Source organism: Thalassophryne amazonica, chromosome 9 (genome assembly GCF_902500255.1).
Source record: "Thalassophryne amazonica chromosome 9, fThaAma1.1, whole genome shotgun sequence".
NCBI lineage: Eukaryota > Metazoa > Chordata > Actinopteri > Batrachoidiformes > Batrachoididae > Thalassophryne > Thalassophryne amazonica.
The window spans coordinates 29,589,706-29,733,884 of record NC_047111.1 but is presented as its reverse complement, the minus strand read 5'-3'; the positions used below and the strand labels follow the sequence as shown (position 1 = coordinate 29,733,884).

General features: G+C 40.2%; 1 protein-coding gene across 3 annotated transcripts; it reads right to left on the bottom strand.

The window, feature by feature from the left end:
* Positions 1 to 28,700: 28,700 nt before the first annotated feature.
* On the bottom strand, positions 28,701 to 135,482 carry zgc:77151 (uncharacterized protein LOC337153 homolog). 3 transcript variants are annotated; one of them, XR_004562598.1, is made up of 13 exons: positions 135,217 to 135,482; positions 107,500 to 107,652; positions 102,867 to 102,974; positions 99,312 to 99,510; positions 81,823 to 82,056; positions 74,606 to 74,712; positions 65,789 to 65,936; positions 58,541 to 58,593; positions 54,741 to 54,838; positions 53,784 to 53,949; positions 51,166 to 51,366; positions 47,081 to 48,556; positions 28,701 to 28,712 (listed from the first exon to the last, which is right to left on the bottom strand). XR_004562598.1 is itself a non-coding variant. In XM_034177843.1 (12 exons), the coding sequence occupies exons 1-12, from the start codon at positions 135,235 to 135,237 to the stop codon at positions 47,132 to 47,134; spliced, it is 2,913 nt and encodes a 970-aa protein (XP_034033734.1). In that variant the 5' UTR covers positions 135,238 to 135,482; the 3' UTR covers positions 46,083 to 47,131. The 3 variants fall into 3 exon arrangements, 2 of the variants coding, with proteins under 2 accessions (XP_034033734.1, XP_034033735.1); XM_034177843.1 differs by lacking the exon at positions 28,701 to 28,712 and having other exon boundaries at positions 46,083 to 48,556; XM_034177844.1 differs by lacking the exon at positions 28,701 to 28,712 and having other exon boundaries at positions 46,083 to 48,439.
* Between the last annotated feature and the right edge of the window lie 8,697 nt (positions 135,483 to 144,179).

Sequence of the window (144,179 nt, the reverse complement as noted above, 5' to 3'; positions counted from 1 at the left end):
AAAATACTACCAACATAATAATAAACCAACATTGCTATTAGTGCAGCACCCAAAATACTACCCAAAGTCACAGTTCATGCACAACCCTAACTCTAACCTTAAACTGATGTTTTGAGCTTGAAGTTTCTCATTTGCCTCCTGTGCAGCTTTGATGCCATGATGTCCCTCCTTATCTTTTCATAATCACTTCGGTCCCATCCAGGCTCCAACCTCCAGTGCTGAAAAATAAACCCAATGTGGAAGTGCCAAGTTTTTTGAAGTTCTTTGAATGGCCACTTAAAGCTGGCTTCAAAAGTCAGCTACTTTCCATAGATGCCCATGTTAAAATGTCCAACTTTACAGCAGAAGTAAACATGTTTACACGTTTATAGTACAAAAACAAGTTTTGGTCTCTATAGCTAGCCTTCCCTTTTATGACAGCTTTACGGAGGGTGAATTTTTATGCATCTCATCAGGTTAAGACATAAGCACTAAATTTATGAACAATTAGAGTTGTTGTTGCTTTGAGTGACAGTTAGCATGCCAGCGGTTCCAGGGCCCTGCTAGTCGAGGCTGCTAGGTGCCGTGGATTCAACCTTTTCTGTGGACTCTTCCGATTATCTGGGTTGCTGGTTAATTATACTGACAGATCATCTAAGACAGGGGTAGGCAACCTGTTCCAGAAAGAGCCATGAGGGTGCAGGTTTTCTTTGCAGCCACTGACTCCACCAGGTGATTTTACTGATTAATATCACTTTGAGCAGATGGAATCAGTTAATCATTGAAATCACCTGGTGGAGTCAGTGGCTGCAAAGAAAACCTGCACCCTCATGGCTCTTTCTGGAACAGGTTGCCTACCCCTGATCTAAGATGTCTGTGTTCCAGTATTTACACCGAGTGAACATTTAGTATTTTTAAATTTCTATGTTCGCACCATTGTCTCTAATTAGTAAGTATTGATAGTTTGTTGATGTTAACTTCACTGATGGTGCCACAGATACAGGGACAATATATTGGTCATAGTTTTTAATTTGCACACCGAAGCCACCTGTTATAAAAACCACGGCCCAGTCCACAAAAATATGTGTTAATCAAAAATATGAACCAAAGTTAGCCTGTTGCTTGTTTGGTAAATACAAGATGAAGAGGTGTTCAGGATTCGTACCTTCTGCTCGTGTTACGCTGCCCTTTCCCCAGCACCACCTCTTTACTGGGGTTGGGACGACTAATGAAAATCGTTAGTCGACTAGTCAGGTACCATTAGTCATCGACTAGTTGACTAAATTTAGCATTAAATAAATTAAGCCAATTTTGAATCTTCATGGTGAAACTCATATGTGACACTTATTTTAACAAATATAAGCACAAAATCCCAAATACAAAAAAACAGCATTAGCATGAAGACAATACCTGCATTCATTTACTAGGGATAGACGACCTGTCCCGCGAGCTGATCCCGTGTAAGCGACTGAAGATGAGTGAGTGTGAGTGAAACTCCCCGTTTGACTTGACTAAAGCCGTGGTCACAACCCGCCGTACTTGCACGTGCGTGCAGTCTACTTGCAAAAATGTGGGCTAAATTTGGAGATCCGTACGTCGTAAGTACGGCCTCAGTACGAATTTAGGAGCACGCAGACACGCCGTAGAGGTTTTAGTGCATGCAGAACTTTCGCTGCAGTCAGGCTACGGATTCACCAGCAGTACAGATGACGCGCGTTGTGAGTACTGCTTCAGTACGGATTCAAAGCAGCACATTTTCATTCAATTACTATTGAATTAACCAAATCCGTAAGTAGGCAGTACGGATTACGGCACTCACCACATACTATGGAGGCCGACAGACTTGCATGCACGACGCAGCTTCTCACTTGAACTTGGACTTTGTTTCCAAATGTCAGCAACACACACTCCACAGCTTCAGTCTGTTAACTAGCTGTAACTTTTCGAGGCAAGTAGTACAACTGACCGCTGCAGGCTGGACATGCTCATGCATCGCTGACGGCGAAAAACACCTGCCGCTTCGGTCCCGCTCATAAAAAAGAAAAGCGACCCCATACACACACTGCTTTATTGTCAGCTCTCTTTATCGTTACACTCCTAGAGATGTGCGTTGGACGTACTGCCTCCGTACGTTTTCACAAAAACGTAGTGGCCGTGGCATCTGCAGAAAACATACGGCAAAAAAAAAACGCACAGTGGGTTGTGACTGGGGCTTAATTCACCTGCTGAGGTTCACACACTTTCCTTCCTGAGTGAAGGTGTGGTGGCAGCTCCAGGAGGTCTATTCTTTTAAGGGTTAAATGAACTTAATAAATGGCTTTCGACGAGTTGACTAATAAAAAATAGTCTACTAGTTGGATGTTAGCTAGTCATAGTAGACTATTACTACTAGTCACCCCATCCCTACTCTTGACCTATTTATGGGTTGGCTGGGAGTTCGGCGAAGGTGGGCATCCAGAACCGCCCCACAGAGCGGGCCCAAGGCATACGCCAACTACGGGGTCGCTTAGGGCCTCTACGCCACCAGGGGGTCCCGAGAGCACCGAGACGTTGTGATAAAAAAGTAAATATATACATGAAATTAAAATAATATTGAATAATTTAAACGAAATTGTATTACACCCGAAAAAAAATTAATTCATTTTGACAAAATACCAATACTAGGTTAATTGATGCCTCCTGTTGGCTGCTGCCACCGTTGGGCAAATTTAGATGCACCGCTTGGGTCAGGAGGTCGATGACTAATTGTGAGGAATGAAGTGAGTGCAAGTCATGTCTCAGAAAAGAAATTATCCCTCTGGAGCGGAGAAAAGAAAAAAGAAGTTGGAAGATGAGAAAAAACAACAAGACAAAGGTAGGTTTGCATGTCCAATATTACAATTTTTGTTGTCATTATTTGCGAAATGCTCCGTTCGTTTAGTGTAAAGTGCTTTAGGTGTCTTAAAGTCAGAGGCGATTGCTCTAAGACTGCAGGGGAAGCGCAGCTTCCCCTAAAATGTCAAAAATAAGTGATCAAATATATACCGTTGTGTGTACATGTCATTGACTAAATATGCGCTACAACGCGCTCAACTTTTGTTCAGAATCAGCTTCTTATCACTGGTAATGACGCGACTTTCCTCTCACTCAAACCCGCAGCTTCATAGTGCTTTAAACAGTGTGGACGCTGAGCGTCCACAGACTTCAATAGCGACACAAAGCATGCAGTGAAACGAGACGAGTCATTGGATAAATGCTGGGCTTTGTCCCGCCCATCGGACGCTCAGCGTCTCTGGGGGTCTGTGGGGCAGTGGGCTGGTCTCGGCTGGCCCGGATGCTCAGCTTCTGCATGATGATTGGATGATCTGTCTGAGGCTGAATCCCTTTTTGATTGACAGTGAAATGAGCGAATCAGTGATCTTTTGGTGTAAACATCCGTGGGAGCATTTTCATTCTGTTCTGAGTTGAACAGGAGACTTTCCTAATCCTCTTAGTGGCATTTTCTTTCTTAAAAACGACTAGCGACAAATGGAGCTTCTATTTCTGGTGTTTTTTTTTTTGTTGTAGCTGCTTTTGTTTGGAGACTGACTTCTATCACTCTTTCTGACTTCTGTCCCTACCGAGGAGCGGGTGCTGCTGAGCTCCTCCACCGTCACAAAGCACTCACAGGCGGACACACTTCACACTAGCCTCGCGCCAGTAGCTGGGTAGCAAGCTGCACATAATGGCAGACAATTTGAATGTTGTGGACCGGATTTTGGCGAAGCCATTTGATAGTCTTCCTTACGAAGAAAAACTTAAACAGCAGGGCAGATCAACTCCTCAGATTAATTTGGTGCAAAAGGTGGGGAAAAGTAGCTCAGCTGTCAATGGTTTGCAGGCCAAAGTTAAAGCAATAGCCCCCAGTGCAATGTTTGTGCATTGCTATGCACACACATTGCTGTTATGTTGTAGATTTCTATGTTCATTTTGGAGATTATTTAAGTATTGTATTTATTATTTAAGTATTTAATTTTTATTACAACTTTATTTTTCTGTAAGATAATGTGAATGTCATTTGATTCTATTTTATGATATTGAACATTTTACACACCATTGCACATCTGAAAGAAATTAAACTATTTAACGTGTTTACTATAAATGCAGTCTCCTGCCTGCTGATGTTACTTTCAAATAGTTAAATTAATGAGCCATACTTATACATCACTCTATATGTAGAAATTAATTAAAACATATTTATGAGTTTGCTACCCCTTTAAGGTTAAAAACAAGTGACACCTGTATGATGTAAGATAATTACAAATAATGCTAATGATTATCAATCAATTTCAATCAATTTTATTTATATAGCACCAAATCACAACAAACAGTTGCCCCAAGGCGCTTTATATTGTAAGGCAAGGCCATACAATAATTACGTAAAAACCCCAATGGTCAAAACGCCCCCTGTGAGCAAGCACATGGCGACAGTGGGAAGGAAAAACTCCCTTTTAACAGGAAGAAACCTCCAGCAGAACCAGGCTCAGGGAGGGGCAGTCTTCTGCTGGGACTGGTTGGGGCTGAGGGAGAGAACCAGGAAAAAGACATGCTGTGGAGGGGAGCAGAGATCAATCACTAATGATTAAATGTAGAGTGGTGCATACAGAGCAAAAAGAGAAAGAAACACTCAGTGCATCAAGGGAACCCCCCAGCAGTCTAAGTCTATAGCAGCATAACTAAGGGATGGTTCAGGGTCACCTGATCCAGCCCTAACTATAAGCTTTAGCAAAAAGGAAAGTTTTAAGCCTAATCTTAAAAGTAGAGAGGGTGTCTGTCTCCCTGATCTGAATTGGGAGCTGGTTCCACAGGAGAGGAGCCTGAAAGCTGAAGGCTCTGCCTCCCATTCTACTCTTACAAACCCTAGGAACTACAAGTAAGCCTGCAGTCTGAGAGCGAAGCGCTCTATTGGGGTGATATGGTACTATGAGGTCCCTAAGATAAGATGGGACCTGATTATTCAAAACCTTATAAGTAAGAAGAAGAATTTTAAATTCTATTCTAGAATTAACAGGAAACCAATGAAGAGAGGCCAATATGGGTGAGATATGCTCGCTCCTTCTAGTCCCCGTCAGTACTCTAGCTGCAGCATTTTGAATTAACTGAAGGCTTTTCAGGGAACTTTTAGGACAACCTGATAATAATGAATTACAATACTCCAGCCTAGAGGAAATAAATGCATGAATTAGTTTTTCAGCATCATTCTGAGACAAGACCTTTCTAATTTTAGAGATATTGCGTAAATGCAAAAAAGCAGTCTTACATATTTGTTTAATATGCGCTTTGAATGACATATCCTGATCAAAAATGACTCCAAGATTTCTCACAGTATTACTAGAGGTCAGGGTAATGCCATCCAGAGTAAGGATCTGGTTAGACACCGTGTTTCTAAGATTTGTGGGGCCAAGTACAATAACTTCAGTTTTATCTGAGTTTAAAAGCAGGAAATTAGAGGTCATCCATGTCTTTATGTCTGTAAGACAATCCTGCAGTTTAGCTAATTGGTGTGTGTCCTCTGGCTTCATGGATAGATAAAGCTGGGTATCATCTGCGTAACAATGAAAATTTAAGCAATGCCGTCTAATAATACTGCCTAAGGAAAGCATGTATAAAGTGAATAAAATTGGTCCTAGCACAGAACCTTGTGGAACTCCATAATTAACCTTAGTCTGTGAAGAAGATTCCCCATTTACATGAACAAATTGTAATCTATTAGATAAATATGATTCAAACCACCGCAGCACAGTGCCTTTAATACCTATGGCATGCTCTAATCTCTGTAATAAAATTTTATGGTCAACAGTATCAAAAGCAGCACTGAGGTCTAACAGAACAAGCACAGAGATGAGTCCACTGTCTGAGGCCATAAGAAGATCATTTGTAACCTTCACTAATGCTGTTTCTGTACTATGATTAATTCTAAAACCTGACTGAAACTCTTCAAATAGACCATTCCTCTGCAGATGATCAGTTAGCTGTTTTACAACTACCCTTTCAAGAATTTTTGAGAGAAAAGGAAGGTTGGCGATTGGCCTATAATTAGCTAAGATAGCTGGGTCAAGTGATGGCTTTTTAAGTAATGGTTTAATTACTGCCACCTTAAAAGCCTGTGGTACATAGCCAACTAATAAAGATAGATTGATCATATTTAAGATCGAAGCATTAAATAATGGTAGGGCTTCCTTGAGCAGCCTGGTAGGAATGGGGTCTAATAGACATGTTGATGGTTTGGATGAAGTAACTAATGAAAATAACTCAGACAGAACAATCTGAGAGAAAGAGTCTAAACAAATACCGGCATCACGATACGTCTTTGGGATGGTTATGAGTAATTTTTTCTCTAATAGTTAAAATTTTATTAGCAAAGAAAGTCATGAAGTCATTACTAGTTAAAGTTAAAGGAATACGCGGCTCAATAGAGCTCTGACTCTTTGTCAGCCTGGCTACAGTGCTGAAAAGAAACCTGGGGTTGTTCTTATTTTCTTCAATTAGTGATGAGTAGTAAGATGCCCTAGCTTTACGGAGGGCTTTTTTTTTATAGAGCAACAGACTCTTTTTCCAGGCTAAGTGAAGATCTTATAAATTAGTGAGACGCCATTTCCTCTCCAACTTACGGGTTATCTGCTTTAAGCTGCGAGTTTGTGAGTTATACCACGGAGTCAGGCACTTCTGATTTAAAGCTCTCTTTTTCAGAGGAGCTACAGCATCCAAAGTTGTCTTCAATGAGGATGTAAAACTATTGACGAGATACTCTATCTCACTTACAGAGTTTAGGTAGCTACTCTGCACTGTGTTGGTATATGGCATTAGAGAACATAAAGAAGGAATCATATCCTTAAACCTAGTTACAGCGCTTTCTGTAACGTACCCTTTATGGGTACGTTACACACATAACAGTGTAGCCTATGGAATAATGAGGCATCTGGTGCTGAGGTGATGTTGGGGGGCTCCCCAAATGAAATTCTGCTTAAGGCCCCATAAAGGCTTGGGCCGGCCCTGCCGCCCCATTTGAGCTTCAAGCCCACTCTTCTTAAAACCTACGGGTGACATCACTGAGGGTTTTTCCAGTCAATGTTTTTGTTTTTAGTCCCATTTCACCTTCAAAGTTTGTCATCAAGTGATGTGTACTTTTTCCTCATCCAACCCAGAAGACCTGCTGACTTTGATATAACAAAGAAACCTATAACACTGTAAAACTCAGTTAGTTGAACTCAAACCATTTGAGGAAACTGATTGCCTTAAACCATTTGATTTTGCCAACTTAAATAATTTAATAAAAAATGTAATTGTTAAAGTTTTAGTAACTTAATTTATAGTTAATTAAACTTATACAAATCTAGTTTATGTTTTTCAATAAAAAAAAAAGTGACATAGATTTCTGCCTAAAAATTTTCATTGCATTTTGGAATAGATTTTTTTTTTAATGCATTCTTTGGTTTACTTGTTGACTCCACATAATGTTGTTATGACTCTGTCCATTCACTCCCCTCAGGGCGCAAACTCACGATCTCCAGCATGGAAGTCGTACTCTCTAACCAGAAGGCTAAAAACCAGGGTTCTGGCCTTGTGACCAGAGAATTCTTTTGAGCTGTTGGGAGTGAGGGTTACGAACTACATATGCACAGCGACACCTGCTGGCCTCCGTTACATAAACTCAATTAAAATGAGTGAATGGAATGCACTGGAAATACATCACCAACACTTAAATACCCCAAAACCTTAAATGCACTTAAAGTAACTGAGTTGTTATGACAACAATTCATTTCTGAGTTAGTTTAATTAATGGAAATGAGTGACTAGAACTTTTTTCAAAGTTTGAGTTACATTAACTTAATTATTGTATTAAAATGGAGAGTTCGGTTAAACAGTGAAGATTAGTGTGATTGGGGCAGCGCCACCTACAGGCTACAGTAACTGAAAAGCAGGATGTGGACACATTGTTTCTGAGACAAAGAAGAATCTGTTCACATATCAACAGGAAGGCTCCACTTCCTCATCCTCAACTCCTGCAAATAATCTTACAAGGAGAAAAAGGTAACTGTTGACATATCTATCACTCATTCGTCCAATAAATTGGAAACAGCCCTCAAACTGATTAAATCACCTACTTGCCTTGGATTTTTTATTTGTTTTTAAATCCCAAAATGTTTGTTGGCACACGCTGCCTCCAACTGTTGTGGCGTGTGTGCAGCTCGTTGCCACATCCGTGTGGAGCAGATCCAGGTTCTCCACAAGTGTCCAATATTTGGTCTGTTAAAAAGAATGCACATGTTGGAGATGTTCAAGATGGAGATAAATTTATATCCTCCCTGATACAAGGACCATTGCTCTGCAAACTTTATATCTGTCCACCAGTTTTAGACAGTTTATGTAATACTAGCAGACGTACCTCTCTTTGATGTGATGAGTAATTGCCAATTTTTTTTACTTTTTTTGTGAATAAATAAATAACTTAGGCACACTGTTGGGAACCAGCGTATCAATGCGGCGGTTTTAAGCTATAAATAAACTGCAGCGCTCTCTGAGTGCTGCTAAAACTATCAAACTTGTACTGTTTCCTAATAGTGTTAAGATATTTATTGTACATTTTGATTATTTTTCATTTCATTGTTTCACGTTGTGTATTGTAATGACTTAGAAAATTAATGTGATGATTCTGCACACTCTGGTAGCGGGTTTGCAATCCACTGAAAAACACAAGTTTCTTCTTATTTATTTATGTGTAAAATTTACTTTCAGACTGTCTGATGACGTGACCTTAAGGAAACGATTCATGATGGATTTAATTGTTCTCATATGTTGAAAATGATGCCATAGTTTAGAAGTCGATAGCATCATATAGCTTGATGCTAATGGCTAATGTTAGCATGACCAAATGGGTCGTTTGTGAGCATTTTATCACATGTATCTGTAATAATATGGGTTGTTGAGCGAGGTGACTAGTTGCCAGTACATGGAGAGTGCCGCCATCGCTGTGCGGACGCACAAATACAGACACACGCATCAGAACACTTATGGGTTAGATTTGTTGCCTCAGTGTGTTGCCTAGGCTCTTACCCTGTCACTCCAAAGGATATGGTCAGAGCCTGCAGGTGGATGCTGGAGTGCAGGTGGGTTTCTCAGGAGGTCAGGCCCACAGTGTGTCTTCACATTGAACCGTCCTGGATAGCAACCACAGAGGCAGAATCCAGCCTCAGTATACCATGTCCTACACAAAGTATATGGTGGCCATGCCAGGGTGACAGCTATAGCCAAGTAGGGGTCAATGAAGGATTACACAGAGGTCAAAATTTAAGAATGCTACAGTTATACTGGAAAGTATACGACATTATTTGTCTGATCATAAAGATTCCAAAAAGGTATAGTTTGGATGCTCTGTCATTGAATGTTATGGGGTAAAAATGATGACAAAGGTCAATTTCAGGAATCAAAAGCTGAATTTGCTCCAGTTCTGGTTTAAAAAAAAAAAAACACACACACACATACAGAGGGAGTGTTACTTCATTTTGTGTGTGTGTGTGTGTGTGTGTCAGACACCACTACATCTTTCCAGGGATTATAGTTGTTGGTTGCACTCTTAATGTTTAAATTTTAATTTATAACACAATTTAAATCATAATATATCAGAATTGCTAAATAACACAAGTATGTCACTGAGCTGTGAGATAGCGCTGTAGAGGAAAAGCGTCACTCACACTCAATATGACGCCATGTATCTTAGCAGCAGCCACACTCAGAATGGTGTGAAGGATGTGCTAAATACACACTTGGAAGAAAATCATTAATTTTAAAAATGTACTTCAAAATATTCTCCATTCATTTCAGTGCCCCACCACCACCACTCTAACGGAATATATAACATTTCTATTTTGTCACACTCTCAACCTGCAAGTAAATACTGCACTTGTGCTGTATTTGCAGGTTCATATTCTGGGGGGGGGGGGGGGGGGTCCCATTTACAAGGAACTCAAAGTAAGTAATTGGACAGTTGTCTGTTTCGTTATTCCTTCATTATTTTATTAAGTCAGCAGGTTTCTAATCATTATATTCACTGTAAACCCAAATAGGTTGGCACATCTCAAAACATTTAACTACTTTTGTAAGTTTATGTACTCAAAATAAGTTAATTAGAATTTAAACATTTTCAGATAGTGTTACAGTACTGTGCCAAAGGTTTTAGACACATTTAATGCATTATAAAAGCATTAAAAATGGGGGGAAAAAAACAGATAAATATTCATAAATAAATGAAATGTGTGATGAATTTCAACTTTAATAATCATCAATATGAAAACTGGGTTCTATTTACGTGTGATTTTTCGGTCCTCAAATATTTTAAGAAAAAATGTGACTTAAAGTACGAGTAATTGTGTTTTACAGTCCTATTAATAGTGCATGATCATTTGCAACTGTGTTTGTGTGGTATTCTAATGGCCAGTACAATTACAAATGTACATTATTATTATTATTATTATTATTATTACAGAATATAAATATAGTTCACATATTCACTGTTGTTGGAACTGATTTTATGTTGACATGCCAGTAAAGGAGGTGTGTGTGGGGGGGGGGGGGGGGGGGGGGGGCAATCAAATGTTACTTTTATTATAATCCTGGGATGCCTAAAACGTTTGCACAGTATTGTACGTGTTTTGACTGCAGCTAAATTAAAAATACTTAACATAATTAAAATAAAATTAATTAAAATAAAATTAATTAAAAAAATTAGGTTTAAATTACAGTATTTATGTTAATTATTTTAAATATGTTAGGTTGTATCAACTTAGATTGGTCAAGCAGACAAAACGTAATTTTAACAATAAAGCACAATATTAACCAAGACTGGAGGCAGATTATACACAGTGGGCACTGATCCTGAACACATGGGGTTAAATGACGTCTTCCCAGACTTTTTGGGATACAGGAAGTATCTGGGGATTGACCCACCAACATTCCAGTTTCAGAACAACATGCTTTACCATCGGCACCATTGTCTGTTTTCCTTCCAGTCTAAGTACCACCTGAGTGCCTCAGTCAACCAAAAAACATCTAATGACCTCTTAAATTAAGAGTCACTTTTTCTCAGATGTTTTCACCTTAAAGCTGATGACCTCCTATTGCTGATATTTGAAACTTGGTTGTGTATAATTTTGCTAAAAATAAATAATCATATTCTTCATTGTGGCCTGAAAATGGGTGTAATCTGTGGTAAAAGTAGTATTGTAAAACATTGCGCGCAATCAGGACAGTCGTGCAGAAAGGGGGAAATATTTAGCAACAATTAAGGAATTGTGTGCACAGCAAACGCGGAGTGGAGAGGACAGAATTAGGCTGGTGCATGTTAGAAGAAATTATAGCATCAAGCCTGGGACCCATATGTCGCCACTTTCACATAGCAGGCAGGTTTTATACACTTTAATTTAAGTTGGCTTTGATTTGTTTTTTTGTTTTTTATTTATTTATTTATTTTTTGTGCGTGGTTGTTTTTTAATTTCATTAGTGAATCTTGACATAAATCATTTCTGCTTAAATGTGGATTTGGTTGCTCAGTTATTTTGATGCCAGGTTACACTTTAATTTAAAATTAAAATACATTGCAGATTCTCTGTTATGGAGTGAGCAGTGAGTGATTTCATTGGAGTGGGGGTTTCTTAAATTGACCAGCAAGTCAGCAGAAGGTCAGTAAACACTAATCAAACATAAGTCCAATAGACGGCAGGCTAAACTCAGGAAAAAAAAACGCTGACACGGCTCAATAACTGGATGTCAGAACACTGGAAACAGCTAGCACACAAATGAGATAATCTGCCACTGAAGGAATTATGACAGTTAAAACATGTACAGTCCAATTAATTTGGAAATAGGCATGCACGTAAACCCAGAAACCTAAGTGGCCAGGAAGTAAAGCCAATGAGATGCACCAGGAGCAGAACCTTCAAAATAGAGGCAAAGGGGGACGAACAACCAGAAGATTACACTTGGAGCACAAACTACAGATAAACACGAGAAATATAACACATACGGGATGATACTAGAAGAGTTTGCAACCCAGAAACCATATTACCAAAATAAGAAGGTGGTATCTTTGACATCTTGTTTTTGTGTGGAAGCAAATAATAACACAGGAAGCACATTATTACAGTGCCAAAAGACATCTGAATTTTGTGGAAACCTTTTGTGTTGCTCCAGAGAATATCAATGATATTGATCTTTTTCCTGCCTAACTAAATTGGGATTGAGTCCAACAACCTTCTGAACAGAATCCATGAACATAAAACCAGCTACAGTCAAACACTCAATGTGCTGGACATAAAACTGTCCTGAAGCCAGAGTGTGGGAAGGTTTTAGTGAGAAATAACCAAGCCTGGATGGCGCACCTCTGACCCGTCACTGATTCAGTATCTCCAGCTCCACTGGCGGTGTTTTGTGAAACTCATCAGACACGGCGTAGTACGCTCTGTTCCAGCTTCTCCTTGTTTATTAGTTCTGTTCCGGCTCCTCTGTGTTTATCATGGTTTAGAATCAGCACAAGTCTGTAGCTAGACAGAAGAAACAATGCAGCTTGAAACAGCTCATAGTTTTTGAGGACAGTGTCGAAGACGGGATTAGAATCAATAGAATGTACACAAAGTAAATGTATTTATGGGGGAAAAAAAAGCATGGTTAATTAATCAATCAATGACGTAATTACTTTTCAATAAAATAGGGTCAAGAGACACTGGAGTACTTTGGACAAAGAGAGTAATTTTGACAAGATATGGGGAAAGTGGAATTAATAATTAAGAGCAGCTATTTTTGTTTTATTTAGTCTGTGTCCGTTTGCAATCTGAAACCAAGATCTTACTCCAAATCACTCTTTGAAATCTCAAAGTGCACTTCGAAACTTTGACTTGAAACATTTTGCTCACTGAATTCAAAACAAGAAGCAGACTGTGGATGAAGTAAGATATCTAGTTATCAATTGATAACATCAGATATCAAGGTGGGATATCACATAATTCAAAGCAAGTACTGTAACCGAAGCACTCTGGAGTAATCGAAACTAGTCTCACAGGCTGAATTCTAAACAAGAAGCCGCAGCTGAATAACATCAAACTTCAACATGCTTCATTAAATGGTGAGTTTTAAAGCATTTCCGTGGTTCCACTCCATTAGACGTTCTCCTATAGAGGCTAACAGTAATAATAACACACTGTGAAGGGCCGCTTGAATGGCTTGTAGAGGTTCTATACAGTGATCAATAATTATCATCATTCTGGTGATCTTCTGTGTGAGAGAGAGAGAGTGAGTTGGCAAGGTTACTGTATTTGGCTATAAATATACACTCAGTTGCCAGTTTATTAGGTACACCTTGTGAAGAATAATGTCCTCCTGAAGCCTCTTTCATGATCCCTTGGGCAAGATCATTAATCCCCAAGATGCTCTCAGTGAGCAGGTGAGTGTCCTGCATGACAGCACGCTGACATCAGTGCGCGTAAATGTGAGGCATCACTGCAAAGCACCTTTGAGAATCGACAGCAGATGGAAAAACGCATTTATGTCGATCTGTTTAATCATCGTGTGCTGCTCATTACTCCGATGTAGAATTATGAACAAGTAGCATTTTTTTCCCCCCCTTGTGGCTTTAAAAGGTTTTGTCAAAACTGCATAAAATCTTTTACGAGTGTAGCTGCAGTTTTGGTTGTGACCTTATTAAATACTAATCTGCCCAAACACTTGATTAAACTGCTCACTGTTGTTCTTCACCTGGCTCAGTAATGTCTCCTGCATTAGTTGCCAGATATTGTGAAAGCATTTCAGTTTAATCCCGAACAGTTCTTGGAGTCATTGCGTAACATTTATGCAAAGTGTGGAAGCCCCTCCCTCCCAAAAAACAAACAAACAAACAAAAAAAACGGTATTTTATAGACAAATTAACTCATTTTAGCACAGTTTTACCTCCACATCAAGACGTCATTTAACCTGCATATCAAATACAATTTTGTTTTGCACTGAAAAGTCAAAGACAAAGGAATTTATAGTTCCAGAACATTTTCACTCTGACAGTTTTCTCCAGACCGTGCAGTTGTGTGACACAAAATGTCACAATGTGAATGTTTGTTCTGAATGGATGCATACTGTGAATACTGAGCAAAAAGTAAATGTGTCCAACAATCACATAAGAAATGTTCAGCTCCTATTTCCCACAAACAGCGGTGAGCTTGATGGCCACCAGACCTAGGCTTTGGAGATGAAATAAACTGACGTATAAGCTTGTTTAATGCTACATGTAATGTCAAGCATAGCTGCTCCTAATTTGCATCATGACTCTGATGATATGGCTACTTCCTGCAACATTCCCAAGCTTCCTGTCTGTGTCCTTGGACAAGACACTTCACCTGCATTGTTTCTCAGTCCATCCAGCTGTAAATGGGTACCAGCCTTGGCTGGGAAGATATGCTGGCGTCCTGTCTAGGGGAAGTTGTGGACTCTCGTCTGCTTCATGCCACAGAAACTGGAGATAAGCACCGGGCCAGCAGGCCTGAAGCCCCATAAGGACGTGCTATGATTGTAATATAAGTGATTATAATTATAAAAATAATGCAATGCTAAAATACCCTCAGCTGTACTAGCATTGTATTCTTTATAATTTGCAGTTGTTCAAAAAAGTCCCTCTATCTATCTATCTATCTATCTATCTATCTATCTATCTATCTATCTATCTATCTATCTATCTATCTATCTATCTATCTATCTATCTATCTATCTATCTATCATAAACAATATTTACATTTATGAGCTTTTGACAAGAGCAGAAGTTAGCACGCAGGCTAATGTCACGAAACGTCTTCTAAATCACTTCAGAGGTGTTATCAGGTTACAAAAACAGTGTTTCCAGTTTTTGAAGTGTTTATTTCTCGCTAGCTTTTAGATAATATATGACAAAAAGGTTATATTTAAACACAAACAAAGCTGTTAGCAGCTAGCTAGACCAGGAAGTGATGTCCTCATGCTAACATGCACTAGATGTCTTGTAAATCCTTCCAGAGGTGTTATAAGGTTACAAAAACAGCATTTCCAGTTTTAGATCTGTTTATTTCTCACTACCTTTTACATAATATAAGGTAAAGGTGTTATATTTAGCCAAAAACAAAGCAAAGTTAGCAGCTAGTGGCACCAGGAAGTGCCGTCTCCACGCTAATGGCCACGAGATCATACCATAAAAATAGGAACAGAATGCGACTTTTTAACCTCTTAAAATATATCCAGATTAGCCATCTTTGAACTTGTCCAAGGTCTGTATCCCAAGAATGTTCCCTGTGAATTTGAAGACTCTGGCAGTAATAAGACCAGATGGACAGACAGACGCAAAGTCTTCACAATACCTGATGACCTTATTTGATGGCCTCGGATAAAAATGGCTCCTGCTCAATAGGCACTGAGTCCAAATCAAATCACTTCTAAAAAGCGTTCAAAGTAACATTTCCGTTTGAAGGAAATCTGTCAAGTGGTTTGAGTTATGTTGTCCACACACACAAGTGAAAACAAAACCCTGCTATCACGGCTCTGCCAACATGCTGGTTAACCAAACAGTCGAGATGCTGTAGTGCAGAGTTTCAGCTTTAGTTCAAGGCTGCATTCATTGACTCATTTTGTGCCACTTATCCAGGTATGGATCACAGTGGCAGCAAACCAAGCAGGTCATCCCACACTTCCCTGTCGTCAGCTGACTCCATTCAAAGGGAAGAAGCATTGAAAGAAAAAAATCTTCCCTGAATCGGTACCTTATTGCGATGGAGGGGTTTGTGTCCTCCAGTGAACCTAGGAACAGAGTTGACTGGTCAAGCCCCTCTTGGTAAACTGGTCCCAGGTGAGGAGACGAACAAAGGGCGACTCAAAAAATAACACATTATGATGGACACAAATATAGAAAGTCACTTTGCTCGAATTAGGAAAACTGGAGCCTCCTCCTGGATCCAGGCCTGGGGGGGGGGGGGGGGGTTGGCGTTCCCAGGTGAGCTTGTGGTGACGGGTCTTCAGTTATGGGAAGCACTAGCATTTTTATTTATAATACAAATCATCACTTTTTACAGGAGGTTTTCTTTACACAGGCCAAAAGATGGTTACATGAACATTTCCAGGTCACTGGACTTCATTTACATCAATCCTTAGGAAACAGAAACAGTATGGTCCTGTGTGGTAAATCTGTCTGGAGTTGGGAGTCCTCAAAAACAGAGTGACTGTGGGAAGGGAGACAAGTGAGGGAAGCCACCAAGACACCCAGGACACCTCTGGAAGTGTTATAGGCTTCTGTGGCTGTGACTGGAGAAACAGCACAAAAAAAAAAAGATCAGATCAACGCTTGAGTCTCCCATGTGCCTTCTGGCAACTTTAGGTGAAATTTCATGTCTTCTTTTTAAGACATTCCTACTCTGTGGCACTCCAGCAGTAAGTTGTATAACTGCTGATGGTGTCCAGTCTCTGATGTGTTTTGTGGCTTCCTTAACAATTCAGTTGAAGTCCTGCACGCTGCTGTCTGCAAGATTAAATCTGGCGAGACTTCAAGATCAGACAGTTTTGCAGGAGTTTGCACACAACCTCAGTGGAGGTCCCAAATGGAATGTGGGAGGTTTTCTTTGACAGATCACTAAAAGTTGCCAGAAATTCCACTGGAGTCACCGTAGTCTGCAAGACGAGCTGTTTCATATCTCCTGTCACTCTGAATGGAATCATTAGGTTCCTTGTGTGACTTTATTAAAACCTTTTGGAGATTTGGTAAATAGACTTATTCTTTTTTTTTTTTTTTTTTTTTTTTTAGAAAGCTTATGAAATGAGGAACCCAAATAAACAATGTTTCCTTTTTTTTCTCAGCTTGTTATGGCAGCTATCTTGAATTTCCAAAACTGCAACCGTATCCAAATAACCAGACTTCTGGTTATTTGTGGCTCAATTTTGTTGTACACAACTAACAAATAACAGCACCATTCATGGTTTGAGGATTCCTAAATTTTACTGCCAATTCTAAGAAGGATGGAATACGTTTTTCTTAAATAATAGACCAGTGGTGTCCAAAGTATTCCAGAAATGGCCAAGAGGGTGCAGGTTTTCTTTTCAGCCACTCACTCCACCATCTGATTAGAAAGGCAATCACATGAATCACGTTCCTCTGTCCCATAGGTCATTGACATCAGTCACTCACTCACTCACTCACTCACTCACTCACTCACTCACTCACTCACTCACTCACTCACTCACTCACTCACTCACTCACTCACTCACTCACTCACTCACTCACTCATCTTCAACCGCTTATCCGGTATCGGGTCACGGGTGGCAACAGCTCCAGCAGGGAACCCCAAACTTCCTGTTCCTGGGCCACATTAACCACCTCTGACTGGGGGATCCAGAGGCATTCCCAGGCTAGTGTGGAGATATAATGTCTCCCCCTAGTCCTGGGTCTTCCCCGGGGTCTCCTCCCAGATGGACATGCCTAGAACACCTCCCTAGGGAGACCCGTAATTGGAGTAAGCAGGTATAGAAAACGAATGAATGTCACACCGGAATATAAGTCACAGGACCTCCCACACTACCAACAAAACTGTGTTCTACGTACTCCAGAAAATACGAGGGCTGTCAATAAAGTATAGGACTTCCCACGGTGCGAGACGTTGCGCAGCGCTCTCAGGCGCCGTCGTCAGCCTGTTTCAAGCTGAAAACCTCCACATTTCAGGCTCTATTGATCCAGGACGTCGTGAGAGAACAGAAAAGTTTCAGAAGAAGTCGGTTTCAGCATTTTGTCCGGATATTCCACTGTTAAAGGAGATTTTTATAATGAAAGACGTGCGGACGGGTCCGTGCGTCGGGACGCAGCCGGTGCGGTGCGGCAGCACAGGAAAAATACCTCCGTGTTGATAACCATTTGTAAAATCCAGGCGGCTTTTGATGGCTTTCAGTGGAGTGAGTATATGAGAAATTGTTTAACAGCTGGACATGTTCCAACTTGTCCTTAAGGCTTCCAACAGAGGTGTTTTTCCTGTGGCGGAGCGTCGCGGCGGCTGCGAGCCGACGCTGCAATCCGTCTGCACGTCTTTCATTAAAAAAATCTTCTTTAACAGTGGAATATTCGGATAAAATGCTGAAACCGACTTCTTCTGAAACTTCTCTGTTCTCTCATGACGTCCTGGATCAATAGAGCCTGAAATGTGAAGGTTTTCAGCTTGAAACAGGCTGACGATGGCGCCTGAGAGCGCTGCGCAATGTCTCGCACCGTGGGAAGTCCTTAAAGCGACAGTATCACCTCAAAATCTCTCATCAGCCGTTAAAATTTTCAAGGAAAACCAGCTTAATTTTTCGAACCGTGTCCACTTCGATGTGTCTCACAGGTTTAGAAAAAATTTTGATCAAACAAAGCGCCAGTCTCTCAGCAACTTCTCAGACAAAGGAATTCCGACGAGGGGCTGAACGACTCCTCCCACAAGGAGTGCTCACAGGCGAATGACGTCACCGACAGGCGTGGAAAAACTCACGCATGTGCACGAGGGTTCAAGCATGTCTGACGTAAAAACATATGAATGAAATCCATATAGTTTTTGAAAAAAATAAAAAGGACCTATACTTTATTGACAGACCTCGTATAGTCCAGAAATCAAAATTCATGCATTCATATTTTGATTGAATGTAAAAAGCCCCAAAGTTGTAAAGAAAAGTCTTGCCAGCCTTCAGTTCTCATTCTCATCATCATCATTAGTCACCTTCTGATTTTCCTAGCAACACGATCCAAAACCTTTGGAAATGATCTGTACTTGGCTGGATGTAAATTAAAGGCTTACGTCAACGCTAAACTCATTCACAGTTCAGCCAAGAATGAACCTCAAAGCCTTTTGTAGGCCATTTAAAAACGCTTGAATGATACACTGAAAACGAAGTGGTTTTCTTTTCGTTTCCTGGAAAATTTGACATTTTGAAGGTTTCCACGGCGGTTCATTGCCATGGTAACCTGCCTGCTACAGAGTTGAACCCCATATTGGTAGCCTCAGTGTCTTTCTCCCAGGCTCGGCTGGCGCTGAGCCCACATACCTTCCCTCTTCCCTCATCGCTCAACACTGAGACCAGTGGACAATAGAGAGAGCGGTGGGAGGCATTAATGGGCACAAACAGGCACGAAGTACGAGGTGAACCTGCCAAAACTGAGCTTTTTATGCTGACTCTTACTTTAATACATGTGCAGAAATCCATAGATGCCATTTGACCTGGATGTCATGATCTGGCCCTTTAGGGCCTGCTGGTATAGCTCTGGCCCCTTTTCCTCTTCCATGCTCTGAGCCTTCTGTGTGTTTTTTTTTTTTATGTCCAAGTTTTCATTGTCATGCTTTGGTTCTAATTGGTTTTGTTTCATTTACTCTCTGTGTATCATTTGTTTGCCACATTTATAATTTTGCTTTACTGTTTATAGTTTTTCTTTCACTCTTGGTCCCTTTAGTTGCTATAGTCTTAGTTTTGTTCTGTTTTCACATTTATTGTTTTATGCTTTAGTCACAGGTTTTGGTTGTTATTTATCTTCTAGTGTTTCTTATCAGATTAAGTTCTGTTTGTTATTTATTGCACTTATCATCATTTATTTTCTAGTCATTTGCCTGTTTGCCACTTTATCATTTATTGTATCATTAGTGTATCACTTAGTCTCTGTTTTACTGATAATTTATTTCTTAGTCAGTCCCAGTTCAGTTTTGTCTTAGTGTTTATTTTCCGATTATTCTCTGATCAGTTCTTATGTAGTTTTTCTTCTGTACTTATTTTTTGTTCTCATGTTCATGCTCTGGTCTGGTTTATAGTTATATTTTATTCTGTCTTAGGTTTTTGTTTGATCTGTGTTTTCAGTTTTCCTTCATCCCATTTGTTTGTGTTCACGCTGCGGCACCTGCCATTGTGTCTTTGTCTCTCACTTTGATTCTGTCTGCTTAGTGTTTTCATTCACTCACACTCTTGGCACCTGTTCACGTCTGTCTTTTCATCGTGCCACCTTGTGTTGGCCTCCCTCACTATCGTGCACCATGCATAATCTTTGTTCACTGACCATGAACCCCTTCTTGAACATTCTTCCACATATGCACCTTGTTCCCCTAATTAGTCTGCCAGCATTTAAGTCCTCACAGTCCTTCACTTCCCTGCCAGTTTGTTGAACTTGTTTCACATCCTCGTGTCCTTGATTTCTGTTCACTTTGCCTTGTTTTTTTTTTTTACCTTGCCTGTTTTCTCGATCTCCGCCATGCCGTGTACCTGCCCCATGCTTGTTTGTTCAACTACGAGCCTGTCTCTCGACTATCTGTACCACCGCCCTGCTGACTGCTTTTTGTGTGCCGTACCATTGCTCCTGATTTTTTATAAAGCTTTTGTACCTCCTTACCTCTGCCTGTGAGTCTGCATAGTGTGTCCTACTACGACCTGCGTCATGCCACACCCAGCCCTGTCACTGGACATCGTCAGCGTTCCCGTAATGGCTGTGATTGGTTTTAATCATCACAAGGTGGGAATCTTGTCACGTACATGCGGACATCCGTACTTTGTAGTCTTGTTGACTGTTTCAATTAATAGGAATTTAGGAATTTCAATTAATTTAAACACTTCACCAGACCCGGCGCCAGAAAAAAAAAATTAAGGGGGCGATGAGTTTATCACAGGGGGTGGGGTCGTCGCCCCCCCCCCCCAAAAAAAGTGCACACCGGAGTGGACGTGCCTCTGAGCGTGCGCTCTTGGAAAGCTCGTGTATTTAGGCTACACCGTTGTAAGAGACTGACTGAGTACGAGTAAAGAGTGATGACAGTATTTTTTTAATTGTTATTTGAACGTATAGACCAGGGGTGGGCAACGAGGGCCGAGACACTGCATGTTTTCCTTGCAACCAATCAGCTCAGCAGGTGGGTTGCTGATGAGCTTCTCCCTTGAACATAAACACCTGGCTGTCAATGAAATCACCTGCTGAAACACCTGAACATTAATGAAATCACCTGCTGAGATGATTGGTAGCAAGGAAAACCTGCAGTGCTTCAGCCCTTCATGGCACATGATTGCCCACCCCTGGTATAGACCCTCAGTCAAGTGATCTCCTGCATACCAACAGAGCCGGTGATCAAAACATTAACGTGTCACAGGACTGCTCATTTAGAGAGCAGTTTTCTGAAGAAAAATCATTGGAAATGTTTTTTTGTTGTTGTTTGTTACCTCAAAACTTCTGATTACTGTTAAAAAAAAGTTTAGAACACTTGTAATTAAAATAGCTAAATAAATCAATAAATGGTTCTTTAGAAACCTTTCATCTGTAAATTAAAACCACCTGTTATTTCAGATTAGATAATTTCTTGTTTAACATAAGGAACCTTGGACATTTATTTTTAGACTAAATAACATGGAAACGTGTATATTTTTTAAGTCTGGTAGATTATATCTCATTTCAACCAGAAAAACAAACACTAAATAAATACAAATGTTTATAAATGCAACAGGAAATAATTTAACAGTGACTGCAGTGTGATTGTAAAGTAGGATTTCTGTGACATAAACCTCATGATGATTTTTTTTATAGTAATTTCAACTTGTAATTTCACCAAAATATGTAATTGCCTTTAATGTTGTTATCAGGACAGAGTTAAAATATGAATTTGAGTGCAATAAGTGGAGAGCTTCTACCTGTGCAAATATCTTTTGACTTTGATTAGTGGACATTTTTAATGATCCGTTCATTTATTGTTAAAATATATCATGAAACAGGTTTTTAAAAATAATAAAATAGTTGCTGTTGAAAGAGCCTTTTATTTAGAAGCAGGTGATGTTATGCTGGATTCTCGGGACCAGATGAAGGTCTCTTCTGCAGCTTTGAACTCTGCTGGTGTTGCTGAAGACACTTTTGTCCTATTTTGAAGAGCAGAGATGTTTTCTTTCGACTGGACTTCGTGGTGTTCAGCTCATCAATGGAAGTTTGATTGTCTGCACAGCAAATGTTCCTGATTGGGACAAATAAAAATATTTCTTTAAATATAAAGAAACACTAAACAGGCAAAAAAAAAAAAAAAAAAAAAAAAAACGCCGAAAAAATAAGTTATTTAAAGTTGAGCTTTTGTGGTGTCTGAAAAAAGCAGTAGCTTTATTTGGTAAAAATAAGAGACTGAACCATCTACAAATTAAAGCGTTCACTCAGATCAACTGTGCTAAAAAGCTAAGCTAAGGTCAGCCGATCAATAAACCTTCACAGCAGTGCAGAAATGTCACGTTTTACTTTTATTTTATTCTCACCTCGATAAAGCTGCAAAACTAAACTCCGTTGGGCAAACTGGGACTTTGCATATATCCAAAAAGTGGGGATTTCGGACTGAGTGGGTTTGCTCCATCCCCCCCAGCTGCCTGCCTCGGTCTGCCCAGTGATGATGCCTGAAGGCCGGCTTCTCCGTGCGGGTCGGCCCGTTGTCGCGGTTCGATCGATATCCCACCAAGTCATCAGTCCTCCCTCGGACGGCGTCACTCCGCAAAATAGCTGAAAAAAGCTTCTCCCAGCAGGGTGATGGGAGAATCGTTCTACTGCTGTTTTTGTAAAGATTTTTTGTGGTTCAGGCGACACAAATTCAAGATGGCGATCGCTGAACTTTTTTCAGGTTGTGGAAACAGCCAGTGAGACGTGGCCGCAATCTCTGCCCCTTGCCGCTTCCGAAGCGATGCGTCTGACGTCACGACGCATTGGAAACGCACCGGCCTGGCGTTATGAAACATTAAAGCATCACACTGAAGCTTGCAGTGTGAAAGGCCCTTGCCACTGCTTGAATAAATTGAGCTTGCCCTCTGCCGCACTGACAAGTGCAACCCTCAACCTATTCAATCGCTTGAACACAGACACACGCCATATCCATTTGTTTTAAAATTAATTACTTTAGTTAATTAATTTGGTTTATTTGTTAAATATGTGATATTATTGAATAACTAATATTTTGCTATATTTTCCAGTATTTCTTTTTTTATTTTTGGATAACTCTAACATCCGAGGGGGCGAGGTTGATGACATGAGGGGTGCCGGGTCTGCACTTCACTGTGCAAAAGTTTTGAAAGATAATAAAAAACTGCTAATAAATACACTCAACAAAAATATAAACGCAACACTTTTGGTTTTGCTCCCATTTTGTATGAGATGAACTCAAAGATCTAAAATGTTTTCCACATATACAATATCACCATTTCCCTCAAATATTGTTCACAAACCAGTCTAAATCTGTGATAGTGAGCACTTCTCCTTTGCTGAGATAATCCATCCCACCTCACAGGTGTGCCATATCAAGATGCTGATTAGACACCATGATTAGTGCACAGGTGTGCCTTAGACTGTCCACAATAAAAGGCCACTCTGAAAGGTGCAGTTTTGTTTTATTGGGGGGGGATACCAGTCAGTATCTGGTGTGACCACCATTTGCCTCATGCAGTGCAACACATCTCCTTCGCATAGAGTTGATCAGGTTGTCAATTGTGGCCTGTGGAATGTTGGTCCACTCCTCTTCAATGGCTGTGCGAAGTTGCTGGATATTGGCAGGAACTGGTACACGCTGTCGTATACGCCGGTCCAGAGCATCCCAAACATGCTCAATGGGTGACATGTCCGGTGAGTATGCCGGCCATGCAAGAACTGGGACATTTTCAGCTTCCAAGAATTGTGTACAGATCCTTGCAACATGGGGCCGTGCATTATCTTGCTGCAACATGAGGTGATGTTCTTGGATGTATGGCACAACAATGGGCCTCAGGATCTCATCACCGTATCTCTGTGCATTCAAAATGCCATCAATAAAATGCACCTGTGTTCCTCGTCCATAACAGATGCCTGCCCATACCATAACCCCACCGCCACCATGGGCCACTCGATCCACAACATTGACATCAGAAAACTGCTCACCCACACGACGCCACACACGCTGTCTGCCATCTGCCCTGAACAGTGTGAACCGGGATTCATCCGTGAAGAGAACACCTCTCCAACGTGCCAAACGCCAGCGAATGTGAGCATTTGCCCACTCAAGTTGGTTACGACGACGAACTGGAGTCAGGTCAAGACCCCGATGAGGAGGACGAGCATGCAGATGAGCTTCCCTGAGACGGTTTCTGTTTGTGCAGAAATTCTTTGGTTATGCAAACCGATTGTTTCAGCAGCTGTCCGAGTGGCTGGTCTCAGACGATCTTGGAGGTGAACATGCTGGATGTGGAGGTCCTGGGCTGGTGTGGTTACACGTGGTCTGCAGTTGTGAGGCTGGTTGGATGTACTGCCAAATTCTCTGAAACACCTTTGGAGACGGCTTATGGTAGCGAAATGAACATTCAATACACAAGCAACAGCTCTGGTTGACATTCCTGCTTTCAGCATGCCAATTGAACGCTCCCTCAAATCTTGCGACATCTGTGGCATTGTGCTGTGTGATAAAACTGCACCTTTCAGAGTGGCCTTTTATTGTGGGCAGTCTAAGGCACAGCTGTGCACTAATTATGGTGTCTAATCAGCATCTTGATATGGCACACCTGTGAGGTGGGATGGATTATCTCAGCAAAGGAGAAGTGCTCACTATCACAGATTTAGACTGGTTTGTGAACAATATTTGAGGGAAATGGTGATATTGTGTATGTGGAAAAAGTTTTAGATCTTTGAGTTCATCTCATACAAAATGGGAGCAAAACCAAAAGTGTTGCGTTTATAATTTTGTTGAGTGTATTTATAAATAAATGCATGCATGTAGAATGAGTGACCACTTTCCTCTTTAAAAAATATCGAATCACTGAAGGTCATTCATGCTGTTAACCCCAAAACGTGAATCAGCTGCAAATCGTGAATTATCCGCAAACTGTTTATTGCAAATGGTAATATTTAAAAAATTTCTCCCAAAACATGAACACGGGTCTCACAAAATGTCAAGATCATTCGTAATATAAATGATTTTTTTTTTTTTTTTTTTCAGTTTAAGTAGTTTATGGATTAAACAATTACTGCGGGAAATCTTGATTGCAAACCGTGTAACTGAAGAAAAAAAAAATCAAATTTGAGAGAGAGAGAGAGACGGGGGGGGGGGGTCACTACAGCCCGTCAATAAACACTTCTAAAACTGAAAACACTATTTGTAACCCGACCTCTGAAGTGATTTACAAGACATTTTGCGGACATCAGCGTGCACGCTAACATCCGCTAACTTCACGCTAACTAACTCAAACCTAACTTCCACTGTCAAAAGCTCATGTACACATTCATGCACGCCCTCCTGCAGTCACCATTAAAATGTAAATTTGTTTTTGATTGATTGATTGGCAATGGGATCTTAATTAATGAAACAACTGCAAATTATAAGGAAGACTATGCTTTGATGGCTGAGGGTATTTTAGCGTTGCGTTTTGTTTTGTTTTTTTTCCCCCTGGGGTATAATTTACACCAGACTGTCAGCTGCGCCTCTTTTAAAAAAAAAATGCCTCTTGAAGAGGAAAAATAAATAAATATTTGCACCGGGGGGGAAAGCATTTCTTAAATTCCGGAAAACAGCCTAATAAAGAACAAGTTAATCCAATCCAATCCACTTTATTTATATAGCACATTTATCAACAAAGACGTTTCAAAGTGCTGCACATACAGTAGAATCACGATAGATAAAACCCCAATAGTCAAGAAATAAATTAAAAATAAGTTAAATTCCACCCAATCTTTTAATCGGTATCTTTCGATGGCAGAGAAGTAACAGCTACGAATGCAAACAATCCAAATACTACAACAAAGAGCTCATCCTTCCTCCAAGGCCCACAGTACCCTTTCAAAGCTCCAAACCCAATTCCAGTCCTTAGTCCACTCTAGGAGGTCATCACTGACCCAAACTACATTGTTGCCCAACAGACCAGGACATTGACAATCATGAGATCCTGAACGCTCAACTTTTATCCTGGATGTTTGTTTCTGTTCACTCACCTTTGTGTTCCCGACCTTTGCATCTGGACACAGATCTTTAATACAGATCGCTGTCCTATGACCAAGATTTGATTTTGATCGATAACCTTTGAGGCAGCCCACCACGTTTTGTTCCTGATTCCTGATCTTTCATTCAGGCTGCTGACCTTTGATCCTGATCACTTATTCTTGATCCTGATCTTTGATTAATCACTTGTTTGATCATGTTCCTATTCTTTTATCCTGATTGCTGAACTGACATTGTCTGCTTGGATCCTGTAATGAGGATTTATATCAAAGATGAGTATTAAGGATCAAAGTTCAGATCTGACCTTTGATGCAGAGCCATGCTAAGATTCATTAAGTTCTTCCATGGCCACTGCCTGACCCCCTCCTCCCCAGTTTCATTACATCAGTTTTGGTGTAATCCTGCTCAAAATCAAAATGACAAACAGATGCTGGCGATCACGTCAACGTCCTACACTGAGTTAATAAAATTCATGAAGTTTAGATTAAATCAAAGTTTCTCTACACCGTGCACATGAGGTTAGCATTTGCTGTTAGTTTTATTGCTGCTTTTGTCCAGAGGGTGTGTGAGTCACAAGCTTCATAACTGATGTCATCGTTGTCAATGCGTCACAGCTCCTTGGACCTCTGGCATCGCTCATTACGATGGCGTGCACCACCCAGATTTTATGATTTGGCAGAAAGTGCACAAGGGGCTGTGCAGCTTGTGGATGTTATGTTGGTAAAAACATACTTTCAGAGAAAAAAAGCAGTAAATGCAACCCCAGTTCCAATGAAGTTGGGACATTGTGTGAAATGTAAATAAAAACAGAATACACTCATACAATGATTTGCAAATCCTCTTCAACCTTTATTCAATTGAATACACCACAAACACAAGATAGTTAATGTTCAAACTGATAGACTTTTTTGTGTGTGTGTGCAAATACTTGCTCATTTTGAAATGGATGCCTGCAACATGTTTCAAAAAAAGCTGGAACAGGGGCAACAAAAGACTGGAAAAGTTGACGAATGCTCAAAAAACACCTGTTTGGAACATTCCACAACAGGTTTTCAATTTCAACTTTTCATTTATATAGCGCCAAATCACACAGGTAAGGTCTAACCTTACCAACCCCCAGAGCAACAGTGGTAAGGAAAAATTCCCTCTGAGGGATAAACCTCAAGCAGACCAGACTCAAAGGGGTGACCCTCTGCTTGGGCTATGCTACAAACATAAATTACAGAACAATTCACAGACGAATATACAAGAAATGCTATTGGCGCACAGGACAGTCGCCAACACAAATACAACTCCCATCTCTGGATGGAGCTGCACCTTAAACAGAGAGAAAAAAAACAGAATCTGGCATCAGAAAGACAAAAAATACTTTAGAATTTGCCAGCATTAAACAACAAGAAAAACAGAAGAAATACTAAGGTGATCGCCAGCCACTAGCCCTAAACTTCACTAAAAGACCCAGAATTTAGGTAAAGTTGAGGCCGCAGCTCGCTCCAATTACTAATAAATGAATTAAAAAGAGTAAAAAGCGTAAAACAAAACTGTAACAGTATGCTAGCCAAATGAAAGGGAAAATAAGTGCGTTCGAAGTCTGGACTTGAAAATCTCCACAGAATCTGACTTTTATTGACGCAAGGAGATCATGCCACAGAACAGGAGCACGATAAGAGAAAACTCTGTGAAACGCAGACTTCTTTTTCACCTTAGGGACACAAAGTAGTCCTGCACCCTGAGAACGTAAAGCCCTAAGGTTAATCGGAAACAGGTGAGTGTCATGATTGGGTATAAAAGGAGCATCCCCAAAAGGCTCAGTCATTCACAAGCAAAGGTGGTGTGAGGATCACCACTTTGTGAACAACTGCATTAAAAAAATTGTCCAATAGTTTATAAGAACAATGTTTCTTAATGTTCAATTGCAAGGAATTTAGGGATTCCATCATCTACAGTCCATAATATAATCAGAAGATTCAGAGCAGCTACACGTAAGCGGCAAGGCCGAAAACCAACATTGAATGCCCGTGACCTTCGATTCCTTGGTGCTGTGGAGGAGCTGGGAAAGTTGCTCTAGTTCTCGTGGTTGTAGCTGCACCATCTGGAAATGGAGAGGTCTCAGTGTCTGGATCACTGATTTTTATTTACTCACTGGATGGAGGACCGGGTCGGATCTGCTCCTTCGCTGGCTGTTGCCAGAGCGTTGCCATCTTGGTTAGCGTCCAACAACCAGACATAGAAATCAATGGGCATGATCAATGTTTGAGAGTTTCACCATAAATCTGCATTTTCCGTGCAGTTATATTTATTCAAACTCAGTCCCACATTTGTACAGCCAATATTTGTCCAAACAAATACAGAAGAGGATCAGACTGTTTATATAATAGACTAATGAATTTGTTTGTCCCAGTCCAGATAGAAAATAATACCATCCCACACTATGTCTGCCACGACACCAGATAGTCTGATCCTTAATTAATTTCATTAGAAAGTTAAGTTAAAGATGGGAAATAATCAGCAACACACTCGCATCATATTAAAGATATGAATATTAAAGACTGTTCTTAACCCACCTGCCGCGTCGCTTTTACAGAGCGTTTCTCTGCGAAAATTTCAAATAATATAAATAAAATGAAACCCAGCCAGAGTGAAAGTAAGATTATTCAGTCGTTTCTGGACCAAGTTGACCCACTAAATTGAGAGAAATCATTTCCATTCTATGAATTTGCTCTTACAGAATATCTCAGGATGGAAAACCTGATGTGAAGAACAAACCTGAGGCTAATTAAAAAGAGATGAAATGAGGCATATGAAAGTGAGACTTCTAAATGAATGGTAAGATATTTATCATGACAAAACATTCAGACAGTAAAACTGACGTCACTACTTTACAGAATACAGATCGACACAAAATAATTTTCTAACCTTTTTCATCAATTTTAGTAATTTCCCCACATCAATTATATTACATATAATACACACTTATGAAAGCTCAGTCCACAATTATAATAATAAATTTTATTTGTACCGCACTTTATATTTGAATGCAAATCTCAAAGTGCACATAAAACAGCAATAAAAGAGATAAGATAAAATTACAATACATCATACATACATTAGTTAAAAACGAGCTGTAAGCTTTTCTAAAAAGGAAGGTTTTTAATCCTTTCTTAAAAGCATCCACCGTCTGTGGGGCCCTGAGGTTAGGGTGGTTCAAAAAAAATAAAAGTTGGAAATTCATTACTCTCACCCCTTCATTTTATGATGCTTTGGGAAAAAAGAAAGCCTGCCAAATATTTTTGTCATACATTAATATTTAGAGGTAGCACATCATAGCTGAAGGTTGTAAATATATCAATTATCACTGCCCGAGTGCCCATGCAATAGGTTATCCATTATCCAGTATCTAATCACATCACTTATAAAGAGGATAGAAGTTAACCACCTGAGTGTAACTAAAGTATAATTTTATATTCAATTTAAAACTATACCTGGGTTTAAATATTTCTCACAAACAACATACTTTCAAAAATGTTATTTTAGGCTACAAGCTGAAAATTTTGCTTCAATTCACAGCTTCTTTTCTTTCAGATCTTTGGTGATGGTGAATCTAACATGAGAAATGTAAAAAGAGACACTTGCTGACTTAACATGCTTAACCATTAACTGGAAACTTCAGTAAAACATGTCAGCTACTAGAAGTAGAACATTTGTATACCTTATTGGTTCCACCGACTGAAATAAAGGGAAACAAATTGCCCTCAAATGGGCAAATACTCAAGGTATTTTTCTTCAAACACACTGATTTGAAGAAAACTGTCCATGATGCTGCTGTGACCTCTATAGACATGGCAATTCCTTTTTGGGAGAGAGCTAGAATCCCACTGAGGGCAAAGCAGCTGATCACAAAGTTAGAAAAGATGTTCGGAAAATGGAAAACATTGAAAAAGACCAAGAATCGCAATACAGACAAGCAGAAGAAAGATGAAACAGTGTTTTATGAATCTTTGGAGGACTTGTTTGACATGGCACATCAGGATGTCCTAACAATGATAAAGTTTGAAGATGACAGACAGTTCCTACTTGCGAGAGAAAGGTAGAGGATGCATGACAGGCATAGATAAAATACAAACTGCCAAAGAACAAAGAGCAGAAAAAAGGAAAGCTGCAGAAGCAAAATACAAAGAGAAACTCGAGGAGCCTGAACCATCTAATGTCTCACTACCTGACACTGTCTCCAGCCAGAGTGAAGAGAACACAGAAAGTCCAGATGAAGAATTTGTTATGCCAGTGCCACAAAAAGCCAGTAAAATTAAAGTTGTTGTAACACCAGGACTTGCAGCAGCATTGGATAGGACCAAAACAACAGACAGAAGTGTCACCTATATTCTGACTGAAACGGCAGCGAGTCTTGGTCATGATGCAAGCAACTTAAATATCATTATCATGTAAAGGATGTTCTCTTATGTTACACAGCTGTATAATTGGTTCTTGTGCTGATTCATACATTTTTGAATATTAAGTACTGCAAGGCATAAAGAATATTATTGTTTGGAGCTAGATCAAAATATATGTGGAAATATATAAAGCATAGACTTATTTAAATTTATCAATAATGAAACAGTATTTCATCAATAAAATGAAAATGCAATGTTTGATTGTTACAAAATCTTCGCTACCCCAGTATGTAGGTATTGTAGGAGCATGATACATGTACGAGAAGAACTGCATCTCACAATTCATGTTTTAGTGTTAACTATTTTATGGGATATGAAAAGATTTGATTTTCCAATGTATTGCCATAATTTCTGTCCTGACATATCAATATTAAACTGACAGAAATAATTTGGAAATATCTGGAAATGACCATACTATATGACAAAGTTATTGCGAGCAAAATCTTTAAGGGCTGTGTGCTACCAGTAAAAATTATTAGAGTTTTATGAAATTGTACACGATGTGTTTTTATGTTAGGTACAACAAATTTAGAGGGTGAGACTTGAAGTTTTTTGAAAAAAAAAATTTGACCATTTTTATGGACCACCCTAAGGCAGATGCAACAGGAGTCTGAAGTCCAGGACTACTAGGCTCGGGAACAGCTTCTACACACAGGCCATTAGGCTTCTCAGTAACTCTTGGAATGCTGCTTAAAACTACACAATATTGCACAAAATTGCCAATACTGCATAAACTATACATCCTCTAAAGTGTACAGAATACATTCTTCAGTCTAATGTGTATTTTATAATGGGTTTTCTTTTTTTTAATAATTTGATGTGAACTTTCTACAAGCAAATTTTCTAGGGAGAATGAACACAGTAAGAATTTCATTATGAGGTATATAACATGACAAGTTAAAAACATCTGATCTGAAGTCTAGGCGAGTTGGTGACATGCAGTGGTGCATCTGTGACCGGTGCAGCGTGGACAGTGTCTCCAGTCACAGCCACAGTGTGTTTTTGTTGCATTGCTCAGCCTCCGTTCTACTTTGCTGTTTTTGTTGCTGACTCAGCTGATCCTGTTGGACAGATTTAGTTTTACATTTCCTCCAGGTTCTTTTTTGGGGTTTTGTTTGCTTGTTTAGTTAAAGTCACTGGAGGAGTGTGAAAAGTTCTCAGGAACACCTTTGCTCTGATAACAGCACCACATCCTGCCTGACCGCTGCCTTATTCTTCTCACAACGTGAAGGTCGCGGGGTTGTGGCCACTGGGGTTTGGCACCACTAGATTATAATATCTTGTGTGTCCGTTAAAGTTTTCTATGTCCACTAGGGGGCTGATCAGCCGCGTTAGCAGCTTCACATCGGCTAACTGCACCCATTTGTTGCCATGATGTCAAAACGCCGGTGAAATGTGCGAGTCTGCAGCGAAAGTTCAAAGAGCAGGTTTGTGTTGTTGCTGTTGCTCATAAGTCTCTGTCTCAATTAGACTCTGGCAGGGAATCATGATTCGTGTGTGTGTGTGTGTGTGTGTGTGTGGTGGTGGTGGGGGGAGGGGTGTTCCGGTTCAACTCGCCGATTCAACGAAAATGGAATCACTTCTTGTCATGCATGAGGAAAACAAAAAAAATGCAAAGCAGCATGGAATGCGGTCACCGAACACAAGTTAATGTTTACTGTATTTTTCGGACTATAAGTCGCATTTTTTACATGATTTGGCCGGGGGTGCGACCTATACTCCAGAGCGACTTATAAATGAAAAATATACCGGTAGATTCTCAATTTACCGTAATAAAACAATTTTACATGACAGAGACGCTCTGTTTTAAAATGGCCACCGGAAACGGAAATGCAATGCATCATGGGCACTGTAGTATGGCGGCTGCCCTATAGGTCACGCTGGTTGCGATAACCAATCAGAGAACAGAACATTGGTTGCGTATTCCTCACCTCACCCAGACAATGATTGTGAAACAGCGTGTGAAGCAGACGAACACGGTGCTTGCTGTTATTCCAGGAGGACTAACAAAACAGTTTCAACCCTTGGATATCAGTGTGAGCAGAGTGTTTAAGTTGACGCTGAGAGCTGCGTGGGAGCACTGGGTGAGCGACGGCGGAGGATTAGCGTCTGCACTTGGAAGGAGCTGGCGTCGACACCACGGGGAGGTCATGAACTGTGCAGCTAGGTGCTGCACGAACATCGGCAGCTGACACCAGGTGTGTACTATGGTCCACAGCGGGTAATATGTTAGAAAAGAACCGTTCGGGTGGTTCGGCTCGCAACGTGGTCCGCAAAATACAAACATATCCGTAGGTAAAATGCAGCTCACGAGAGGGCACTCAAGGCTTGTGTGACTGTTCCTGCGACTTCTGACTACCATAAAAAAATAAAAATTTCAACATTACTGATAACTTAAGACAACGGAGAAGGCCCGAAAAAATGCCACCAAAAAGAAAATCATACTTTGCAGATTACAAGACTGGTGAAATATGCATCCGAAAACAGTAGCCGTCACAATATTATCATCTGAACTTTTCATGTTAACATACCTGTATGTCCATGCGATTTATAGTCCAGTGCGACTTATTTATGGTTTATTTTTCTTTATAATGGATAAAGTGGCTGCTGCGACTTATACTCCGGTGCGACTTATAGTCCGGAAAATACGATATATAGATTTATTTTTATTTATTTATTTTTTTAAATACAACCCCATGATGAATTTCACCCCGAATATGTGCTATCAATATTCCTGCTCTAGAAGGTTCTCATCCCTGAGAACTGCAAGGAAACAACGAATCTCTGCGTGACACTGCAAGGAAACAATGAATCTCTGACGCGCACAAAGGATCACGGGACCCTAAATTCAAGAATGGGGCAGCGCAGTCTTGTTTGAAACCCTGCATGATATTTGACCACTTCCGGGGACAACCTGCCAGTGGGCAACAAAAACACAGCATCAATTCACACGGAAAGATGGTGGACGGTTTTGTTTTCGGCTGCAATCACCACAGCAGAAAAGTGCTTTTTTTCCAGTGTAGAAGGGAAGAAAAAGCAAATGGGAGAGGCCGTGACGGTAAGTTTTAGCAAGATTTAATGTGAATAATGATAATGGGACTGCCCCCGGAAGTATGATTGTGTCATATGCTCTTTCATTTAAGCCCTTTATCGCCCATCCTCAAACCAGACTACGGTGCCCAACTGTTCTGCCCTGATGACAACTTCTTATTCTTAGTCTTTTCTGCAATGTCAGGCCTCCTACGCCCGCCCCCCCCCCCCCCCCCAAATGGTTGAAGCAGGTACTGCACCTTGTGAATATATTAAATTTGCACATTACAGTTGCAGTAAATTCAGCCAAACGGCTGTCTGCGGCACTGCTTGAGCGCACACCTTCTCCAATAAATGTCTTCTTTAAAGAATATTTTTAAAAATAGTTTGATCACAGAATGGCCCTAAAACTGGTACGTTTGAAGTTCATACTTTCCGTCTGCCTTCAGACGGTGGTTTGAGGTACGGCTGTCGAGTCTGCAGACAAAGGAAACACCAGCGTAAAAAGTAAATATTTACGAGTCACACAGGGTTAAACGTCTGGCCAGGCAAAAAAAAAAAAAGAAAAAAAAAAAGATCTACATACCAGACAGATGAGGAGGCGGCCCGTGCTGAGGAGTAAAACAGAACCAAAGAGACACAGATCAGGACAAAGGAACTACAACACTCGAAAAGCGGAGCTCATTTTTACATTTCAAATCCAAAAGATGTGACATTTGTCTCGACTGTGGTCACACTCACTGAAATCACAAGTCCTCTTAAAATTTTACAGTTGTATTTAACTTGTAGTTTTTCCCTAAATGAAAATGCCATTGCTCATTTATTGTAATGATGCATTATAATGATTTGACATGTAAAGAAATATTGAATTTTATGTTTTAAAAAGTTATTATGCAGTTATTATGTATTTTATGTACGTGCATCCGGGGGACTGTAGCTGGATCTCCAGCCTACAGATAACTCTTTGGGTTTGAGTTGGCGGCGGGTTTAGCACAACAACTGCCACAAAACACTTCACAACATTCAGCAGCAGCAGAAGAAGGGATCTCTTGTTTCTGCATGTTGTGGGAGTCACTCTGCAGCTGCCTTCCTTCCCCTGGAGGGCAAGCGCGCCTTTCAAAGAGGACAGAGAAAACCATTCGGAGCCTCAACTCTGGAAAAGACGAGACGACGGTAGAGCATCATGTGTCTCGTCTCTGGAGGGTGGCGACCGGTGCGAGGGCAAGGGATCACTTACTGCATGGCAGCATCCAGGTCCAAACCTGATGTGGCTCCTAGAACATCCTCTCTGTCAACAAGGACGGCCATCTTCTACTACTATGGAGGGCGCTATTTGGCAGTGGATGGACTGTCTGAGGTGGGAAAACCCCAGAAGTGGCCAGATCTCAGTGGGTGGATACATCTGCTTTCACTGTAGTTGCCCCAATAGTGGGTGTCGTGAGGGGGTGAGTGGCAGTCACTGTGGCGGACCATCTCCTTCTGAGATACCACTTGTGGCAATGAGCGTATTATGAGGCTCAGAGTGAATCATCTGGGATGTGGTGACCAAGCAGTTAAAGCGATGGGCTGAAGACCAGAAGATTTTCAGTTTAAATTCCAGTCAGACGAGAAAATCACTAAGGGCCCTTGGTCAAGGTGCTCAGTTGCTCCAGTGTACAGTTTAGCCCCTTGCATGGCATCATGCCGACACAAGTGTATTGGTGAATATGCAACATCACTGTAAAGCAATCTGAGCGTCATCTTCAGACAGAAGAGTGCTGTCATTGGATGTATCATCTACTGTCTCAGTCTACTGCTCCCCAACATGGTGAGCAACATCTTAGCAAGAAAGAGTTTTTACTTGCAGCTTCTGTTGGTGACTGAAGACCGCGCCAGAGGTGACGTTCCACTGCTCATAAATCACAGGGATCCCTCTGCATCCTGGTTTCGGTGTCCTGAACAGTACCACTTGACATGATGTCATACTGGTGGTGCTGCTAAGGAGGCTGAATAGATTCTCATGGAAAGATGCTGCGGATGCAGATTTGGATTGAGATCATTGGACCACCTTCTGTGGTCTAGTGATCCTCAACCTGTTCCTCCAAACCTACACCTCGAACCGCTGCAGTTATGTTGGGTCTCGGTCCTGCAGATGCTTCTGCTATAGAAGAAGAGCCTCTATTGTCCTCTGCATTTAACTATCCTAATTACAGTTAGACACAATCTAGGAGCAGTGGGCAGTTACAGTCCAGAGCACGGGGACCAACTCCAGATGTAGAGATGCTGCCTTGGTCATGGGCAGAGAAAGGAGCAGATCCTATAAGCATGTTTTTGATTGTGGGAGGAAACTGGAGTGCCCTGTCCCTTCAAGCAAGTTACGTTGAGCAGTTGTGTGAGGTGGATCCTCCTGCTGGGATGTTGGACATCTCCATTGCCAGGATTATTGTCGCCAGTCAACTGTGAATGCAAAGGCCATGAACCTACTCAGGAAGGGTCCAGGGATCGACAGCTGAACTTCTCCAGGTGGGTGGGAACGCTGCTCTGCTGCTACAGCAACAAATATTGTGAAGCTGAAAAAGAAAGGGTGAGTGTGTCCAGAATAAGTAGGCATGATGGCATCATTCACAGAACTCCGCCCTTTCTCTTGGGAGGAGATTGAGTAAACTTAAATGGAGAGTGTCGCGTCAACTCAGAACATGCCGTGCCATTTTGGTTCCAACTGCGCTGAACCACTGAATGAACCTTTTATGTTTTCAACATTTTTTAAAAATCATTTAACCACCTACAGCAACACATCCAGGTACAGGTGCTATCAAAATCAATATAAAAATAGTTAAGCTATCAAATTTACAATCCACACGGCTGACTTTATTTTCCCAAATGTTTCTTCCCTTCGGAACTAAAGGGAATCTGTACATCTTGAAGCCCTTGTTGTGTGTATTTGTGCCTCCAAATGCACAACAACCCGGCATTTGCAGTGAATAAATAAATAAAATAGCTGGATTTACATGTAGACAGATTAACAGCGAACGCTATTTTGGAACCAAGATGGAGTCTTGAGTCACGTGATCTTTTATCCGACGCCACTCCCCAATAAAGGCACTCAAGTGTAGAGTAGAGCACTCCTAGTGGTCACTGAAGGTACTCCATGAACATTTAAGCAGCAAGTTAAAATCTTGTTGCGTTTTGGACAGTTTCCTGCGTGATATGAAAGATGAAAACTGTAAAACTTCCTCACCAGAAAAGACCACGAATGGCAGTTTAAAAAAAACAAAAAAAACTTTCCATTTCATAACAGTGTGAGCTGGGACCTCTGGCGCCATCTAATGGTCACTTGGGGAAACAGGATATTCAGATTAGTGAAAAAGTTACCTTAATCATTGTTTTTCCTCAATAAAACATGAATGAAACATACTGTAGTTTTTACCTCGCTGAATGAAAAGTTGGAAATATGAACTGATTTATATCTGGCTGTTAAACGGTGCTGCTGCAGTGAGAACAGATCATCCACAGGTGTAAAAACATCTCACAATATTATCCACCTGTTTACTAATCCAGGTGACGGAAACAGGCCGGGAGCCTATAACAGCGGTCACTGGGTGAGATTCAGGGAACACCACGGACAGGTAGCCAGTCCATCACACACACACACACACACACACACACACACACACACACACACACACACACACACACACACACACCTGAAGTCAATTCAGAGTCCCCAGTTGACCTAACCTACACGTCTTTGGAAACACACGGGGAGAACATGCAAACCCACAGAAAGGACCAGGTGGAAAGCGATCCCATAAGCTTCACACTGTGAGGCAACATTGCTCAAGATTTGCCAATATTAACTGAGTTTTCTTTCTATTCTTAAAGGAAGGTCTTCTTTCCAAATCATGTGAGAGCAACGTGAAGATCATGTCAGGTGGTAACGTTTCACAGCATCCATCACACCACAGAACCACAATGTGTCCTGAAATTAAATGGGATTTAAATCACATTTTGGTATGAACATTCAAATTAGCTTGTGCGTGTTTTGTTACACCTGTGACTATTCATGCTGTGTAAAGGTATGTCAAAACACAGCAAGACCAAGTGAGATTTTACAGTGACACCTCAGTGGGACCATCCACCTCCATAGCAGTATGCGGTGGCTGGACCAGGGCCTGCTGAAATATGTTCAACCTAATATCCTCAATTTTCTTCTCGAAATAATCCAAGAAGTCCTGTGCTGAAAAGAGAGTGAATAACAGGTGGCCATCCATGAATGAGAAACGCTACAGTTGCAAACAAAAACTTGAGTTATGCTTGTTTTTATTGATCAAATCAGAATAGGCACGCTTTGTACCCAGGAGTGCATGCTTATAAGATAGCATCATGCCATGCAAGGTGGAACACCTCTAATTTGGAACTACGCCATTTCCGTTCCATACCTCGAGCCTTCTGCCTAAGGTCACGCAAGTAACCACTGAACCAAGGCGACTGTGCCTTGGGAAGGCGTGGCCTTAAAAGAGGAGGTGCAACCTTATCCAGTGTAGCCTTGAGCGCTGAATTCAAGCCATCTGCATGACTATCCACTGATTGAACATTCTCCAACCCTGAAGCCAAAATTTCAGGCAGTCTAGCTTCAAGTTCAGTCATAGTTGAGGGATTAATGCGTTGCCACAGAAGTAGACAAGACTTTCGCTCCACTAAACGTGGCAACATAAATGTAAACCTAATAAATGGCCCACTGAGGCAAGAGGCAAAATGTCAAAGTTCGTGACAGCAAGGCCACGTGCAAGAACCAAATCAAGGGTATTTCCACTAATGTGCGTCGAATCCTGAATGCACTGCTGGAATCCCAACGCATCCACAAGTTCCATAAATGATTTGCAAAGGGGATCAGAGGTCTTATTTATATGAATGTTAAAGTCACCAATAATCAAAATGTTGACCGCACTAGCTGACAGCCTAGAGATGAATGCACCAAATTCCAAATATGGGCCAGGAGGCCTATAAACATTGACAAAACAACATGACTGATTTCCATACTTCTGACCCTGACAGTACGTAGCATCATGGGCAGAGCGGAGAGTCAGATGCTCAAAGGAATTATATTTATGACCCCCAACAGTCAATAAGGTAAACCTAGATTTATAAATAAAAGCAACGCCCCCACCTTGCTTCGCACCACGAGACACGTGGCTAAATGTGTACGCCGGTGGGCAGGCCTCAGAGGAAGAACAGCTGTGGGTTTGAGGCAGGTTTCACATAACCCAGTCATGTCCAAGTGATGATCCATAATTAGATCGTTAATCAACAGGGATTTCAAGGGATTTCCCTGTGTGGTATGGTGGCTGCACGGTGGTGGAGAAGGTGGTGAAGTCTGCACAGAGGACCATCGGATGCAGCTTACCACCCATTGGGGACATCTACATCTTCAGATGTAGAGACAGAGCCATCTGCATCCTCCGAGACTCCACCCACCCTCTGCACAGTCTGTTCACACCACTTCCCTCTGGAAAGAGGCTGCGCCGCATCCTGGCAAAAACATCCAGATTGAAAAACAGCTTCTACCCGAAAACTGTCAGACTGTTGAACAGTTCAACATCCACTACCGAACTGTGAACACTGCACTAACATGCACATTGTCACTTTAATACTCTTAACGCTGCTGCCGCCGACCCTGTGCCTTGTATATATATTCTATGGCCACAGGGGTGCGCATATTGTACATTGCAAAAGTTTACAAAGGTTAGGTTAAATTGTCCCAGTTAACTACACCAAGACCTGAAGAAACTGCATTTTGTTCTGCCTGTAAGGGTCGAGTGACAAAATTAATCTGAGTCTCTGATGTAGTTCTGGGCTTTCTCAGAATCATCCTTAAACCACGAGGTGAGAGCTTGCATGGAGCCCCAGACCGAGTAAGATTGACAGTCATCTTGCCTTTCTTCCATTTTCTAATAATTGCGCCAACAGTTGTCTTCTCACCAAGCTGCTTGCCTGTTGTCCTGTAGTCCATCCCAGCCTTGTGCAGGTCTACAGTTTTGTCCTTGATGACCTTAGACAGCTCTTTGGTCTTGGCCATGGTGGACAGGTTGGAGTGTGATTGACTGAGTGTGTGGACAGGTGTCTGTTATACAGGTAACGAGTTCAAACAGGTGCAATTAACACAGGTAAAGAGTGCAGAATAAGAGGGCTTCTTAAAGAAAAACTAACAGGCCTGTGAGAGCCAGAATTCTTGCTGGTTGGTCAGGGATCAAATACTTACATAAAAAAAAAAAAAAAAATTACATTGATTTTGATTTTTCATTTTAGATTGTCTCTCACAGATTAAGTGTACCTACGGCAAAAATTACAGACCTCTCCATTCTTTGTAGGTGGGAAAACTTGCAAAATCGACTGCATCAAATACTTATTTGCCTCACTGTGTCTCGACAGCTGTGTGTCATTTCAGGGTGACTTCAGAAATTTGCATCAAAAAATAAACATAGAAAGCAGTGGCGTATTATCAGTTTACTTTTAATATAAATATACAGTGTTAGAATGGAATGGTACCTGACACTGCCAGACGATTACAGGAAAGACAAAAAATAAAAAATACCAGTTTGTGCTGTGAACATGAAATGAGACGTCAATTTTAAAAAAATAAAATTACCATTCAAGTGAAAGAACAGTTGATGCAGCTATGACAATCAGATTTGATCAAGGCGCCATTTGGCAAAATAAGAACAGGATGTTCTTTACAATGTCACAGGGGCATGTGCTCGAGACCCTCAGTGGTCCCAATGGAGCTACAAGCACAATTTTGACCTTTTTCTTGTTGTATCACTGTCAACAGGCAGCGAAACCTTTAGTGTTATTCCATCTAGATCAATCGTCACTGGCTGCTGAGGGATCCGCTTTGACCAGCACGTGTCATAAAGCATTTTTTTTTTTTAATGGACATGTGGAGATGCATCTCCAGCCAAACGTCACAAGACAACAGCTCGCATCCACAACAAACAAGTGTTGCGATGACGTCCAAAGCACCGTCCTAAGCTGCAAGTGTGCAGGAGCTTCAACACTGAACCATAAGCGTGCACGAGCAGCCACATTGCATTGTAAGCGTGCACGAGCTGATAAAAAACAAATCTGTCCAACATGCAAAAACAAAACGTAAACATCTTAAAATCAATAGAAAAGCAAAATTACACCCCAGAAACCTCAATAATAAACAAAAGCTTAAATAAACTAGTCATGTTTTAAATGATTTAATATGCTGTGAAAAACTAACAAGACAAACAAACCTCGGTGGCACGTCGTCGCAAAAACGTCAGGAAACAGAGTTCTGTTTTACAAAATGCTCTGAAATACCTCATCAGAATCAACAATCACATCAGATGAGAAACATCTCGCATATTTAAGAAAAACAAAAAACTGTCATATTCAATGTGAATCACTGAATCTACTTTTATTAAAACACTAATTTTGTTCAGGGGAAATAAGTCTACAAATATGGCCTGAAATCCCAAAAACATAATAAAAACATGATCCGACTCACTGATTAGAAGTCACTTAATTACAAAAAACAAACAGCTACATAACGAATAATAAAGAACTACACTGAAAAACAAAGTTAAATGTTGCCATCAGGAAAATTACAGCAGGTGTGCAGCTGGGTTGAGAAATATTTGGACACAGTTGGCGTTTTACTTCGTTATCACAGTGAAAACGCTTTAAAGCGGTTTGAGAACAAAAACAAGACATTTTATATTTTTTATTGTTGTGGAATATAAAAAAAAAAAACAATGGGCACAGATTTTGAATTTCTGAGAGACGTTTACCAGCAGGAAATGATTAAATGAGTAAAATGTAGAGCCCGACCGATATACTAAGTGGCCGATAATGTTGGCTGATACCTTTCACAAACATCAGTATCTGCAATTGGATTAGCTTACCCCACCTTTAGTAAAATGTGGTGTGTTCCCTCAGTTTCCAACCAGAGGAGGTGAATATTGTCTCATGTACCTTATAAATGTTTGTTTTAGACTTCAAAGTATTCAGTGTTTAACGGACAACCTAACATGAAAAGAATACTAACATTGGAAATAGCTAGCGAGGTCCAGTCCGTCTAAACTATGACGGTCTCTCAATTCAGGGGCCACATCCTTCAAAGGCTGTATTCTATCAAGATTTGGCCTTCCAAGTCCACAGAGGCCAAACAAACTATTGTGAAATGAAGACTAGCCCATGGAACATTGAGATTATGTCAACAGCGTACCCCGCCCTTACCCCAGCGACAAGCAACCTTGACAACTGCACGCATCAAGCTAGCGTAGTCGATGTAACCCGTAGTTTAGCAATCATTTTCAAAACTTTATAATTTACTTTTAGCATTTCTTATTTACATATGGAGACTGAAAATGTCCTAAAAAAAAACCAAAAGACTATTTGTATATATAATTTGAAAGAATCATGCAATGACTACCGAGATTGCTTGGCCTGTAAAGGATATTATATCCTTTGCTATCTAGAGGAAAGAAGGCTGCATTTGTGGGCCGCATTCCAAGAACCTTCTGAAATGAGATGGCGTGTTCGCACTGAGACACAGTCAACGTGCCCAGTATAGTCTACCCTGTTAGCTGTAGCATTAGCAATAGACTATAAAGTCTGCATCATTAGACAATTTTGTTCAAAAGATACATAATGTCACAGAGCCTTAACTGGTTTTGGGAACAACAATTTTAAGGTGGAACACAAAATCAGGAATGTTGACTTATAAATTCTGCTTTGGAATGAACCAAATTTGGGGGGAGGATTCTGGTTTGAAGTCCTGTTCAAAAGATAATCAGTATACTGTCAGTTTGAATTATTAGAAGATATCAAACTCCAAACAGCGCAGCAATTATTTTAAGGGACCAAAAGTATTTGGACAAGTGTCTGTTGTGCTGCAACATGTCAGCAAATTATAAAAGGTCTAAAATTGGTTTAAATATTTAAAATAATCAAGTTAATAAAGAAATGTAACAATTGTGAAACACCACTGCAAATCAGTGTAGCGGTACACCAGTGCACGACGGGAGCCACCAAAATACAACTATGACAACTCTGAAGGAGATACCAGCCAGCTGAGACTGGAGAGATCCTGCATGAATCCCCCTCGGTCACAGGCTTGTGTCATAATAAAAACTGTTACACTGCAAAAGTTCAGTATTCAAAAACGCCACCCAAAAACATAAAAAGCAATGGACCTTTAATTCTCCGACCAGTCAGTGAAATCATGAAGGAGTAACAGCTGGATGTGAGTTGCCCAACTACTTTTGGTTCCATAAAAAGAAAGAAACCCCATCATTTGACTGATCTTGGCATAGTTAGTCGTACGACAGCACAAGGAGCTTACGCTCATTCTTTTCCAACTCTAACATGCTGCAACAGACAAAACAATGACCCCATCCAATTACTTATGGACCTCACTAATCTTTGCTGGAAACACAAACAGAAACTGGGTACAGCAGGTGTGCAAATCCAGCAGACGCCACAGTAAGAGAAGCAGCTGCGGCCAGAGAGAGATACCTTGACATGGTGAATCTGCCAATGTTTTTCAGCTTAATAGTGATTAAACTCATTCTTACATCAGTGCACGTTCACCCGTGGATGCAGAGCAGGGGGTTGTGGGTACGAGCAGCTACAGAAACGCTCCTACATCAGAAGCCGATTAGGTGAACAGTCCAACTGCCACGTTCCTGGGATTCCAAGATTCCACTTCAGTCCATTTCATTCACAGTATAGCTGCAGTACCGAGACCCGGCAGCAGGCGGCGCATTAACAGATTTTCAAAATATTTTAAAATAAAGGGCTTCTCAAGCATTTTGAACCTCATTCAAAGCATCAAAACTGTTACAAACTTATTTTCACATGAAAATAAAAGTTAGTTAGCACCTTATTTCTCTTTGTTATTTGTTATTGGAGCAAAGTTTGAACATTTTTCTGATATTTGGGTGTATGAACTGTGATCAGTCAACTCCATGAACGCGGGTTCCAAATAACATTATCTACTGATGTATAAGAATATCTGATTTTAGAATAACCAAATATCAAATTCTGTATTTGTGTTAAAAACCCTATACCACTCATAGTCCAAACTATATCTTTATGATCAGACAAATAACACTATATCCTTTTCAATGATTAGAGGACCTTTTAAATTTTGACCCCTGTGTAACCCTTCATTAACCCCTACCTAGCTGCCACCCTGGGATGGCCAGAATACATTTTTGTGTAGGCTACAGTACACTGAGGCTGAATTCTAAGTGGTGTTTCGCCTTCTTTAGTGGTACCAATAATGTTTTGTGTAAAATGTATTTTCTTACCATTTTTCAGTGGAAAGCCCTTGGTGGTACTTTTTATCTTGTGTACTTTAGAGTTAATGAAGCGTATTAGTCGTGATGGCTGAAGCCCTGCCGCCTTGGACCTGTTTAAACTATCAACTGTATGTATACTGTTTTTTGAAGAGCAGTTTTGAGGCTTAAATATTCCAACTGGGTGTTACCATGTTGGGAGTGCTTACTCCGCTTAAGTCCCAAACCATCATAACTGAGTGAAGACGTGGGACATTGGCAAGACCAGAATGACCTGGGTCAAACGAATGAAAGCCCAACATGGCTGCATCTCAGTTACCTAACAAGCTAAATAATGCTAACCTTGAGTCGTGTGTTTTATGAGCGTATTTTTGCTGAGTGGTAGTTTTCATGGGCGCATGTATTAAAAACTATGACCGACTTACTGCCTCAGTAACCAGCAGAGGAACAATGGCGCTGATGTCATAAACCTACTGATACCTGCTAACATACAAATCAAATACACTCAATGGAAATACTAGAGTACAGACTTCTTAGAAGGTCTGTTACTACAATTAACTCATTATTACAGATATTTGTATTAAAATGCTCAGATATGTTCAGTCCACAAAAGCTAGCGACCTCTGCTAGCAGGGCTACGGAGTTCCAACTTACATTGGACTTCAAATATGAAGACTGACCCAAGTCTCAACTTTGGAGAATTGTTTCACAAACTTAAAACAGACAGAAAAATTACTTTGTTGTAACACTTGAATTAGCAACTCAAATTCTACAGTTTTAAAACCACTAACTGTGTCGCAGCATGTTGTTGGACGATGACCACACATTAGCCTATCATGTCTTCTGCTTAGAAATAAGTTCCAAAAATTTTCTAACAAGCTACATGCGAGCTAGCCAAGCTGTTTTACACCATTATAGTAACTTAACTATGCAAATTAGTGTACCTTGATTATATATTTGCATGAGGCAGTCTTGCCTTAAAAATGACTGCATTCCCACAAACAGAATACTTTACATTTCAGCAAAGCAGTCTAATGCTTATTTAGGGTCAGGTCTTTTCTACGTAACCTGACCAAGGCAACGTTTCTACATCTGGAGTCAGTCCCGGTCGCTGGACTGCGGTTGCCCACTGCTCCCAGTGCGTGGACTGTGTTTAAGTGTAACTGGGATGGATTAAATGTAGCAGGCAAATTTCACTGTATGCATGTAAGAGGGTAGGCTGAAAAGTTCTAAGGCTCACTATGATGCAGTTAACGCATCAACTGTATCATAGTGAGCCTTAGAACTTTTCAGCCTACCCTCGTACAATAACAAAGGAAATTATTAACAACAACAATATGATTAGCCAGATGCACTAATTGTGTGGGGTAATAGTAGAGAAGCGTGAATCTTCGACTGGACTGGGTTGCTTGACTTGTTGGCTTCTGGTTTATTCTTCTCTACAAGAGTCAAGACAGAAGTCAGACTACCAGAGCAAGAATTTTAGCTGAGGAAGCTTCTGTGATTTGAAGCGAAACATCCTCACGTCAAGCAACCCAGTCCAGTCGAAGATTCAGGCTTCTCTACTATGGAAACCACCTGGACAACTGAGAGCCTACACAGAAACACTGTGTGGGGTAAATACTCAAATCACACTTGATTGGGATTAAATTCAGTTATTCACACCAATTGCAAGCTTTTTGGCAGAGACTGACCGATATATGGGTTGGTAGATAGGGTCCAACAATGAGCTTTTCACCACATCAGTATCTGCATTTACAGACATGAAAACATATTTTATGGAACAAACAATACAGAGACACTTTGCCTGTTCGAATGGATGTCATTGTGTAGTTTTTGTAATTTTCCAGCAAAGTGTGTGCCAATGGCATTGTTTACAATGCTGTCAAGCATGGCTGGGGCCCCCCCATTAGCCCTTGATCACACTAGATACAAGAGATAGCCAAAGGGACTAGCTGCCCTTCTTTTTGAAACAGAGTGGGCAAGTGTATTTTATGCAAATGCTGAGTGGTACAACACCGACTGGCAATTCAAATTAAGACAGTGTAACATACACTGGTTGGTCGTTTACATTTATAGTTATAAAGTTCAAATATCCGGTCTCGGTTACATAAGGATTTCATAAATTGTTTGGAATCACTGGCATTTTTTAATGAATATATCAACTGGTTTATCACCATCATACATTTTTTTAACGATATATATTATGCCAAGGTAGAAACTGCAATCTGGTAGAAGCGTTGGGCTCTACTTTTTAGCATGACACTTTGGGGAAAAAAAAAAGCAATTCATCATAATTGGTTTTAAAATTTGACAAAAAACTATTATGTACTGCAATAAAACAAGAATACTTTTCATTTCACTGTGTTTTAACAAAGAAAGACCATTTTAGTAAATTTCCATATATCCCAGGATTCTTCTCTAACCATGGTTAAATGAGATGTTTCAATACATACAGCAGCAGAGGATCATATATCTAATAACATGGACAGAAAACCAGATAAAGGAGTTTTACCTTTTCAGAAAATCTGATGAACAAAGCCTCCATGAGAAAATCCACTGAACTGGCGGAAGATAAACAGGCGAACCTGGAGAGGTGACTGGGGGGGTGGAAGTGCCACCTTTCGGCTGCAGTGGTCACTATGCTATGAGCTACAAAGTGTGAAGGTTCAATTTGATAAGTTCCACTGTCAAGGTATCTCTTTATCAAAACCAATTTAAAGCTAGCGACAAGGTTGATCGCAAGCCATTTAAGGCACATGTGTAAGAGACGGAGTTTGTACAGTTTCACTTAATGGATTCTGTCATGAAGTTTGAGGGGCTTTTTCACCCGGACTTCCATATAATGTTTGAACACTATCAGAAAATAGCCACTTCCTTACAGAAGTAGGGAGCAACAAAATGAATTCAACAATACAATACACTCTAGATGCTAATGAAGTCTTGATGCATAGCATCACCAACTTTTTAAGTCACATGGATCTTCTTCAATATTTAACTAACATTGACGAGTGGAGTTAGTGTCATGAAGGCTTATGGCAGTGTTTATTAAACACTCACTCTTCCATTAATACGAGTGAAATGAACAGTGAGAGAACGATGATTTGTGATTGTCATGAGTATGTTGTCATTCCTCTGTAATGTTGAGATCAAAACCCACGAAATAACGTGCGACAAATGAAGTCTTGTTTGCTTTGATGTTCTCAAAGTTGAAGAAAAGCGACATCCCTGCTCCACATGTTCAGGCTTCATGTTCAAATTGAGCCCCAAGATAAAATGGTTCAGATTCCTATGCAAAAAAATAAAAACCCGGACAGGTATCACAGGCTTCTGAGCAGAACGGCATGACCAATCCTTTAATAAACTATGTGCATCAAATGTTTGAGAGGCCAAGCCCTGTTCAGCTTTGCTGTGCAAGCACCAAAGCAGTTGGCGGGGACAGGATGGAAATGGACAACCCACTGGCAGATGTCTCCACCTCACGCTCCATTTTCCCCACACCAGCCTTTGGCTGTCCACTAAAATCCCCAACGTGACCAACGCCTGAATTTACCAACGTCTTCCCCTCATCAGCAATATCTTTGTCTTCCATCTCCATGTTTTCACCTTTAAATTCTACTTGGATGGTTTGTGTCTCCACTTCGGTGGGATCTCCTGCCTCCTCTGACTTTGGTAGTTCTTTGCTTTCCTCATTACCACCAGCTTCTTCCTTAACTTCTTTTGTTGCTGCACATCCTACCTCTGGTCTCGCTCTTTCGCTCCTCTGTGAAGAAAATACTGGAGGAATTAACTTGCCTGGCATAGTCCTATTCAGGTCATCCTCTATCTTCACCTGGAAGGGTGGCAGTTCTAGCAGGAAAGCCCTTATCCTACTTGGGGAGCTCAAGTCTGCTGGCTCATCCTGGGTCTTCAGCTCCACAGCCCCTTCTCTGCCACTATGTCCAGGGCTAGACCTAAAACCCAGGCTTAAGTCCTCTGCCTTCGCCTGCTCCACATAGTCAGCTCTGGCTCTCTTGGTTGACTGTTGTGTGGTGGCACCATTCATCGTGGCTTTACTTGGTTCTGGACTCTCTGAATGCGCTCTCTTAGCTATGAAGCGCTTGCTAAGGTTCAGAGGCAGGGCCTGCTCCAGTGGAGGGGTGATGGGAGAACAGGGGGGCTTTGTGCCCAGGTCCTGGGACAGCACCTCAGACAGCCTGCGAGTAAAGGTGTGGAACTGAGAAGAGCCCAGACGAGTCCTCATCAGCTGCCGGACCTGAACACTGCAGTCCAGGTCTAGAGGCAGGACCCGAAGAGGAGGCAAAGGGGGGCGGTTCTTGCCATCCCGACTAGTTCCTCTCTGAGCCGCCTCATTCACACTACAGCCGGAGCATGAGTTGTGTTGGTGATATAAGAGGTGGGGCTGAGTGTGGAGCTGGTCAATGTTAGGAAGAGGGTTTTCTGGGCTTCCACTTTTTGGCTGAAGAGGGTAGATGACAGAATGATGCTGGGTTGGATCTTGAGGTGCTACAGCAGGATTTTCCAGACCTCTTTGGAGGCCAAGCCGATTTCTAAATACATCCAGGGGACACATGCCTTTGACAGGACTGAATCCACTCAGCGATCCCCCGACGACGTGCCTGGGCAGGGCAGAGAAGAGCACACCAGGTGCCACAGGCTGAGCAGCAGCATCTCCCAGGTCCTGCTTCAGATCTGTGGCAGTTTTGGGCTGAAAGGAGAGGATAGGAGCAGACATGGGGGAAAGGTCAGGGATGAGGGGCATGTTCATGGGAAGTATGGGTGGCTGGACAGGCTGTAGGGAGGGGTTCTGCAGAGACCGCTGCACCTGGAGCAAGAAACAAGAGCAATGGTGTACAAATGTTAAAACATTCTTCAAACGGTTGTAATGTTTGTTAGGGTCCTGTCACACTCAGATGAAGACCACGAAGATGGGAATCAGTCTTGAAATTGTTATGAACACAGTGGGGATATGGTAAAAATACTTCATCCTGATTACATCCCTGCCGTGTTCTTACTGCTTCCAACATTCTGAGAATACAACCCCTGGCAAAAATTATGGAATCACCGGCCTCAGAGGATGTTCATTCAGTTGTTTAATTTTGTAGAAAAAAAGCAGATCACAGACATGACACAAAACTAAAGTCATTTCAAATGGCAACTTTCTGGCTTTAAGAAACACTATAAGAAATCAAGAAAATAAGATTGTGGCAGTCAGTAACGGTTACTTTTTTAGACCAAGCAGAGGAAAAAAATATGGAATCACTCAATTCTGAGGAAAAAATTATGGAATCACCCTGTAAATTTTCATCCCCCAAATTAACACCTGCATCAAATCAGATCTGCTCATTGACATTGACCCTATGCCATGACATTGACCCTATGTGTCTTTTTGCAAGGAATGTTTTTGCAGTTTTTGCTCTATGGCAAGATGCATTATCATCTTGAAAAATGATTTCATCATCCCCAAACATCCTTTCAATTGTCCAAAATATCAACATAAACTTGTGCATTTATTGATGATGTAATGGCAGCCATCTCCCCAGTGCCTTTACCTGACATGCAGCCCCATATCATCAATGACTGTGGAAATTTACATGTTCTCTTCAGGCAGTCATCTTTATAAATCTCATTGGAAAGGCACCAAACAAAAGTTCCAGCATCATCACCTTGCCCAATGCAGATTCGAGATTCATCACTGAATATGACTTTCATCCAGTCATCCACAGTCCACAATTGCTTTTCCTTAGCCTATTGTAACCTTGTTTTTTTCTGTTTAGGTGTTAATGATGCCTTTCGTTTAGCTTTTCTGTATGTAAATCCCATTTCCTTTAGGCGGTTTCTTACAGTTCGGTCACAGACGTTGACTCCAGTTTCCTCCCATTCGTTCCTCATTTGTTTTGTTGTACATTTTTCAATTTTTGAGACATATTGCTTTAAGTTTTCTGTCTTGACGCTTTGATGTCTTCCTTGGTCTACCAGTATGTTTGCCTTTAACAACCTTCCCATGTTGTTTGCATTTGGTCCAGAGTTTAGACACAGCTGACTGTGAACAACCAACATCTTTTGCAACATTGCGTGATGATTTACTCTCTTTTAAGAGTTTGATAATCCTCTCCTTTGTTTCAATTGACATCTCTCGTGTTGGAGCCATGATTCATGTCAGTCCACTTGGTGCAACAGCTCTCCAAGGTGTGTTCACTCCTTTTTAGATGCAGACTAACGAGCAGATCTGATATGATGCAGGTGTTAGTTTTGGGGATGAAAATTTACAGGGTGATTCCATAATTTTTTCCTCAGAATTGAGTGATTCCATATTTTTTTCCTCTGCTTGGTCTAAAAAAGTAACCGTTACTGACTGCCACAATCTTTTTTTCTTGATTTCTTATAGTGTTTCTTAAAGCCAGAAAGTTGCCATTTGAAATGACTTTAGTTTTGTGTCATGTCTGTGATCTGCTTTTTTCTACAAAATTAAACAACTGAATGACCATCCTCCGAGGCCGGTGATTCCATAATTTTTACCAGGGGTTGTAGTTTTTTTTTTCTTGTTTTTTTTTAAACCACATTCATGATCATGCACATACCATGTTCAATTCATTCTTACTACATGCAATCACATCACACAATGCGGGCATCATTCTCATTGTGTCTGTCCTATCAATACTGCACCATGTGCTGTGCTTTTTCATTTGTTCTGCAAGTTTTCATGTGTCCAGACGTAGGTTTAACACTAAACTACAGTCAGAAAAACAGTTCTGCCAAAACACCTGCTCAAATATGACTGCAGTGTTAAGTGTTTCCTGCACCCCAATTCGACCATGTCCTTCCTATGGGTTTTTTTTCTTCTTTTTTTTTTTTTTTAACTTGTTCAAAGTTTGACCACGCCCTCAAACTTCGTTGAGAAAACACCACTCCCATAAAAGTTTCCGTTGTGTTCTTAATATACTTTACAAGTTTTCACTGCATCCACCCAATTTTTTGAGGATGTAATGGAAACGTGGCTGAGTGTGACGGGCGTTTTAGAGGCTCAAGAATTACGGGAAAATTCTGTTAAGCAAAAATGTGCAGATTGTGTTTGTATCACAAAATACATATTCATTCAAATATTCAGGTTACCCACAAGGGTGTGATATTGCACTAAATTTAGATGTGCTGAAAGATTATTACATCAGTTTTCTTTATATTACACCAGGAGAGGTGTAATGGTTGCAATTTATTTCAGAAATCATACATTCAGGTAAATGAAGAGTTTATTCAACAAACCTAGAAAAGTGTTTTTTTATTATAAAGTTGCCTAAATTTTTAATTTGTCTAAAGGTAAAAAAAAAAAAAAAAAACTAAACTTTTAAACAACTTTATTTTCCATTTATTCTGCAGTGGTTTGATTTAATACCAAATGTGGTAGGTTTGTGGAAGGGAGGAGTGATCCAACGTTACCTTGTGTGCTGTGCTCACAGTCAGGCCTGCTGTGCCTCTGGCTGACAGCAGAGGGCGATGTAGCTGAGACGTTGCTGGATTAGCTTTGGACTCCTGCTGGGAGAGCACTTTAGCCTGAGCCATGAGCGTGGCCTTGTTGCGTTTGCCTGGCGGCCGGCCTCTGCCTCGCTTCACCACCACCATGCCGTCTTGATATACGAGCTGTTTGGAAAGATGAAATTCAGATATAAATTCTGAGCCTGTCACCTGTATCTGCTCCGTGGATACATTAACTTGGGATTCCCCTAAAGTGTTTTTAGTTTAGCAGGGTGACTGTGCTTAACTTTGTGAGTTTCTGTCAGAAAAACATCATGGCCATGCTTTCTGAAGCCACAGCAGAGTTTCTCCTCAACGCTTCAGTATTCTGTTGCTACAAGCAGGAAGTTACTTGTAACACTCACAAAATGACTGACAACTTGTTTTTCTAAATGTGCAATGAAAGCATTTTAATGTTAAAGCAGCTGCTGCTGCATTTTAAGGTCGCAGTATCTCTGTAAACAGGACGTAGTTGAGGTTAAAGTTTTTCTAAAAATAAATAGAATGTCATGTTATATACTTATATGAAAGTCAACGTATGATGCGTCTGAATTAGATTCTGTCATATGTGACGATAAAGGAGAGCCAGTGGTGATGTTAGGCGGAGGTGAAGTTGGTTCATTCAACAAGCCAAAACAAAAAGAAGCAGTGAACCAGCAACCTATTCACATAGGCACATGATGCAACGGTCACTTATTTTTGAACCGACTCAGATGATACCCAGCACCCATTTTCCTTCCATACCAAAAGTACTTCTATTCATATGTGTGCACGTGGGCTGGTTCCTGGAAAAATGAAGTGTGGTCAAATGTAAAAGCTGGTGTACTCCTGTCATCGGGTCATAAAGGATTTTTATTATATGGCTGCGACGCTACGCGCACTCCGACTGGCTCATTACTGGTCGGATATTTTGCCATATCCAGACCAGTTACCATGACAATCGGTCTGCAACGCATATTTTTTTTTATTTTATTTTATTTTTTTTTTACACAAACCAGGAAGCTAAAAAACACAATTAGAAAAACGAATTCGGAAAAAAGTACTCCATAAATATCTAAACCGCATCTGAAAAAAACAGATTGAAAGCTTACCAGCTAACGACTGGACATATAAACACAGCCATATAATAAATTAACTACGTTCGGTCCGTACGAACACCTCACTCTGATATCTCCCCTGTACAGACCAAGCAAGCGAGGTTAATAATCCTTTAGTACTTTATCTAAAGGCAGGTCTGAAGTCTAGCTCACAGACCGCAGTATTTTAAGAGGACAGCACTTCATCGCACAAGTACAATTCTCAATATCATCAAGTATTTTATTTTAACATAACTTTCCTCTCCCAACAGCTGGTGCCATGTGGAACTTTCATAGGGAATCCATATGTAAATATCAATTAAAAATGTATCTGCTGATAATACATGTTTAAGATGCACAACACCCGTGCTTTGACACAAAAACACATTACAAACAGTAATGTTAATTACACACTATAACAGACAAAGAAGGATCAATCCAAGTGCGTCACAGTGCACGCAACATTTAGAGACGGATAAACAGCTCTAACTTACCTTAAAAACGCATACAAGGGGTCCATCCGCCTGAGGCAGACTGATTCATGCCTCTCTTCTAGATCGGATGTTTTCAGATTCTAACTTAAAGAAACTTTGATCATATTACCCCGATTCTGACCTTCCTCCACTGGCTTCCTGTCCCTGCAAGGTCAGATTTTAAGGTTTTGTTATTAACATACAAAATCCTTCATGGACTAGCGCCTCCCTGTCTAACTGCTCTAATTTAACCTCATGCACTGGTCCGTGCTTTGGACTCCTGCTGGGAACACACCTTTCAACAAGGGCTACGCCTGGTCCAACACGTACAAATGTTCTGGCCATTGCATGAGTGGAAAATATTCATTATCTGTGTAAGTTAACATGTCTATAAAACAGTTCATAGCCCGTGATGAAACCGTTTTATCTTCAATACTATTTGCAAGATGGACTTAATTCAATTCAGAGAGTTCATTCATAAAGTTTGTCGATGTCCAAAAATCTGCTTGGGATCCCCCCACTTCTGTTTTTTTCGACGACTGGTCCTTTCAGCACTTAACTTTTACATTAAAAACATTACATTTGTATCAAATATCAAGGATGCTTAAAATTTTCATAAAGTGTCAGACGAAATGAAGACCTTCAGAAGAGCAAAAAGATTATGTGATAAAGTTTAAGATAGACAGAGATGAGTGATCATTAAAACGAGACAAAAAAGTACACTTGAGGGCGCTAGCATCATCATTGCTGTAGTAATGAAGGTTTACAAATTGCTTAGTTTTTATTTAAAATCACATCCAAGTGAACAAGTGCAGCGTCATTACCAAACCTGAGAAAAGTCATGATGCAGCACAGAACAGCTTGAATAAATGAATAAATAAATACATAAAAATGGAGGGCTGTCAATTCTGATTCTTAAAACAAAGTCAGAATGTGTCCAACAAAACATGTTCCACAGATTTGGAGTAGACTGAAAGTTGATGATTTCACTTACAGTTGGATGAGGAGAGGTTGCAATCTTCTCCTTGGTTTTAGGTGCTGGTTTCCTGCCCCTTGGAAGAGGTTTTCTGCCTCTTATCCCTCTGGGTTTTGGAGTGGTGGGGGGTTCTGGGATTTTGAGTTCAACTCCTCTGAGGTGCTCTTCATAAGGAAGTATCAGCCTGAGACACACAGTCAGGGCATAATACTTGTTATTTTTAAAGGAAGACAGGAAGGAAGGAAGATCATATAAACGATTTTCAACCTTCAATGGTGGACACAGAACAAGAAAAGAATATTCCTGAATTAGGGATTATGCAAGGACCTTTAGAGGAGGTGATGGTCTAGTGGTTAAGGTGTTGGGCTTGAGACCAGAAGATCCTTGGTTCAAATCCCAGCCTGACTGGAAAATCACCAAGGGCCCTTGGGCATGCTCCCGGTGTGTAGTGAGCGTCTTGTATGGCAGCACCCTGACATCGGGGTGAATGTGAGGCATTATTGTAAAGCGCTTTGAGCGTTTAATGCAGTCCATTTATTTATTTAAGGACCCAAGAACCCACAATCAGGTGAAGATGAAGAGTAAGAAGAGTTTCACATTACATTCTTTGGGAAAAATGGACCCCCCCCCCCCACCCCCCCCCCACACACACACACACATCTATGTTGTAGAGACACCGGTAAAAATGTAGAAATTAATTTGACTTAAAATATAATTTGAAAGATTCAATTTTATCACAATCAACTAAATATGTGAATGTGGTTAGGAATTAATTTAATCAATAATACCTTTTGACATGAATGCCAGCCCATAATATTATGGCTGTTGTTGAAATATAAAGTCCTATTTGATACAATAATTCATGTCTCATAACAAAATCATCAAGAACATTCAGAGTTGCCAGATAATGAATGATCTCTCCTGTGGGGGCATATTTGTATTCTAATGAATTCATAAGTGATTTTGTGTCTGCACCTCTCATAGTGTCTCCTGGTGCAGGTTGCAGCGCTGGTGCTGCCAGGGCATCCTCCGAGTTCATTGTAAACTGCTTTCCACAGACGCTCCGATGTCACCTGCCATGTACACACAGGGAAACAGTCGGCTGTGACATTCTGAAATTCAGGGCGAACACAATTACAGCCTGCTGTGTGAAGTACAAGACCATGGGCATCAGTCGGAGCAAAGCAGGGTGCAGAGTTCATGTGTGTTCCTCAACACCAAAGCATTTTATATCTTACAGGTACAATCTGGGTCACCTGGAATACAACTGAGACTTGCAGTCAATTATCACATGGTAGTTAGATGTAGATCTGGTTCTCTCCAGTGTTGTATTCAGCACTCATGCCAATAGTCCTGACTAGTTTGTTATCTGGGTACCCCTAGGTACATGAAGGTCTGGCCCATTTCCACATCCATGGGTTTGATGGATACTGGTGGTGGGAGGCCCAATCTCACACCATCTGCTTTTTGGAGGCGTTTAGGCAAGAATGGTTTCAACAGTGCCACCAAAGTCATCCACCGGGCTTCTACACTCGTTATCCACCAACACATCCTAGCAGCTTGCGCTAAAGCCAACTATCATTAGGATTTAATGTATTCCAGTGGAAAATAGAAGAGTCCGGCTGGTCTTCACTGCACTGGAGACACAATGCCTGAAAAGGCCAATCACTGTAATCATCTGCAAAACCTGTAAAGCAATAATCCTGGGTGACAAAGTGCGGGCAAACCCTAGTGCATCGCAGACCTGGGCACCGAGAAGACAGACTCAGTACCTCCAGGGGCACCACCTCTTAAAACGTGGGTCTTCAGTTTCCTCACACATTCCCTCCTTCAGTGTAAGCTTCACCTTCTCCTGTAGCCATCTCTGAAGGATCTCTTCTGGTAACCAAAGGCTTGTTGTTCGGGAAGAACATCATGTAATCCATCAAGCAGTGCGTAGCGCTGTCAATGTCATCTCCACTCCAGCCTGAGCGTTCAAAACAGTCCCACAGAGTCTCGGCAAACTCTGGCATCTACATCCCTGAATGTGCAAGTGGAGTGATGCCTCCACACGGGGGTAGGACTGAAGCACTCCAAGGGTACTCCACATGAACGTGGAGTGTCATGTGAGTTCTGACATCAGTGAAATGACACTCCACATTCACTTGTTGTCAGTGAATAGCTCTAGCTGTTGCACTTGTAGTCTCATGATGGGTGGCTGAATTACGTCACAGACTGGAAAGACGTGCTTGGGTGATTCTTTAACTACGGGCACTATTGGCCTTGTAAATGTAATTTCCACCACACCATTGCCTTACAATATAAAGCGCCTTGGGGCAACTGTTTGTTGTGATTTGGCGCTATATACATGTGCTCTGATGTCACTGTTTATCTCCATAGAAACTACCCAAACAAGCTTTCATACAAACTGTTTAAAGGGACATTACAGTGTTGTGGTGGAAATTACGGCAATAGTGTGGGACAACTACATTTTGTTTAAAAAAGTCACAACAGTTGTATGACATTGAATACCCCAATTATGTTTTGATTAATTTACTGATATTTTATTCAGAGATATTTTAAAACATTAGAAAAAACATTTCTTTACCATTCATTTTTATCATTGAAGATCAAAAGTCTGGGTGTGGGACAAGCACAAAACGGCAATATTTGCATATAATGATGCTGAAAAAGTCATCATAGACTACTACAACAAATTTCTTAACACACTTTCATTGTAAAGATAACTATAAAAGTGTGACATTTCCCCTTTTTTCTGTTTTTCATACAATATGATCAAAGGACATAATAAGTGCCCGTAGTCAAACAATCACCCGCTTGTGGAAGAACTCAAATACAGACAGCAACATTATCACAACAAAAAAAATCTGGGAGAGACAGGGTGAAGTGAAGAGACACGAACACACAGCACAACACATCTGCAGCCAAACACGACTGTGTGTATATGTTAGACTGGATTTTAGTCTCGGAAATGATCAAATCTTTGTGCTATTTATATGTTGCTTCTGCATCACATGTGCGCTTCTAGTTTGTACAATGCCCACTCAGAGTGAAAGAACACTTGAGTGGTTTGTGAACAAATCTAACTTGTCAAAATAGCTGTAGATCAGAACCTGGAAGAAGGCAAAGGGAACCCATTAGAACAAATGACAAAATATCAACGGGAGGCCCATGACTTCCCTCTGAGGTGCAACCTAAAAAACATAATTTGGTATTATTTGCCTTAGTGATTTTTTTTAAATTATACTAAATAAAAATCAGTAGTCTGCCATCTCAGCTGGAGAGCAAAAATTTCCTCTTAAAAATAAGGCCTATCAACTGGCTCAATTTATTAACTGATAAACTTAGAAAAGCTCACAGCTTATAAGAAAAATAAGTCTATCACACAAAAAAGACACCGGGTTACTTTTACATCTCCAATGCTGATTCCTCCAACCGTATGTATTGTGGATGTGCCTGGACATGCCAGAACATGTCCTGTGAGGCTTCATCACAGTGTTGCCTTGCACCATGCGGCACCGCCGCAAGGCGCGGAATTCCTCCGCACGTCTGTCTCAATGTGCCGAAAAAGTGCTGATGTCCACGTCTTTTCACAATTCCTGTGCTAGCCAGATGACATCCCGGATAAAACACAGCATCCAGTTTGGAAATGAACGGCACATTCCACTGTTACAGGAGATTTTGTCATGGAAAGAGGAGCGGAGGCTTCGAGCGTCGCGGCGGTGCCGCATGGCGCAAAGCAACGCCGTGATGAAGCCTCACAGGACATGTTCTGGCATGTCCAGGCACATCCACAATTTCTCGGATAATCACTTGATGGAAAAACCACCGACAGCTGTCTGAACGCCATGTCAAAGCCGTCCTGTGAGACCAAAACGGAGGTGGTTTTGTCTCGCTCCAGTAGCGAATCCATCGTGACGCGCAAAGCCTCCGCTCGGCTTTCCATGACAAAATCTCGTTAAAAGTGAAATCTGCCGGAAAATGGTTGATGTCCAGCTCTTGTGATAACCAGAGAAATTGCACACGATCACGGATCCATACAGCCATCCGTTTAGAAATGAAATGGTCGCTCAGCCTGTCGATGGCGGCTTCGGAGCGCGGTGCACCACCAGTCGCTCTGGGCCATCCTTAAAGCGACAGTAACACTCCGTAATCTCTTTGAAGCCCATAAAATTTTCACCAAAAACCATCTGAATTTCTTGAATGGTGTCCACTTTGATGTCCCTCACAGTTTCTGAAAAAATTTTGATCAAGCAAAGCGGCAGTCTGAGCCATTCCTAAACAATGAAAAAAACGACGAGAGGGGTGGACCACTCCTCACTCAAAGCCTGCTCACAGGCGAATGACGCAACCGACAGGCGTGAAAAAACTCACGCATGCGCACAAAGGTTCAAGCTTGGATGATGCAATCACACGTGATTCAAATCCATATGGTTTTTGAAAAAAATAATAAGGTCGGATACTTTTCTAATAGACCTTGTGTGTGTGTGTATATATATATATATATATATATATATATATATATATATATATATATATATATATATATATGTATGTAACATGCCTTTTCCCTGACACACACACTTGACTTTTTTAAAAACACAGATTGTACCTTTAAATCAAGGTTGAACACCAGGCAAAGTTGAGAGCAAATATTCCTGCCACAGAAATATGTGCTTTTTTAAAAGTTACCAAATCTATGAAAGTGAAGAACTCTACAGACTTTTAATTATGCAAATTTAGAACATAGTTTGGGACAAGGGATTCACACTCACCTTTTCGTAGCCTCCAAGCCGTTTGACCACTGAGTACATTATGAAGAGGTCAACTGAGGACAGAAAGAAGGCATTATTACAAGAAGGCAACAAACATAACTGAAGAGTTCATACAAACACACTGTTGTTGTGCGTAGCCACATCCACAACACTGCAAAACCATCCCAAGTCCTGGATGGCAACCTCTCAGGCAGACAACCAGTCCATTTTGACTTCTCAAAACTTGCTACTCATCCATCACAATCAGGTGAAAGGTCGGTGTCACCTTGGACTTCTCCAGTCACTGGGAACTTTAACACTGAGGTGCCCAACATTCCCTGACAATCCCAGTCATAGCTCAATCTTAGTCTCCATAAGTAACCATGTGTTTGATACAATGTCATCCCAGTGGTACCCAAAATCTTTTAGGTCTTGGCTACTGCTGCTTTTGTTTTGTATATTTAAAAAACAAGAATTTCTCTCCAATAACTATTTTGTCAGGATTGACCGAGCAAAGCTTTTATAGAAATGTCTACAAGTATGAGAAGATTTGACAGTAAAATGTTTGACTGTATGATTATAAAAGTAGAAGTGGAAAAATGGTTTAAACATTTAGATTTTTTTAAATAATAACAATAATAAGCTGTGCATACCATGCAGAATAGTAAATGGGTTGTACGTCAGACGTGAACATAAAATTTCAGTGACTGAATAGGGAATCCATCACATGGCAAGAAAACTCTAATTTTGTTTCCCATGGAGTCCTAGGGACTCCAAATTCTCAAAGCTTTTATAGGATCTTATATTTGTTTTACTGGGGCCCTAGTAATTTTAGTAAATCTGTCTTTATCATATTTATTCAATTTATAGCAGGTGGGGATTGCTACAATATTTTTGGTCATGATGCTGACACTGTTCACTCCATTTTATTACTTGTTTATATTATGTTAATGTTATATCTATTCTGTATTTATTCTATTTATTATTAATTATGATCATGACAGCTGAGACTAGAGTATTTAATTTTGTTTATCCATGTTGTACATAGTTAGAGTGATAAAGAATCCATGGAAATAGATAACTAGATTGACTTCATTGTCCACCTCTGTGGAAATTTGTCTTTTACAGTTATCATTTTACTAAAAAAAAAAAAAAAAAAAAAAAAAAAAAGTGTGGCACTAGCATTTAAATTACATGTCTTCCCAGGTTAAATTCTTCCTTTTGAGTTAATTTTTAAAACATAACGTACTCTAAACATATGCATAATCAAATGTTTGTTTCCAATGTGTTGGAGGAAAACTTACAAAAATTGTGTTGCTTTTCAAATAATTATGGACCTGAGCATATATTCAGGCATGTGAGAAGCAAATAAATAAAAATACTTAAAATGGGCAGGGGTCAAGAGGGTCCTGGTCTGGGGGGTTGAAGGGTTTTAGTCATGCTAATGCTCCCCAGAAACATTTTCTGCACTGAATTTGCAAAGAAAGATGGGGGATGGAGGCAGCCGTTTACCCAACCCTTTACAAGCTGGACAAAATCTATCTTCATATGCCAGCAACTTCTGTACAGTGTGAGGTCTTCTCCAAAACTTGAGAGGTAGTAACAAGGAAAAGAAATAAACCAATACCTATCATCATTGAAATTATCTTGTTTAAATAAAAACCTTTGAAGTGACCTAATCCCCAGCATTTTGTACAATTATTTTCATAAGTCCTTAGTTGCACAAGCATTTCTCAATTTATAGCTCTATTACACACAGCATTTTACGATGGCACAAGCACATAAGTTTATTATTAATGTATTTAAACAAAAATATAATAAATTTTAAAAGATACACAAATTTCAAATTTATTAATTTATATAGCGCCAATTCACGATAAAATCGTCTCAAGGCGCTTCACACATAAAACAAAAAATTTAAAACACACACACACACACACACACACACACACACACACACACACACACACACACACACACACACACACACACACACACACACAAAACCGACCATAAAAGAAAGACAACCATAAAAGAATACAAGAATAAAAACACTTCATAATACTAATGATAAAACAGAGAAAACAAATGAGCCTTTAAACGTGACTTAAAAATCTCCACAGTATCCGACTGCCGAAATGTGTGCTGGGAGATCGTTCCACAGAGCTGGGGCACGGTAGGAGAAAGCTCTGTGACCGGCAGACTTTTTATTCACCCTGGGAACACACAGAAGTCCTGCACCCTGGGAATGCAGGGACCGAGCTGGTACATAAGGGCTTACCAGTTCAGCCAGATAGGGAGGTGCAAGTCCATGAACAATTTTATAAACTAATAACAGTACTTCAAAATCTGATCTTGCAGGAACAGGAAGCCAGTGCAGGGACGCCAAAACGGGTTTAATGTGGTCAAACTTTCTGCTTTGTGTTAAGAGTCTGGCAGCAGCGTTTTGAACCAGTTGAAGACCCCTAATCCTGGACTGCGGTAGGCCAGAAAATAGAGCATTACAATAGTCCAATCTAGAAGAGACAAATGCATAAATCAAAGTCTCAGCATCAGCCATAGACAGGATGGGACGAATCTTCGCTATATTTCGCAGATGGAAGAAAGCAGTCCTCGTAATGTCTCTAATGTGGAGATCAAAGGACAACGTAGGATCAAAAATTACTCCAAGGTTCCTCACTTTATCCGTATGATGTATAACACACAAACCTAAGCTAAGTGCTAGCTGATCAAATTTATGCTGATACCTCGCTGGACCAAGAACCATAACTTCAGTCTTATCAGAATTTAAAAGTAGGAAGTTATTAGACATCCAATTTCTTACTGATGCAAGGCAATCACCATAACTTCAGTCTTATCAGAATTTAAAAGTAGGAAGTTATTAGACATCCAATTTCTTACTGATGCAAGGCAATCTTCCAAAGATTTTATGTGAGTGAGATTACCAGCAGTTATTGGCATGTACAATTGACTGTCATCAGCATAGCAATGAAAGGAAATCCCAAAGCGCCGCAGGATATTCCCAAGAGGTGCTACATAAAGGGAAAAAAGCAGGGGGCCTAAAACGGATCCCTGAGGAACCCCAAACTTCATGTCCCTACAATCAGAGGAGATGCCATTACACAATACGCAGTAAGAGCGACTGGACAGGTATGACATCAACCAGGCAAGAGCAGTTCCAGTAATCCCAAAGTGATTTTCCAGCCTACTGAGTAAAATATGATGATCCACAGTATCAAACGCAGCACTAAGATCCAGCAGCACCAAGACTGTAGTGGTATCTGAGTCCATTGCTCGCAAAAGGTCATTCACTACTTTAGTAAGTGCTGTCTCTGCGGAGTGATATTTTCTAAAAGCAGACTGCAGTGGCTCAAAAACATTATTCTCAGTGAGATAGTCCACGAGCTGTCGCGAAACCACTTTTTCCAGGATTTTAGAACAAAATGATAGCTTAGATATCAGTCTATAATTCTTCAATACACTAGGGTCGAGACTGGATTTCTTAAGTAATGGTTTGATCACAGCAGACTTGAAACATTTAGAAACAGATCCAGAAGTTAATGAGAGATTTATCATTTCCAGCACAGTCGGTCCAAGAATGGGCCACAGGTCCTTAAATAGTTTTGTTGGTATAGGATCAAGTAAACAAGTTGTACTTTTTGTAGACGTCATGAGCTTTGTGAGCTTTGTCATGAGCTACACATAGAACCTCGATTATTAAACATACATAATGGTTCCTGTTTCATGGTATCTTGCTATGTTGAAGATTGTCCGGCAGATGTTGCCATATTTAATTGTATTGAATGCTTCGAAACACTGAACCACTGCAACACAGTTGCTTTGATTTATTTTATTTATTTCAATCAGTAAACTCATGCAATAACAAAATAAATGAATGAATAGGTAAAATCAAACAAAAAAAAAGGAAAATACTGAAAAAAAGATGTAGCTGAGCGAAAAAGTTCAAGGCTGAAGCTATCTAGCTTTTAAATGCCCCAACCCATTCATACCGTGGCAGACTATGTACAGTAATATGAAAACAATCACAATGAATTATCGGTACCGATACACTTCAGTTTGTTTGACCATTTTGAATACTTTAATGAACTCTAACTATTTAAGATAGATTTTTTTGTACATTCTTTTAAAATGATTTATACTGGTGTTCTGTTTGAGCTCCAGCTCCAAACTGGTCCACAAATTCACCCCACAGATTGATATGTACACCCTTCTCTTACTAGTTGGATTTCTATTCTTTTTGAAGTTCAACTCTCCTCTCAAATTATAGCCACCGTCACTTTCCATAAATAGATTTTGTAGATTTTTCGGCAGTAAACTGTTTCTGGCTTTGTACATGATTTGTGATGTTTTAAATTTGACCAAATCTATAAACGTCAAGATGTTTGATTTTAGAAATAGCGGGTTGGTATATTCTCTGTATTGCACTTTATATATTATCCTTATTGCTCTTTTCTGTTGTATGCATAGTGGCTGAAGGGTGCTTTTGTCGTCATTTCATCCATACTTCCACACAGTAAGACAGATATGGTAAAAATAATGAATAGTTGGAGCATGTGCAAGGCTTTATAGTCCAGTATGTATTTTGTCTTCCGCAGAAATGTGGTGCATTTTGCTAGTTTTGATCTGACATGGTTTACATGAGGTTTCCAGCTGATTTTGCTGTGTGTGATCGCTCCAAGAAATTTATTTTGGTCTACTCTTTTTTTCTATGTGTGTATTGTTTATAATCAGGTCAACTTGAACATTTCTTCCAAACATCATCTTCTTTGTTTTCTCTAAATTCAATGTTAAATTAGTTTTTGGCAAACAATAATTTTACTTGATTTATTTCTGTTGTGCTTCATATTGATTCAGTGGCCCAAAACGCTCCGGTTTCTCTGTCACTAATAATTACCAATAAAATACATCAGCGACCACTAATTATTTCCATATGTGCACGGTTAGACTTCCAATCATGAATACTTTGATGTTGTGGTGCTAAGCGGGACTTTAAATAACATGTGACTTTAAACACTAACTTACTGAAGAAAGAAGCACAGAGCAATCTCGCATAACGTACAATCCCACGGTACCCGATGCCTGCTTTTCTGTCAATATCCCTGGCATCTAAATGACCAGTGCCGTCCATTTCTACTGTCTTTCTGCAGATTTTGACTCATTTTTTTTGGCTGTGGTTTGATGCCCTTACAAGTTTTTTGTTTGTTTTTTTACTTTGACTGCTTTATAGCAATTTGTGGCCATTTAAGGCAGTACTGTATAAGCATACATCCAACGTGCGTCTTCAAAACAGACTGATTCACATCACAAAACATGCAAACACTATTGTAGACAGGATAAGAAATTCCATTGATATTGATATTTAGTATGCCGCCCCTTTATTGGTGCAGAGTGCTTTAGTCTTGTTTGCCAACCATCAGTGGCTCAGTCAGCATTTCCAGGGCAACATTAAAGATGCACATTTCCATTGGTACTGGTGGAAAAACAAATTTTTGACTGAACATGCCAGCAGATGGTTAGTGAGTAGTGACATGAAGCATTTATCCGAGGGTGGAATGCTGGAGGGGGCAAAGAAGAGTGCAGGGAAGCGCTCATGTAATATTAATAAAAATTAAAAAAAAAAATGCTTTTAGATGCATTTTGGTGCAATCTGTGATGGATATATACCATTCACTCTAGTTTTAAAACATTAAAATGTTGTTTTATAAGTATTCTTTTATACCAATGGAATCATTATGACAAACCCCATCTGAGAGAAGACCTTTTAAAGAATCTGTGATAGTATTATGCTGTGTGCTATTTGCATTCCTGTTATGCGTGTTCTCCACATCATTTAAGTGGACAATAATGTGGACCCCAAAGACCAGCCAAGAATATGCATTAATCCGCTACTGGTTCTGTTACCGCTTTGGTCCAAACTACACTTTTCTTTTTAGTTGTGATGCAGCTATTAACTCAGTAGTTTAAGAGACTCTGAGATGTGTGAAGCATAACTAGGGTAGACACAGTTTCAACGGCTTAGTGTTCTCCGTGTGCACATCCACAACCCGTGTGCTTCAAAGTGCACAAACCTAGCCACATAACTGTGCACGTTCACACACTTACAATGTACAAAAAAAAAACAAAAAAGCCTCTGCAATTTCAGACATTTCATGATTGTACCAACGACAATATTTAAGCAAACTGGAAAATACTTCTGCAGCATTGCACTGGTAGAAGTGCACAGAGCACTTTACGCACAGCAAATAGCTCCCAACAGCCATGGTCATCGCAAATGTCGGACTCAGATGTGTGTTTCTGTTGTGGATGAAGCTCAAAACATGGCGAGTACAACACTAATTAACTGGAATTAGATGTCAGGTGCCTTTTCCGTGCAGTTGTCCGACACTATAAAACTATGTGTTTTTCTTCCAATATTTATGTAATTCACTGCAGCCTTCATGTGAAAATGACTTTAAAGTGCATCAATATCACTAATGATCAGCAGTTACACTAAAAAGTGCAGAAAAACCCAAAACTGTGGTTCACCTGTTACATACGGAAAAATGTATTCTCAAACAAACATGCAGGAAGCAAACAGTTTAACTCATTAAATATGCACAACGCTTACAATGACAATACGTTAGTAGCATCTGCACTTATAAAACCTATGTAGAAGGCTGCAGTGTGCAGGATGTCGAAAACAATGAATTTTAGAGGAGAACACAAAACACAAAAGGGCCTTTACTATTCATCAAAAAGGACAGGCATCCTTAGTTTTTTACCAGTAGCATTGTCAGAATTTTTAAAGGATATTTTTTGTATTCACCACAAGCAAACTCTGACACATTATGCATTTAATCACCATATGCAACATGGCAAGGTCTAGGGAGATGACGTTTATGCATTTCACAAGACGGACGTTAAGGTGGGTAATCGCAGTTTGATGGATTGGCAGCCATGCATTAATATACTTGTACTGTGTTGCAAATTCAGGAAATGCCGAGTTATTCTGAGCAGGAATTTCACACATCATCTTTAGTTCAGAGCAGTACATTACTAAAGCAGAACAGAAACAGATTAGTGCTCTTTCAGAGAAAATAGGACAGTTCTGAAAGAAAACAGCTCTGTTTAATAAGGCCAGTACTTACTCATTATCCCCCCCCCCCCCCCCAAAAAAATGGTCCCATGTCCTCAGTCATGAACACCATCAAAAGCTTTGAAAGTAAAGAAGACAACATTTCATATGTAGGATGCATGTATGAGACATACTTTTCTTAAAACCCAGGTTGGGGACTTTGTGGATTGGGGAGCCATGGCGTTCCATGAAGCCGTAGAGCTGATCTAGGAACAGCTGCTCCTCAGGGTGGGGGAGCCAGCTCCCTTCATAGCCCACCTCCACACTGCCCATCACATTCTCCTGAGAGGGAAAACACAGTGGTTACAGCATGGGCACATGTGAAGTCAATGGTGGACAAACCCCAAAACATTGTGACTGAATGACCCCCCAGTAACGAGCATAAGAGTCACAGCAGTTATGACTGATTCACAAAAGTGTCCACAGTGTCAAAGCAAATCAAACTTTTCAAACCACTTCTTGAACAAAATATGCTGACTATACAGATCAACAATAGGAGAGGAAACAAAAAACAAACAGAATGCACATTTTAAATTTTACTGTGAACAGGGTTAATCGCATGAAGAAAGTGAGCAATATGATTAATTAACACATTTGCTAGAAAATGTACTTTATCATTTCATTTCTACATTTATGAGTTTATGAACAACTTTTTAATGATAGCTCAGGGAAAAAGAAATGCATTTATTGAAACTTTAGAAACTCCTCATTTTCTTAACTGTTGTCATGCTGATAATGTTAAAAAGTTTTCCAAAAATACAGCAAAATGCACCATTTAGTTGCGCTGACATTATCACATGATGTCATGTATATATATGTATTAGGCATGTGAATCTCATCACTGACAATGATTCGATACGCATCTCGATACACTACCGGCGATTTACCCCTGTTCCCAATTCGATGTGATTTGATATGTATTTGATGGCGATTCAATTCCCCACAATGCGATTTGGTGTGATACGATGAATGATGGATATTGATAAGATTTTATCGATATCGATGCCATTATCGATTCTGCTTATTGATCGGATTCTTTACTGATTCTCTTATCAATGCCTCTTGTGAATTTTCTGTGTACTAAAAGTAGGCTTTTCTATGTCAAAATTTTATTGCGTCTTAAAGTAAATAAATATGAAATTTGTCACTGGATCCTTGATTTCTGGACATAAATGAAATAGTTTTGGTCAAAAGCATTTACTTTCAGATATTAATGACACAAATGGAACCCCATAACCTCTGAGCTGAACTCTTCAGCCGGCTGCATGTCAAGATCAAGGTTTCATAAAGAACAGAGGATGTCTCAATTTGGTTTGGTTGATTGAAGTTTGTATGATAACTTTTGGAAAGAGGTGTCATTTGATTTAAAACGGCGAGTCGAAGCGCTGCTTTGTTGCTTCAAGCTTCAAACAGACCTGCCACAGTCTGTGATCAACGTAGAGAAATGATTATACAAATAATGAATGTTTATGAGTTCAATGGTACAAATATTTTATGAGATGGAACATACCATTCAACTCGGCTTTGCCTCGTTGAATTAAATATTAATTCCATTGAAAGAATGTAAAAACATTCATTATTTGTTTTATATCACGGCTAAAATAGATCTTTGTCATTTTATACTATATTAATTTACAAACAACAGAAAAGGGACTTACATTTTGGTACCACCTCAGTGCAGCGAAAAAAAATATCAACAATTAATCCAGCTTTGGTACATCACTGCTGCTTTGACATCAACAATCCAACACAAACTTTAAATAGGAGTCCAAAAATAATTTTGACGATGAAGTCCGCCAAGCCGTGCATCAAATCGTCACCCATCAGCAAAGCAAACTCCAGCACGTTTGTTTTAAAGCTAAGCGCTGCCCGGCATCTGTGAGCATGTGCACGGTGCACACTCACACAAACGGGAAGGCGCTTGTGCGCACGGGTACTACCAAAAAAAAAAAAAGGCCCATATTTCCTCAGCGCTGCGAGGGGGGATCACGTCAGACGGCTTACAGCGCAATCGATTTGTTTTGTGTGTGTGTGCGCGCACATGTAGGTGTGTGCGCACAGAGTGCAATGGTCAGTGGTGGGCACAGTTCCGATAACAGATAATTATCGAAGATAATGTTTTCATTATCGGATTATCTTTTTAGATAACTTTAAAAACCATTATCGGACCAATTATCTTCCGATTCATTTTTGCCCGATAACTTTTAGACCGATAAACAAAGCTTAACAGCGACAAGCATTTCTAAAATTTAAATCAGTTCAGCATCTACCTGTTAAAAGTTTTGTAACAGATGTACAGTTATACCCCCTGCAAACAGAAGAGGGCTGCTTCTATGAAAAGCATCTCTATACTCTGCAGACAAATGAGAAGTGGTCAAAAAAAAAAAAAAAAAAACAAAAAAAAAAAAAACACATTTCCTTTAACACCATACCGATATACTGGCAATATCACCTAAGACATCCAGAGGCATACATTTTTAACTTATGGTTCAAATTTTACCAAACTAATTTTGGACAAGTTATTTAAAATTACTGTCATGTCTGAAGTTTTATAAAGTGAAAATATCAGAAATATGTTTTAGTTTTAAAGTAATGTGCAAATTTTTAAGGTTTTGTGAGCACATGCTGAGCCCAGCAGTGCATTATGGGTAGGATGATGTAATCTCACGTTCACGACAGGACAAATGCATTTCAGACACTCTGTTCAGGCTCCACAGACAACAGCATTAAACTCTAGTGCCTAAAACTCTCTTGAATATATTATCTGGGTTTATAGATGTTATTGTATTTGTTAAATTCCACGCATTTTAAATGTAGCAGACAGGGATTATCTGGAATTTTGTTTTCAAGGCCTCTACTGCCATCTACTGGCCAGTAGTGTTCATGGCAGTATTCGCCCTAAGTACTAAGCATCTGTGAACCAGTAGATGGCAGTGTTGTATTTGTTTTGACCCCGGTTATATCAGATGATTGTCAAATCAACTTTTTGGCTTTGCAAATGCCTTTTTTTTTTTTTTTTTTTTTTTACAAATGAAGTTTAAAAACAAAACAACAGCAAAAAAATATAATAATAATAACATTACAAGACAGTTCTGCAGTGTTTGCACAGGCACAGTGTGAGCAGTTGGATGCTTGTGGCTTTTCAGCAGGAGGATAACCTCATGACGGCCGACCAGAATAACAGGTTTGATTTTCATTCAACCATACGATCGCGATCAGGAGGTGGTCGTGAGATGTTAAAGTTTGTTACTCCATGTACACTACACGATGCACGATTAACCTGAAACTCGGTCCAAAAATTCCTGCATGAAAAATCATCTCGCACAGTGTAAAGCACGTTTTACATCATAAAATGTGCGCACATTCTCTCCACATGCAAAACATTTTGCGATGACACTTCCAGGGCTCCGTAAAAATGCCTGTTTTTACAAATGAAAAAATGAACAACACACGACAGACATCACATTAACGTGTTGTTTTACATAATGAATGACTGAACCAATCAGTGTTTAGCAGAGGCAGTTTTACGCAGAATCCTTTGCGATTTGTCTGTGTTTGTTACTAACCTCACAATTAGTGCATTATTCAACATTAAAAGATATATGCTATATTTTAACTTTGTACAAATGACAAAATTGACATTAATGGAGTTATTCTATCGGTATTAATGTTATTTATAAATGAAAACCATAAGTCATCATGACTTTATTTTTCAAGACCTCCGCCTGACCGGAGTGTTGTAATTAATAGAGAGCTGGCTTTAGGGCTGCTCTCAGGGTGCCTCTGTGTTGGGAGCTCTGTAGTAAACAAGAGCTTCCAGCAAGGGCAGAATGTTCAAAGACAAAAGTGTGGTCTCAGTGTGTGGGTCTGTTTTTACTTTTAATATTAATAGAAGTTACTGTGACATTAAAACTTAAATTCGTTTAAATATACCAGAGACGATATTGGAATTTATCTGTTATTGGTTATCTGTAACTTCCGATACATTTTTGGGTGGTTTATTGTTTTATCTTAATCGAAGATAACTTTTCAGTTATCTGATTATCTGTTATTGAAGTTAATTTTTTGGTTATCTGTGCCCACCACTGGCAATGGTGCCAAACGTACGGAACCAAATTTGCACTATAAATGCAATGCAACACAAATGGGAAGAATAATCCATGTCACGTGACATACAAAGCACCAATCAAATGACAAGGATCCACTCAGCCGTTATATAATTCCCGATAAACACCCTCAAAAGCAACGGCCGCTCCAGTGTCCTGACCAGAAATCGTTAAGCTTTCTAGCTTCCATCCGTGGTGCATTCAATGTGCATCAGGAAAAAAAAAACAATGCAAACAGGCAGCGAGCGATGCAACACGATTCAACCTGTCAAATCAACCGATGCACTCGGATCACACACGTTTGTATTTAGATACCGATCCATATCGATTAATCGCCACATGCCTAACACACACACACACACACACACACACACACACACACACACACACACACACACACACACACACACACACACACACACACACACACACACACACACACACACACACACACACACACACACTTGTGCTGTGTGTGTCAGAAGTTTTGGAGACTCCAGTCTCCAAAGAAAGTCTCCAGTCTGTCAGAATTTTTGGTTTCTTGGCCATTCTGCATCACCACTCTTAGCTTCATAGTGGAACAGAATGTAGAAGGATCTTCTTTCACCAAAACAGATCAAATCTAGGCTTGCATCTCAGAGGTACCTTCTGGCAATTTGTAGCTGGACTTTCAGGTTTCTGTTTTAAGAAAATCCTCCTCTATACCACTTCATCGTGAAGCTGTTTAACTGGTGATACAAACGCAAAGCTTGCACTGTGCACAATTTCTCCAATTTGTTTTGTTGCATGAAAATCCTTCTCTGTTCTCTTCCACTATGAGACTATGAGTGGTGATGCAACTGGCAAAAAATGCACTATGCACAATTTCTCTGATCACAGCCACAGAAGCCTATAAGTTCTTCTAGGTGGTCTGGGTGTCTTTCCTCACTCTGCTCCTTCTTGCACAACTGTCTACTCCACAGAGTAGTTTCTGTTGTCATTATGATTTTAAAGAGTAAACAATTGTTTACTCTTCAATAAATGGCTTCACCCAACCACTAACTATAAGTGAAAAAAAGTTTGTTATTCATATTTTGAGAAATGCCCCCCCCCAAAAAAAAAAAAATCTGCAAGGGTATATAAACGTTTGAGCACAACTGTATATCTGGAACCCAGAGGGTTAATCAGTTTGTCCTCATTATTCCATTATTTTTCGAGTTACAAGAGGATAGCATTTATCCTTTTTGAATTATTGTGTTAAACTAATGGGAATGGATCAAGCTATTCACCGACCCATTTACAGACTACTTTTTTCTTGGTAGTTGCCCAGGTTTTTCCAAAGCCTAGGAGTAAATATACTGCTGCATATATATATATATATATATATATATATACATATATATACACACACACACACACACATACATACACACACGTGAGAGACAGAATATGTCACAAAAAAAAAAAAAAAACAATATCCAGAAAATCACATTTTAGGATTTTTAAAGAAATTATTTCTAAATTATGGTGGAAAATAAGTATTTGGTCACCCACAAACAAGCAAGATTGCTGGTTCTCACAGACCTGTAACAACTTATTTAAGAACCTCTTCTGTCCTCCACCTGTTACCTGTATTAATAGCATCTGTTTGAACTCGTTAACTGTATAAAAGACACCTGTCCACAGCCTCAGTCAGACTCCAAACTCAACCATGGCCAAGACCAAACAGCTGTCGAAGGACACCAAGAAGAAAATTGTAGATGTGCACCAGGCTGGGAAGAGTGAATCTACAATAGTCAAGCAGATTGGTATGAATAAATCAAGTGAGTGCATTGAAGATGCAACATGTCTGGGTCTTCCAGCATGACAATGATCCCAAACACACTGGAGTGGCTCCGTAAAAAGCATTTCAAGGTCCTGGAGTGGCCTGTCACCAGACCTCAACCCCATAGAAAATTTGTTGAGGGAGTTGAAAGTTCATGTTGCCCAGCGACAGCCCCAAAAGATCACTGCTCTAGAGAAGCTCTGCATGGAGGAATGGGCCAAAATACCAGCTACAGTGTGTGCAAACCCGGTGAAGACATACAGGAAACGTTTGACCTCTGTCATTATCAACAAAGATTATGTTACAAAGCATTGAGTTGAATTTTTGTTATTGACCAAATACTTATTTTCCACCATAGCTTAAATCAAATCAATTTTATTTATATAGCGCCAAATCACAACAAACAGTTGCCCCAAGGCGCTTTATATTGCAAGGCAAGGCCATACAATAATTACGGAAAAACCCCAACGGTCAAAACGACCCCCTGTGAGCAAGCACTTGGCAACAGTGGGAAGGAAAAACTCCCTTTTAACAGGAAGAAACCTCCAGCAGAACCAGGCTCAGGGAGGGGCAGTCTTCTGCTGGGACTGGTTGGGGCTGAGGGAGAGAACCAGGAAAAAGACATGCTGTGGAGGGGAGCAGAGATCAATCACTAATGATTAAATGTAGAGTGGTGCATACAGAGCAAAAAGAGAAAGAAACACTCAGTGCATCATGGGAACCCCCCAGCAGTCTAAGTCTATAGCAGCATAACTAAGGGATGGTTCAGGGTCACCTGATCCAGCCCTAACTATAAGCTTTAGCAAAAAGGAAAGTTTTAAGCCTAATCTTAAAAGTAGAGAGGGTGTCTGTCTCCCTGATCTGAACTGGGAGCTGGTTCCACAGGAGAGGAGCCTGAAAGCTGAAGGCTCTGCCTCCCATTCTACTCTTACAAACCCTAGGAACTACAAGTAAGCCTGCAGTTTGAGAGCGAAGCGCTCTATTGGGGTGATATGGCACTATGAGGTGCCTAAGATAAGATGGGACCTGATTATTCAAAACCTTATAAGTAAGAAGAAGAATTTTAAATTCTATTCTAGAATTAACAGGAAACCAATGAAGAGAGGCCAATATGGGTGAGATATGCTCTCTCCTTCTAGTCCCCGTCAGTACTCTAGCTGCAGCATTTTGAATTAACTGAAGGCTTTTCAGGGAACTTTTAGGACAACCTGATAATAATGAATTACAATAGTCCAGCTTAGAGGAAATAAATGCATGAATTAGTTTTTCAGCATCACTCTGAGACAAGACCTTTCTAATTTTAGAGATATTGCGCAAATGCAAAAACGCAGTCCTACATATGTGTTTAATATGCGCATTGAATGACATATCCTGATCAAAAATGACTCCAAGATTTCTCACAGTATTACTAGAGGTCAGGGTAATGCCATCCAGAGTAAGGATCTGGTTAGACACCATGTTTCTAAGATTTGTGGGGCCAAGTACAATAACTTCAGTTTTATCTGAATTTAAAAGCAGGAAATTAGAGGTCATCCATGTCTTTATGTCTGTAAGACAATCCTGCAGTTTAGCTAATTGGTGTGTGTCCTCTGGCTTCATGGATAGATAAAGCTGGGTATCATCTGCGTAACAATGAAAATGTAGGCAATGCTGTCTAATAATACTGCCTAAGGGAAACATGTATAAAGTGAATAAAATTGGTCCTAGCACAGAACCTTGTGGAACTCCATAATTAACCTTAGTCTGTGAAGAAGATTCTCCATTTACATGAACAAATTGTAATCTATTAGATAAATATGATTCAAACCACCACAGTGCAGTGCCTTTAATACCTATGGCATGCTCTAATCTCTGTAATAAAATTTTATGGTCAACAGTATCAAAAGCAGCACTGAGGTCTAACAAAACAAGCACAGAGATGAGTCCACTGTCTGAGGCCATAAGAAGATCATTTGTAACCTTCACTAATGCTGTTTCTGTACTATGATGAATTCTAAAACCTGACTGAAACTCTTCAAATAGACCATTCCTCTGCAGATGATCAGTTAGCTGTTTTACAACTACCCTTTCAAGAATTTTTGAGAGAAAAGGAAGGTTGGAGATTGGCCTATAATTAGCTAAGATAGCTGGGTCAAGTGATGGCTTTTAAAGTAATGGTTTAATTACTGCCACCTTAAAAGCCTGTGGTACATAGCCAACTAATAAAGATAGATTGATCATATTTAAGATCGAAGCATTAATTAATGGTAGGGCTTCCTTGAGCAGCCTGGTAGGAATGGGGTCTAATAGACATGTTGATGGTTTGGCGGAAGTAACTAATGAAAATAACTCAGACAGAACAATCGGAGAGAAAGAGTCTAACCAAATACCGGCATCACTGAAAGCAGCCAAAGATAACGATACGTCTTTGGGATGGTTATGAGTAATTTTTTCTCTAATAGTTAAAATTTTATCAGCAAAGAAAGTCATGAAGTCATTACTAGTTAAAGTTAAAGGAATACTCAGCTCAACAGAGCTCTGACTTTGTCAGCCTGGCTACAGTGCTGAAAAGAAACCTGGGGTTGTTCTTATTTTCTTCAATTAGTGATGAGTAGTAAGATGTCCTAGCTTTACGGAGGGCTTTTTTATAGAGCAACAGACTCTTTTTCCAGGCTAAGTGAAGATCTTCTAAATTAGTGAGACGCCATTTCCTCTCCAACTTACGGGTTATCTGCTTTAAGCTGCGAGTTTGAGAGTTATACCACGGAGTCAGGCACTTCTGATTTAAAGCTCTCTTTTTCAGAGGAGCTACAGCATCCAAAGTTGTCTTCAATGAGGATATAAAACTATTGACGAGATACTCTATCTCACTTACAGAGTTTAGGTAGCTACTCTGGACTGTGTTGGTATATGGCATTAGAGCACATAAAGAAGGAATCATATATATATATATATATATATATATATATATATATATATATATATATATATATATAAAATAGTGAGGGGAAAAAATATTCTTCCAGAAACAACACAATAATGAAATGTTCTAAAGAGCAAACCTTCATCCGCTCTATCCAGGATTCTGACGGGCTGGAGGTTGGGGAGTCTTTGCTATTCCGGCCTCTCCTCTTGCGAGGTCGCCCTCTAAGACTGAGAGTCGGACATTCTGCAACAAAAACAGACATGGCATGTAATAAGAACAAAGAACAACTTCAGGAATGTCAGAACATCAAATTTACAACTACGTTTGAAGCTGGAATGACGTCCTTGACATGGTAAATCGCACTGCGCGCGCACACACACACAAACACAAAAAAAGAGAAAAACAAAAATTGCCTCCACATCCACTCCGCCTCAGTTTCACAACTCCAGTAGTTACTAATACTGGGATCATCCTTCACCTCAGCATCCTGCTGAAGAGTTTAATTATTTGTCATTTGACATTTTGTTGCTGCCAATGGTCAAATTCAATTGATTTTAGATTCAATATTAAACTCTCTCTACCACACATAAAACTATTTAAGGTCCTGAAAGTCTCCAGGCTCTCATGACCAATCACGTGGCTGTCATGAGAATCACAGTAGATGTTTTACAGTCAGTCTGAAGATGTTTGGAGAGAGCCACTGCCTGCTTCATTTATGGACATACACTTCCCACCTTCATGTAGAATTTTTTTGAGGGCAATATGCCCCAAGGTTGAGCACTTTTGGGGTTCAACAGCTCGCTCAAAAATGCAGCTGCAGCTTCAGAACTGCCCATATTCCACATCAGCAAAAATCAACCCAGAATGCATTGAGTCATCAACATCAAAGACTTTTTGCAGTCAGCTGATCGCTTTCAAGCAGTGAACACTTATTTTGCAGCACTTGGCATTTTTTACTTTGACATTTGGCTACGAGATAGTCGTGTAAATTTACCCAATTCTGAGCAAGTGTGAGTACGAATGCTTGGAGAGGAAGCGGTGGTGGTCGACTACACTGGAGGATTAGGTATGCCACCTCTATGGGAAAGCTGCAGTATGGACATGGCACTTTAAAACCATTACCAATGTTGGTGCAGACTGTGGTTGAACAAATGAAAGAATAAAGAAACACCAATGTGATGACAGTTGCCAGATGTTAGGTGATCATCATGTCAAACTCAAACTTAGAAGTATAAAAACATACAGTGCATTCACAAAGTATTCACAGCACGTCACTTTTTCCACATTTTGTTATGTTACAGCCTTAATCCAAAAAGAATGAAATTATTTTTTCCTGAAATTCTATACACACTACCCCATAATGACAATATGAAACACCTTTGAGATTTTTGCAAATTTATTTAAAAAAAAGAACAAAACCCTAAAATCACATGTAGTATTCACAGCCTTTGCCATGAAGCGCCAAACTGAGCTCAGATGCATCCTGTTTACACTGATCATCCTTGAGATGTTTCTACAGTTTAATTAGGAGTCCACCTGGGGTAAATTCAGTTGATTGGACATGATTTGGAAAGACACACACCTGTTTACATATAAGGTCCCACAGTTGACAGTGAATGTCAGAGCACAAACCAAGCATGAAGTCAAAGAAACTGTCTGAAGACCTACAAGACAGGATTGTCTTGAGGCACAAATTTGGGAAGGGCACAGAAACATTTCCTCTTTTTTTAATAAAATAAGACCCTTTGGCTGCTCCCTTGTTTTTTCACTTGGGGTCACCACAGCAGATCAGAGATGGGTCTCCATATTAATTTGTCAAGTTTTACACCGGATACCCTTCCTGATGCCACTCCACATTACGTGGAGAAATGTGGCAGGAGTGGGGTTTGAACCAGGAACCTTCCGCACAGAAACCATGCACACTAACCACTATTTTTTTTTTTTCAAAAATGTAAATACAAACAACAAAAAATAAGCTTTCACATTGTCATTATGGGGTGTTGTATGTAGAATTTTCAGGGAGAAAACATTCATTTAATCCATTCTGGAATAAGGCTGTAACATAACAAAATGTGGAGAAAGTAAATCACTGAATACTTTCCAGATGCACTCTATATAAGTTTCTTCCCAGCAGCAGAGGTGGAAAAATTCTGAGAGCCAAATCATTGGCTTCTTTCTTTTAACTCTTTAGATCTCCCACACACACTGAATAAACAGGTTTGCAAATTTTACTTCTTAAGAGCTATTAGATAAGGTACTGGCTATAATAAATATATTTTAACATTAACATGACGACAAAAATTAGTAACAAAATATTAATTACATTGAATAATTTGTCATATACATATTTTACTAATCAACGATTGACTATTTTGAAAACCTGCATCTTTGTGTGAGGAATGTAAGCACAGGTATGGTTCAGAGTCAAATCTGAGTGGCTCTTAAAAGAGCTGTTCTCAGTTCTGCCTAATCCAATGTGTAAGGATCAGTGGTTAATGATGTCAGGAGGCCTCAGGCAGACAGACTCTGGGCTTCTTGGGTAAAAATACATAAACGTTGTATGACAAAATAAAAACATGGATATTATGAATCATATTCATCTCAGTACCCTCAAACATCTGCATTAATAAAGGCTCAGGGTGCCACATTGCTGAGCAGAAAACAGCAGCATTCGCTCACACCCACACAAACTTCCAAACATGGAATTAATGCGTTTGTAAATGCTGTGCACCATTTCCTCTAGAATTTTTTTTCAGGCCTGGCGGTTCTCACCGATTGGGGAGAATTATTGCATTCAAGAATGAGTGGGGATATCACACAGAAAAACTTAAGTGCTCGTTGACTATTTCCTTTATCTATTGAACAGGGCACCTTAAATTTGGAAATAAACTGCTTTGTGGCAGCGTCTCAATTATCCCCCCCCCCCCCAGTCCCTTATTTAAAGCCAGGAAAAAAAAAAAAAAAAAAAGGAACTTATTTGGTATAAGCAAAATTGGCAGCCTCACTTCAGGCACAGGACAGCAGAGGATTTAACAAGCTGCTGTCCGCAGATCAAAGTTTTCTACCTTTGATTTAAATTACACTATGCCTCCAACAATGCAGATGTCTGGTGTCAAACGGGAATAATTGAGTAGTTTTAACATCAATGGGACGGTGATGGAGCATTACATGAGAAATTCAAGGGAAGGAGGATGTGGAGGGTTTGACTTATTTTGACTGAAGTCTAGTCCTGTCCAGCTGATGTCAGACTCTGGCGAGTGCCGCCTTCGACTGAAAGCTCTGACTGCTACCTTTGATGCTGAATGGCTGGTGGATGTCAACCACCCAGGCAGACCACCGGTTCAGCCTCACATCACAGCCAGGTGAAACGTGGGCTTTGCCAAGGACTCATCGAGCCACTGTAGTCCTCAACACTCAGGTGCTCATATCATGCACCACATCTCCAAAATGTCAAAGCTGGCGCTCCTTTTTAATGTTTATGCTCTTGTGTTTTTTGTGTGTTTTTGAATAATTTTATTACATTTTTTATTGTTTCCATGTGGCACTGTATTAATATTTGGCTTTACTTAAAACAACAAAAAAAAATGCAGGCCTGGCAGGGGTGCTGATTGGCCTGTTGGGCTCTGCCAGGCCTGTAATATTGTGGTGCAAACACTGCAGTTCTTTCACGTCATGCTGTGCGTTTATTATGGTCATAGCTTCTAAGGTTACTTGATTTTCAGGTTGTGTTGCTGAAATATTTTGCATGGCTGCTGCTTCAGTTGTTAGTATAAGCACGAGGAGCAAATCTGAAAGCCAGAAATGTCAGAGGTTTGTCAAGAAATTGCCAGATCACTGGTTTCATAACCTTATTAATCTCCATGGGGTGGGGGGCGCTCTGAGTTTTACAGCTGTTTTCATTTGCTCGCCGTTTAGTATGATTACTCACATTTCAATAACCCCACCCCCCCTTGATTATAATCCTTGTTAACAATTATACAGACCTACCCCTGAAAATTTACCCTTTTGTAATATACAGCCACTAAGGATTAGTAGTACACTGGTATTATAGTGCACCACAATATGGATTGTGCAATACTGAAAGCACAGTGAGAAATACTTGTATCTGTAAAACAGTACAGAGAATCACCGACTTAATTTTTTTTTTTTAACTGCAACAAAATAATGCTGAAGGAATAACAGGGATTTAAAAAAAAAAAAGATTATTTTTTTTTAAACAACCAAATCATACACTGTTCAGTGTCTTTTTATATACACCTTTTGCAATCGTGCCCTAGGATTTAAGGTAAAACAAGGTGGAGACAGCTAAGAGAACAATCAGAATCAACAAAAATATTAAGGTGCATTTACACATAGACAAGACGCATTATGAATGTCATATTTGTGTCATTCTTGGCACATTCCAGACATTCTTAACATGACTTAATGCATCTGAATAGATTTCTTAATAGCACGTGTTGGTGCGTGATATTCGTGGAGCATGTTTTTGGCTGTTAAAAAAAAAAAAACCTTCCACAAATGTCTCATACCACCCTCATTTCGCCTCATGTCGTGGAGGTCGCAACTGAGTGTGTTGATCCGTCTTGATTAGTGGTGATCCTTAATAGAGCGTGACAGCGTTCTTCTCTGATGTGCGCACAATTAAACCCTGCTGCACCACATTCAGTTTCATTGTTGCAGTATGCTGAAGGAGGACAGTGACGCCAAGTCGGCTAAAAGTTTCGTTCCATTGCTCCCCAGCGCACTCCTGCAGGTGTTCCACCTGCTGCTGTGCCTGATGTTTGGGAAAACGAGCAAGACGAGAGCCGCGTGAAGCCACATCTGGCTCTCTCCGTCTCCTCCTCCTCTCTGTGCCATGGAGTGGCACAGAGACCAACTAAGCATGCAGTCACAAAGTTCTTCTGCTGTGGCTGTTGAGGAAAAACTGTTAAGGAAAAACTAGAGCGATCTGAACTGTTCAGCAACTGATGGTTGGATGAATGTGGGGGTGTGTGTGTAGACAATTCACCTCATTCACAACGTGACAGAACTTAATGTGCTGTTACGCGCGATAGTGCACAACAACACGGAATATTATTCTTGACCGTGGGTAATGGTTCCTGATAATTCTCCAGCAACACGTGCCATTAATCAGAACGCTTGGTAACAGTTTGCACCAGTTCCTGAGGACACCTGACGCCTCTGCCCCGAATCCTCACATTTGTGATGATTCACATCAGCAGCCAAGAATGTATACTTCGTGACATTCGTGACTTGTCGTGTAAATGCAGCATTAAAATACAAAAGATTAAATATGAACTGTTTCTTTTTCCTGGTCAAAATAAGATGAGCAGAAATAATAATAAAAAAAAAATAGATTCTCTTCATATTTAGAAAAGGCTAATTAAAAATAAAATCACTAGCAACCAGAAAAAAAAGAAAAATTAAAAATAACCCATTTTCTCTTATTTCAGACATGTAAATAGGGTGAGGGAAAAAAAAAACAAAAAAAAAAAAAAAAAAAACCTGAAAGTATCAAACCGCAAGTGCCAATGATGGGGAGGGGGTTACCCTCTCACAGATGGGAGAAACAAGGTACCAAATGGTGCATTTTGAGCATAATTTTAAGGATGAACAGAAAAAGAAAAAAAAAAAATCCATATTTTCTGACAGGTTTTGTATTTTACATGTTTACACAGTGAGGGCCGTGATAGCAAAAAAAAAAAAAAAACCTACTCATTTCCATTCATGACAGAAGTCAAGCCACAGTGAGGACACAATTATGCAAAATTTTGAACTGCAGAGCAAACTGACTAAACAATATTCAATTGAACTTATTTAAACTGATACTCAATGGCAGAATAAGTTTGTTATTCATAGTTGTTTAGATTCAAAACAATGAGGCTCTTGATGATCTGAGGTTCAATAATCCATTTTAACATTGCATGCCAGTGCTGCTTTATCACACATCAGTGAGAATGAAACAGCTTAGACTTAACTAAACTATTACTGAGTCAATACACCTGAACCACATGGGGACCCGATTCAACACGAACAATTTAACTGTTTCGTTGTCATTTCCAGGTTGCTCATAGTAAAAACCAGGTTGCATTAAGTAAGTGGGCAACACATGGAAAACACATGATCCATCTTTCAGCAAAAACCTAGAATCACTTCAGAAACAAAAAAATGTGGGCAATAATATTTTTTGAAAATCAATTAATATTTACAAAGAACTGACCATTGTTAGCCTTCTTTTCAGCGAGAAACATCACTAAGTTGTTTAGTTGATTGCATGGACTTTTGGGCAACTTTGGGTTTCACCGCTTTGTTGTGGTGACAGAGGCGCTGTTTTCCACATGAAGCATATTTCAAGCGGTCCTGACACCACATGCATTCAGCTTCTTCATATAGTTCGAGAAATAATTTCAGAGCTCGTCCTTTTCTGCCAGCCTTGAGCGTTTAAACTCATTTATGATTACATCATTAGTCAGCACAATGTTATCATGCCTTTACCGTGTGGACAAGACTGAAATCTCACAAAACACACAGGCTGTTTGAGACACAAAGATCCACCACAAATGCTTTAATTTTACAACGTCCAAGCTCCCTGTCCATTCATTTACATAAAGAGACAGGAAAAACTACTCCTCCCAAAATTTGGAAATAACTTAAAAAAACAGTGGTGAACCCATTTCTAGCAATAAATCAGTTCACCCACATTCAAAAACAATATACTAGTCATACCCTAATATAATACTGTATTACTTCTAGGGCATATCGCCCACAATCAGCAGCCATTTAATAATAATAATAATAAAAAAAAAAAAAAAAAAAAAAAACATACCTTATACTTCAGCAAGTGCATGAGGTCCCAGTCAGCAGTGTTAAATCAATCAACTGTAGACAGTATACTTGAATTAGCACTCTAATAGAGTTGAATTAACACTATGGTGGCATTAATTTAACAGTATTTAAGTTAGGACCACGTACACTCAGAGCGGTGCTGATTTCACTATCAGTCCTTGTGGATCTGGTCACTGTGGTGAAAATGGATTAATGTTCCATGACTTTGCAAAATGTTGGGGGGCAACAAATTGCTGGATCCTGGTTTCAGCGTCCAGAACCACACTGCTGGACACACTATTCTAACACCAGTAGGTGTTGCAGGGAGATCGACCAGGGTTGACATTATATCAGTCAGTGACAGCACTAGCTTGAGAATACACAAACCAGTGCTGTCACAGCCTGATGGAGCCACTTGGATGAGTGGTGAAATGCTTCCCTGCCAAACAAGAAGACCAGATGCCTTTCTGACTAAACTTCAGAAAGCTTCACTCAGTCACATTATTAACCACTGATAGAGAGACTCACTGAATTGCCAAGAGAAGCTGGTGCTGCTTTCCAAGGTGGGGTGGTTGAAAGTGTCTCTGCAGTACATCACACGGGTGTTGGGCACTGCCAATATGATACCTCCCAGGGCCAGCAAGTGCGGGTCCTGCAAATCCTGTGCCCTTGCCTTGTCCTGGATGCGCCTCTGCAGAGAACGGAAGCGGCAGTACTGGGGGTAGCTGACAACTTTTACACTCTGATTCTCTAAACCTCCATCTGAAAGACAAAATAAAGAGAGAGGCAGCATATCAGACTTGATCAATCAATCAATTCAATCAATCAATTTTTTTATATAGCGCCAAATCACAACAAACAGTTGCCCCAAGGCGCTTTATATTGTAAGGCAAGGCCATACAATAATTATGTAAAACCCCAACGGTCAAAACGACCCCCTGTGAGCAAGCACTTGGCTACAGTGGGAAGGAAAAACTCCCTTTTAACAGGAAGAAACCTCCAGCAGAACCAGGCTCAGGGAGGGGCAGTCTTCTGCTGGGACTGGTTGGGGCTGAGGGAGAGAACCAGGAAAAAGACATGCTGTGGAGGGGAGCAGAGATCGATCACTAATGATTAAATGCAGAGTGGTGCATACAGAGCAAAAAGAGAAAGAAACAGTGCATCATGGGAACCCCCCAGCAGTCTACGTCTATAGCAGCATAACTAAGGGATGGTTCAGGGTCACCTGATCCAGCCCTAACTATAAGCTTTAGCAAAAAGGAAAGTTTTAAGCCTAATCTTAAAAGTAGAGAGGGTGTCTGTCTCCCTGATCTGAATTGGGAGCTGGTTCCACAGGAGAGGAGCCTGAAAGCTGAAGGCTCTGCCTCCCATTCTACTCTTACAAACCCTAGGAACTACAAGTAAGCCTGCAGTCTGAGAGCGAAGCGCTCTATTGGGGTGATATGGTACTACGAGGTCCCTAAGATAAGATGGGACCTGATTATTCAAAACCTTATAAGTAAGAAGAAGAATTTTAAATTCTATTCTAGAATTAACAGGAAGCCAATGAAGAGAGGCCAATATGGGTGAGATATGCTCTCTCCTTCTAGTCCCCGTCAGTACTCTAGCTGCAGCATTTTGAATTAACTGAAGGCTTTTTAGGGAACTTTTAGGACAACCTGATAATAATGAATTACAATAGTCCAGCCTAGAGGAAATAAATGCATGAATTAGTTTTTCAGCATCACTCTGAGACAAGACCTTTCTGATTTTAGAGATATTGCGTAAATGCAAAAAAGCAGTCCTACATATTTGTTTAATATGTGCTTTGAATGACATATCCTGATCAAAAATGACTCCAAGATTTCTCACAGTATTACTAGAGGTCAGGGTAATGCCATCCAGAGTAAGGATCTGGTTAGACACCATGTTTCTAAGATTTGTGGGGCCAAGTACAATAACTTCAGTTTTATCTGAGTTTAAAAGCAGGAAATTAGAGGTCATCCATGTCTTTATGTCTGTAAGACAATCCTGCAGTTTAGCTAATTGGTGTGTGTCCTCTGGCTTCATGGATAGATAAAGCTGGGTATCATCTGCGTAACAATGAAAATTTAAGCAATACCGTCTAATAATACTGCCTAAGGGAAGCATATATAAAGTGAATAAAATTGGTCCTAGCACAGAACCTTGTGGAACTCCATAATTAACTTTAGTCTGTGAAGAAGATTCCCCATTTACATGAACAAATTGTAATCTATTAGACAAATATGATTCAAACCACCGCAGCGCAGTGCCTTTAATACCTATGGCATGCTCTAATCTCTGTAATAAAATTTTATGGTCAACAGTATCAAAAGCAGCACTGAGGTCTAACAGAACAAGCACAGAGATGAGTCCACTGTCCGAGGCCATAAGAAGATCATTTGTAACCTTCACTAATGCTGTTTCTGTACTATGATGAATTCTAAAACCTGACTGAAACTCTTCAAATAGACCATTCCTCTGCAGATGATCAGTTAGCTGTTTTACAACTACCCTTTCAAGAATTTTTGAGAGAAAAGGAAGGTTGGAGATTGGCCTATAATTAGCTAAGATAGCTGGGTCAAGTGATGGCTTTTTAAGTAATGGTTTAATTACTGCCACCTTAAACGCCTGTGGTACATAGCCAACTAACAAAGATAGATTGATCATATTTAAGATCGAAGCATTAAATAATGGTAGGGCTTCCTTGAGCAGCCTGGTAGGAATGGGGTCTAATAAACATGTTGATGGTTTGGATGAAGTAACTAATGAAAATAACTCAGACAGAACAATCGGAGAGAAAGAGTCTAACCAAATACCGGCATCACTGAAAGCAGCCAAAGATAACGATACGTCTTTGGGATGGTTATGAGTAATTTTTTCTCTAATAGTTAAAATTTTGTTAGCAAAGAAAGTCATGAAGTCATTACTAGTTAAAGTTAATGGAATACTCAGCTCAATAGAGCTCTGACTCTTTGTCAGCCTGGCTACAGTGCTGAAAAGAAACCTGGGGTTGTTCTTATTTTCTTCATTTAGTGATGAGTAGAAAGATGTCCTAGCTTTACGGAGGGCTTTTTTATAGAGCAACAGACTCTTTTTCCAGGCTAAGTGAAGATCTTCTAAATTAGTGAGACGCCATTTCCTCTCCAACTTACGGGTTATCTGCTTTAAGCTACGAGTTTGTGAGTTATACCACGGAGTCAGACACTTCTGATTTAAAGCTCTCTTTTTCAGAGGAGCTACAGCATCCAAAGTTGTCTTCAATGAGGATGTAAAACTATTGACGAGATACTCTATCTCCCTTACAGAGTTTAGGTAGCTACTCTGCACTGTGTTGGTATATGGCATTAGAGAACATAAAGAAGGAATCATATCCTTAAACCTAGTTACAGCGCTTTCTGAAAGACTTCTAGTGTAATGAAACTTATTCCCTACTGCTGGGTAGTCCATCAGAGTAAATGTAAATGTTATTAAGAAATGATCAGACAGAAGGGAGTTTTCAGGGAATACTGTTAAGTCTTCTATTTCCATACCATAAGTCAGAACAAGATCTAAGATATGATTAAAGTGGTGGGTGGACTCATTTACTTTTTGAGCAAAGCCAATAGAGTCTAATAATAGATTAAATGCAGTGTTGAGGCTGTCATTCTCAGCATCTGTGTGGATGTTAAAATCGCCCACTATAATTATCTTATCTGAGCTAAGCACTAAGTCAGACAAAAGGTCTGAAAATTCACAGAGAAACTCACAGTAACGACCAGGTGGACGATAGATAATAACAAATAAAACTGGTTTTTGGGACTTCCAATTTGGATGATGGCCAAGATGTCCTGATATGATGGTGATGGTGACTTCATCCCACCTCTGGTATGCACTAACATTCACACAAATAAATAAAAAATGTGGACACATATTCTATAACAAAATACGACAAAAATGTAAACTGTAGTTTCAGATCAATAAAATTTGGTCAGTTTTTCCTTGAATCGGGGTTCATTTTGTAACAAAATTTCAGTGTACTTCATAATCCAGTTTGAGGTTTTATGACCTGAATTTTTTAACCTGAAAATTAAATGAATGAATGATCTGCTTTGTGCACTGGTCGCTACTGGCGTCAGAAGCAGCCAGCAGCTTCTGACGTCATAATCGCTCGACACAACGCATCGATGACGCAATGTGTTGCCAACGACTGTTGTCATCGAATTTTATTGATTTGTTGTTGCAGCCCTACACACAAATCACAATCTGAGTGTAGTTGTGAGATTTTGGCTGGGTGTTACCTATTCATTAAATATGTAATCCCTCCAGCCCATCTACAGTTGTGGTCAGAGGTTTACATACACTCATCGTGGACACGAATGTCATCGTAATTTTGGCCTTTTAATGACTTGTTCGTACTGCTCCAATGCCAGGGTGGAATGGCTGTACACCATACATCATTAATGACTAAAACGCAAGTCAGTACTGCAGTGACATTCCTCCAGATTCACGGAATCATTTAATATTAAGCACTGTGAATGGACAAAAAAGGAAATCAAATCCCATCTTTCTTTGGGGAACATTGTTCTATTTTAATAATTTTGTATGTTTTTCAGAGCAACAGCTCAACAAAGGATCAGATGGTGGAAGCTGAAAGAGGAAGACTGTTGTGTGAAATTCAGTGAGCAGATGAGAGGCAGTGGATGGAGGGGAAACTATTTTTGATAACTCAAAAAGTACTGCAGATGTCATAAGGGAGACACCTAGGAAGGTACTGAGTGTGACATCTAGACAGCGGAAGGAAGACCAGAAGACTTGGTGGTGGAATGAAGATGTCCAGGAAAGCATAAGGAGAAAGAGGTTGGCAAAAAAAGAATTGGGATAATTGGAGAGATGAAGAAAGTTGGCAGGAGTACAAGGAGATGCAGCGCAAGGCAAAAAGAGAAGTGGCAAAAGCTAAGGAAAAGGCACATAGAGAGCTGTACAAGGAGTTGAATAGTAAGAAAAGAGAAAAGGACTTCTCCCAATGAGCCAGACAAAGGGACAGAGCTGGAAAGGATATGCAGCAGGTTAAGGTGGCAAAAGATGCAGATGGGAATGTGCTGATAAATGAGGAGAGTGTGTTGAGAATAAATCAGGAAGTGCAAGAGATTAGTCAGGATGAAGTGAGGGCAGCTATGAAGAGGATGAAGAGTGGAAAGGCAGTTGGTTCAGATGACATTCCAGTGGAGGCATGGAAATGTCTTGGAGAAATGGCAGTAGAATTTTTAACCAGATTGTTTAATAAAATCTTGGAAAGTGAGAGGATGCCTGAGGGGTGGAGATAAAGTGTACTGGTTCCTATTTTTAAGAACAAGGGTGATGTGCAGAGCTGCAGTAACTACAGAAGCATAAAGTGGATCAGCTACAACATGGATGGATGGATAGCTTTATTATCACTGTCATTACAACGAGATTTCCAACATGAAGTTATGGGAAAGTAGTAGAAGCTAGGCTTAGAAAACAAGTGAAGATCTGTGAGCAGCAATATGGTTTCGTGTCAAGAAACAGCACCACAGATGAAATGTTTTCACTGAGAGCACAAAAGGAGAACTCTAGAGAAGGCCAGAAGGAGTTACATTGTGTGTTGAAAGTTGATAACAAGGTACCAAGAGAAGAGCTGTGGTATTGTACAACCCCAATTCCATGAAGTTGGGACATTGTGTAAAATGTAAATAAAAACAGAATACAATGATTTGCAAATCCTCTTCAACCTATATTCAATTAAATACACCACAAAGACGAGATTATTTAATGTTCAAACTGATAAACTTTGTTGTTTTTGTGCAAATATTTGCTCATTTTGGAAGCCTGCAACATGTTTCAAAAAAGCTGGGACAGTGGTATGTTTACCACTGTGTTACATCACATCACTTTGCATGGTAGAGTTTTAACTTGCACTTGTAGATGTAGCAACGAACTGTGTTAACTGACAATGGTTTTCTGAAGTGTTCGTGAGTCCACGCCGTAAGATCCAAACACAATCATGTTGGTTTTTAATGCAGTGCCACCTGAGGGATCGAAGGTCACGGGCATTCAATGTTGGTTTTCAGCTTTGCCACTTATGTGTAGAAAGTTCTCCACATTCTCTGAATATTCTGTTTATACTATGGACTGTAGATGATGGAATCCCTAAATTCCTTGCAATTGAATGTTGAGAAACACTGTTCTTACACTGTTGGGACTATTTTTTCCATGCAGTTGTTCAGAAAGTGGTGATCCTCGCCCCATCTTTGCTTTTGAACGGCTGAGCCTTTTAGGGATGCTCCTTTTATACCCAATCATGACACTCATAATTGGTGTCCTCAGTTCCCAAAGACTTATTGAGTGTTGTTTGAAGGAAAGGTGATGTAACACAGTGGTAAACATACCACTGTCCCAGCTTTTTTTAAACAGGTTGCAGGCATCCATTTCAAAATGAGCAAATATTTGCACAAAAACAATAAAGTTTATCAGTTTGAATATTAAAAATCTTGTAAGAGAGAAAAATAACTGGTGCAACACAGAAATAAGTGCCAGACAATTTAATAAGGTGCTGAAAGCAAAAATGTATACGGGACTAACGTTTCGATGTGAGAGTCACATCTTCCTCAGAGTGGACTCTGAGGAAGATGTGCAAGTGAGGAAATTAGTCCTATCTGGTTGCACCAGATTTGTTTGTGCTATACAGAAATGCGGTGAACTCTGTTTTTGCTCTACATTAAATATCTTGTCTTTGTGGTGTATTCAATTGAATATAGGTTGATGTGGATTTGCAAATCATTGTATTGTTTTTATTTACATTTCACACAATGTCCCAACTTCACTGAAATTGGGGTTATATGAGGAAGTCTGGAGTGGCAGAGAAGTATGTTAGGGTAGTGCAGGACAGGATAGTGTGACAGCAGCGAGATGCGCAGTAGGAATGACAGATTCATTCAAGGTGGAGGTGGGATTACACCAAGGATCAACTCTGAGTCTTTTCTTGTTCACAATGGTAATGGACAGGTTGATGGATGACATCAGATAGGAGTCTCCATGGACTATGATGTTTGCAGATGACACTGGGATCTGTAGTGAGAGTAAAGAGCAGGTTGAGTCTCGTCTGGAAAAGTGGAGATATGCTCTGGAGAGCAGGGGAATGAAAGTCAGCAGGAGCAAAGACTGAGTACGTGTGTGTGAATGAGATGGAGCTCATTGGAATAGTGCAGTTACAAGGAGTAGAAGTGGATGAGAAGTAGATGAGTTTAAACACTTGGGGTCAACTGTCCAAAATAATGGAGAGTGTGGTAGAGGTGAAGAAGAGAGTGCAGGCAGGGTGGAGTGGGTGGAGAAAGGTGGCAGGAGTGATTTGTGACCGAAGAATATCTGCAACAGTGAAGGGGAAAGTCTACAAGACAGTAGTCAGAGCAGCTATGTTGTATGGCTTAGAGACAGGGGCGCTAACAAAACACAAGTGGCAGAGATGGAGGTGGCAAAGCTGAAGATGTCACGATTCTCTTTAGGAGTGATGAGGATGGACAGGATCAGGAATGAACATAGAGGGACAGCTCAGGTGGGTCGGTTTGGTGACAAAGTCAGAGAGGCGAGATGGAGATGTTTGGACATGTGCAGAGGAGGGGACCCAGGGTACATAGGGAGAAGGATGCTGAGGATGGAGCCACCAGGCAGGAGAAGAGGGAGCCCAAAGAGGAGGTTTATGGATGTGGTGAGGGAGGACATGCAGGTGGTTGGTGCGACAGAGGAAGGTACAGAGGACACGGTGAGATGGAAATGACTGATCTGCTGTGGTGGCCCCCAATGGGAGATCCTCGCCCATTTTTGCTCCTCACACTCAGCCTTTTGTGGATCCTGCTTTTGTACCAAATAATGATTACAATAACCTGCTTGAAATAACATGCCTATTAATTTATTTAACCTTATTTCAAGCCCTAAATTGGCAGGGGTGGTGGCCAAGTGGTTAATGCGCTTGGTTTCAGTGCAGAAGGTTCCGGGTTCAAATCCCACCCCTGCCACATTTCTCCATGTAATGTGGAGTTGCGTCAGGAAGGGCATCCAGCGTAAAACCTATGCCAATTCAACATGCAGATCTACCTCGGATTTGCTGTGGCGACCCCGAGTGCAAACAAGGGAGCAGCCGAAGGGACTTACAAGCCCTAAATTGACTCCCTCCCAATGTTTTTGCAATGTGATGCACATCTGAAATGTGGGAATGCATGAATGAATAACAAATAAAATTATGTTGATCACAGAAAAACATGAAATTTCTAAGTTTTTCCACTGCAGACAGTTGGAACCAAAGTAAATAGTTTTAATAGGGTCTAATCACCAGTGAAGCTGGTTGAAGGACCATACTGTTTTATGCTGATTGTTATTTAGTTTTCTATGCACAAAAAGTCAATGGACAGCAAAAGGTACAAATTACTCAAAATTTCATGTAGATTTTCAATGAGAGTACTACAAGGTGCTGTTTTACTGTTAGACCAAAGATGATGCTAAATCACATCTTTAAAGAAAATGTCATACTTTTACATTAATTTTAGAACATCCGAAAGAACTCAAAAAGCGCTCTCAATGGATGGACCAAATGCTGCCAAATCTGCCAGCGTCAACCAGAATACTGTCTATGGTGTGTACAGTACAAACTGTCTGTATATATAAAAAAATGGGCAGTAAAAACCGCTAGGTGGCACTATAAAGAATAAAAGCGCTTTGCAAAAATAAATAAATAAATAAATTCCTATCCGTCAGTCAGAAAACTTTATACTGTTGCGATTGGTGGATTAAGATCTTTCCAATGGTTCCTGCTTGGGGCAGGCCTGGATCCACGGTGGCGCGGGGGGTGGGGTGCTTGGGCCCTTAATATCTGCTTGCATATCTAGTTTTTCAGTTGCATTTTCCATATCATCCCCACATTTCCTAATTTGGGGATTGTAAAAAAAAAAATTCACAAAAATGGGAGCTTTGTTAAAGGCAGACCCAGATTTTATTTTATTTTTTAAAGGTTTCCCAACTGTGTGTTTGCAGTTATGAGCCAAAGTTGAGAGGGACAGGTTTCTCAAGATAAAACACTGAAAACCTTCATGTTAAAAACCTTAAAAGGCAAAGATACTGGAAGAAGAGCAAAGGTTTGCTGCTGTTTAACAAACCAGTGATGCCGTTAAGTGTAACACCTGATTTATGCTTCTCCAACTCCATAGTCATGCAATCACGTCGATGTAGGCGTGACCCTTTAGAAGTTCTGTCGCTTAATGGGTGTCGCAATGCAATTTACTGACCGAATAGTACGTCAAGGCAAGGCCTTTCTTTCTGACTGCATCGCCACTGCTGCTGATCATTTTTTTTCCTTTTTCTGGACTAATTTTTCTCTCAAGGACCTCCACTTCTTTATATAATCAGTGACCTTCAAACCAACATTATGTGCAGTTTCCTTCCATTACCTTGCTGTTCATTTGAGCATCTTTTGTCAAATGCTCCTCTATTTGATTCATGATCAAAATGTAATCACCTAGCGCACTGTAAAAACTTTTAATCAGACTTTAAATATGACGGGAGAGGAAGGAGTGAAACCACAAAAATGAGCAATCAGAGCTCGTTCGGGTCATGTAGTTTAAATTTTTTTGGGAGGTGCACATCAGAAGAGGGTACGTAGCCATGCAGAGCGCTCTGCGTGGCTACGGAGAAGTATAAATTGGGCTTAACAGGTAAAAAGCATTCCAAGTGCACAGAACATAAAGACCCACTGACAAGAGTGTCTGTGTGAGAGCAAAATGTTTTCGCTAATCTTATGCACAAAATCACAACACAGATACATGTCAAGGAGCAGCAGATTACTTTTGCTTGACCAAATAAATCTAGCACAACATGCAGAACAAAAAAACATCCTTTACTATATTATTAAAATGTCTTTCAAATAAGATAGTAAAAGGCAAGATTACAGACCTTCCATAAATGTTACAAGGAAAATACCACTGTGATTACTCACATGCAAGTTCTCAGTCTGACTCGAATCACTGACAAGACTGTGATAAAACCAGGTCCAAAGTACATTATACAACAGAAGTGAGTAAGTCCCCGTGCAATACAACTTAAGTCAAAGACTACATGTCAAATCTGTCTCACCTCTCAATAACTGCATTACGTTTAACTTCTCAAATTGTATTTCCTCTTATAAAACAAAATTAAAAAAAGAATAAAATACAAAATACTGAAATGGCAGCACGGTGGATTAGTGGTTAGCACTGTTGCCTCACAGCAAGAGGGTCATGGGACTGATTCCAACCCGTGGCCTTTCTGTGTGGAGTTTGCATGTTCTCCCCATGTTTGTGTGGGTTCTGTCCAAGTGCTCCGGCTTCCTCCCACATCCAAAGATATGCAGGTTAGATGAACTGGAACTTTAAATTGTCCATAGGTGTGCATGCGGGTGTGAAGGTGTTTGTCTATTTGTGGTCCTGCGACAGACTGGCGTCCTGTCCAGAGTGTACCCCGCCTCCCAACCTATGACTGCTAGGACAGGCTCCACCCCCCGTTAATTGGAGTAAGCGATTGAAGATGTGTGCATGATGTTCCAAAGTACAAATACAGTATAAGAAGTCAGTTCAAGTTTGCATTTAATTAAATCATCGCTTTTACAGCCAGTTTCTTTTTTTTTCTTAAATGTTTTTAAAGTTAAGGGAAGGATACAAACCCATTTCCAACTCACTGAATATTTGTGGAAGCTCATTTAAATAATCAATGATAAGCAGAAACCAGATAGCACTGCATGGTAATTCTGTTTCATAAACAAAGCAGACTAATGAGGGAAGCTTCCACAAACCCAATAAGTCTTAAGGAGTTACCAGCGTTTGTGAATGTGATTGAAGAAACTGAGTATCAGCTACATTTTGCATGTTGGTTCGCTATTTATAGCTTCACTGCAGAGTGACAAAAAAGGACTTTGTTCAAAAGACAAAGGGAAAGTTCAGGTGCAGTTTGGCAGAAGGAACACGAGAAGACTCGAGCCTGGATTTCATTTGTTTTTGTTGGCGGCTATCTTGCTAGCCTTGTATCTAGATATTGTCTTGTGCTACTTGCTCTTTTTGCTGCATTTATTTTACACTAGTTAATTACAGAAATGGACACTTTCATGAACCACTGTTGGCCCTCAGCTCTGGTTTGCACACACTGTTTGGTTGAAAGATTACATACACTCACCACAGGCATGAATGTCATGGTAAATTTGGGCAGTTAATGATTTCACTGAACTCTTCTTTTGCCAGGGTTTAATGATTGTACAGCATACATCATTAATCAAAAAAAAAAACAACAAAAAAAAAACAACCCAAACACAAGAACTGGGTGCACAAGTATGAATTTATTTTAGATCTGGCAAACAACCCCCTTATTGGTTGCTATTTTCCATAATCACTGATAAATAATTAGGAAAAGACCAGGTCAAAGGCATCATTAACAGCCCAAAATTACCATGACATTCATGCCTGAGATGACTGTATGTAAACATCCAGGCATCGGCATTAACGCTTGTCCGGGACAAGTGTAAAATGTGATCGGACAAGCAATAGCTCTGAATCGTTGTCCGACCGGACAAGAGGCATTTTTTTGGTTTAAAACATTCACATTCTTTATTTTCATCACTTGGAACCAAAATACCTGACCGCCGCCTTTTTGTTTTCTTATTTACATTATGTCATGTCTCGCACCTCGCGTGAAAGTGTCGGGATTTTCCTTCAATTGCGGACCAGTAAGTCATTTTTAAATGTTGAAATAAAAATTTGATTTGCTTTATAAATACATACTGGTAAATGATCATGCATTGAACTGTGATGAATTCAGAAAACACACAGGAGAGAAGCAGATGCATATTGGCATTTACCAGTTATTTAATTTTTTTCCTCAATTATGAACAATCACAGGAGAGAAACATTATGAGCTATGTCTTGGTTAACGGATTAAAAGGCTAGGGGCTATGCATGCAATATGTTTTATATATATATATATATATAAAATTTTTGGAAATTGAATTTTACCACCCACACAGGAGAGTGACAGTATTAACTTTTTCATGAAGTGATATGTCACAGCAAAGTAGATGTGATGAATATTTAATCTGAATCTCAGTCCCAGTTTAAATGTAATGGTTTTTCTATTTCAGCTGCAATTCTTATGTTGGAATATTAAAGTTAAAGTACTTACAAACAAAAGAACTATGACAGGTTTGTATTAAGTGACAAGTCAGAGCAAAGTACATGTGATAAATATTTAATTTGAATCTCAGCCACGGGTTGTCCGGACAACCAGCTTTTCCTATAGGAAAAGTAAACTGCCAGGGTTACTTGTCCTATGGACAAGTACACTAAAAAGCTTAATGTTAATGCCTAACATCTGATCTGTACCCTCTTCCATCCGGTCAGATATCTTGCACAGCATATGAGCACTTCCTTGAAGAGTTTCACATACAACCCCTGGCAAAAATTATGGAATCACCAGCCTCGGAGGATGTTCATTCAGTTGTTTAATTTTGTAGAAAAAAAGCAGATCACAGACATGACACAAAACTAAAGTCATTTCAAATGGCAACTTTCTGGCTTTAAGAAACACTATAAGAAATCAGGAAAAAAAATTGTGGCAGTCAGTAACGGTTACTTTTTTAGACCAAGCAGAGGGAAAAAAAATATGGAATCACTCAATTCTGAGGAAAAAATTATGGAATCATGAAAAACAAAAGAACGTTCCAACACATCACTAGTATTTTGTTGCACCACCTCTGGCTTTTATAACAGCTTGCAGTCTCTGAGGCATGGACTTGAGTGACAGTTGTCTTCATCAATCTGGCTCCAACTTTCTCTGATTGTTGTTGCCAGATCAGCTTTGCAGGTTGAAGCCTTGTCATGGACCATTTTCTTCAACTTCCACCAAAGATTTTCAATTGGATTAAGATCCAGACTATTTGCAGGCCATGACATTGACCCTATGTGTCTTTTTGCAAGGAATGTTTTCACAGTTTTTGCTCTATGGCAAGATGCATTATCATCTTGAAAAATGATTTCATCATCTCCAAACATCTTTTCAATTGATGGGATAAGAAAAGTGTCCAAAATATCAACGTAAACTTGTGCATTTATTGATGATGTAATGACAGCCATCTCCCCAGTGCCTTTACCTGACATGCAGCCCCATATCATCAATGACTGTGGAAATTTACATGTTCTCTTCAGGCAGTCATCTTTATAAATCTCATTGGAACGGCATCAAACAAAAGTTCCAGCATCATCACCTTGCCCAATGCAGATTCGAGATTCATCACTGAATATGACTTTCATCCAGTCATCCACAGTCCACGACTGCTTTTCCTTAGACCATTGTAACCTTGTTTTTTCTGTTTAGGTGTTAATGATGGCTTTTGTTTAGCTTTTCTGTACGTAAATCCCATTTCCTTTAGGCGGTTTCTTACAGTTCGGTCACAGACGTTGACTCCAGTTTCCTCCCATTCGTTCCTCATTTGTTTTGTTGTGCATTTTCGATTTTTGAGACATATTGCTTTAAGTTTTCTGTCTTGACGCTTTGATGTCTTCCTTGGTCTACCAGCATGTTTGCCTTTAACAACCTTCCCATGTTGTTTGTATTTGGTCCAGAGTTTAGACACAGCTGACTGAACAACCAACATCTTTTGCAACACTGCGTGATGATTTACCCTCTTTTAAGTTTGATAATCCTCTCCTTTGTTTCAATTGACATCACTCGTGTTGGAGCCATGATTCATGTCAGTCCACTTGGTGCAACAGCTCTCCAAGGTGTGATCACTCCTTTTTAGATGCAGACTAACGAGCAGATCTGATTTGATGCAGGTGTTCGTTTTGGGGATGAAAATTTACAGGGTGATTCCATAATTTGTTCCTCAGAATTGAGTGAGTCCATATTTTTTTCCCTCTGCTTGGTCTAAAAAAGTAACCGTTACTGACTGCCACAATTTTTTTTCCTGATTTCTTATAGTGTTTCTTAAAGCCAGAAAGTTGCCATTTGAAATGACTTCAGTTTTGTGTCACGTCTGTGATCTGCTTTTTTTCTACAAAATTAAACAACTGAATGAACATCCTCCGAGGCCGGTGATTCCATAATTTTTGCCAGGGGTTGTACTTTACAGCTTCAGTGGTCGTGCTGTGATCCAACCGTCCCAGAGAATTATGGCTTTCCCATTATTTCTAGAAGTCTGTGAGCCTGCTGTCTGTGGTGAAGCACAAGGCCGTTTTTAAACAGGCTGAGTTCATGACTGAACGATGTGCATGAGCAGCTACATCTCCTCCACTCAGTGTGATTTTAGTCACGACTGCATCAAAAATTAATTAAGTTATCACTTTAAAAACAAGTAGTGATGACAAAATCATACATAAAACTTTCTAAACTTTGCAATTAATCTGCAGTTGAGCCGACCTGTAGGGGCAGAACTGTGATCCGTTACACCTCTATGACCGAAACAGAGGAAAGGCTTTTCTATACCTTCACTGGGTAGATTGACAAGTCGCCATTTGATGGTAAATATGAAACAAGGTTCACCGATAATACACCAGAACAGGATTTACAGCTGAAAAATAAGTGCAGGAAGTGCAACAAAGACAATGGCACGAACAACAAAAGCTAATACGATTGGCAGCTGACATGTTTGACATATGTGCATGAGTAAAAAAAATTCTTAAGAGGAACGAGAACACCAATGTTCTTTTTAAAACTGTACTACTACTTTCACTCAAGCAATTTTCTCAACCACTAATGTACTTTTTTACTTTACTACATTTGCCATAATGCCTTTGTTACAACCAGCCTGCTGTGGATTGAGAGGAGAAAGTGTACAGCTTCTCCACAGGTACTGAGGCGCACTGTGTGGATAAAGACATGAGCCACCTGTTAGTGGACCAGGGTATGAACACGTTGATGGAAGACGTGAAAATGTGAGGGAGGGACGTGAGGCAGCGCATTCTAATTCCTGTGCACACCTGACCTCAGTGTTTGCTCAAAAATCTAAAACACTGTTTGCTGTGCTTCCCGAGAAATGCTAATCTCTAGGGGTGCCGAGAAAAAAAAAAAAAAAAAAAAAAAAAAAAATCGATTCACGTCCAAATCACGATTTTTATTAAGATTCTAAATCGATCCAAAATGTCCAAGAATCGATTTTTAAAAAGCATTTTTTAAACATTTTCTTGCTTACTCGCTGTGTGTACTGTTTGCCAGGCAACGGCCTCCGTACTACAGCGTCCCTGCGAGGAGAGGGTCCGGCGTGCTTCAAACATTCGTGAGCTGCAGCTAGTATGGCAGATGAAGAGATACTTCAGCCAGCACCGTCATTGCTGAAGGCAAATGTTTGGGCACAATTTATAATTTGCTGCATAAGAAGGAGGCTGACATGACTTATGCAGTGTGCAAAATCTGCAAAATGAAAGTCAAGTACTTCGGAAACACTTCAAATCCGCAAGCCCACATTCTATGCCATCACCCGGAGCTAAAGGAAGCGGACCAGCGGTCTCTGCCAACTACTGACCTGCGCACACTCCATCACTTTGCTAAACTGCCAGTCAACTCTGAATGAGCAAAGCAGATAAGGAAATTTACATCTTTAGAATCACTTGATTAACCTTGTAAAGCTGCATTTTCTTAAACATAAACATTTTAAGGAATATAACTATTTCTCAGAGCTCTTTGAATCGAAAATCGATTCTGAATTGAATCGTCACCCCAAGAATCGGAATCGAACTGAATCGTGAGTTGTTGTAAGATTCACATCCCAACTAATCTCTGCTTTTTTTTTTTAAATTTCATCCTCCACACACAGCAAGCACACTGAAGGCTCCAGTGAATGGATGCTTATATGCTGATTTTCTGTTGATAAACAGCTAAGAGATGTTCAAATGATTTATTTGCTGAGTATCAGTTTCATTTCAAGCTGTGAGAACCTAAAATCATTCCAGCCAGGATTTTCATTTTAATTTTATGTGTATTGTGGAGCTGGCATGCAGTTCTTTCAACCCCAAACTGTAATTAGAAAGAAAATAACATGTGCACATGGAGCATCATCGCTGCCTCAAAGTTGCTACAATAATGCAATGCACATTCCTGTTTTAGCTATTATGACATAATTACAAATAACATTAGTATAATGCATCGTTCTGCCAAGTGTGATGAGTGAGCACATGCACGTCCTTCATGATGAGTTACATAGAAATGTTTTAACTTGCTAGAAAGAGTCCAGTTCGGACTATGACCAGTCACTTTACATGAGCCAGCAGACAGATGGAGGGAGCAGGGGGGAATGGAGGGTGGCCCAACCCACCCGTTTGGGGCAACCGCGAGACAACCCAGATCTACAATGGGGGGGGGGGGGTTTCTACAGTACTTGGAGTAATTTAATAACTACTTTTTTCAGTTTGGCTTGAGTTATTTATTTAACAGTAGCAGAAGTAATTTTATATGGATGGAGATTCTCAGTGCACTACGCACCACTGGCCTTAATTGAATTTGGATTAATCAAAATCCATTATCCATAATGGGGCTATTCCACAGAGCACTGTACCTTCCCATTTAATCCCAAAGAGCAAACCGGGGCACATTTTGAAGGATCACAGTCTTTCTTGATTCATTTTTGTCAGTCTTGAACAAACTTGGTATACATACTTACAGCCATCAGATCTGAAGTCAAGATCCAATTTTTTGAACGTTCAATTCTCGCAACCGTTGATAGTAATGGCAAATGGACTGCATTTATATAGTGCTTTTTCATCTGCATCAGACGCTCAAAGCACTTTACAATAATACCTCACATTCACCCCGATGTGAGGCTGTAGAACATGGTAACTTCGGGGTAGTCATAGGCTTAATGGATTCAATCATGTTCAGCCTTCTTTAAACGGGGTGTTTATAATGACTACAGCTTGAAGCTTGTTTGATCGCGCTCCATTGGGGTAAAAATCTGAACCCAAAGCTGTGTTTGTTGTGTTTTTCCTTCAAAGTTCAACAGCTCGATTATGGCCGGCCGAGAGCGCAGCTCCTTTCTCTCATGTTTGGGCAGGTTGCCAGGTCTGCAATTCATAATCCAGTCCATAAGGAGCCAAGACAGATTAAAGCGTTTCATACCGTTTTTGCTCTTTTTTTTGGATTGTGGGCAATCATAGCAGAATGTGCCCTGCAGAATTGCCCCATCAATGCTGACTTTGATCTTTTCACAATAAAAACCTACAGTGTACACTTACGGCGTACCTACTAACACTAATTCCAAAGACATCTGTACTCACGGACTAATGACTTACATAACTTATTTTGATCATATATAATTGTCAAAAAGTTTGTCGGGTGATCAATTGAGGATGATTCTGTTCACTGAAAATTTTCTGGAGTTGGTCATTTTGTACAGAAAGTGGTTCATCTTATGTTCACTATTGCATACACATTTGTTTTATCATGCTCTGATTTGAACATACTGCTAATTGTGGATGCTTCTTTTTTTACTCCACAAAGCACACTGAAATGCACAGTCTGCACCAGAGAAGTGTACATCTTTTGGCTGACCCATTTTTCAGTCAGGGTCGCCACAGCAGATCCAATACAGATCAGCAGTGGGATTTGGTACAAGTTTTTTTGTAAGAGGCAATCTGCACCATAAACTGTGATATAAAGTTTATTATTAGTATTATGATAATGATGAGGATGGCGATGACCGCTAATATGATAAAATATTTTTTACTGTGAAGCACACTCAAAGTTTTTCATTAATCATAGCTTTCCACATTACAGCGCAGAAACAAAAAACAGATTTGTCTGCTGTGCTTGCTGCTGAGTGTTTTTGCACTGCAGTGTAGCCAAGTGCATATACTAAATGGGTATTATTCAGGAAGCCAGATTTCATTCAGCAATGTGGTTGCAGCAGCAACATGACAAATTGGTAGCCAACAAATGTAAAGTGTCTAATAAGCCTACTGTAAAAATTTCTAAAGTTATTCTGGGGTGTCTTTCACAGAACATGCTGCACCGTTTCTCACCCTGAGTCTGGTGTTTTCGAGGCTCACTGAACTCATCTGACATACAGCCGCTGCTGTTCTGTGGAGGCTTGCAGAGGCCATTGATCCCGCATTGCGCCGGCTTGGGACTGCTGCTCCAAACAGGTGGCTCTGTACATGACCAGCGCACCAGGTCTTCCACCTGCAGCACCAACTTCCTGGAAACTGCCAAAACTTCATCCTTTACACACAAACACAGAGATTGAGTTCTGAATTAAACATAAGCAGAATAAAAGCAAACAACATACTGAGTTATTAGATGTCTTCAGCTACATAGGACTTGAAGCCCACTGGTGCCTGTCGTTAGCCCGGATGTGAGATGAGCATCCACAGACGGGTCCACATGACTGTCCACAGATGGGACACCAGTTCAAAGCAGATGAAAAGTTTTGTCCAAGGACACAAACCGGTTGCATGATGAGGAATCAAACCTATGTCTGTATAGTTTGAGCCCAATTGTGGGTAAAGTTGACCTAATATAAACGTATTCATAAGTTAGCTCAACTGACATGTATCTGGCAGCATTTAAGCACACACATTCTCCCCTCCTTAACTCCCATCCCAGTCTGCGACACCAGGATTTAAGAAGCATGATATCAGTCCCCATCATTTTGATTCACTCCCCTTTATTACGTCTGCCAAATCATGAGCGTTTGTCTGTCTGTTAGCAAGATTACATCAAAACTACTACACTGATTTTGACAAAATCTTCACCACAGATACATATTCAGCCACAGAAGACTCAATTCAATTTTGGAGGTGATGCAGATTCTGGATCAAGTTTCACTGTATATAGGCTTTGAAGAATGGCATAAAAACTAATTCATGGATTCTCACCAAATTTGCACCACAGATAGATATTAGGATATGGAAGACTCCGTTAAATTTTGGAGGTGATCCAGATTTGCAGATGTGTGGCAATTTACGTCTGAAAACAGGCAAAAAAAAAAAAAAAAAAAAAAAGATTTTCTGTGACAAATTTTGATACTGTGATATGGAAGCAGTAAACCATGCATTAATGCTGGTTATGTAAGAAATTTTAAGGCCTCTTTCCCTTGTGCATGCTCTCCACTTTAACTTTAAATCCAGTTTTAAGGCTTGCAGGTATTCCAATAGTCCAGTCATCACATCATTTTTTTTGGCCAAGGTCGGAAAAATTAGTAGAAGGCTGAAAATTGCTGGATGCAATCGTTTAACCATCCTAAACAACAACCTAAAAGTCCCCATGTATCCTCTTTGAGCTTTTCCTGGTATGACATCATGATGCCATGAGTGACACGGATGTTGAAAAATGTTTCACACATGTCCATTTAATTATTTGCAGTGGTATCTGCAAGGTTGGGTAGGATTACTTTGAAATGTAATCCAAAAGTAATCCGATTACTTACATACATACATACATACATATACACACACACACACATACATACATGTAAGCCACATGTATTCTTTCAAAGTAATCCTACCCAACCTTGGGTATATGTATCTTCATTGTTTAATAGACAAGACTGCTTCAAAATGAAAGATATTATGATATCCAGTAGATGCCATGACATTGTGACATTGTGACCACCGACATCTGCAGCAGCAAAAGAACATTCATTCAGAGTCCATCACCAAGTGCAGCAGTGCTTCGGAGTGGAGCTGCCACTGACTGAATGGGGTTGGGAACTGATAAACGGACAGTGCTCACCAGTCAACCACTTGCACCTGAAAAACTGTTAACTTTGATTTCCTGCAATTGCAAAAGTGTTTGTGAGCAATTGTGTGAGTGCAAGAAGTCAGGTCTGGTCTATACAATTCTATGTGGCCATTGCCATGGGAATGGCTGCAGCAATTTTGAAAAACCAGACATTTGTGTAGCAGACACTGATGAAGAGCATGACTTTGATGGAAGAGAGCAAAGATGGCTTCAATTCCAATTCACTGGTACTCAAAAATGAAACATTTGATTTTGAGAAGGCTGACGAGGATCATTTTGATGAATGTGACGGTGATCTGTGACTGAAAAATCTACAAAAAAAAAATCCCCTTAATAACTTTTCATGTATGCACAATGTGATTTGAACGAAAATACTATATTGTGAAGCCAAGTGCCCAAAGTTTAAAAATTGCATAGAACACCCTGATCTCATGCTCTTTTGTTTATTTATGCTTACATTAATGTTTCAAAGCATTGTATGATTTTTTTTTTATTTTTTATTAAACAATCAAAAATATACCCTTGCATACTAAATGATGTATCTGGATGAGGCCATTTCTCACGTAAATAAGCCATGATGTCATAACGGTAAAAGCTCAATGAGGATACACTGGGACTTTCTGTATGTGATTAAGGCTACTGAGGGGCGAGCATACACCAATTTTCAGTTTCAATTTTTTTGCTGACCTTTTTGCCCATTTTGACTGGACGATAACCCCCTTTTGTTTTGTTTTTTGTTTTTTGCAGACCGAATGAGCCATAATGCCAAATCCAAAAAAGGGAGGACAAGCTGGTGGGCGCCCACCAACCACTTAAATGGATGGTGGAATATGCACGACGGTACATATTCACAGATGTCTACAGAGGAAAGAAGGGAATATCACAGGAAGGCCAAGCATATCAAGAGAAGAAGCAGAGCATCTTCTCCAACACAAGCCAATACAGAAGTCACTACATCAAAAGCTTCACAGATCACTTGTCAGAGGGAAATTTGATGAACAGGCAGTGAAGTGGTATGGAGAAGACAACAAATCAGATAGATTATTTCTAAGAAAACAGAACTTATGCCGCCCATGCTGCAAAATCTCACAAAATGCTGTTTTTGTACCAGGAGGCATGATCAGATTTGAGAAGAGACTACATGTTTAATCAGTAAATTGCACAAATACAGTAAGCTTCTCCATGTCGTCAAGACACGATAGGTATAAATGTTAGAAATATGAATGCTAATAATTTTGACAATTTCTGTCTATAGAGTCTGAAAAAAAATGGATGCAGCTCATTGGTGGTAAGAGATTTTGCATTTCTGATTTCAAATATGAAATCCTGACAATCTTACTATAGAAAATCTAACTTTCATTTTGAAATCATGGAAGTTGCAAAAACAATGGTTTTGGCAGCAATATGTAACTCAAAGTTTGAACGCTGTTATATGGTGTCATGGAAAGACAGATAGGGGTGAAGATGCAACCTGAAAGAAATTAGAGACTGTAAGGTGGTGACAGGACAGAGTGCAGCTAGACAGCGCTCATCTTTTAAATAAATAACGCACAGAGTTTTCAAACATTTAATTGCGTTGAACAGTCACTTCACATATGACCATCTGTTGAGTGGCTTAAACAAGCAAGTTATTTGTGGTTTGCATTTGTTACAATAACAATTAAGTAGCTCGTAGCTTCTGATCACTAAAGGAGTGTTTGTGTTATAAATAATGCACCGACTTTTCCAACACTTTTATTGTATTGTATGTTCACCTTACATACTACAGACATAAAGGTCTCATCTAAATTAAATAACTGAAGGAGAAGCCTTTTGCTCCTCGAACTTTGACCCACCTCGCCATGCTCCCTATTCCGGCCTTTTGGGGTGTCTTCAGGCAGGAAGTAGAGTCTGGTACTGGCCAGTGGCTGGTGCTCTGTCTGGTCCTCCCAGAGTAGGATCACCTACACATGAAGAACATGTTTTTCATTTTTAAAGGTCACTTTTCGCACCGGGGTAAAAAAAAAAAAAAGCCTCCTGAAGAGAAAACAAAAACATGCAACTCTCACCGTTTTTCTGTATTAAGCAGGTTTTTGAGTTTGTGATTGTTGTGTACGCACTTTATTGGAATTTATTATTGGAATTGATTTTGTTTGGCACTTTGACTCCTAGGAAAGGCTGATACAAATATTATTATTAATGATTATATAAATAAATATGTCAATATTTTTTTTATATAAAAGCTGCATTTGATTATAGATCACAGCATGTCCTAAACAAAACAAAAACAAAAAATATGCAATTTATACTTCACAAAATACAGTCATTCAATTTTTAAGTTTCAGATCAGAACCTCCATTCAGGTTCCTCAATTTAATCCAACTACCATATTTTCCAGAGTGTAAGTCTTTTTTTTTTTTTTTTTTTTGACTAGTTAGGGAGGCCCTGCAACTTACACTCAAGTGTGACTTTTATACCAAAAATCATGCATTTGTTATTCACAGTAATACTTATAGTAACTGTTTATATAGGACCTTCATAGGAATGAAAGCACTAAACAAAATAAACAGCAATAATAAGAAGTACAATACAACAATGCACAAAAATCCCTAATTAATGAGCTGATAATACAGAAAAAGGTGTGACATATATGGGTTTTTCCTCTTCTAGAGACTTTTTTGTTTTGTTTTTTAAACAGGTGTGACATACTCCAGTGTGACATACTATAATACAGAACATCTCCAAATCTAAAACGGCAAACAACACGTCAGCAACTCACTTAAAGTACCACATTCCCCAAACTGCAAGTCAGGTTTATTTTTATTTATTTTCCTTTTTTTTTACTTTTAAAATCCTGTTTGGTGATGATACCAAAGTTGAACTTTACACTGAAAAAGTGAAACCAGTCAACCTTTCTTGTCTGAAATACTTTATGGTTCTATTAAAGAGAGACCAGAGTTACAAAAAAAAAACAAAAAAAAAAAACAGCCATTCGCTGAACCGGCGGGTAAAGAGCAGTCTGAACCACCATCTTTGATACGGCACTGAAAGAGATAAAGCGACATGCTTGCTGCTCAGGTCCACACAATGAATGTCCACCTATCAAACCCTACGTGACTCATTTTCTGAATGGAGGGTTTGAAGTTCGAATGGGACGACTCGCGATGTGACCACCCTGGCAGTTCCTGACTCTGCTCAACCTGTATATTGGTAAAAAGTGGCGCATGGGCAAGACAGAAGTCAGCTGGTTGGAACAAGTAAAGCCTGAACACATCCACCTTTCTAGTTACAAAGCAAGCTAAGGGCAACAGGATAACTTTGGTTCTGGTGTTTAGAGTAACACATTTTTGCAGAGTAGACTGTGGTTTTCATAAACAGTGGTTTGGGGGTGGGTATTAATAACTACAGTTGGCATATTCCCTCAGTAACCATGGCAGAGTCACTGGAACCAACGTCACCAAACTATCAATACCTGCTAATTAGTACTAACGGTGACAACATAAAAATTAAAACACAGCAATACAAAAATCTCACTCACCGGAAAGAGCAGAGCACAGAATTCTTAAATAAGCTGTTACTACTGAATAAACAAGAGTCATCAGGAGAGGAGATATTCCCCCGTCCCCACAAATCAGTATCGGGGATCATCCACGTACACCCTTATATTAAATATGAATGAAATTAGTCAACTGGTTCATGAGATATTGCGCTAAGCAGCAAAAACGGATGGAGGGACATGCTGATGGTTATATCCCTCCGTATTTCATACTGCGGCGATAAAAATGTGGATGAGTAAGTCGGTCAGTCCATCCTACCCAGGTTGTATGGATAAAAGGAGAGAAATCTTAGTTTTTACCAGTAACACTGCCAGAATTTTCAAAGGTTTTTTTTTTTTTTTTAGTGTGCCACCGTGCTAATTCACAAGCAAAATTTGCTCACCACATCCTGCCTCCATTCACTATATGAGATGTGGTAAAGGCTAAAGAGATGAACAGGGTCACAAGAAGTGTGTGGAGAAGAAAAGATGCAAATTAACTGCAAAGGACTTGAGAATAATTAAACGTGAAGCTACCAGGAACCAATTATCCTGCAGTGCCACCATATGTCATAACCTGGAGTTTCCAGAAGTGCAAGGTCTTCAGTGCTCAGAGACATGGCCAAGGTGAGGATGGCTGAAACACAACCACCACACTAAACAAGAGTCAAGAATGGGCTGAGAAATACGAGGTCTGTCAATAAAGTAACGGTCCTTTTTATTTTTTTCAAAAACTATATGGATTTCATTCAATGTTTTTACGTCAGACATGCTTGAACCCTCGCGCGCATGCTTTGAGTTTTTCCACGCCTGTCGGTGACGTCATTCGCCTGTGAGCACGCCTTGGGAAGGAGTGGTCCCGCCCCCTTGTCGGATTTTCATTGTCTGGAAATGGCTGAATGAAAAGGACTTTTTTTCCATGAGAATTTTTTCAGAAGCTGTTAGAGACTGGCACCTGGAAACCATTCGAAAAATTTATCTGGCTTTCGGTGAAAATTTTACGGGGTTCACAGAGAATAAAGGTCTGTTACTACAGCGTTACGGACCCCTTTAAGGACCTCGCTGCGCTCCGAGCTGCGACGACGCGGCACAAGCCACCGGACCATTTCTAAACGGATGGCTCTGTGGATACGAGACCGTCGTGTGTTCTTTCTCTGGTTATCACAAGAGCTGGTCATCAGCCATTTTCCGGCAGATTTCACTTTTAACAAGAGATTTTGTCATGGAAAGCCGTGCGGAGGCTTCGCGCGTAAAGACCGATTCGCTTTGGAAGCGAGACAAAGAACACCTCCGTTTCGGCATGTCAGAGGACAAGTTTGGACATGTCTATCTCGGCTTTCAATGCTTACCAGTCCAGTAAGTATCAGTGAAATTGTGGAGAGCTCTTTGAACAGCATTTAGGATGCTGTGGTTGCTGCTGCACAAAAAAAATTGTGTCAATATGTCGAGAAGCTGACAGACTCCACGGATGAAGGCCTCACGGCAGTTATTAAAAACAAGGGTGGCCACATTAGTCACTGAAAATGTTTGAAATGTCAAAGGTATTGAGAAAATTTTAATTTTTTATTTAGTTACACAAGTCTACACACTAATAATTGTGTACGCATTTTCCTCTGGGAAGGTCAAATCTCACGTTTCCTTTGTTAAACATTCAAGTTTGAGGTTTAACAATTTGGACTGATAGAGCACTGTATTTGTTAATTTGTTATCATTTCCAACAACACTGTCTGATGTTTTGGTCGAATGTGGACAAACAGATCAGAGGGGACTAATGTTAATATCAAATCTCTGGTAAAAGTCCTCTGGTCCATGTTTGAAAGATGACCATCTTACAATTCCAAACTCATCATGTGAACCTCTACTTAGTGTTTATTATCTGATGGAATCATCTTCCTTCCACAACATGCATACTGATATTTAAAAATTTGTCCTTTAATTCAGAGGTTATCAACCATCTGTCATTTACTGTGCAGGGGGTGCGGGGCAGCATGAGAGCACCAGTTGTGATGCATCAGAGCCCCTGGTCAGACACATGTAATTAATTGTATGGATTGCACTAATGTATTTATGCCACAGGGGCAAGATTGCAACAGACATGCCAGGAGAGGAAGCAGAAAGCTGATCCCAGAACCAGTGCAGCCAGAGAACAGAACAACTGTGAACAGAGGACTGATCAAGCTGAGCGAGCAGAAGGTAGTAGTGCAGCAGAGAGCAGAACGAAGCACTCAAACCTCCTCTGCAGCACTAACTGAAAAACACACTTCAGCCAAGACAGCACAGCTTTAATACAGCACTGACGGAGGAAGTAAAGCCTGTGACGACTGCAACCTTTATCATATGGCTTACGTGCACATTCCTGAATATTCCAGCAGGTGGCAGCACATAATGTGAGGCCTTCATGTGCATGCAGACTCTAGATGAAGAATGTTTGAAACATAGGTGTTTCAAGGTTTCTAAAAGTTTTGGTGCAGTGTTTTAAGTTAGCCTTCAGTAAAACAAAGCACTGACAAAAAGTTTTGGTTCCATCTCTTCTTTAACTCCAGTTTTATTTTTTCGGTTCTGTTGCGCATTTCATCTTCTATTTACTACAGTGAATGCCACCTTAATGCCTGAGCCGAGACTGATGTGAAGAGCGGCGCACACAGATGATGAGCATGTGTTTCAGCTGCTGCAATTCAAAGTATGTTTAAGTCGCCACAGCCATGTCTAATATTCAATAATCTATCCAGTATCTGCCAACAAAGTTGCTTTTTTAGTTAAATCAGTCCCATCAAAATTCCCCACGATCCAGTTGATTCATCTTCATTATGAGCCCACTTTAATTTGGCAACTTACAAGACCACAGCATGGATTGTTTCTGAGCCATTACTAAACTGGCTGGGTCAGACTCTCCCACTCATCTACAGTTTCTGTTTAAGCCCAACACTTATCAACGTGGAGGAAAACATCCATACCTCAGCAATACAAACAGGTTCCTGAGGTCCACAGCGGATGAAGTAAAACTCCCCCAGCTTCCAAACCTGGACAGGGCCATCAGGGAGAGACCTGCTGCTCACAGACTTGTAGAAGGCATAGCCATCTCGCTGGCAGGAGGGAGCACCCAACCACTGAAACAGACAACACAAACCCGAGATATAATCAGTAAGTTATATTGGTCTCCTGAAAAGTAAGACAAAAAGAACCAGTGTGCAGAGATGAGGGCAGCACAGTGACTTAGTGGTTTGCACCGCTGCCTTTCTATGTGGAGTTTGCATGTTCTCCCGTGTTTGTGTGGGTTCTCTCCGGGTGCTCCGGCTTCCTCGCACATCCAAGGACATGTAGGTTAAGTGAATTGGAAACTTTAAATTGTCCGCAGGTGTGCGTGTGAATGTGTTTGTCTATATGAGGCCCTTGTGACAGACTGGCATTCTGTCCAGGGTGTACCCTGCCTTAGTCCATATGGCTGCTGGGATAGCCGCCCCCCCATTTCTCTTAATTGGGGGGGGGGGGGGGGGGATTCAGAATGGACGTGTAATCCACTTTTAAAAATATAGTTTATATTCAAATTTGAGCTTTCTTGAATGTTGTTTTGAATTTGTACTTGTGCATATTTGCTTTTTTTTGTTAAGAATCACTGAATCAATGCAGGCTAATCAGTTCTGAGATGGCCACCAATTAGCCACATTGACCGAAGGCTTCTGAACCCCAGAGACAACCCTGCTTTGTTGCACAAAAGAATTACAGCCACTTCTTATGCTGCAGTCACACATTAATGGCAGAGAAAAGAAGGGGGAAGAAAAAAAAAAAAAAAAAAAAAATCTAAATCACACAATCATTGTCCTCTGCAGCCACAGACAAGGACATGAGATGTAATTCTGCAGTGATTTTAAATATATTTTTGTCCATTATTCCACCTGTATTATAGACACAGTGAAAGACAGGAAACATGGAAAAGGAAGGACAGACATGCAGCAAAGGTCACCACCCGAGCCTGGACTCAAACCTGCAGAATTCTACAAAGTGCATTCTGTGGCATGTGATACGCACCTTAACTGCTCAGCCACGAGTGCCCCATTTGCAGTGATAATTACACAAAGCTACAACAATGGGTGCTTGCATTAAAATAATTACTGTCTCACGTTCTATTTCTCACAATCACTGTAAATAACATTCAGTTTGCCATTGTCACTATGGACAGCAGAAGAAGCAGAAAATTTTAACTTTCAACTGCACACGCAGTCATGGTGTGGCCGTGTTGGAGTGTGACGTCAAAATGCTCCGTCATCATCTGACTGAAAACAATGAAACGTATGGTTTGCCATCTGCTGCAACCCACCAACATGTGAATGCAGCATTATACCCAATCCTTTTCATCACAATATGCTTCACTCAGTATCTGAGAACTAACCTGTGAAAGCTCTAAAATATATCTCCTGCCAGATGTCACACTGTGGAATTGCTCAGGATGTTCATGGATGGATAACTATACTAAACAAGCTATACTCCTGAGAGCCCACATTTACTGTACTAAACCATAAAATTAAAACTGTTCAAGATTTTGAAGGAAAGAGTAGTTTTACAGATACTGCTGGTTTAAAAACAGACACACAAAAACACATAAAAAGCATGTAATAAAAGGTTTCAGAGAAACCCAGTACAAATCTGAAATTTTGCACTTTTCCAATTATGTACATATTATACATCAAAATCTGGGAGGAGGGAGTTATCAGATGATTGAAGGGCAATGAGAATATTAAATAGGGATGGTATCAGGAACCGGTTCTTTTCGGGTGTCGTTAAGAAATGAGTCAATCCACCGACATTGATAGCCTTTTTGCTTAACGATTCCCTTATTGATCCTTCAGAGCGGCCGTTGTTTTGAGGGTGTTTGTCAGGAAAATGAATTTCTCTACATTGATTACAGATCCTGCAGCAGGTCTGTAATCAACCATTTCTGCAGCGTGGCTTTGCTTTGAACCAGTGAAGCAGTGCTTCAATCTGCTGCTTCATTGGTTTATTGTTTCGCTGCTCTTCAGAAGCGGCAACACCGCTTCTTAACCCCTCTCAAAGCCATTAAAATATGTCAATCGTGAGTCACTTTTGTGCAAATTAAAGTGACTAACTGGGACTCCTGTCTTGTTGCAAGAAAGAAACAAGAATCGTCCTCCGTTCCGTTGCTCCAAATGCTGTGCTGCTCTCTGGTGAGTCGAGTTCACTCTGAATTTATAACTTCAAAGCAAATCACTGTTTAAATCAAATGACACCTCTTTCCAGACGTTGTAATACAAACAAACTGCAATTGATCAAAATGTTTTTTTTCCTCCCAAAATGACACGTCCTGTGCTGATGTGCAGCAGCCAGCTGAGCTCAGCTCAGATGTATGGAGAGACAATCATGCCATTAATGTCTGAAAGGAAATGCTTTTGACAAAAACTACAGATTGTTTATTTTTATTTGTGTCCAGAGATCAAGGATCCAGTGACCAATTTCATATTTATTTACTTTAAGACTCAATAAAATGTTGTTGACATAGTAAAGCCTACTTGTAGTACACAGATAATTCACAGGATGTATCAATAAGGGAATCGATAATGGTATCGACAGATAAAATTAGGGCTGAAACGATAAGTTGAGTAACTCGAATAATTCTATTACAAAAATGTTCGAGGCAATTCTGTGCCTCGAAGCTTCGTTTAACGTTGTAGTACATATGCCAGGCCTGTGTGTGGCGCTGCAACGTCCGCAGAAAAAAAAACCACAAAAAAAAACAGAAGACTGGAGCATAACAGTTAATGAAATTAGCAACGATAGCTACCGCTTTCCAACGTGACACAGAGTAAAATAAAGCCTTAAGAGAAAGATGGTCCACGGTGATCATCTGAAATAGACTTACTGTGCATTTAAAGCAAAGCAGTGTGTTTGTCTATTTAAAAAAAAACAAAAAAACACATGGTCTGCTCTACGTGGGGAGAGACTATTGACCCGGTGGCCGGCTGCTGTCTCTCTCTGCCCAGTGTGAGGGGCTGTCAGACCGGGCGAGTCACAGCTCTGTCCCCGGCTACATTGACAAACACCAGAAGTCCACTCTTTCTTCTGTGTTTACCCTCAGACTCACACAGTGTTTGACTTTTTAATTTTTGCTTTTTGGGCAACACCTCACAAACACGGTAACTTAAAAAAAAAAAAAAAAAAAAACTGCCTGCGAGGCTTGCATGTTCAACCTCCAGCTGAAATGCATCTGCTGAATTGCAGAGAAAGAGGGATAAAAAAAAATAAAAAAAAAATCATGCAGGGACCCAGTCCATCAACCTTTATAACAACAACAACAAAAACACAACTTAAAAATGGTTAAATTTTACAAGTTGGAGATAAAACAGAAAGCCACATCCCATCGCCATTTCAGCAAAATGCCAACACTTTGGCACAGTGACATTGTGCCATTGCTTAGGGAGAGCCCTGGACTACTGATGTTTAAAAACGCAAAAGTACTTTTTATCCGATTACTCGATTAATCACCAGAATAATCGACAGAATACTTGATTACTAAAATAATCTATAGCTGCAGCCCTAGATAAAATCTTAATACCCATCCCTAATGTTAAACTGTCAAGGCACCGCCTAAGCAGCCCAGAATCCCTGGCTTCTTAGGGTGATTTTTCCATCTCATTACTCTGCTAAAAAATCCTGGTAAGAACCCTGAAAACGTCATTGGACAGGTAGCCAACAATGCTCACCTGTCCAACAAGCAAGGTTGCACACCGAATTGTGTTGCACAGCTGAAATGTCTGGCCACATGAGTAACACTGGGCTGGTAACATCGGTACGGACTTGAAAATCAACATGTTCCATTTTTCCGCTGCTGAGGCACTTGGTTTTTCTTAAACTTTGTTCAGAGGAATACAAATCAGCACACCTCATGACTGGACTATGCTGTCCAGTCATCAGGCATCTGTGTCTGCATGTCTGTTTCAATACAAGCTAGCATGCATGCTAACACCAACACCAGCACAGGTGGATCATTGTAAATGGTCAAAATGTGGCATCACTTCTGAAAACTATAACAGTGAATAGCAGTGACACACTGTGCTGGGAAAGAAAGATGACCAAAGGGCAAACTGAGCCTAGATTAAATGTCGAGTCCCAGCCAGCTGCTTCAAAGGTTCCAGGACTCCAGATTAATTTAACAGCTCATTAGAGACTACTGACAACCAGTCAAATATTGTACAGCAGTATGGGTGTCACAGATCACAAAAGCTCTGGCCCAGATTTTAAGGAATGGCTTAGATTATTTTTTGGAACAGCAAGGAGGGAAAAAAAAAACTAAAAGACACCCTACTTAAAAACAAACAAACAAAAAACTTGAGTAATGAAAATAAGACAATAAGGAACTGGAGGGACAATAAGGAAGGGTCTGTGGCCCTGAATGAAAACAAAGCACACAACAGAACTGAGGACACACAACCGCAGGGCCCCAGGCTGCAAAACCACCGTTTTATAAAAACTCGTAAATTTATCAATATGTGGAACGGTGGCACTGGACGAGAGTAATCCTTATCAAAAAACTTTTGTTAAAAAGGGCCTAGATTGAAATACGTGACCGTTTAGAATAATAATATTTTCCATCTTTGGTGGTTCAGTTAGTTTTCACTTCAATAACAGCAAGCAAACTGTCATATTAAAAAGAGAGAAAGAAAGAACAACTCCAAAACAAGCAACCCTTATCTACTACTTCAGATTGTTATCTATCATACATGCCCTTCTCAGTGAATGTGTAAAGTGTTATGTGCGCGCACGCACACATACACACACGTTCTCCACTCAGATTGCAATAGCCAATCACAGCTTAGCCTTTCCGTCCATCATTTACCTGTATTTTGGCATGCTTGGCACCAGAAAGTTATGTTGGATCCAAAAGGATCCAAAAAGGCTAGGACCAAAAGTTATATTGGATCGGTTCCCACTGACCAATAGCGTTAGAGCTTACTGCCAACAACTCGCCAATCAGAGCGCGGCATACGAAGGTCAGGAACTAGCTGCCAGACGCTGGTTGAAAAAAAATGGCAACAAACATGTCAACAACAGCAGAAAATCATCTGCCAGCGGGGTTTGCCGAGTTCACAGAGGAGGAACTGGTGGAAATATTGAACTCCAAGGATGCCAAAAACACTAAGAAGGTAGACAAGCACGCTACTGACGTTTTAGAAGCATTCATATGCTGTTCACAACAAAATAAATTGACCTAATTTACTTGACTCTTTGTTGTTTGCTTAATTTGGGAGGGGGGTGGAGAACATAATTGATGGATGGCAAGTCATCCAACATAGAGAAATACTGGATGAAGAAAAGTTATATTGGACGAGGCGTGGACAACTTGCCATCCATTATTTGTATAATACACACACACACTGCTCAGAATATTACTTAATGTGGCCCAGTACCTTAAATTGCAAGACATCAATTATTTTTCAGCAGGAACTTTAACCAGAAATGAAGACTTCCAATTGTAATTTAGTCAATTTGACTGACCAGCGTATTTACGTGTTCTTTCACATATTAAGCATTACTTTGATAAGTGAAAATAAATGACACCACCAGCAAAAGCAAAGGTTTTTTCCCCCCCTCAAACAACCAGTCATTCCTGTTATTCCTGTAGTTATTTTAATGTCACAGCACAGACTGTCACCTTCTGCATGCACAAATTCACAAATTTTTACTCCTGTGTTAAAGACATCTTCACCCTGCACCAGCTTCCCCTTTTACCCATAAAACTCACAGCTACCCTCCACTCCACACCACCTTCCCTTTCTCCACCTACTGGAGCTCAGCAGACAAGCTGCAGTAGGCCTTGGATCAATTTTAGAAGGACAGAATAAATGTCACAGCAAAAAAATACAACCTAAATGCAGCACTTAAAGGAACACCATCCTGAAAATAACAGATTTTATAAATAAATACATACTGAAACAATGTAATGCATACACCTTTACACATTCTAGAGACACATACAGAAAGAGAAAAGCTGATGATGGCTCAGCAAACACGTTTTACGTGCCCACAGAAACAATTATATTAGGGAACACTAGAGGGAAAAATACCACAAAGAGAAGGTCACTGAATGTGAAACTCTGTATGCAGTAAAAGGATATTACACGTATATTAATGCTTTGAACATAAAAGCATATTTGGGCAATATAACAAACACACAGAGGTATTACAAAAAGATTAACATGCTACCTTCAGAAAAAAAAAAAACACTTCAGAACCCACAATCGTCAATATTCAGTTTTACAATAAATACATTTTAAAAGCTGTATGATAGTTTTGTCATTTAAGCAAAACTAAAAAAATATGTTCAAGAATAAATGTAAAGTGACCCAAACTTGCATGATCTGAATGTGTAGTATGGAACAGCAGCAAAACAAAATGTTAAAAAAAAAACAAAAAAAAAAACAAATTGGCCATGCTCACCATCATATTGCTATTTATGTGGCACAAAAAGGCAGTGCAGAGCAGGAAACCGTGCACAAAGGAGCAGGATTTCATGTCCACATTGTACCCATGTTGTGTGCAGATCATAAATTCAAATGTAGTGGCCCCCATCAAACTTACAGTCCACATTTAAGCCGGAGTGCAAGTTCTAGTTTGTTACAAAGAGAATACCGCAGTAAGACATGACCGATTTTCTGGCGAGGGACTGACTTTACACGTTAGGAAAATGACTACAAAATGCTGGAAATGCGACTACTATCAGAATTCTACCTACAGCATATTGTCATGTCTCGGCCACCGTAGGGGGCACATTATTATCATTTGCCTTATTTTGAAGAGATTTACAGTCAGACGTTCCTACGGTAGTGCAGAGTGTTAAAAGTATAACCAATAAGTGTAAACTAGGCTGGACAAAGTAAGTAACAAATAATAAATGCATAACTTCCAACAAAGTCGCATCCCGCTGATTTTCCGTCTCCTCAAGCAGCACCCAGCAGTCATGAAGAATATCACCCTGCTGTCCGAAGCTGCTTCTGGCTTCACAGGGCTTCATAACCTTCAGTATTTCAAAGTTCCACATGGTCACTGCCATAATCACATTTATGTGTTTCAGGGTTCTATCTCCCTAGACAAAGGAACAACAGCGCCACGTTGTTATACTGCCATCTAGTGCCACTACTGTGTGGTGTTATCTCATGATGCTTTAGTGGGAATCTAACGGCATGTAAGCATGTTTTTGCTTTGTTGCACGAAAGAATTACAGCCACTTCTTATGCTGCAGTCACACAATGGCAGAGAAAAGACGGGGGGAATTTAAAAAAAAAAAAAATATATATATATATATATATATATATATATATATATATATATATATATATATATATATCTCACCACACCAGTAACACAATCATTGTCCTCTGTAGCCACAGACAATATCCACATCCACATTGTGGTACAAGGCAAAGAAGTATTTTTTATTTTTTATTTCCTGTTAAAGTAAAAACATCCTCAATTTAAAGATTAAAATTGGTCAATTTTCCCCAATGTTTATTATCATGGCACACTTTGCTGACCACACAGTTTATCATTAACAGTTTCGTTAGGGGAGGTGATGGTCTAGTGGATAAGCGTTGGGCTTGAGACCAGAGGATCCTAGGTTCAAATCCCAGCCTGACCCCTGCCTGGTGATATTGTGACTTGGGAATTCAAACTTTTCAAATTGAAAATTAAGCAGGAGACGTGTAAAAAAAGTGTAGAATCTCACACATTTTAAACTGTTTTTCTGTACATTATTTTTTTTTATCGTTCAAATAAGGTCATTGCACATTCGTAACATACAGTGTGTCAATGAAACACAAACATTTTAGATTAATTTAACTAATCAACAATTTGGCGCAGAATCAGACCAGAAACAGTACAAAAAGATTTTCATTTTTGTCTTATGCCGCGTTCACACTGGGCGCGACGCGAGCGACTGCAGCCACACGTTGCCATGTAATCCCTATGTAAGGGCGCGTTTGGCGCCAAACCACGCAGCACAACGCAATGGACGCGAGTGAAGCAATTTTGGGCATTTTGCACATTTGTGGCGCAATATTGCGTCGCGTCACGTCGCGTTGCCCTCCTCCCCAAGTTCAAAAATCTGAACTTTTTCGTCTCGTCGCGATGACCAGTCAGGGACTGAATATGTAGTGACGTGGAGATGTCTGGAGTTTGACTGAAGATGTGAACATGTCCTGTCTCTGGTAGCAGCCTGTGAGCAGGACTTATGTCTCTTTTGTCCTTTATTTCACAATCATGACAGAGTTTTTGGAGCGAAGAGCAGCACCACAGCAGCGGGGAGCGGAGTTTCTTTTTCTTTTACGTGCGCGCGCGAATCGTCCTGGAGATTATTTTACTTATTAACTACACAGCTGTATAATAAAGCAAATGGTGACTGGTTTCTAAACACAATTATGACAGTTTTTGGAGCGAGCAGCAGCCCTAGTTGCAGCAGCGGGAGTGGAGCTTTTTCCTTTTCTTTTTCGTGCGCGTGCCGAATCGTCCTGGAGATTATTTTACTTATTAACTACACAGCTGTATAATAAAGCAAATGGTAACTGGTTTCTAAACACAATATGACAGAGTTTTTTTGGGGAAGAGCCAGCTGCAGCAAGCAGCGGAGTTTCTTTCTTTCTTTTTTTTATTATTTACATGTGCGCGCGCGACAGGACAGTTGATCCTCAAACTGGGTCCCGCAGAGGTGGAACGACCGCTTTCAGCGGTCACCCAGACACAGCTCCTGAAGCAAATAATGACACTCTCTGTATTGGGAGCTTTCCACAGCAACTCGCTCCATGTGATCAAGGTCCGTCATGTTAGCTTAACTGACAACCGGAGCCGGCGAGCGGAAAGGAAGCTCCTCCTATTTGATGATGCACCGGGGCGAATTTTCGCAGCGAAAGTCCACCCAAGCAGAGCGACACACCAGGGCGAAGGAGGCACGTCCGTCGCCTGGCGACCCACGCGAATTTGTAGCGTCAGATCGTGTCCGGTGTGAACGCGGCTTTAGGGCTTCAAGATGAGTAGAAGCGTTGTGCGCGGTGACAGTTCCAAACAGCACTGCTATATTAAAATTTTCTGGGGAGAACCCTGTGTTTTGATTCTTTCATTTGTCCAGTGACAGTCAATAAGCCTAGCAGTGCTAACTGCTTCAAAGTCCCATGTCCACACCACAGCATTATGCCATTGAGAACGCCAACCCGAAGTCAGTTCAGCCTTGGTCCAACCAAATAATAAGCAATGAATAATGAGCCATGTATGGGTGTGTCAGCGATTATCCGAAGAATGATCCACGTTTTAAGCTATCACGTATCCACTACTAAGGTGCCCCTGTGTGCCTCTCTGTACCTGACATGTGCCATGTATCAGCCTCTAGTGAGCCACAACCAACCTGTCATTTGAGCCCCATCCAGCCTCGAATGGCTTCTGTCGCTGCATATGATCCACATCAAGCTGTAGCACCATGTAACGTGATGTTGATGCAAGTTCAGGCATGGGTTTGGTCCAAACCTCCACTGCTCCCACACTTGGTCCCTTTAAAGTGTGGGTTTTCAAGTCATAGCATCCATTCAAGATGTCACATTTTTTAAAAGCAGTCCAAAAAAAAGACGCTCCTGTACAGTCTGGCCGGTGTGCGCTGTGCGCCAGGCTGCTGATCACCTGTGTTCCAGAGTCATTAAATGCACCAGACCAGCTAGAGTCAAACCACGGGTTCCTGGACAGTCACCTCTGCACTTCTTCTGACTGGCTTTATTTCTTCCGCAGCTTACAGTCATTTTGACGCCGTGATCCAACTTTTAATTTTGTGTTTTCCGTTATTGTCTGCAAAATCGCTCTTTCGTGTGCTCGCGTTCTGTGTAAATGATCGTCATCCGTGCGAGTCATTGCATCAGCACACACAGAGCGCGCCTCACCTGCTCCATTATAACAAGATGTTAAATCTATTATAAATATACTTTTACAGCTGCTTATGAAGAAGGCATGAACATGCAACTTTTTGTCAAGCTATTACTATAGACATTACAAATAATTACCTTTTATGCTGTTCCAAATATGTTATCCACCTCAGCACAAGACAAAGACGAAAAAAAAGCTCCAAATGTCCTCTGTGACTCCAGAAGCGATTAGAGGTGTTTTCAACATTCAAACTGACAGAAAATTATTAATTGGCTACAAAATAATTATTTTATATACAGCCATCTGGTGCACAAAGCAGGTGGGATTGTAGTGCACAAGAGGGCTGCGCCTGTCCAAAATAGCCTGTCCTGTCCTCGTAGCCACCAGGTGCCCGCATAATGGGCTTTTAACAGCCTCGTCCTCACCACAAACATGCCTGTAAAATCCTTGTTTGTCCTCGTAGTACCTCATACACAAACTGCTCCACGCTGTTGTTGCTAAATTTTGAACTTCTTGAAATTAGCGCCACACTCAGAGATGATCCTTGTATTAGCCGAATATTCTGCCTCTAAAGCCCCTTTCACACCGGGCCTGCTTCGAGTTGCATCCTGCAGCGTCATGACGATGCCAAGCTGATGTAACCTATTGCTGAGTTGATGCAGCCTAACGCCACAATACCGTGTGGGGCACAAAGGGTGACGCGAAACAGACGCCAGAAATTAAACATGTTTAATTTTTTTCTGCGTCGAGCTCAGGACCCAGAAAGGAAGTAGTTTTCTCGCAAGTTGAGGCAACTTAACAGTACATAACATGACTGGATGCCACACCCATACAATATACCGTTACCCAATGCCAATTTATGATTCCTTCTGTGCTCCATTGCTGCTGAGCTATAAATCACGCAGGACTGCTGTCTAACTTTTTATACTGTGTACACAATGCAGTAAAACTATACCGCTCAAAGAGCACTTGTGAACAATTAAAAGAAAAAAAAAATGCTCATTGCAGCCTGGCTGCAGCTCCTTGCGCTCACCTCCTCAAGTTTTCTCAAGATTGTGTTAAATAAAGTTCATAAGTGCTGCTCACAGACAGATTGCCAGAGACAGGACATGTCCACATCCAGTATACTCTTCACGGAGGACATCTCCATGTCCGCTCACAGACTGCACACATGTGTGAACGCCGGCTGCAGCTCCGCGGTCACAGGCAGAATTGTACATTTTTAAACAAATCAGAACGCACACCTGCAGCGCTGCACAAGAAGAACTATAAACTAGAAAAGAAATCAGAGCACACACCTGCTCATTTTACAATCTGGCTGCAGCGGAGCTCCTCAGCTCTCTCACCTCCTCAAGCTTCGCTCCCTCCACTGCGCGCAACTGACGCAGACATTCCTGCGTTATCAGATATGCAGCATATGCAACTTGAAGCAGGCCTGGTGTGAAAGAGGTTTTAGAGCCTCTCAGAGTCCACTATTCTCCCACGATTGTTGAACAACTGGACCCGTACCAAATAAATAAACAAACAAATAAATAAATAAAATACCATGCTATGTGGCTCATTATTCATCCTTCATTATTTGGTGGGACCAGGCTTTCCTCTCCAGCTTTCAAGATCACACTCTTGCAAAACTGGATAAACTTGCATTTTCCTGTAAGCACACACAAAACTGAAATGTGGATGCCAAGCAAATGGCAAATGTAAATGATGGGACTGCAACTTCAGCTGACTGAAGGGAAAAAAAAAAAAAAAAAAACTGCTGTTGACAAAGCAATGCATATTTTTCAAATATGGCCATCGGGTATTACGAAGGCTTTTTGTCCGTCTGTCCGTCCATGCTCAGCATGAGTCCAGTCCTTTTGTTTTGAGTGACGCCACTCAGAGTAGAGCTGCACCGGGACGTCAGTCGCTGGTCTTTTCAATACCACTTCGTTTTGTGTATTTATATACATGTTTCTCATATATTATGTAAATGATAGTGAGAAATAAACACTTCTAAAATGGAAAACACTGTTTTTGAACCAAATAACACCTCTGAATTAATTTACAAGACATTTTGCCGAGGTTAGCATGGTGACGTTACTTCCTGGTGTAGCTATTTGCCAACAGCTTCATTTCTGGTATATTAAAAGCCAAGACGATGGTTTGCATGAGTAATGGGCCCCTTTGATATCATACCTGTAAATAATCAATTTTATTGTCCTTCTTCAGACAAGTCAGGGGACTGATACATGAACATTTCCAAGTCACTGAATAGGTCTTGGATGTCATTTATATCAGTTATGAAGAAATGCGAAGAGCTTGTAAGGCGTTCTGGTGCTTTAAGGAGCTGCAGCACAAATGCCCATTGTCCACACAAAAGGATCACATTTCTATGAAAACTAACTTATTTCTTCATACAAAAGTGACTTTATAGTAAGTTACAATTATTTACAAATGTGACCAGCAAGTGTTTGACTCACGTGTGCAGCAAACAGGGAAATGCTAAGCCTTCAACCCTCTATTAAATATATTATACATTATGGGGGTTGCTCTCTCAAAGCAGGTGAAATCTTACAGGGTGCAGTAAAGTGTATACTTAGTCTTGTATTATATTAATAGTGCTTAGTTCAGTAGCTAAAACAACTAAGACAATATGTATTTTTCTTAATCTGTTCATTTCATCAGAGGCATTAATAGGGCAAGGGAATTGTTGTTATAACAATTTTAGACAAGCTGATCATGAGTCACTGCAGTTTAAAAATAGATCTGATATCAAGAGTAACTGCTCATTGTTTTAAATGTGGCTGATTATGTAATCAGCTGCTGCACATAAAGACACTGGAGTCACCTGTTCACTTGCCAGTGTCTATATTGCATCAGTGAGGAGTGCATGTATTGCTTTGTTTGGAGTAATAATTACAGCTTATGCAGTTCTTATGCATAAATACATTTACTTTGAGAGAGTAAATTATCTCTCAATTTACTCTCGGAGTACAGCTCTTCAAAACTTTGTAACAAAATTGCGTTGATGACTGACTGAACTGGTAATTTTATGATGCCATGAAAGAAAAAAATAAATAAATAAGCTCAGTAATCTGTCTTTCAAAGTTGATCCATTATTCTGGGGTGCCAAATATTGTAAATACCACATCTGAGCTTTATGCTTCCATACAGAGCTGATATATTGCTTTCTGGATATGCAAATACAGGTTCAAAATAGGTTCGCACCATGTTACGATACCCTAGTTTGCAATTTTTTTTTTTCACTATGAAGGCATTTGAGCTAGATAAAAAAACTGACAAAGTTGGTAAATCAATATGCTCTCCACACACACACACAAAAAACGATGAAGCGCCTGAGCACTTGCCCACATGGTCAAATCATAGAGTGACTGGAAGTCTATTTTTGACATTCTACGATCATGTTCGATTTTCAAGAGTCAATAATTCAAAAACCCTTCAAGTTATGACCACAATGTTTTACACGCATAACTAGCACCCCAGATATGTGTATTCTACAATATTAAGATTATCCATTAAATCCCTTGTAATTTTTCGCAGGAATGGACAAACTACCATTTTTGTGATGCTACAGAATGAAAAATTAGCTCTATATCCCATTTTTAAAATTGACTACTGTATCTGGGGTGACCAAATAGGGGTGTAGTCCAAATTTGAGCTTTATATCTGCATTTTTAGCTGAGATAATGCCTTTTAAAAATGGGGGAGAAAAAAACAAAAAACAAAAAACTCAAAATGCCTTCGCAAGTGAAAAATAGTAGTGGGTAGACATGAAAAAGCCACTAAAATTTTCCGTTATACTGTCCCTACGGTATGAGCGGGTTATGAGAATTCTTGACAGGCAGAGCAGAGGCGATCACTGCCGCTCTTCCCCCTGGCGCGCACCTCCGTTTACAAACAGGCAGCTAATGTTAGCTAGCTCTGCATCATGGCCAAAGAAGACGAAGCCTGCAATGAACTTTTCCTTCCCTCTAAAAGGACCAAGTCGGCTGTATGGGATTACTTTGGCTACCGTAAAAAGGCAGACTCCAACGAACTGGAGGAAGAAGGTCATCCAACACTACATCCACTGGATTTAGTAGAAAAAGTTACCTTTTTTTTTTCGTTTTATTTTCCATGGAATAGCCCTTCAAACCAAAAGCGGTGGCAACAAAGCACCGTAGCTATGGCCTGTGTTGGACTCTGAGCGATTCAAGATACCCACAAAGGATTACATGGAAGGAGTAAACTTTATCCCATCTTTGAAAGCAATGACAAGTACATGCGGTGGACTCGAGTCGTGCTTGTGGTTGACGAAATTTCTCCCACAAACATGTCAAGAAGGACAAATAGATCTATTCCAAGCACTCTCTTGGTGAAGCTGGGCCAAGTATTGATCATCTGGAGTTCTGGACCTTATTCCAGCCACGTTTCTCCCGAAGCAAGTAAGTCATGTTTCCCACAGGGCAGATGCTACATGTCTAAAAGAGAGACTATTATTTTGGTATTTTCTCTAAAGTTATCAGTGGTATAGTGCTCATAGCGGTAGACATTGCGTCAATTAGTGCGCCTGAATCATGCGCGCTTCATACGCAAATAGCCATAACGCTGTTAAAGCACATTTTCAAGCTATACATAATACCGTGAAACCGCAGTGTTTTTGCCCACGATTATCATACCATCCAAATCTCATACCAGCCCATGCCTAATTGTGGGTACCCTTATTAAAAAAAAATGATTTCTAAAAAAAAACTACTTGGAATTAAGCAGAAATATTTTGCATGTGTTCAAACATGTGTAGGTACTTGCAAAAAAAAAAAAACATGAGAATGAGTCGGTGGCATGGGATGCACCTGATTTCACACAGAATGACCTCTCTCCACAGAGGAATGCTGGAGCTCTGACAGAGTGACCATCGGGTTCTTGGTCATCTCCTTGACTAAGGCCCTTCTCCCCAAATCTATCAGTTTAGACGGGCGATCAGCTCTAGGAAAAGTCCTTGTGGATCCAAATTTCATCCGTTTACAGATGGAGGCCACTGTGCTCATTGCAACCTTCAAAGCAGCAGAAATGTTTCTGTACCCTTCCAAGGGATTTGAGCCTTGAGACAATCCTGTCTCAGAGATCTACAGACAACTCCTTTGACTTCATGCTTGGTTTATGCTCTGACATGCACTGTCAACTCTGGGACCTTATATGCAAAAAGGTGTGTGCCTTTTCAATTCATGTCCAATCAACTGAATTTACCCCAGGTGGACTCCAATTAAACTGTAGAAACATCTCAAGGATGATCAGTGGAAACGGGATGCACCTGATCTCAATTTTGAGCTTCATGACAAAGGCTGTGAATACTTATGTATACGTGATTTCTTGATCTTTAAATAAATTAGCAAAAAAATAAAAAATAAAAAATCTAAAAACAAACAAAAAAAAACTTTTGAGCACAATTTTAAGGAAAAAAAATATTTCATCCATTTTAGAATTAGGCTGTAACATAAAAATGGAAAAGTGAAGCGCTGTGAATATTTTCTGGATGCACTGTACATACATGGCTGCAATTAACCATTATTTTCATAATCAATTATTTTCTCAATTAGTCAGTTTTTGGGTCCACAAAATGTAAAAAAAAAAAAGGTGTAAAATGTCAATCAGCATTATCGCAAACCAATGCCTTCAAATATCTTTTCTCCACAGCCTAAAGATAGTCAGTTTTGTGTCAGGTAGGAGGAGTCAAGTAGTTAGTGGAGTAAAATAGAAAATATTCACATTTAAGAAGCCAAAATTAAAGAATTTGTACAACCCCAATTCCAATGAGTTGGGGCGTTGTGTAAAATGTAAATAAAAACAGAATATAATGATTTGCAAATCCTCTTCAATCTATATTCAATTGAATACACCACAAGACATTTAACGTTCAAACTGATAAACTTTATTGTTTTTGTGCAAATTCTTGCTCATTTTGAAATGGATGCCGGCAACAGGTTTAAAAAAAAAGCTGGGACAGTGGTATGTTTACCACTGTGTTACATCATCTTTCCTTCTAACAACACTCAATAAGCATTTGGGAACTGAGGACACTAATTGCTGAAGCTTTGTAGATGGAATTCTTTCCCAATGTACAACTTCAGTTGTTCAACACTCCAGGGTCTCTGTCATATTTTGCGCTTCATAATGTGCCACACATTTTCAATGGCCGTCAGGTCTGGACTGCAGGCAGGCCAGCCTAGTACCCGCACTCTTTTACTATGAAGCCACGCTATTTTAACACGTGTAGAATGTGGCTTGACATTGTCTTGCTGAAATAACCAGGGACGTCCCTGAAAAAGACGTTGCTTGGATAGCAGCATGTGTTGCTCGAAAACCTGGATGTACCTTTCAGCATTGATGGTGCCATCACAGACGTGTAAGTTACCCAAGCCATGGGCACTAACACACCCCCATACCATCACAGATGCTGGCTTTTGAACTTTGTGGTGATAACAATCTAGATGGTCTTTTTCCTCTTTTGTTCGGAGGACACAACGTCCATGATTTCCAAAAACAATTTGAAATGTGGACTCATCAGACCACAGCACACTTTTCCACTTTGCATCTGTCCATTTCAAATGAGCTCAGGCCCAGAGAAGGCAGAGGCGTTTCTCGATGATGCTGATGTATGGCTTTCGCTTTGCATGGTAGAGTTTTAACTTGCACTTGTAGATGTAGTAACAAACTGTGTTAACTGACAATGGTTTTCTGACGTGTTCCTGAGCCCACGTGGTAAGATCCTTTACACAATAATGTCAGTTTTTAATGCAGTGCCGCCTGAGGGATTAAAGGTCACAGACATTCAATGCTGGTTTTCAGCCTTGCCGCTTGCATGTAGAAAGTTCTCCAGATTCTCTGAATCTTCTGTTTATACTATGGACTGTAGATGATGGAATCCCTAAATTCCTTGCAACTGAACGTGGAGAAACATTGTTCTTAAACTGTTGGACTGTTTCACACAGTTGTTCACAAAGTGGTGATCCTTGCCCCATCTTTGCTTGTGAACAGCTGAAAATTTTGGAAATGCTCCTTTTATATCTAATCATGAGTGTCCTCAGTTCCCAAACACGTAGAGTGTTAGAAGGAAAGATGATGTAACACAGTGGTAAACATACCACTGTTCCAACTTTTTTGAAACAGGTTGCAGGCATCCATTTCAAAATGAGCAAATATTTGCACAAAACCAATAAAGTTTATCAGTTTGAACATTAAATATCTTAGAACAAAAACAAAGTTCACCGCACTTCCGTATAGCACAAACAAATCTGGTACAACCAGAAAGGACTAATTTGTAAAAGTCGCATCTTCCTCAGAGGCCTTTGCAGGACTCTGAGGAAGATGTGACTCTCACATCGAAACGTTAGTCCCGTTGTACATTTTTGCTTTCAGCACCTTATTACATTTTCTGGCACTTATTTCTGTGTTGCACCAGTTATTTTTCTCTTTTATTACATATCTTGTCTTTGTGGTACATTCTATTGAATATAGATTGAAGAGGATTTGAAAATCATTGTATTCTGTTTTTATTTACACTTTACACAACGTCCCAACTTCATTGGAATTGGGGTTGTATTAAAAAAAATACTCAAAATCATTAATTGATTTTCATAATAGTTGTTGAATAATTTAAAGTAGGTAAGTATATCATAGTATAATAAATAAAAGTATAGTAAGTATATTAAACACTGATCAAATATCCATAATATTGTCTACTAGGAGCAGAATTAACCTTAAATACAAATGGATTATGCACAGTTACTAAATGTATTTTTTCTCCTAAACTGTCCTACTTCTATAATTGTTAAAGGTTTTGATATCCCTTATATTGTGTATAGTACATTGTTTATTTTGTTAATACGAGGTCTGTTAGAAAAGTAAAGGACCTTTTTATTTTTTGCAATAACCTTATGGATTTGAATCACGTGCGCTTGCATCAGCCAAGCTTGAACCTTCATGCGCATACGTGAGTTTTTTCAAGCCTGTCGGTTGCGTCATTCGCCTGTGAGCAGGCTTTGAGTGAGCACTGGTCCTCCCCAATCATCGGATTTTCATTGTGAGGGAAATGTCTGAATGGCTGGAGCAGCGGTGCATCAAATTTTTCCAGAAACTGTGAGAGACAGCCAGGTGGACACCATTTGGAAAATTCAGACGGCTTTCTGTGAAGATCTTATGGGGATCACACAGATTAAGGAGCATTTACAAACGTATTAAAGACGGCGCACAATGGCGGATGGTGCGCCGCGCTCCGAGTGGCGATCGACAGGCTGAAATGACCAGATCATTTCCAAACTGAATGCTGTGTTGATCCGGGACATCGTCTGACTAGCAGAGAAATGGCAAGAGAGGTGCACATAGCACTTTTCCTGCACGTTCCACTGTTAAAAGGAGATTTTGTCATGAAAACAGGAGCGGAGGAATTTGCCACGGAGCTGCTAATGGCGCGGAACGAAAGCACCTCCGTGTTGGTCTCGCAGGACATGCCCTGACATGCCCAGCTCTTCGACAATTTCTCGGATACTCACTCGACTGAAAAGCCACCCAAAGCCATATGAATATTGCGAATGGTGGAAGAGCTGGGCATGTCCCGTGAGACTTCCAACATGGAGGTGCTTTTGTTCCGCGCCATGAGCGGCTCCGTCCTGACACGCAAATTCCGCCGCATGTCTTTCATTACAAAATCTCCTTTAACAGTGGAATGTGCAGGAAAAGTGCTATGTGCACCTCTCTTGTCATTTCTCTGCTAGTCAGATGATGTCCCGGATCAACACAGCATTCAGTTTGGAAATGATCTGGTCGTTTCAGCCTGTCGATCGCCGCTCTTCTTGTTGCACTCAGTGATAGGTAGATTTTTGAGAATATTACTTTTAGTAAATTTTTATGTTTTTTGAGAAAATTTTACATAAATATCTTCTCTCACTCATTTAAATAATGCAAAACATTGTGCCCACCTCAAATGTAGATAGTAATAAAGATTTCTTGACAACTTACTGGAATATTATTTTTGTTATGAAAATTGTATTTTACATGCTTTGTGACAGAGAACAATAAAAAAGTATTAAACATGTGTGACATTTGTTGTTTTTTATACATTATATTCATAAGGAAGTTATGAATTTAAGTGTCAATTCTTGTATTAATGCCATGTACAGTTGTCAGGAGGTCCAACATACATTAGTATGTTGTGTCCGTAGCCCCTATCATTTTCATTATTCTTATTTACTGCTGGGATCCAACATTTTTTTTTTTACAAAAGTGATCAATCATTCCACCATAACTTGTGGAAATAAGTGTACAACACCTGTGTTATAATGCAGTATGAACATTAAAATGTGATGTCCGCAGCACCAAACATCAAATTTAATAACCCCTTCAGTATACAAAGAGATTTTGAATCCAATGTTGAAGCAATTATATTACCAAGATGCCTAACTGTGTTTATATGCATTTAATTACATTAATTACTGAACACAGGAGAATAACCAAGTACTTTGAATGTTTCAATCACAAACAGACAGGGACAGAATTGTACCATTTTACACGGTACACTGACATTTTTTCTCTATAAAAGATACCATAGTGACATAACATAACATTGATGGAGATTTGAAGATTATTTGATAGGATGACATTGCTGTGTCATAAGCCATGCTAGCATGTCGGACCGGGAGTGACATGTTTAGCCGCATGTTCTCCTTGAATTGCTGGCTGTCTGAGTGGTGTCCAAAAAATGAGGTGGGCTTCATAGATAATTGGCAAAGCTTCTGGGGAAAACCTGGTCTTGTTAGGAGAGACGGCATCCATCCCACTTTGGATGGAGCAGCTCTCATTTCTAGAAATATGGCCAATTTTCTTAAATCCTCCAAACCGTGACTATCCAGGGTTGGGACCAGGAAGCAGAGTTGTAGTCTTACACACCTCTCTGCAGCTTCTCTCCCCCTGCCATCCCCTCATTACCCCACCCCCGTAGAGACGGTGCCTGCTCCCAGACCACCAATAACCAGCAAAAATCTATTTAAGCATAAAAATTCAAAAAGAAAAAATAATATAGCACCTTCAACTGCACCACAGACTAAAACAGTTAAATGTGGTCTATTAAACATTAGGTCTCTCTCTTCTAAGTCCCTGTTAGTAAATGATATAATAATTGATCAACATATTGATTTATTCTGCCTTACAGAAACCTGGTTACAGCAGGATGAATATGTTAGTTTAAATGAGTCAACACCCCCGAGTCACACTAACTGCCAGAACGCTCGCAGCACGGCCGAGGCGGAGGATTAGCAGCAATCTTCCATTCCAGCTTATTAATTAATCAAAAACCCAGACAGAGCTTTAATTCATTTGAAAGCTTGACTCTTAGTCTTGTCCATCCAAATTGGAAGTCCCAAAAACCAGTTTTATTTGTTGTTATCTATCGTCCTCCTGGTCGTTACTGTGAGTTTCTCTGTGAATTTTCAGAACTTTTGTCCGACTTAGTGCTTAGCTCAGATAAGATAATTATAGTGGGCGATTTTAACATCCACACAGATGCTGAGAATGACAGCCTCAACACTGCATTTAATCTATTATTAGGCTCAGTTGGCTTTGCTCAAAATGTAATTGAGTCCACCCACCACTTTAATCATATCTTAGATCTTGTTCTGACTTATGGTATGGAAATTGAAGACTTAACAGTATTCCCTGAAAACTCCCTTCTGTCTGATCATTTCTTAATAACATTTACATTTACTCTGATGGACTACCCAGCAGTGGGGAATAAGTTTCATTACACTAGAAGTCTTTCAGAAAGCGCTGTAACTAGGTTTAAGGATATGATTCCTTCTTTATGTTCTCTAATGCCATATACCAACACAGTGCAGAGTAGCTACCTAAACTCTGTAAGTGAGATAGAGTATCTCGTCAATAGTTTTACATCCTCACTGAAGACAACTTTAGATGCTGTAGCTCCTCTGAAAGAGAGAGCTTTAAATCAGAAGTGCCTGACTCCGTGGTATAACTCACAAACTCGCAGCTTAAAGCAGATAACCCGTAAGTTGGAGAGGAAATGGCGTCTCACTAATTTAGAAGATCTTCACTTAGCCTGGAAAAAGAGTCTGTTGCTCTATAAAAAAAAGCCCTCCGTAAAGCTAGGACATCTTACTACTCATCACTAATTGAAGAAAATAAGAACAACCCCAGGTTTCTTTTCAGCACTGTAGCCAGGCTGACAAAGAGTCAGAGCTCTATTGAGCTGAGTATTCCTTTAACTTTAACTAGTAATGACTTCATGACTTTCTTTGCTAATAAAATTTTAACTATTAGAGAAAAAAATATTCATAACCATCCCAAAGACATATCGTTATCTTTGGCTGCTTTCAGTGATGCCAGTATTTGGTTAGACTCTTTCTCTCAGATTGTTCTGTCTGAGTTATTTTCATTAGTTACTTCATCCAAACCATCAACATGTCTATTAGACCCCATTCCTACCAGGCTGCTCAAGGAAGCCCTACCATTATTTAATGCTTCGATCTTAAATATGATCAATCTATCTTTATTAGTTGGCTATGTACCACAGGCTTTTAAGGTGGCAGTAATTAAACCATTACTTAAAAAGCCATCACTTGACCCAGCTATCTTAGCTAATTATAGGCCAATCTCCAACCTTCCTTTTCTCTCAAAAATTCTTGAAAGGGTAGTTGTAAAACAGCTAACTGATCATCTGCAGAGGAATGGTCTATTTGAAGAGTTTCAGTCAGGTTTTAGAATTCATCATAGTACAGAAACAGCATTAGTGAAGGTTACAAATGATCTTCTAATGGCCTCAGACAGTGGACTCATCTCTGTGCTTGTTCTGTTAGACCTCAGTGCTGCTTTTGATACTGTTGACCATAAAATTTTATTACAGAGATTAGAGCATGCCATAGGTATTAAAGGCACTGCGCTGCGGTGGTTTGAATCATATTTATCTAATAGATTACAATTTGTTCACGTAAATGGGGAATCTTCTTCACAGACTAAGGTTAATTATGGAGTTCCACAAGGTTCTGTGCTAGGACCAATTTTATTCACTTTATACATGCTTCCCTTAGGCAGTATTATTAGACGGCATTGCTTAAATTTTCATTGTTACGCAGATGATACCCAGCTTTATCTATCCATGAAGCCAGAGGACACACACCAATTAGCTAAACTGCAGGACTGTCTTACAGACATAAAGACATGGATGACCTCTAATTTCCTGCTTTTAAACTCGTAAAACTGAAGTTATTGTACTTGGCCCCACAAATCTTAGAAACATGGTGTCTAACCAGATCCTTACTCTGGATGGCATTACCCTGACCTCTAGTAATACTGTGAGAAATCTTGGAGTCATTTTTGATCAGGATATGTCATTCAAAGCGCATATTAAACAAATATGTAGGACTGCTTTTTTGCATTTACGCAATATCTCTAAAATTAGGAAGGTCTTGTCTCAGAGTGATGCTGAAAAACTAATTCATGCATTTATTTCCTCTAGGCTGGACTATTGTAATTCATTATTATCAGGTTGTCCTAAAAGTTCCCTGAAAAGCCTTCAGTTAATTCAAAATGCTGCAGCTAGAGTACTAATGGGGACTAGAAGGAGAGAGCATATCTCACCCATATTGGCCTCTCTTCATTGGCTTCCTGTTAATTCTAGAATAGAATTTAAAATTCTTCTTCTTACTTATAAGGTTTTGAATAATCAGGTCCCTTCTTATCTTAGGGACCTCATAGTACCATATCACCCCAATAGAGCGCTTCGCTCTCAGACTGCAGGCTTACTTGTAGTTCCTAGGGTTTGTAAGAGTAGAATGGGAGGCAGAGCCTTCAGCTTTCAGGCTCCTCTCCTGTGGAACCAGCTCCCAATTCGGATCAGGGAGACAGACACCCTCTCTATTTTTAAGATTAGGCTTAAAACTTTCCTTTTTGCTAAAGCTTATAGTTAGGGCTGGATCAGGTGACCCTGAACCATCCCTTAGTTATGCTGCTATAGACTTAGACTGCTGGGGGGTTCCCATAATGCACTGAGTGTTTCTTTCTCTTTTTGCTCTGTATGCACCACTCTGCATTTAATCATTAGTGATTGATCTCTGCTCCCCTCCACAGCATGTCTTTTTCCTGGTTCTCTCCCTCAGCCCCAACCAGTCCCAGCAGAAGACTGCCCCTCCCTGAGCCTGGTTCTGCTGGAGGTTTCTTCCTGTTAAACGGGAGTTTTTCCTTCCCACTGTCGCCAAGTGCTTGCTCACAGGGGGTCGTTTTGACCATTGGGGTTTTTACGTAATTATTGTATGGCCTTGCCTTACAATATAAAGTGCCTTGGGGCAACTGTTTGTTGTGATTTGGCACTATATAAATAAAATTGATTGATTGATGTTTGTTTGGAACAGAAACAGCTAAAAAAGTAAGTCCCTTCGGCTGCTCCCTTGTTTGCACTTGGGGTCGCCACAGCAAATCCAAGGTGGATCTGCATGTTGAACTGGCACAGGTTTTACGCCGGATGCCCTTCCTGACGCAACTCCACATTACATGGAGAAATGTGGCAGGGGTGGGATTTGACCCAGGAGCCTTCTGAACTGAAAGCAAGCGCATTAACCACTTGGCCACCACCCCTGCTTGGAACAGAAACAGCTACCAGATTTATACATGGTTACTGTTCACTACATGTGACCTTGGGGTTTCTATGGCAGAACCATTTTACAACTGTACTATTACTGACTAGTAGCAGCATCTGTTTGTTTTTCAATATTACTGTAAGCAAGCTAAGCATAAAAATCTCAATAATGATGGTGTATATGTTTGTAATTGAAATTTACACAATTAAATTATACCACTGGAATACATGGAAAATGGTAGTGTCCATAGCCCCATTTAGTATGGTGAATCATAACTGGTGTACTTATACTGTGGTGTGTCAATTTCATATGTATTCAAAGAAGTTAAATGAAATTACCCGTTTGGATTACAATACCACGTTAATGTTGTATTTCACGTTTCAGTGAATAAGCAGCAATGTCATAAATATATGTTCCAAGTTCAAAGCCACTCAGAAATTTTGAAGGTTTTTTTTTTTTTTTTGCCAAGTACCTGCATACTGTTGTTCTTATGCTGCAATTAAATGGTGTCAATGAATTTTGTCATTTATTTTTAGTTTTATTTAAAGTGACGCTTAAAGACAACATAGTCTTATTACATGTAACAAAGGTTATATAATTCGGTCAACCCAAGCGTTTTGGGAAAATGGACGCGGTTCTCCCGTTATATATATAACATTTGAACGTTCCACCACTGAAAAATGTGCACGCCCCGTGACCAGCTTCCCACTGAGCACCAAGCCTGAAATACGTTACTGCGTGTAGACCGTATCAGCTTGCGCGCCTGGCGGCCGATGTTTACACTTTTCTTAGCGGCAGAAACTTTGATTAAACACAGCTCTCAGGGACCTGTTTGTCGATATGCCTGACCAGTGTGTCGCAGCATATTGCACAAACACAAGGGCGAAAGGTTTTAGCCTTTTCAAGTCCAGGCAGATCGATCAAAAGCCGCGGTGTTGTGTGATGCACGAAATGTCAGGCTGCCGCTTGCTCCGCTTGCACAAAAATGTATTTAAAAACCAGGCATTTGCCTAAGATGTTGGACCACAAAATAAAGTACATGAAATCATTAATTGAAGAGAATTTTTTTAACCTGAGTGCAACACCTAGTAGTGAATTTTAGCCTACTGCCTACTCCAAGTAGGGAATGAGATCTTACCACAAGTGAAGGAGTTCAAGTACATTGGGGACTTGTTCACAAGTGAGTGGACAACTGAGCGTGAGATTTGCCGGAGAATCGGCGCAGCAGGGGCGGTATTACATTCAATTTACCATACTGTCCAAAAGACGAAGTTCTCAATCTACTGGTCAATCTTTGTTCCTACTCTCCCCTAAGTTCATAAGGGTTGCATGATGACCAGAAGAACTAGATTACGGGTACAAGCAGCTGAAATGGATTTCCTCGGGAGGGTGGCTGGTGTCTCCCTTAGAGATAGGGTGAGGAGCTCGAAGTAGAACCGCTACTCCTTTGTGTTGAAAGGAGCCAGCTGGAGACGGTTAGGGTATCTGGTAAGAACGCCTCCTGGGCGCCTCCATAGGAAGGTGTTCCAGGCACGTCCACCTGGGACAAGACCCTGAGGAAGACCCAGGACTAGGTGCTGAGTTTATATCTCCACACTGGCCTGGGAACACCTCAGAGTCACCCAGTCAGAGGTGGTTAATGTCAATCAATCAAAGCATATTTATGTAGCCCTTTTCACAGCCCAGAGGGTGACCAAAGTGCTTCATAGTCAGATAAAATAACTGAGAATAACTTAAGACAATAAGCAAATTTATTGTGGCCCAGAACAGGGAAGTTTTGGGTCCCCTGCTGGATCTGTTGCCCAAGCGACCCAAAATAAGTGATTGAAGATGTATGTGTGTATTTGCATCAATATAATGTAGTAATCTATATCATTGTTTAATGTTAAATACCTCCAAAGTCCTGCAATTATGTGCATTTTCACAGACATCCCCTTTCTTTAAACACAATTTAGACCTGACAACTTGTTTGAAACACCTTTGACATAAGCAACAGGATTACCTCCAAATGCTTCAACTTTACCTAGGGGTGGTGGCCAAGTGGATATTGCACTTGTTTTCAGTGCAGAAGGTTCCCGGTTCAAACCTCACCCCTGCCACATTTCTTCATGTAATGTGGAGTTGCGCCAGGAAGGGCATCCAGCATAAAACCTGAGCCAATTCAACATGCAGGTTCACCTTGGATTTGGTGTGCCGAACCCGATTGCAAACAAGGGAGCAGCTGAAGTGACTATTATCAAAAAATAAAACACCCACTCAACAGCCAAGGATTGCAGATGAATTCCAAAATCCTGGGTGGGGAAAGATCCTAATATGCAAAGTGAAAATGACTACCTCACACAGAAACATCACATCACAACTCAAGGATTATCAGTGGAAACAGGAGGCACCTGAGCTCAATTTTGAGCTTCATGGCAAAGGCAAGGCTGTGAATACTTATGTACGTGATTTCTTAGTCTGTTTTTTTATTTTAAGAAATTTACAAAAATCAAAAAAAAAAAAATTCACATTGTCATTATGGGGTGTTGTGAGTACAGATTAATTTACTCCATTTTGGAATAAGGCTGTAACATAAAATGTGGAAATACTTACGGATGCATTTTATTTAACGAATATCATGAGACCTACACCTTGCCCACGGGACAACAGCTGAAATTTAGCTCTTGAGCAAATACTGACATATTTACAGAAACGTTCATTAATGTGTACTGTCCCTGTGAAATAAACTAATAAATAAATAAAGAATGAGATAAACACAAAGTAATAATAATAATTTGTTTTAATGATATTACTTTTAAATACTACAGAGCACGTAGGAGGGGGAAAAAAAGGCAGAGCAGCAAAAAAAAGATTAAATTAAAACCAGAAAAATATCATGAGCTGGCATTCCTGTCTAAAATGCGAATATAAACATGAGTTTCACATGGAAAGCTTTAATCTGCAGCCTGCCTACGTCAGTTCGTGATATTTCTGGTGGGGGGGGAAAAATGCAGTGGTGATTTTTTATTTTTTTTTTGGACAGTTTTCAGCAAGAACGGGGGGTGGGGGGGCGAACATTAATGACAAATAAAATGCTTCCTGCTCGAAACCAAACAAATAAATCAAAAGACTGTATCGACCTTGGCTACATCCTGTTATTGTAACGCTCACAACTTCACCACTGGGGGAGAAAAAAAATTGGTTAATACTGAAAGAAAAAAAAATTGTTATTCAAAAAAATATATATATAAAAAATCCAGCCGCCGCCGGTTTGGTGAATATTTTCCACGTCACACACTAAACGACTTTCTGGGTTTAAATGTCGACAAATCACACAGTCCAAGCTGTGTGTCGTCTGCATGAATCAAGTCCAAAAATAAAAATGAAGGGAAAAAAAAACAAAAAAAAAAACCAGATTCGATATTAAAGTGCCAATTAGGCCGGAGACAAAATGTCGGGGGGATTCGACAATAATATCAAGCAGTTTCCTATTCCAACACTGCTCCACCTCCACCCAAATTATTTCAATCTGTAAACATTTTCAGACGCGTCTAATTTTCAAATAATAAAAAATGTGGCTTACACCGCCTCGACACGCGGCTAGCCATTTCTGTAAAAAAAAAAATTAAAAAAAAAAAGAGGTGGACTATATTCAAAGTTTGCTGCTATAAAGGCAAAAAGGCCAGAAATTAAATTTTATTTGGTTGTGTGCTGATGCGGGTGGGGGTTGGTAGACTGTCGACACGACACACAAAGAAATTAATCATTAACACGGCCAAAATATCACAGATATTAATGTGAAATTCAACAACACAGCCTCGGAGAGAAAACGCGGCGACAGCTCGTCGGTACAAGCGACTATCTACCCGAAAAAAAATACAAATATCAGAGGAAGATTATCCCCCTGTGGAGGAGGGAGAGGAAAAAAAAAAAAAAGTTAGCGTGGCTGAATAAAGTTGTAATTGCAGTCAGAGCAACTCTCGGGCTGCTCGATATGGCAAAACAAATCAATACGACACGGCCAAACTAAATGAAATAAAAGCTCGGTTTGGTGTCAGCCCAAAGCGACACACGACTCATTTATTTCCACCTTCAACAGGTCATAAAACCGCGGAAAGTAGGTGACAAGAGGAGCCATTTATGAGAGAATTATTTCGGCTTTACCTGTATTGCATTGTGCTCCATTGCAGTCCTGCATTCCCTCTGTGAGGCCCCTCTCCGGTTACACGCCGCCGGGACACGCCGACACAGAAACAAACGCACCCGAAAAGGAAGAAAAGAGAGAAAAAAAACGCTGCCTTTTTCTCTTTTCTTCTTTTTTTTTAAGTGAAAATGGGGCAGGATTTGGGTGTGGCCGAACTTTGCCACAGAACACAACTTAATGTTAATAATGAACAAATAATATATATATATATATATATATATATATATATATATATATATATATATATATATACGCGACTTTCCCCCTATAAACTATCACTCGTTCAATAAAAATCAACAAATTTAAACTGAAAGAAATTACACCGAACGATGTATGAAATAAAACGACGGACTAAACAAAGGAAATGCCTTTATAACATTTTTTTTTCAGTCTAACGCTGAGAAATCAAAATAGTTGAGCCGATCTCAGAGCTGCTGTTCGGCTGCGTGTGTACTGCGCATGCGCAGAAGAAAAAACTGCATGGCGACTCCAGTGGTCGGAAACATAAAGCAAAGAAATGCAGGCATCATTTATGACGACTGGAAATGTTCTTCATTATGCACACCACGTTGCCACTTCTCTATTTATTATTATTATTATTATTATTATTATTATTATTATTATTATTATTGATTTGATTGAGCCTGCAGTAGGAGATAATTAAAAATCATACCATATTCACATAGATACAAAATACATAGAAGAAACAGTAACATATTAAAGATCAGTACAATTATAAGGATTAAAACTTAGTTAAAGTTGCCACACAGAATGTGTCAATCCATCACCACTAAACAATTGTTAATTTTATGTTTAAAATCACTAGCATATCTATCATTTAATACATATATTTAACAAGAGATATGCTTGACTAGCATTGGTGATGAGATTTCACTGATGAGAATAATCACTTAAGTGTAAATTCAACAAATAAAAATTAGCTGCCTGCAAACCAAATCTAAAAAAATTCCTAAACAGTTCTATATATCCAGAGTAGTTTCAATGTTATTTACTCTTAAGGCATTAAGTACAGGTGTATTTACGTATGACAGTATTTATGTATTCCTATACATGATTTCAACAAGGATCAGCTCTGAGCCCTTTCTTGTTTGCAATGGTGATGGACAGGTTGACGGATGAGATCAGACAGGAGTCCCCATGGACTATGATGTTTGCAGATGACATTGTGATCTGTAGTGAGAGTAGAGAGCAAGTTGAGTCTAGTCTGGAGAGGTGGAGATATGCTTTGGAGAGAAGGGGAATGAAAGTCAGTAGAAGCAAGACTGAGTACATGTGTGTGAATGAGAGTGCGCCCAGTGGAATAGTGCAGTTACAAGGAGTAGAAGTGGTGAAAGTAGATGAGTTTAAATATTTGGGGTCAACTGTTCAAAGTAATGGAGAGTGTGGTAGAGAGGTGAAGAAGAGAGTGCAGGCAGGGTGGAGAAAGGTGGCAGGAGTGATTTGTGACTGAAGAATATCAGCAAGGGTGAAGGGGAAAGTTCACAAGACAGTAGTGAGACCAGCTATGTTGTACGGTTTAGAGACGGTGGCACTAACAAAAAGACAGGAGGCAGAGCTGGAGGTGGCAGAGATGAAGATGTTGAGATTCTCTTTGGGAGTGACAAGAATGGACAAGATTAGGAATGAACATATCAGAGGGACAGCTCAGGTGGGACGGTTTGGAGACAAAGTCAGAGAGGCGAGATTGAGATGGTTTGGACATGTGCAGAGGAGGGACCCAGGGTATATAGGGAGAAGGATGCTGAGGATGGAGCCACCAGGCAGGAGGAGAATAGGGAGGCCAAAGAGGAGGTTTATGGATGTGCTGAGGGAGGACATGCAGGTGGTTGGTGTGACAGAGGAAGATACAGAGGACAGGGTGAGATGGAAAGGATTGATCTGCTGTGGCGACCCCTAACGGGAACAGCCGAAAGACAGAAGAAGTATTTTTTTGAGAGAACTTAATGACTGCTTTGTGGAAATTGGGATAACGAAAGGAAGGAGCAAGAATTTCCCATTTTGACAATGCATCGGCATGCCACTTTAGTTTTCTCTTTATTTCTTCATTTCTCCTTTGTCCAACACAACTCACAGACCTTTCACAGACTGTTCACAGACCCAACAGGAAAACATGAAAGAGTCAGCATTTTGTCACATGCCTGACAAGAAATGGTAATGGACTGCATTTTTACATAGTGCTTTTCCATCTGCATCAGATGCTCAAAGGCACTTTACACATCAATGCCTCACATTCACCAGGATTGTGAGGCTGCTACACAAGTGCAACTAGGGGATTAAGGACCTATATATAATATATGTGTGTGTGTGTGTGTGTGTGTGTGTGTGTATATATATATACTCAACAAAAATATAAACGCAACACTTTTGGTTTTGCTCCCATTGTGTATGAGATGAACTCAAAGATCTAAAACTTTTTCCACATACACAATATCACCATTTCCCTCAAGTATTGTTCACAAACCAGTCTAAATCTGTGATAGTGAGCACTTCTCCTTTGTTGAGATAATCCATCCCACCTCACAGGTGTGCCATACCAAGATGCTGATTAGACACCATGATTAGTGCACAGGTGTGCCTTAGACTGCCCACAATAAAAGGCCACTCTGAAAGGTGCAGTTTTATCACACAGCACAATGCCACAGATGTCGCAAGATTTGAGGGAGCGTGCAATTGGCATGCTGACAGCAGGAATGTCAACCAGAGCTGTTGCTCGTGTATTGAATGTTCATTTCTCTACCATAAGCCGTCTCCAAAGGCGTTTCAGAGAATTTGGCAGTACATCCAACCAGCCTCACAACCGCAGACCACGTGTAACCACACCAGCCCAGGACCTCCACATCCAGCATGTTCACCTCCAAGATCGTCTGAGACCAGCCACTCGGACAGCTGCTGAAACAATCGGTTTGCATAACCAAAGAATTTCTGCACAAACTGTCAGAAACCGTATCAGGGAAGCTCATCTGCATGCTCGTCGTCCTCATCGGGGTCTCGACCTGACTCCAGTTCGTCGTCGTAACCGACTTGAGTGGGCAAATGCTCACATTCGCTGGCGTTTGGCATGTTGGAGAGGTGTTCTCTTCACGGATGATGCGAAGGAGATGTGTTGCACTGCATGAGGCAAATGGTGGTCACACCAGATACTGACTGGTATCCCCCCCAATAAAACAAAACTGCACCTTTCAGAGTGGCCTTTTATTGTGGGCAGTCTAAGGCACACCTGTGCACTAATCATGGTGTCTAATCAGCATCTTGGTATGGCACACCTGTGAGGTGGGATGGATTATTTCAGCAAAGGAGAAGTGCTCACTATCACAGATTTCGACTGGTTTGTGAACAATATTTGAGGGAAATGGTGATATTGTGTATGTGGAAAAAGTTTTAGATCTTTGAGTTAATCTCATACAAAATGGGAGCAAAACCAAAAGCGTTGCGCTTATATTTTTGTTGAGTAATTACCCGCCACAGGGCGGGTTTGATTCAGAGACTGAAAGCTTCATCTTCACCAACAAAGCTATCAGCTCCCACCTATCCCGGATTCCAGAGAACTGTTAGGGCACAACACTGTAAAAAAAGAATAGTTGAGAATACTTCAAATTTGCAGGCAACAGCCTGCACTAAGACTTTTATGTTGTGCCGCTGATGAAATATATGAGGTCTGTTAGAAAACTATCCGACCTTTTTATTTTTTGCAAAAACCATATGGATTTGAATCACGTGTGATTGCATCAGCCAAGCTTGAACCTTCGTGCGCATGTGTGTTTTTTCACACCTGTCGGTTGCGTCATTCGCCTGTGAGCAGGCTTTGAGTGAGCAGTGGTCCACCCCCATCGTCGGATTTTTATTGCGAGTAAAATGTCTGAACGATTTGGAGCTTTGCTGCATCAAATTTTTCCAGAAACTGTGAGAGACCTCCAGGTGGACACCATTCGGAAAATTCAGATGGCTTTCAGGGACGATTTTATGGGGATCACACAGATTAAGGAGTGTTACAGCCGGTTTAAAGACAGCCCACAGCTGCTGAGGGCGCGCTGCACTCCGAGCGGCGATCGACAGGCTGAAACGACCAGATCATTTCCAAAGTGAAGGCTGTGTTGATCCGGGACTTCGTCTGACTACCACAGAAATGGCAGAAGATGTGGACATCAGCACTTTTTTTGGCACATTCCACTGTTACGGGAGTTTTGTCATGGAAAGAGGAGCGGAGGAATGCGCCACAGAGCCACGATTGGCACAGGACAAAAGCACCTCCGTGTTGGTTTCACAGGACGGCTTTCAGATGGCTTTCAGACGGCTTTCGGTGGCTTTTCAGTCGTGTGACTATCAGAGAAATTGTGGATGAGCTGGACATGCCAGAACATGTCCTGTGAGGCTTCATCACGGTGTTGGTTTGCGCCATGCAGCTCCGTCCCGACACGCGAATTCCTCCGCTCCTCTTTCCATAACAAAAACTCCTGTAACAGTGGAATGTGCCGTTCATTTCCAAACTGAACGCCGTGTTGATCCGGGACATTGTCTGACTAACAGAGAAATTGCAGAAGACGTGGACATCAGCACTTTTTCGGCACATTGAGACAGACGTGCGGAGGAATTCGTGCGTCGGGACGGAGCCGCATGGCGCAAAGCAACCCTCAGCCGCTGTGGGCTGTCTTTAAACCGGCTGTAACACTCCTTAATCTGTGTAATCCCCATAAAATCGTCCCTGAAAGCCATCTGAATTTTCCGAATGGTGTCCACCTGGCTGTGTCTCACAGTTTCTGGAAAAATTTGATTCAGCAAAGTTCAAATCGTTCAGACATTTTACTCGCAATAAAAATCCGATGAGGGGGGTGGACCACTGCTCACACAAAGTCTGCTCACAGGCGAATGACACAACCGACAGGCGTGAAAAAACTCACACATGCGCACGAAGGTTCAAGCTTGGCTGATGCAATCACACGTGATTCAAATCCATATAGTTTTTGCAAAAAATAAAAAGGTCGGATAGTTTTCTAACAGACCTCGTATGTTATAGTATATAGTTCATCATCGGCACAACATAAAAGTCTTAGTGCGGACTGTTGCCTGCAAATTTGAAGTATTCTCAACTATTCTTTTTTACAGTGAAACAGCTGCCTAAAGAAAAGACAGCTGAATACTACTACTACTACTACTACAGTATTTCCTTGATTAAATGCCTGACCTTGAATTGGGACCTGCCTCATTTAATGACTGGGTCAAAACCTTGTCTGAAAAAAATGCCTGTGTTACATAAGCGCTGGTCATTATGTATAAAATGATTACATTTGGTTGAGTCACTCTTTTTTCTAAGTCCGCTGTGGAGCAGTACCTTAAAATCCTAAAGCCTGATTTATGCTTCTACAACTCCATAACTCTGTGGCCATGCAATGACGTCAATGTGTATGTGGCCTTTTAAAAGATCTCCGTGGCATTGGTGGGCATCTTAAGGCAATTTAGTGTAGGAACAGTTGTTTTTACTGGACAAACTTTTCCTTCAACAAGCTCCACTTCTTTATACAATCATCAACCTCCAAGCCAAAGTTACGGTATGTACAATTTATCTCCATGAATTGTGGGCCATTTGAGTGTCTTTGTACTTTTTTGACTCCATGTTGGAAAGTTGGTCATATTTGTGGACGTTTCTGCTAAATGTTCCTCTATTTGAAAAATGACCAATCACAGCCAAGGCTGGGGGAGGCTTCGCAGCCACTCAGAGGGCTCTAATCTAAAGCGGTTGTCTTTGGTTCGTCACACCCAGGGATATGTGTGAAACTTAACGCCATATTACAGTGCAGGCAACAAGCAGCATTTTGTTAATAATCGCCGGCCTTGAATAAAGGCCTACTTTGTTTAGGTGCTGGGTCTGATCATGGTTTGAAAAAATATCACCCGGAGTTTTAATCAAGGAAATACGGTACTGATAGTTGCAAAAATTAAGAGGCAAAAAGTTCAAAAGAAAAAGCACACTTGATAATGATGATCCAGCACAAAGTGTCTCTCCCCTTAACTACAACTACTACTACTAAAGTGCACAATTGTCTGTGCCACTCACTGTTTGTCAAAGTATATGTGTGCCAAGTTTGGCTCAATTCTGAGGTGCCATTTGAACAGGCAAGGGATGTGACATCACCACATAAAATTTCATAGAGAAATTCCAGATAAAATTCCATAGTTTCTCTGAGGTAATAAATTGCTTTAATCCATAATAACTTTAGCATCCTGCCCTCCATACATTTATGCTGCATTCCATTTGTAACTGGCAATGACATTACACCCAAGGTAAATGCATTCTATTTTCCATGCAACTGGAAAATAATAAAATCCATCCACCAAAGAGCCCTTAAAGAAGATCATATGCCGTAGAAGTGAGTGTTGTAATCTTCTGCTTGGCTTGTAGCGTGGTGTAGACAGTCATTGTTAGCAACTTGTCATGGATTAGCCATTATGCGTGTGACTAGTTGATAACACATTATGAAACATTTCACATACAAATATACTACAGCAACACAGACATAGACAGCAGTAGGACAGTACTGTGAAAAAGATTTATTAAATTGGACATAAAAAACAGAAGTACAAAAAAACATTAAAAACTACAAGTTTCACAACTTGCTGCTTGGAGCAGCCATGTTGGTTTTTGAACTCGGAATGTGTGGGGTTCACACAAGTTGATGAACTGTAATTACGACTCCAGGGGCGCTTCTATGTAACTGTACTGTGCATTCCATTTGTAGTCTGTCATAATTTCCCAAATTGTTTACCACTTTCTCTCAAACTTTATGCCTCTTTCACACTTGTTCTCAACAGGCAGACATTTGATTTTAATTTAACAGATGTTTAATGTCTACTTGACAGAGCCATGAATAGCAAGTTTTTACACAGTCCATATGAGCAACAGTTTTTTTTTTCTTCCACGCTCTTTGAGCTTATATACTGCCAATCATTACATCCATGAAAGATGGGATTTGTCTCAGTCTTTTTTAGAAAATGCCAGACAGAGTGCAGAAAATAAAGAATGATAACTAACACACGCATACACCTTCAACCACTTACTCCAGTTTGGGGTCACGGTACACCCTGGACAGGATGCCACCCTGATGCAGGGCCACAGACAGACAAACGCATTCCCACCCGCACGCACACTTACAGACAATTTAAAGTTTCCAATCCACCAAACCTATGTGTCTTCAGATGTAGGAGGAAGCCGGAGGACCTCGAGGGCACCCACACAAACACAGAAAGGCCACAGGTCGGAATTGAACCCACAGTTTTCCTGCTGCAAGGCAACAGTGCCAACCACTAATCCATGTGCTGCCCAATAACTGATCCATTTATGCTGTAATCCATCTTTGGGATGAAATGCTTTTATGTCTGGCTTGTCAGGTGATTTATGTGGATGAAACTTTGAAAAACATTCCAGGCAATTGGAATTTGGACACTTGAAAAATGAAATGTATCGTTGAGAATCCTCTGAAGGCTCACTTGCAGCAGGTGCACCATCATGGTTTGTCTCCCTGACCTGGCACTGCAGTGTCCTTGTGGTGAGGGTCCAGTGCGCTCATACTAACATGAGTGCTATGAACGTTAGCTGAGGTGGCACAGTCGGTGAAACTTTTAGAAAATAAAAGTTGCATATATTTTGTGTATTTTTCACCCTCAGAGAAAACAGAAAAAAAGCTCTTGTAGTTCTGTTTTTTTTTTTTTTTTTAGCTCCCCTTCAGTCATTTCGTACCCCGATTTCTTTTCTTTTAGCCTCACACTGGTCTCGAAAACTCAATTTCTTACTTACGATTTCATGTGACCTTTCAAAGGGATATGCTGAGAGACGGTATCGTGACAGTGTTTATTCAAAGATACAGTTGAGTTAATGTGAAATGTTTGTGAATCATAGAACAATTATTTATTTATTAATTCTTTTCTTTTTTCATCATTAAAATGAGCCATTCTTAGTGGCCCAAGCCTACACATATGGGCGGCCCTTCTGCCATTTGCCAAAATGCCAGCTGGTCAATCCATCATGGATATATATATATATATATATATATATATATATATATATATATATATATATATATATATATATATATATATATATATATATATATATATATACGTATATATATATATGAGAAACATCATATTAACACACAATGAAATGAAGCATTTTTGAAGAGACCAGTGACTGACGTGCAGTTCTACTCTGATTGGCTGTCACCTGTGTCACTCAAAAAAAAAAAAAGGATCAGATTGAAACAGTGTGACTTTTTAATCTCTTAAAATAGGTCAAGGTTAACCATCTTTGACCTTGTCCAAGGTCTGTGTCCCAAGAATGTTCCCTGTGAATTTCAAGAGTCTGGGAGTAATAAGACTGGACCTATGCTGAGTACAAACAGAGAGACAGATGGACGGAAGGATGAAAAGCTTTTGCAGTACCCGATGGCCATATTTGATGGCCTCAGGTAAAACTGGCAGTAGGTTTGGGAGTTGATGTAAAGTCCATCTTCAACCCAAAAAGGTCTAACTCGCTCATCTGTAATAGTGGCAGCCCAAACAAGTATCCCTCCTCCACCTTGCTGGGTTCTGACTCAAAGTAGCGCTGTGTCTCTAGTGATCCAGCCACTGGCCCATCCATCTGATCCATCAAGAGTCACTCTCATTTCATCTGTCCATAAAACCTTTGAGAAATTCATCTTCAGAGATATGTCTCAGCCTAATCCTGACATTTCAATTGTCAACTTCAGTTGTGTTTTAGCCTTCCTTACCTTGGCCACGCCTGTGAGCACTGGACACCTTGTACTTCTGGATGCTCCAGGTACCAACCAGACAACCAACTTTATTTATTAAGCAATTTCAAACAACCATAGAGAACCACAGTGCTGTACATGTCATTTAGGTCCTTCAGACT

Excerpts from the sequence above, each read along its gene's own strand:
- zgc:77151 (XM_034177843.1), bottom strand. The coding sequence starts at position 135,237 with ATGGAGCACAATGCAATACAG. Across the intron at positions 102,975-107,499 it reads AACCTGTTTGTATTGCTGAG|GTGATCCTACTCTGGGAGGA; the intron begins GTATGGATGTTT and ends CTTCATGTGTAG. Across the intron at positions 99,511-102,866 it reads GGAATAGGGAGCATGGCGAG|GATGAAGTTTTGGCAGTTTC; the intron begins GTGGGTCAAAGT and ends TTGTGTGTAAAG.